General features: G+C 42.7%; 1 protein-coding gene across 5 annotated transcripts; it reads left to right on the top strand.

Moving 5' to 3' along the window:
• Window positions 1–52666: 52666 nt before the first annotated feature.
• Window positions 52667–136368, top strand: CNKSR3 (CNKSR family member 3). Of its 5 annotated transcripts, none has more exons than XM_042987355.1 (13): window positions 52667–52972; window positions 105147–105310; window positions 111573–111775; window positions 112270–112357; window positions 117400–117441; window positions 120088–120207; window positions 122436–122495; window positions 127340–127408; window positions 127657–127890; window positions 128600–128724; window positions 131301–131509; window positions 132004–132093; window positions 134872–136368. In XM_042987355.1, exons 1-13 carry the CDS (start codon window positions 52921–52923, stop codon window positions 135168–135170), a joined length of 1755 nt encoding a protein of 584 aa, XP_042843289.1. In that variant the 5' UTR covers window positions 52667–52920; the 3' UTR covers window positions 135171–136368. The 5 variants fall into 5 exon arrangements, with proteins under 5 accessions (XP_042843289.1, XP_042843292.1, XP_042843290.1 ...); XM_042987356.1 differs by having other exon boundaries at window positions 52670–52972; window positions 127657–127803; XM_042987357.1 differs by lacking the exon at window positions 52667–52972 and adding an exon at window positions 103271–103556 and having other exon boundaries at window positions 127657–127803.
• Window positions 136369–144179: the final 7811 nt, after the last annotated feature.

The raw sequence follows: 144179 nt of genomic DNA, 5'->3' as shown, positions 1-144179 counted from the left end.
TTTAGTTTTGTTGATTGTTTCCTTTGCTGTGCAGAAGCTTTTTATCTTCATGAGGTCCCAATAGTTCATTTTTGCTTTTAATTCCCTTGCCTTTGGGGATGTGTCAAGTAAGAAATTGCTGCGGCTGAGGTCAGAGAGGTCTTATCCTGCTTTCTTCTCTAGGGTTTTGATGGTTTCCTGTCTCACATTCAGGTCCTTTATCCATTTTGAGTTTATTTTTGTGAATGGTGTGAGAAAGTGGTCTAGTTTCATTCTTCTGCATGTTGCTGTCCAGTTCTCCCAGCACCATTTGTTAAAGAGACTGTCTTTTTTCCATTGGATATTCTTTCCTGCTTTGTCAAAGATGAGTTGGCCATACTTTTGTGGGTCTAGTTCTGGGGCTTCTATTCTATTGCATTGGTCTATGTGTCTGTTTTTGTGCCAATACCATGCTGTCTTGATGATGACAGCTTTGTAGTAGAGGCTAAAGTCTGGGATTGTGATGCCTCCTGCTTTGGTCTTCTTCTTCAAAATTACTTTGGCTTGGGGCGCCTGGGTGGCGCAGTCGGTTAAGCGTCCGACTTCAGCCAGGTCACGATCTCGCGGTCCGTGAGTTCGAGCCCCACGTCAGGCTCTGGGCTGATGGCTCGGAGCCTGGAGCCTGTTTCCGATTCTGTGTCTCCCTCTCTCTCTGGCCCTCCCCCGTTCATGCTCTGTCTCTCTCTGTCCCAAAAAAAAAAAAAAAAAAAAAAAAAAAAAAAAAAAATATATATATATATATATATATATATATATATACACAAAATTACTTTGGCTATTCGGGGCCTTTTGTGGTTCCATATGAATTTTAGGATTGCTTGCTCTAGCTTCGAGAAGAATGCTGGTGCAATTTTGATTGGGATTGCATTGAATGTGTAGATAGCTTTGGGTAGTATTGACATTTTAACAATATTTATTCTTCCAACCCATGAGCATGGAATGTTTTTCCATTTCTTTATATCTTTTTCAATTTCCTTCATAACTTCCATAGTTTTCAGCATACAGATCTTGTACATCTTTGGTTAGATTTATTCCTAGGTATTTTATGCTTCTTGATGCAATTGTGAATGGGATCAGTTTCTTTATTTGTCTTTCTGTTGCTTCATTGTTAGTGTATAAGAATGCAACTGATTTCTGTACATTGATTTTGTATCCTGCAACTTTGCTGAATTCATGTATCAGTTCTAGCAGACTTTTGGTGGAGTTTATCGGATTTTCCATGTATAATATCATGTCATCTGCAAAAAGTGAAAGCTTGACTTCATCTTTGCCGATTTGGATGCCTTTGATTTCCTTTTGTTGTCTGATTGATGCTAGAACTTCCAACACTATGTTAAACAACAGCGGTGAGAGTGGACATCCTTGTCGTGTTCCTGATCTCAGGGGAAAGCTCTCAGTTTTTCCCCATTGAGGATGATATTAGCTGTGGGCTTTTCATAAATGGCTTTTATGATGTTTAAGTATGTTCCTTGTATCCCGACTTTCTCGAGGGTTTTTATTAAGAAAGGATGCTGAATTTTGTCAAATGCTTTTTCTGCATCGATTGACAGGATCATATGGTTCTTATCTTTTCTTTTATTAATGTGATGTATCACGTTGATCGATTTGCGAATGTTGAACCAGCCCTGCATCCCAGGAATGAATCCCACTTGATCATGGTGAATAATTCTTTTTATAAGCTGTTGAATTCGATTTGCTAGTATCTTATTGAGAATTTTTGCATCCATATTCCTCAGGGATATTGGCCTGTAGTTCTCTTTTTTTACTGGGTCTCTGGTTTAGGAATCAAAGTAATACTGGCTTCATAGAATGAGTCTGGAAGTTTTCCTTCCCTTTCTATTTTTTTGTTTCCTTATATTTAAAGTGCTTTTGTCATAAACAGCTCTGTAGTTCAGTCTTGTGTTTTGTTTTTTTTTTTAACCTGACAATCTCTGTCTTTTAATTGGAATGTTTAGGCTATTTGCATTTAATGTAAATATTGATATGGTTGGGATTAAATCTACCACCTTGTTATTTATTTTCTATTTGTCCTGTTTGATTTTTGTTCCCCTTTTTTCTTGCTTCCTGCTTTCTTTTGGATTTTTTTCTGAGTCCATATTATTTTTTGGTTTTTTTTTTAATATGAAATTTATTGTCAAATTGGTTTCCATACAACACCCAGTGCTCATCCCAACAGGTGTCCTCTCAATGCCCATCACCCACTTTCCCCTCCCTCCCACCCACCATCAACCTTCAGTTTATTCTCAGTTTTTAAGAGTCTCTTATGGTTTAATCAGTTATTGTTTTTTATGATTTTATTTTTTCCTCACTGTTGGCTGATCAGTGATACGTTGTATCTTATTTCTTAATTTTTTGATACGTTTTATTTTTTTAGTGGTTGCACCAAGGTTTACAGTCTACCTTCAAATAACATTATACTATTGCACATAGAATGTAAGTACCTTATGATGGAGTGTCTCCATTTTCTTCCTCCTGTCTTTTGCATTACTGTTCTGTACACAGTGTTGTCATACACTGTGCTATTTTTGTTATATATGCCCCATGATACATATTGTTATTGTGGTTTAAAATAGTCATTCTTATTTATTTATTTATTTATTTATTTAAAGTTTATCTTTTTTTATTTTGAGAGAGAGAGCACAGTGGGGTAGGGGCAGATCTGAGAGGAGAGATAAAGAATCCCAAGTAAGCTCTGTGCCATCAGCACAGACCCTAATGCAGGGCTTGAACTCACAAACTGTGAGATCGTGACCTGAGCCAAAATCAAGAGTTAGATGCTTAACCTACTGAGCCACTCAGGCTCCCTAGTCATTTATATTTTAAGAAGATTTGAAATGAGGAAAAGGAAACTTTTTTTAATATGTTACCAGGCATTGAAAAGAGGTTTCCATACTCTTCATTCCTTTGTGTAGACCCAGATTTTCATTTGATATTATTTTCCTTATGTCTTAAAGACTTCCTTTCATGTTGCTTGTAGTACATTCTTCTGGTGATGAATCCTTTCAGCTTCGGTATGCCCGAATAAGACTTACTTTGCTCTCGTTTTTGATGGCTATTTTCTCTGGGTATAAAATTCTTGATAGAAAGTTTTATCTTCAGTACTTAAGGTGTTACTCCATTCTGACCTGCAAAGTTTCTGATAAGAAGTCTGCTATAATTTTTGTCTTTGTTCCTCTGTATGTAAAGTGTCCTACCATTTGTCCTCCAGAGTTTTTAATATTTTCTGTTTATCACTGATTTTATGATGTCTCCTAGTTTGGTTTCTTTATGTTTATTCTACTTTGAAATCCTGGAGAATCCTAAATTTGAGAGTTTATAGATTTCACCAAATTTTGACAATTCCAGCCACTATTTCTTTACAGATTTTCTCTATTTCTCCCACTCATTCTATCTGGTACTATCGTTATTATCTTTAGACCACTTGATGTTGTTCCATAGGTCACTGATACTCTGTATTTTTTCCAGTTTTTCTTTTTTTTGTGCTTCATTTTAGAAAGATACTGTTGCTTCAAGTTTACATATCTTTGTTTCTGCATTGTCTGTCTGCTGTCAATCCCATCTAATGTCTTTTTTCCATGTAAGTAATCTTATTTATCATCAGTATTTAGTCAAGAGTTTCAAGAGAACTCTTTCACAGATCTTGGAATCTCTCTCTCTTTCTCTCTGTGCTGCTTCCTCCTTGCCCGTCCTCTGCCTCACAAACTCTAGCTACCCTGGCCTCCTTAACCCTGATCTTATCCCATTAAGACACCTTGGCTCCAGGCTGTGGCTTGGAAACACCCTCCAGGCAGTAAGCTCGGCATCTAGAGCCCTAACCTTATTTGATCTCTCCTTTCAGGGATCACAGTCTGACTAGTACTGCCAGTTGTCCAAGTCTGAAAACAGTTGTTTCATATAGTTTGTTCGGTTTTCACTTTGTGCATAGTAGGAGGATAATTACTGTAGCCAGTAATTCTTCATGAATGGAAATGAAAGTCTAAATAAGTACATTTGCGTGTTAATTTAGCATCACTGCGAATACAGCAGTTACAAAAGCAAACTGATATAGGTGGTCTCTTACTGATGCCTCCAATGCTAGAAGCATTTTTTGATGGTGATTTTCTTCAGTGGTCATTTACTTTTGGTATATTTCCAAACACAAGCCTCAGTCTTCCCTCAAGTTACATGATACTTGTATTCCTAGAGAATCCCATATATATTAAAATGGAGAAAAATACTTTGTGTTTACCTGTAAAATGCAGGTAACATTTGTGTTTACCTGTAAAATGCATTCTATTGCACATAGAATGTAAGTACCTTATGATGGAGTGTCTCCATTTTCTTCCTCCTGTCTTTTGCATTACTGTTCTGTACACAGTGTTGTCTGGGTTCTGGGCTCAGATAATATAAACAGGTTTTCCCTTTACAAAAAAGTCACATAGGATATGAGATCACAATCCCTTGTGTTGACCTGTGGTGTGGCATCTTGACCCTTATTGGAAACCATTGCGTACATAATTAGTACTTTTCACACTTCACATATTTTATCTGTTGTATGCATAACCTTGTAGTAATTTTGAAACCTACATGCTATTAGAAAAGCAATTAATAAGTTATATCTTAGCTGTAGCTCCTGTTATCAGGGAGAGGGGAAGATACTTAATGTTGTTTTACCAAGATTATCATGGTACTTTACAATGAGAGAATCTGTTTTTAGTTCTCCTTCCAAAGAAATGACTCTTTCTCTAAAATGCAGTGCAAAATGCCCCCCCCCACATCATTGCCATTCATTCATTAATTCATTCAACAAATAGTTATTGAACTTCCAATACGTGCCAGGCATTGGGACTGTATTAGCGATCCAAACCGATGAGAATGCCTGCCCTCCAGGAGCTTACATGTTTATTAAGGTTCATGACGGAAAGACGGTGGCTACCAAAGGAAATGCTTCATATTTCTCTCAAATTGTAACGACCATTTCTGCATCACACATTTCCGTTAACTAGTACAACAAGTTACAAGAATAGTGGAGTTTACAAAATGGGAGCCAAAGCCTCCAACGAAAGTTTTGGTTAAGACTTCGTACATGAAAGTTGAAGACCAGACCCTCAGGCAAAGTTTGGATGATTTGCTTCAATTCTATTAATAGGTTCAAAGAGATCTCCAAATTATACTGCTCAACCCACACCTTATGCTTTACTGAGAGAGAGGAAGAGGCCTTCTCTCTCACTGAAGTCATTTGCCAGGATCACCTTAGCTTTCGAGAAATTACTGGGTTGGCTGAGATCTCACTTACAGAACACACTTCCTTAGATCTGGCAACTTGAGTTCTGGATCGATGACCACTTGGCTTGTTTGGACTGATTCTCTGGGCTACTCGCTCTCTGATGGGGCCTCAGCCAGAGTCATGGGTAAAACACGTTTTCCACTGCCCCCAGTCAGCTGTAATACCAGTGTGGGATCACACTGAGAAGTGAGAGATCTAAAACTATGGAATGTGCAGTCACAAAGATAAACCTTGGTGTCAGGTGCTCCAGGATAAAATCCCTGACTTGGGATCTATTTCATGTGGGTCCTGGGTTGAACCAGTTAATGTTTTTCTGTGGATCAGTGACCCCAACTCTAAAACAAGGGCAATAATAACCTTCCTAGGGGTTGATATAAGGATTGTAATGAAAATGTGTATATCAGAATGATTTGAAAGCCACACAGTACTATGTACGCATATGCATTGCTGTTATGGTGCGTGAGTCTAATGTGATTAAGTTTGGTGCCCAAGATACAGTGATGTAGTTGCACACAGTACCCAGCTTCCCTTCATTAGTATGGGAGCCTCTGCCTGGGGCTGACTTCCTGCGGGTTCGGGGAGGTCCCTGTGTAGCTGTCTCAAACTGCCCATCCTCAAGTAGACCCAGGCGCAGCTGTGAGTTACTTACCTTGCAGGGTGGTGCCTGTCCTGGGGCTAAGAGGGCATGCTTGCTCCTGTGTACTCTGCAGCCTAGTAAAGCATGATTATGGTTCTGCTTGCTGTGTGGGAGTCAGTGATGCGATTACAGCCTCCCTGACAGATGGCAGGCATGTGTTCCTGCACTGACGAGAATTTCTTGCTGGATCATCAAAATGCATTTCCCATTTGGGGATCGGACCTTGTAGAACCTTTATTCCTAGGCTTCAGGCTTCTGCATCTGTTTCATTGTCAGTCTGACCTCTCTTTAAAGGAGATCTGGAAAGACACTTTTCCAGGAAATCATCCACATGCTGTTGACTTTTACTTTCTACCGAATCTCCTTCTCATTACCCCAACAGTTACTTACAAATACTAAATACTGGTCTTTGTACTAATTGGCCTAAACTGGTTTATCAGATCTATTGACAGGTTCCTTTCAGTTTGTTTACTGAGCTTCAATTCCACATGTACTGTTTTAATACTTTTTGTAGCTTAGACAAAAACATACAAATCACAGGGTTTCCAGCATATGATCAATATAATAATAGTAATCCATTTTCCAGACTCTGTTATGAATCAAGTGCTTTGTGTATGTGATCTGATTTAATCCCCAGATTGCTCCAGAGTAGGCATTATTATTCTCCTTTCATATGTGAGGAAATAATAGCTTGTTTAAAGCCACACAGTTAGTAAGCATTAGAGCTGGAATTGGAACGTGGGTGAATTTAAATCCATGTCTGTGTTCTTTCCACCAAACCCCCCTGGGTCTTGAATCTTGGGTTAGTCGTTGGCATGATGTTGGAAGTCAGTACTATCTGTGAGCTTTGGGTTAGTTAGGTTCTCGTTAGCTTTTCCATGCAGAGGTGGAGGATAGGGTACAGGTGGTTCCAATTTTTACAAATTGAAATGTTTCTAAGAAGCATGTTGTGAAGCAGATTGTCATGAAGCACCCTAAGCATCCAGAGCTATGTTGAGATTATTAATGGTGAGAAGTAAAGCATAGCACAATAGACAGTGTCACATGGGAGAGGGACCCTGCCAGTCTTTCTTACAGTAGCCGGGGCAATCATTTGAAAGCACAAATCCAATTATGTGGATGTATACGTTTGTGTTCATCTGTGTGATTGTTTTTTAAGTTAATGGTAGTCTCTCCCAGTCGACACTTAGCTTGACACAGCAGGGAGCATCTCTCTCATTTTGCCCTGGATGCCTTGCTTAACGCAGCACCCGTCGGCGGTCCTTTAAACATCAGGGTTGTTCCTGATTCCAGACCTTTGTGCCGACTGTTCCCTCTGCCTGAAAAGCCATTCCCCAGAATGCCTGCATGCCCCTGTGTCACTTCATGCAAGATTCGGTCGAACGGTCCCTCATCCGAGAGCCCTCCCTTACCACCCTTTCTAAATAACACTCCCTGCTCCTACCCTGGGTCCATCACCTCCCAGTCCTTTGCTTTTTTTTATTTAAATAAAAAATTTTGAGGGGGCACCTGGGTGGCTCAGTCAGTTGAGCGTCTGACTCTTGATTTCAGCTCAGGTCATGATCTCACAGTTTTATGAGTTCAGGCCCCCCGTCAGGCTCTCTGCACTGACAGCGTGGAGCCTGCTTGAGATTCTCCCTTTCTCTTTGCCCCTCTCCTGCCCTCACTATCTTTCTCAAAAATAAATAAGAAATAAATAAACTTAAAATTTTTTTTTCCTAGCACAAATCACTGACTGGCATTATACTATTACTTATAAAAATAGTCTGTCTTCCTCTCCTGCATTATAAGTTTATTGAGGGCAAGGACTTTGTTTCATTTACTGTTGCATCCCTAGGCCTTAAAACAGTGCCTGGAAAATAGTAGGTGCTGAGTAAATATGTGGTGATCTAATCAGTTGCTAAATAATTCAGTAAAGAGTTATGGAATTAATGAACAATTCTCAGAGCGTGCCCCTCAATCCCTGTCTGTAGCGGGTGCCCGTAGTGCCCTGTGTCACATTCCCTCGGTCCACCTCGGCCTGAAGCTGTGCACAATTTCTGTGTGTGTCACTGCTGGTTCGCTTCATGTGAGGACAGTCTCCTGCTGTGCTGCAACAGGCTTTCTCAGAAGTTGTTTGGAAAGTTGCCCCACAGCCTGGAAATGCCGGGGAGTTATAATCCCCAGGAGCAAGCTCCAACCACTGGAGGAAGGCAGTCTGCATGAATGCTCTGGGTGGCCTCCTTCAGAGGGATGATTCTGTACCTTTCACAGAGTTCGTCTTCAGCAGGCCTGTGTCCCCACTGATAAGTAGCTTGTAAACCCTTTTCATGATGCTCCTCTCCCTCCCCTCACTCTGCCTGCTCCTTTGCTCTCTGGCTTCTCTTACGCCATCCGCCTTCAAGTCCTTGCACCCGGGAAACCCGACTGCCCTTTTCAACACTGTATCAATGATCCAGATGTGAGTATCAATGGAATTATTTGTCAGATTCACATGAAAATACTAATAATATTTTATGTTCATATTGGGTTTTATAGTTGCAAATGCTTTCACCCAGGTTGAATAACAGGTTGCCTAGTAGAATCATGTTCCAAATAAAATATTGAAAGTATCTTGAAAAATGATTTAAATTCAAGACATAAAATCAAATAGGAACAACTATAAAAGACAAGCCTTAGTTTGAAAAGAAATCCCACATATACACATATATAGAAGGGAAAGAAATAACCCATCCCTCACTGTGGTGCTTTTTCTTCAGTAAGCAGCTTTGATATTCCAATTCTAGGTGGCAGTTCCTGAATGCTAAGTGGCCCTCGCTTGGTTCTTTACACATCACTTGGTTGCAGCTGTCTAGACAGCCTCATTGTGGCCAGCACACTTTGCATGGCATCAGTTTCACAAAGGAGGCTTAGAACCAGGCTGTCTGTCAGTGCTCAGCGTCCAGCTGTCTAGAGGAAAATCAAGCCCAAATTTGTAGCATATGCCTATTTCTATGGTGTAAATACTCTCACCGTAGTGGATTTCAGGCTCCCAGTGTGCGGGCACTGAATGTGGAGCTGGAGAGAGAGGCACAGCCATGACTCTGGAGCAGGTTGGGGCCAGCCACAGCTCTCTACAGCAAGCGGCACCCTTCTCCAAGTAGAGAGGGGCATTGTATTTTCTCATCAAGTGCTGCTCCGGGGAGTTGGGTGGGCAGTAACACTGGGAAATTTCAATCAACCCATTCAGTTAAAAGCTAGCAACATATAGAGATGGAAAAAAAAAACCATCTACTGCGTGTTGGTCTATATTTGGGGAGGTTTGCCTTCTGGTTTTGAGCTTTGTAGTTTTATGGATTTTTTTCCCCCTAAAATCCTGGGTCTCTGTGAGATACTATAGATTACAAATAGAGGATTTCACTTGGTAGTCTGATAGAGGAAGGCCAGATCTACTCAAGCAAAACAGAAGAGGCTCTCATTGTACTCCTCACATAGGAGTTCCATGGAAAAGAGATGTCAATGGGAAGTTAACACTCTGATTAATTAGAATTTCCCAATGTGCTCATCCCTCAAAGGACCTGAGTTCACTTCAACAAGAGCCCCCAGTGTTACGGTATCACCGAAATACCGAAACGTCTGTCCTAGCAACAGGCTCGCCTCTTACTGCTCACAGACACTTTCCTTGGGAACTCAGGGGGCGTTTCCACTTGGACCACACCTCTGTATGTTCTGTGCTCGTGAGCACAAGTGTTCCCTTGAGGATATGGCTGTGGCTGTCACAGGACCCATGTGCATGGGCCCGTCCCTGCTGGGGAATTATCTTTGTGCACCCAGGCATGCCAAGCCCAGTAGTAAACCACCTCTCAGTGATGAAAGCTCCAAAGACAGATGTTTCCTACTGAACACAGCGTGCCACAGAAAGTTCCACGAGTAATGTAAATAAGCAGATTTTGAAACAGTATTCACTTTTTGAAAGGTTTCTCTCAAATAATCACATCTCATTATTAAAATCAGAACATAAAAAGACAACTGTTGCAGTTAATGTTCTAATTTAGAAGTTGCCCCCACTTATTCCAGGTTGAGAATGAGAGCTTATATAAAACAACAAAAGTGGCCAATTGAAAGACCACCCAAATATTGAATCAGTGATTAAAAGAAGCCTTAGGAAAAAGCCTATGAATATTCTTAATTATTATCAGGTCTCTAGGACTTTGTGTACTTCCACTGAATTTGACAATGAACAAGAAGCTGATTGAGATACAGAGCTCTCTTGACAAAGCTAATGTTGATTCCCTCCCACTTTTAATAAATCACTTTTCTTCACGTTTGAAACCATAACTCTTCTCTAACACCCTGTTTGATTTTTTTCCTGAAAAATAATCCCAATACAAAACCCATTAATAAATACAAGAACAATAACTCTTAAGACACACTGAGTACTTGCCTTCTACGATGTTATTTATTTAATGTATACACACAACACACACACACACACACACACACACACACACACACACACACACAGAGCCCTCTAAGATGGATATTATTACCTGCAGACTCCTGTTTATGGGTGAGGAAAGTGAAGCTTGGAGACAGTAAGTGACCTGCTCATGGGCATCTGGGTAATAAGTGGAAATGAAGTAGATGGGACTCAAATTCATGCACTTATTTCTTTACTGCAAGAAGTCTTCCTAAGAGGGTAAGAGGAACTCTCTCTGCTCAAAAGCACTGTGTGGGAGATCCCTTGTCCACTTCTGACATTTTTATCCTGGCGAAGATTGCTCCTTTGAATCAAAGGTACCAATAGTGGTGGAGGGCCAGCAGGGTAAAAGTGATGGGAAGTTGAGTTGTTAGAGAGGGAGAGCTAAGGTTTGTGTGCAGACAGTTCTACTTGTTATTAATATTTCACTACATTGATCTTGTCACCTTCTTCTGATCTCCCTCCTCCATCCCAAGTTAAGCTATGGCATCGGCTGCTGGGCTCTCCCAGGAGAGCATAGTCCTTTAACTCAAGGGGCCACCGGGGCTCCCCCTGAGGCTCTGACCATCTGGAGTAGGACTGCCTCACACAGGACTCCAGCAGCAGATACAGAATATAACAATGCCATTATTTCTTCCATTTCCTAAAGAATGTTCTCAAGGGACGAGTTGGCGCAATTAAATAAGTCCACCATTGTTGAAGGCATCACGGTTTAGTCATCAAAAGCCAGACGAACGTTAAATGTAATAGCTACTTGACTATGATTGTATTTGATGAAGCAAATCTATTCTGTGTTTCTGCAAAATTTCAGTTCAGTTCTCTAGTGCCTGGTTTTAAACTGTGTAGTCATGTCTCCTAGGCCGGGGTAAGCCTTCCCCTGGTACCCTGCCCAGCATGCCGGTTGTTGACTCAAGAAGCCTTTTCTCACATGACTGAGGTACCCAAACTCTCCACAGGCGAGAAGCACCTCATCTCCTCAACACGCCCCTGAAGGTGCTGCATGGGTAGTGTCAGGCTGTTCAGAACCGGGTAAGAAACATTACTTTCTGTAGTGTTGGCTGTAAGCTGACTTGCTTGTTGTGGCCGTGGTCAAATCATGTCCAAAGATTTGCAAGTGCTTTTTTGTGGACTCTGAAGCAACCTGCATTCAGGAAACCACTTCAGCGCATCTGAAACTGACTGAGTCACTGTTGATGGGTATTGAATGTAGAAACCAGCCATCGAGAGAGTTTCCCTTGTGGACACTATGCAAGGATCTCTCTTATCTTAAAATTGTTAGAACTGGAGGAGAGAATTTCCTTCGTTGGCCATGTTCCACTTCTTAGTTCTTCTTTTTTTTTTTTTCTCCTACATACGTCTGTCCACCTAAAATGATAATTCAGACTTCCAGTACTTTGGCGTTGACAGACCACATTCACACGCATTATCTTATTGTTCCTCGACCTCGTTCTGTGAGTCAGGCTGGCACAACTATACCCATTTAATAAGTGAGGAAACTAAAGGTCAGAGATCTTGTGACCACATCAAGTTCACATGATGTACTGAATGTGCCACCAGCTGGAAGCCAGTCATGGGCGTCCATCTTAGCTTGCTTTCCACTTGACTCGGGGCCAAGTGGTCTGTTTAGTGCTGGGCTTGGGGGTTATTGTTTTGTTTCTGGGGTGCTGAGGTTTTGACCCACAAAGTAAGAACGTAGTATCAGCCAGTCATAAAAACAGAAACTAAAAAATAAATACCACTTTCCACGATGATAGGAGAGCAAATGTTCCATGCTGCACAATATAATACTGTGTCCAACCTCATTTGGCACCTAAATGGAAACATATTTTTAACTGATGGTATCATCATTCTCATGACATTTAACTGGCCAGGTCTGGAGTAATGCATTGGGACAACTCCAGATGTTATTCTTCTAGTGGGTCATTTCCCCTCATTGTATCCACAAAGCGGTTACTGAAACACAAAGCTATCCCTGTAGATTTCTGGTACCTGATTGAAATTTTCCTGGACGCTCTTCTACTTCCTGGCAGCAATTTAATTGATGGAGAAATAAGAACTGAATATGCCTTCTGGTTTTGACATGTCCTTAAGTTACAAGATGCTTTCCCCCGATAGCTAACAGCTGGCATATACAGCAAGATCTGAAAATATCGTTCAGTAAAGTTTGTTCGAAAGTGTTCGCCACAAAATGCTATTTTGACAGCTGTTGAAGATTTTGACACCTAAAACAAACCTACTCCAGCACCCTACGTTTTATATTGTTACATTGATAGATGGTACGAATTTGCCTCTCCTGATTTCATTCATTGTGAGTTCACATTTTCAAACTGAAATATTTATCTGGTATTACAGTCACAAAAGTGTACAGAAATGGTTAGTCATGCTTTTCTTGGGAGTTTTGATGAATTATAGAAGAGATGTTGAATTATAATTCTTTTTTGCTGATTCATTAAGGTGACCACTCATCTGTGTTTCAACTTGGTATATATAGTTTCACTCCTTGGTGTATATATAGGTTAAGAATTTCAGCTCCATGGACAGTTCTTTGAAAAATATAATAGCTTTACTGACATATAGCTTAAGGTTCATGCAGTTCACCTATTTCAAGTGTAAAATTCAGTGGCGTTTAGTAAGTTCACAGAACTGTGCAAAAATAAACATCATCAGTTTTAGAACATTTCATCACCCCCCGAAGAAACCACACACCCATTCGTAGCCCGCAGGCAGTTTTTTGTATATGATGATTATAGCCCTGGAAATTCTGCCTAAATTCAGTAGATTAATACATGTGTTTATGTCTGGGGGAAAAAAACCCATGAAACTCAAAGACAAACACAAGAAGAGGGGAGATACCCGCAGATGATTCTAAATGACTGTGGGAACTGAACAGTGAACAGATGAGTTGTAACTGACTTTGATTAGGGAACGTTGAAAGCTAGGTGTCTGCTGTGGGTGGGAGTCAGTCAGCAACGAGCTAACTCGTATTGCAGAACCTTAAAAGGCTCTCAAGTTGGAGTCACCCGAAGAGCCTGAAAGCAGAGGTATTGAATGGGTGGGCTGCAGAGTAGACTCTAATTTGGGGGGAATTGGTTGAAAAACTTTAAAGGAGGAGGTGATGTTTCAATTTGAGTCTGATGGCAGGAAAAAAACCACTGTCCTTGCTCAGAAACAACTAGGCAGGAAGGGCGCCTGGGTGGCTCAGTCGGTTGAGCATCCGGCTTCGGCTCAGGTCATGATCTCGCGGCTCGTGAGTTCGAGCCCTGCGTCGGGCTCTGTGCTGACAGCTCAGAGCTTGGAGCCTGCTTCGGATTCTGGGTTTCCCTCTCTCTCTGCTCCTCCCCTGCTCATGCTCTGTCTCTCTCTCTCTCTCTCTCTCTCTCTCTCCTTCAAAAATGAATAAAAGCATTTAAAAAATTTGTTTTTAATTAAAAAAAAAAAGCAGTTAGGCAGGAGAAATCCCCTGTTCTTCAGGAAAGAACCAGCAATTTTGTTCTGTGCAGGTCTTCAACTGATTGGTTGAGGCCCACCCACATTAGGGGGAATAATATGCTTTACTTAGTCTACCATTTAAATGTCAATAGCATCTGAAAAAACACCCTGACAGAAACATACAGAATAACATTTGACCAGATATCTCTGCATGCCATGACTCAGTCACGTTGACTTACAGAACTAACATTATAGTCACCCTATGAAGATGACTTCTTTGCATTAACCCTGCCTTTAAATGTGGGGAATACATTTTATTTTTCAGTCCTTTATAGAATTGTTACATAGTAGTAAGATACAGAAAGCATTTTAATCAGAGCCGTAATTATAGCTTTTTTTTTACTTTGATCTGCTAACCTTATACATGGTTAGAATATTGTAGAGCATTTTTTGCTGACGTGAAACAAAGACAAACAGAAAAACTTTCTCCTTCCCAGAAAATAAATAGTGATAATCGTAGAAACAGTTGCCAATTTAAACTCTAGAAGAAATTGCATAAGGATACCCATCTCTCTCCTCTCAGAAGAGCACTTTTGGTGTAGTGCCAGGCCTAGGGATAGAATGGGTTTCCCAGAGTGTTCTGGCTGTAGCTGAAGAATTCAGGAGTGTTAGATACTCAGTTACCAAAACACTAAGCCTGTAGACAAAAGCCTATGCTTTGGAATTTCTCCCTGAACCATCTGACTTTTCTCCCCCACAGTAGCAAAACAAAGTTCACCTTGGGATGGATATTCTAGCTCTTCGGGATTACACATTAATCCATACAACTCAATTGCCTTGCAACAGCTTAGTTCTCTTAATTGTGCTGAGGCATCTGAGGAATTTGACAGTGCTGGTGGTAAGGTTGGCGTTTGTTTATACCAACAACATACATCATTAAGAAGCTTAACTTAGCGAAAGCCTAATGTCTTAGAAATGTCAGGGTAAAAATGAAATCATATCACCAAGCGTATCTTAACCCAGGTAGAAAGTTGTAACTTTTTATAATGAGTAAGAGAGTCATTCCCCTTGGGCTAGGGCATGGTTAAGTTGAACACAGAAATGACATCATCCTGAGTGTGTTTGGGCATTTGATCACATGTGCAGTCCTTCATAATGGAGAGAGTTATTCTATGTCTCTCACCATAAGAAGGAAAAGACATCAGGTTTAAATTGAATTAAATGCATTGTCAAAGTCTTACAACTGTGGCTACTAGAATTGAACTCGAAGAAGTAATGGTCTGTATCTGAACTCGTTTGGGGAAGATTGGAGGTTGTCTACATTTCCCCATCCTTTACCTCCACATGATACTCTTGATAGTACAAAATATGGGGATTCCACGACACAGAGGGATGCTGAAACCCAGAAACGCGAAGTCTCTGAGATAGCATGGTGACACAGTGTTAGTGGAGGAGGTTAGGCATATGTATGTGGCTGTCAAAGTTAAAATGTTGAGCCTCCATGGGTCACAAATGAAATGCAGTCTCGTTTTTTCTGATCATGCATTTTGCTTAGGAAGGGAAAGGCATGGGTTATGGAAAGAAACTTGAAGATGAGGCAGAACCCCAGATGTAATCCTGGCTCACTATTAAGCGGTTCTATGACTTTAGACATAAAATGGAAGCATTTTGGAAGTTGTAAAACATACACAAATTTGCAAGTTTTAAAAATAAATTGTATTCTCTTTAGGGAGATATAGGATGTAGGAAAATAAGTGGTGTTGGCAACAGAGTTCAGGATCTGAATCTTGGCTCTGTGATTGAATTTCTGAATTGTCCAGGCAAGTTTCTTATCTCCTAGGGATTTCATTGCCTCACTCTTAATAATTACAGCTATCTCACAGAGTCAGTTGTGAATTTATGGCACGGTATTTGTAGTGCAACTAGATCATTGCCTAAAACGTGGGCGGAGGTACTCAGTAAATAGTAAGAATTATTATTATCTGTAAAATGAGCAGGTTGGCTAACATGAATCTCTGGGGTCTTGTATAACTTAGAAAACTTCTAAGTAATCTTATCAGCAACTCCTCTGCCCCCTAGTAATGTCTTTCTTACTTCGGACTTCGCAAGAACATCGACCTTTTCCCCACTACTTTGGAAACTCTTTCCATTCGCCATGAATTGCACCACATTTTACCACGCTGTCCAAGCAAATATAATGTCCTTCTTCTGTTTGATTGCCATCCCTCAAATCCATTTCCTTCTCCCTTTATCCACCGCCATGAACCATTTAGACAGTTATCATCTCTTGTATGAATTATTGCAGTTAGTTGCCTTTTAACTGGCTTCCTGCCTTCCAGATTTGTACTTCATCAGTGGCTACATGGACTCCAGGTGTGTTTATCCCCTCAGCCCTCATGGCAGCTGGGCAGGATCTGGGGCCACTTCTTTCTGTTCCACTGTTGTGCTTTATAGTATTACCATTTTCTATAGATGTCATGGATGAAAAATCTGGGAGACACTGGTGTCTAATTCACTGTCTACATGGCAGCCAAACTGATCTTTGAAGGAAAACATGTAATTATGTTTCTAACAGTGACTCTTCATATTGCCCTTAGAATCGATCAAAACCCCTTAGCCTGCCAGATAAAGTTCACTTCGTCAGCTTTAATTTATATCAGGTTGCCAGGTTATGTTGAGAAAGTATTATCCAAATTCTTTTAATTCCTTTTTTAGCATACCAACAAGTTAGCTTGGAGAAGTGAGATGAGAGATTCTCTCACAGTATCCAGGAGAAACTCCTGCCCCCAGTTATAGATGGAGTCAGAAAGGAAGAGGATAGGATGGGGGAAGGGAAAGAAAAGGCCACCCATTTTCTGGCCCTAGGGATGGTGGGAAGAAAAGGGAGACAGAGTGTGTGAAAGGGTAGGGGGGTGTGGAGAGCCAAACGTCAGGCCAAGGCTCTGAGAGGGTAAGGGTCCATTAAATCGGTGGGTTATACCAAGAGTATAACCTAGCCCCAGTCTTGCTAGTTTGTGGCTTCAGAAAAACATGGCGGTGTGGATACTTTCTGAGGTTCAGCCTCAGTTCCTGGGCAGGAATGAAGCTAATGCTGATGTATGGCAAGGTAACCTGGCCAGGGCTAGATGTAGCCCAGAGCACTCAGCTCAGGGAAGGTAGTTGGTGGGAGCCCAGGTGAGGTGGAATTAGCCACAGAGGCCTTCTGGTCCAGACCAAGCCAAGAGGACCCCATCACTTATTCCACCAACACCTAGGATGACAAGGAACTCTGGAATCATGCTCTGAACCCCAGTATCTCCCCCAAACTTCAAAGACACATCTGTCTCACACCTTGGTTCCTATATACCTGGACAGCTTGTCAAGAAAGAAGCAGAAGAGGGGGAGGCTTCTTGAGAGACTAGACCCTTTTCCCCAAGAAAGACGTGGCCTTCCCTAAATAGTCTTTAGATTATTGGATCAGATTATGCTTTTAATTTGCTTTTCTATTTACCAGGCTTAGGAAAAAGACAAACTAAAGACTACATTTTTCCTCATCTCTCAATTGGAGTGTGTGAAACGTTTTGCACACTTGCTATATGTGCAAAGTTCAAAGAGGAGTGGTGGTATAAGGTGGAACACAAAATTCTCAGTCCCTCTTTCCCATGCCCCCCATTGTCTCCTGTTTCTAATGGTTTACAAAGTCAGCGGAGAATAGAAGGCAATGTTTCGAGGTTCTAATTTGGGCAGCCGATTGAGGCTGCTGGTAACACACATGAGACTGCAGTAGATTTGGAGTTAGGAGGGCAGGATTGCGAACTGGACTTGGTGTAATTATGCATTATCAATGTCAAGGTATATTTTGGAAATTGCAGACCTCTGCTTAAGCAAGGGATTGGGATGGTGGGTATGGACTGGGAAGTCTTCGATTTGTGAGTGATAAGAGAAGCTATTGGAATGGATGAGATCTCTCTGGAACGCAGCAGAAAGAACATATATTGCTGGTGGAGGAAAAGACCAATGCAGGAGACTGAGAAAGAACGCTTGTTAGTAAAATGGCCAACTGGGAAAAGCAAGACATTGTTTTGAAAGGCAAAAGAAGAAAGAGTTTCAAGAAAGACACTGTAATAATCTGGGTCAGATGACTTAATTATTGATTCATTCAACAAATATTAAGTGCTTATATAACAAATGCATATAGCAAATATTACATAACACATTACATAGCCCAGTACAGGGGGTAGGCTCTGGGGGTGTAAACATGAAAAGACAAGAGCTGCCAGGTATTTGGGTGGAGCATGAGCTGGGAGGAAGGACAGGGGTGCTGCATTTCATTTCATTTCATTTCATTTCATTTTTTTTTTTTAGCTTTTACTGGGATAAAATTGATAAATGGCAGCTAAAATTGTAACATATTTGAAGTGTACAAACGATGAGTTGATGTATACACATTGTGACTCCCCACGTTGAGTCACTTAACAGAGCACATCCGTCACCTTGCATATTTGCTTTTTTTATGGTGAGAACGTTTAAATTCCATTCTCTTAGCAAACTTTGATTATACAGCACAGTGTTATTAACTCTGGGATGCTTCTTTTTAGACGTAGAAGGGGAATGTATAAATGAAAAGATGATCTGTGATGCTGGCAAATTACATAACCTCTCTGAGACATTTTTGTGAAACAGAGAATCACCCTTGGGATTAGATGGGCTCATGCTGCTAAAGGATGAAGGCAGCTGCAGGGATACCTTCCCAGTGGTCGTTACTGTCTTGGTGAAGTAGGAGAGAAAATTCTTGGAGAGCAAGGTCCTGGGGGTGGCTGCTGGCACAAGGGCGGAAGGAGAGAGATAACATTTTGAAAGCTGCTGCTGAGGAGGCTGAGGGGGGTCGGGAACTATGACTTCTAAGGTCCTCCTTAACTCTGTGGTTCAATGATATTTTTTCCCCCTGAAGTATTTTTTTAAGCCAACGGTTTCATCCAAAACTGAAGTCTCTTTGTACAGAGCCCAAGAACAACAGAAGTCAGTGCAAATATAAGACTTGACAGGAAAACAGTACCCAAGGGAACTTTCCCCGGGATGGGGAGGAGGCTTTCTTTAGTGGGTTGTCCTTCCCTGAAATCCCCCAGACTGACCTGAGTCTGGTCCAACCTGAACATTCTGAATTGACCTTACCTTGGAAAGGGATGCCATTAGGGAGGTGGGGGTGGGGGCAGTGGTGCCTATGCCAGTCTATTTCTAGGTCCAATCCACATGTGGGGCATGGGATTTGGTTGCATCCAGTAAGAGGAGTGAGGGATAGGCATGATACACAATATTTTGATACACAATTTATATGCACAAGGTCCAATTAGGGAATATTTCAATGGATTTAAATACTCAGTTCATTCTCTGTCTTTTTTTTTTTTTTTTCCTATTTAAAAAACATATTTCAAGGGATGCCTGGTTGGCTTAGTCGGCTAAGTGTCTGACTCTTGATTTAGGCTCAGGTCATGATCTTTTGGTTGTAGGATCAAGCCCCACATTGGGCTCTGCGCTGGGCATGGAGCTTGCTTCGGATTCTTTCTCTGCCCCCCCCCATCCCCCGCTTGTGTGCACGTGAGCTCGCTCGCTGTCTCTCTCTCTGCCTCTCTCTGTCTCAAAATAAATAAAAACAAATTGAAAAACCATATTTTGAAAGTATATAATATTCCTACATTAAAAAATTACTTGTTTTCTATTTTCTTTATAGCTAGTTTTCTTTGCTTAACTAATCTCTATGTAATGTCACCATTAAAATATTGTGCTTTTTTTTCTTAATGCCCACCATCTTCGGATGAAGTCACTAAGTGAATTAAACTTCTTTTGTACTTCCTTTTTTTTTTCTATAAGAAAATAAAGTGTAGAGGTAGTTTCATGTGACTATTAACAAAAGAAGTTAATTTAATCCTTAGTGATATTGATTTCACAGTTTTTCTTCTCTATAAATTGCTGGAGCTTGTTGTAATGAAACAACTTGGGAAATTTCCTGAAGTTCTGTTATTTCCCCCTCTTCCTTTTTCTCACATACTTTCAAATTTAATTTAGGAGCTCAAAACATCTGTATTTCTGTGTCTAATTGTTAAGGTTCATATCCTTCAAAAAGCATCTTTACACAGAAATTAAAAACTCAGAGTGAATTTTATGACTTTAGACTCATGTCAAAGTTAGGAGACAATGTCTTGCTGATGGGTGGAAAGATCGTAATGCAGCTCTCTTTGGCCTTTTCTTAGAAAGTGAACTTTTTCTGTTAAATAGAGATTATTTGGAGAATCATTAAGAGAGGAAAAGACACTGTAAAGGATTTATTAATGATGCTTTCTTCTTGATATGAAGTCTAAGAAATGCATCAACACTCCAGACGTCGATGTTCTGTACAGCGTCCTGGTTTAAAATACGATCAGAGGTCGATGTAATTATGGTCTCGGACCAGATAACCCTCTCCCTGGTGCTGGGACTCTTGGCAGTCCAGGTGGGTTCACTTTCTGGACTGTTCCATTTCAGTTTAAATGAAGTTGCAAGCTGTTTTGCATAGGTCTATAATGGCACCTGTGTATTGAATGCCATGTCTGTGAACATACGATACCACGTGGGCAAACTGAAAAGTAACTATCTTGCCAATTGCCAGAGTCTTAACCTATATTCTAACACTATTTACTTCAAGCATTTAAAAAAATGTTCTCGCTATTTTTGAACTATGGTCAAATCCAGAAAGTAAACTATGTGAATATTAATTCAGACTGAACTTCTATGCATGCTAAATCCCCATTCTTGGGAAAGTTAAAATATCGAGTGTTGTTGGTCAGTCCTTTTCTTTTGATTACTTTTATGATTCCTTCTTTAAATTCTGCTTTGATGACCACAACCAAATCATAGTTGGCATTTGAACAACAGTAGCACATTAGCTATTTTAAAGAGTACAGACCTAGGATGGAGGAAAAGTGAAGTCAAAGCACTGGGAATTTGGGTTTTCTCATCAGTCACCAGGGAATGTATTTTTTTCATCTGGCATGGTGACAATGAGAAAAATTATCTAGAAGTCACGGTCAGAGGGGCACCTGGCTGGCTCAGTCAGTGGAGTATGGAACTCTCGATCCTGGGTTGTGAATTTGAGCCCCATATTGGATGTAGAGATTACTTAAAAATATTTTTTTTAAGTCATGGTCAGAGAATCATGAAATTTCTGAGCTAGAGAGAATCTTAAATTCTAATACAATTTTATGTAAACAACTATCTTATTTTTATAGAAATGCAAGCATAAGAGAGAAGGTAGGTGATTTATCTGTACGTAGCTGCTAGAGGCAACTAGAGCTGAGTTCCCTAGCGTCCAAATTCAATGCTCTTTTTACTGTATAACAAAATATGAAAGTTGAAGGGTAGAGAATAGAGGGAATTGGGGCAGGATTTTGGAAACAACGGTCACCGAGTTCCCTTTCCTGAACCAGCTTTGTTTGGAACCTATAACTCAACTAGATGTAGCTAACCCAAGTAGTGTCAAGGGGAAAAGGAGTTGAGATTTGTCTGGATGTGTTTCACACCTTCGAAGTCTGCAAGAGATTTGGAATCCAATTCTCATTTTGACACTAACAGTTTTAGGCTCAGATGCCTCAATTGTGAAATAAATGGCTTGGCCTGAATCAGTGGTTAGGAAGAGAATCGCCTGGAGGACTCGTTAAAACTAATTGTTTGGGCTCAACCCCCAAGTTTCTGGTTCAATAGATTCACGTGGGGCTTGCGAATTTGCCTTTCCAGTAAATCTGCGGTTTGACAGAGGACCACGTTTTGAGAACTCGGGGTCTAGAGATCACCTTACAGGTTTTTTTACCACACAAAAGATTCTTAACTTTCTTAACCTTAGCAAACTGAAAGTTAACACTTTGTACTTTAATGGCTTTTGGAAGGGATGGAACAAGGAGGTGTTGTATTAATAAAACCAAGTGCTGTGAGCTCTTCAAATGAAAGCACAAGTTATTTTTCAGAACGATTTTAAGATGGTATCATGTTGAAAGTCGCAACTGTTGTTGGAACAAGAACGTGAGATATTCTGACAAAAAGAAAATGTGGAAGGACTTTGCGATACCAAGTGCGTTACAGGCCTCTCAGCAGTCCCTTTCCATGGAAGCCGGTCTCAAAACAAACCATATTTATTTAAATTGGAGTCAGTGGGAGTTCCTAATGAGAAAAATAGTTACGAGATCAAAGCACTAAGTGAAAAACCGTGAAACAAGAGTTTTATAAAGAATTCTTCAGGTAAGAACTTTTCAGTTACATCTTATTAATGTTCTTTCATAGTTTAAAGTGGCACGAGGCCAAGATTTTAATCTCACTTTACTCCTTTCTTTTTTTTAAAAAAAAAAGTTTATTTTGAGAGAGCGAGAGAGTGGTGGAGAGGCAGAGAGAGAGAGAGAGAGATCCCAAGCAGGCTCCACACTGTCAGCACAGAGCCCTACGCAGAACTTGAACTAAAGAACCGTGAGATCACACCGACTGAGCCACCCAGGCGCCCCCACTTCATTCCTTTCTTAATCTTTAACACAAATACGCTCGGTTGTGTTACTGAGTTAAAGGCAGTTCTTTAGTCATACCAAAAATGGGCGAGTCCAAATGTATAGTCAATTCCTCGTTCCTGTTGTAGATCCACAGTGGTGGCCAGAGCAGTCTTCAGGAATGTGCATTAGCTGAGGTGGCTGTGCTGGGGTGTTAGCTCTTACACTTACGTTCTGTAACCCAGTTGCGAAATGGATGCACCGCTTACGTGTTACACACTGTTTATTTATTTTAGGCCCTGTTGTCAAATACGCATACGAGTTGGAAAATGTGCTTTAAAAAGTAAAAATTGCATTTAAGATGGAAAAATGTAGGGCCAATATAAAAAAAATTTATTATTTTACATTAATTTAAAAGTGACTCCAAATCTGATTTAAGTCACTTAAGAAGAAGTAACTTTTTTTTTTTTCTGGTAAAGCTCTAGTGCACTGGTGATCTACTTTTGCCTTAATGAGGGGTCACCCTTGTCAAATGTAAATTTGTAGAAAATAAAGAAAATAAACACATACCTCTCAGTTGGCTGTCTCTTAACAGTTAGTGTTTTCCCTGGTTTTTTTTGTTTTTTTTTTCCCCACCATGGGCCCAGCAGGGAGGAAGATGTGTGTCTTGCAATGAAAAGTAGCCCGACTGATCATTGAAAGACCATCTGGGAAACTTCCTCCGAATAGCTGGAGGGTATCCTGGACACTGAGGGCCTGGACAGCCACTGTCCCCACGGAGCCACAGAGGAGTTCTCCTGCCGACATCAAGATTAATTGGGGCTCTTTTTTTCTTAATCTGGTTGATTTGTGACATCATCCAATAGTGTTTTAGAAGTTAATTATGTCTGGGGTTCCTGGGTGGCTCAGTCGCTTACGCGTCCGACTCAGCTCGGGTCTGATCTCAACGTTCTTGAGTTCAAGCCCCACATCGGGCTCTGGGCTGACAGCTCGGAGCCTGGAGCCTGCTTCCGATTCTGTGTCTTCCTCTCTCTCTCTGCCCCTCCCCCCCCCCCTCAAAAAAAAAAACAACATTAAAAATTGAAAAAAGAAGTCAATTACATTAGAAATTGAAAATGAGTCTCATCATGGCTGTAATTAAAAACAAAAGTCAGATAGTACCAATCATAGTCAAGGATGCAGAGATGTTGGGACCCACATACTTTGTTGGCGGGATGCAAAATGGTGCGGCTGCTTCGGAAAACAGTGGCACTCCCTGAAACGGTGACGCCTGGAGTTACTGCGGGAGTGGGCGGTTCCACTCCTCTTTCTTTCTCCCACTCTCCTTCCCCCTTCTCCACGTGTACTCTCAGACTCCCTGCACTAGAATAACCCCTGTGAGAGTCCAGGTGTGCTGTGTGTGGTTGCTGCTGTATCTCTACGACACCTGGAACAGAGTTTGGCACACAGAAGGTGCTCAGCATATCTTTAATTGAACAGACCAGTAAGACACGGGCATACAGTGAAGTCCTTAAGAGCACAGGCTCTGGAGTTACCCGCCTCTGTGTGAATCTGACTCAGATCTTACCAAGGGACCTCACATTAGTGACTCAGCCTCTTTGAGCCTCAGTTTCCTTATCTCTGAAATAGGATAGGGATCACACATAAGATTTTTGAATTAGAAGCGCTCAAAAACACTTACTAAAAATAAAGAAAATTCATTTAGCAAGGGGTTTATAAGGATTGACTGTAACACTTTGCACCATGGAATATGGGCATCATTTCTGTAGATGCTGAAAATGTGGCCCCTGGCCTCCAGATCATAAGGAACTTTTCCCTTATTAGGAAAGAGATCTGTCTGTGGAGAACACAGCAAGGTGAATGTACCACATTAGCCAAACACAGTAGGAATCACGGATTAGCCAAACTTTACTCCCAGTTTTTCATATTAAGGAGACAGTAATTTTTAAATGACTTGATTTCTCTAAAATATTGTGGTATGTGTGGAAATATTAATTTTTACATGTTTAAGTAGACTATTTAGTCATCAAAAGAAAATTATGTTCCATGTCTGTCTGGCTGCTTTAAAAACAATGAAAATTAGTGTGGTGAACACAGGAGATATTAAAAATACCACTTTATTTTTGTCTCCCACTCTTCTTTTAAAATGTATTCAGTGGCGGGGTGCCTGGGTGGCTCAGTCAGTTAAGCGTCCGACTTCAGCTCAGGTCATGATCTCACAGTCCCTGAGTTCAAGACCCGCGTCAGGCTCTGTGCTGACAGCTCAGAGCCTGGAGCCTGCTTTGGATTCTGTGTGTCCCTCTCTCTCTGCCCCTCCCCTGCTCATGCTCTGTCTCTCTCTGTCTCAAAAATAAATAAAAACATTAAAAAAAATTTTTTTTTAATGTATTCAGTGGGAGTATTTTCCCCCTGCCCCTGGATCTTAGCTTAGGCAGGTCCCGTGACTAGGGGGCTTACTTTTAGATCACTGTAGTTCTGTTAGGTGTTGATCACAGTAGTATGTTGTTGTGCCTCTGTTGACTTAAGTTCCTCCTAGACCTAAGTTCCAGCAAATACTATAGTAAAGAATTCACAGTTATGAAACTCAGTGCCTTATAGAAAAACAAAATAGACAATGGGGACCATGAGTTGATATATTCTGTCCTTAGAATCCTCCATTCATAAACTCTACCTAGTGATGGTCAAATCTGAAGGATTAATCAGCACAAAACAGCACAAACTTCTGCAAGAGTTGAAAGGTCACTGTAGTTGGATAACTATAGTTAGGATAGTTTGCAAACCTTCTCAGAAGATTATGATGCTATACAGATGATTCCAGATGTGGTGGCAAATGGAATCATTGCAGGATCTGCTGGTGTGGGTGTTCCCAACCTGGCTGTCAAACCACATAAGTGTATCACCAACATCCTTAAAAAAGAGAAGATTCCCCTGGGAAGGAAGAGTAGCAGCATGGGAGGTGGTATATTCCATTTCTTACAGGATTGATATTAGGAACTTCTTTTTTTTTTTAATTATTTTTTTGAGAGAGAGGGAGAGTGTGTGTGTGTGTGTGTGACAGAGAGAGAGAGAGAGAGAGAGAGAGAGAGAGAGAGAGAGAGGACAAGTTGGGGAGGGGCAGAAAGAGAGGGAGACAGAGGATCCCAAGGGGGCTCAACACTGACAGCAGAGAGCCGGATATGGGGCTCGAACTCACGAACCATGAGATGATAACCTGAGCCAAAGACAGATGCTCAACCAACTGAGCCACCCAAGTACCTCTGGACATACATTTTTTTTTTTAATGTGTTGTAGGAAAAAGCTAAAGCAAAAGTTGTTGTTGTTAAGAAAATCACTATAACTGTAGAATGTGTAGATAATGGTTTGCTGTTGTTACTATCATACCTAAAAATTATCATATATATATATATATATATATATATATATATATAGTGTGTGTGTGTGTGTGTGTGTGTACCTTTTTATAATCCTAATATTGGCTAAGAAGCCAAGGATCAACATTCTGTTTTAAACTTAAATAGTGGAGACCCTGTCACCACTGTCTATTAACCCTGGAAAGTCTGGGCTTGCCGTCTTTATAGGAGAGGCCCAACACAGCTTTTCTGGATAAAGCAAGAATAATTCTGTACAGAGCAGGTCCAATTAAGTAACAATGTTTGTGTGATAAAAATTTACTTAGCCTTTACAAAGTCCTTTATGCATATTTTACAGTCAATAAAAGAGTTCACCACATAAAAATGTTTTTGGTGGCATTCTACACAAGTGAAACTAATTATAATGAGTAATAAACCATTCCTTGTCAAATACTGTAGCTAGAAACTATCTCCCCCTCCTTCTCTAACTTAAATAAATTCATTTTACTCTGTAACAAAATAGATCCCAAGAGTGTCTTTTTTCCCTTTCTGTTCCTTCCTTCAAATGTTCAGTGCCTCTGCTAGGAATTTACCCAAGGGATACAGGAGTACTGATGCATAGGGGCAGTTGTACCCCAATGTTTATAGCAGCACTCTCAACAATAGCCAAATTATGGAAAGAGCCTAAATGTCCATCAACTGATGAATGGATCAAGAAATTGTGGTTTATATACATAATGGAGTACTACGTGGCAATGAGAAAGAATGAAACATGGCCCTTTGTAGCCACGTGGATGGAACTGGAGAGTGTGATGCTAAGTGAAATAAGCCATACAGAGAAAGACAGATACCATATGGTTTCACTCTTATGTGGATCCTGAGAAACTTAACAGAAACCCATGGGGGAGGGGAAGGAAAAAAAAGAAAAAAGAGGTTAGAGTGGGAGAGAGCCAAAGCATAAGAGACTCTTAAAAACTGAGAACAAACTGAGGGTTGATGGGGGGTGGGAGGGAGGGGAGGGTGGGTGATGGGTATTGAAGAGGGCACCTTTTGGGATGAGCCCTGGGTGTTGTATGGAAACCAATTTGACAATAAACTTCATATATTGAAAAAAAAATGTTCAGTGCCTCTCCGGCTTCATCACCCAGAGCTGTTGACTCTGGTCTCTTAGGCTTCAGCTCGGCCCCACCAGGAGCGGGCCTCAAAGCTCACGATGGGAAAGTTCAGAGGAACCTTTATGTCAGACGTTTGATAGAATCAAACACATCTCAGTTTCCCAAACGTCGCCCCCACTGCAGCCAGGACATGGTGTTGCATACTCTCAGCTCTGCCTGTGAGAACTGCTTGCCAGTGTGTGCGTCTCCCTGGCCTTCCCAACACGCTAGCAGTTGTGAGTGTGAGTCTGCATTCCCAAATGCTGTCATGTTACTTTCATGCTCTGTACAAAGCTTTCTTACAAAAACTTAGCTCCTCATCTACCTATTTCTTTTTTCTAGTCCTCACTCACAGTATCTACTCTTCTAACTGCTTCCAAAAGAATGTCGTGTACTGCGCTGATTTTTTGCCGTCACCTAAATGGCGGATAAAAGTAAGTCCGCTGTACCTGAAAATGGCATCGGAAAACTTCGGGCTGAGAAAAGAATTTAGTATGTGAAAGCTAAAAGCAAATTAACGAATGCACACAATGAAACAGAAACTCTCGTTTCATGGATTAGCTTCTTACTATAGGATTTGCCACTTAAAAATGATCATTGATGATTGCTAAATCTGTTCAGTAAATTTTGATATCATATTGTGATATAAGCAGGTTTTGCCTTCCTCTTCTGTTTTTTAACCTAAAACCTAAATGAAAGTGGAAAACTTTTTGTCTTGCAGTTTCTCTGTGTTGTCACATGGGCAAAGACCATATATCTCCTTCTGTCATGTTAACAGTACCCACAGCTGCCTGACCCTTGTACTGCGTTGTAATGCCTTTGAAATCAGGGCTGGATTTTATTTATTTTTGAATTTCCCCCTGGCTCTTAACTTGTCACATAAATTATTAGGGGGAGAAATCTTTCTCATCATTGCTTCCCCCCAACCCCCCGGAAGATGATAATAAGGTCATTGTCATCACATACCCTCCAAAAAGAAATAAAGCTTCATTTGTGCCAATTAGTCATTCATTTCAGTAGCTTTCTGGGCAAAAATAAGAGAGGTTGAATCAGGACAGTCTCTCTAGATTCCTTTATAGCTAAAACTCACACAAGATCTTTTTGTTTGAATGTTTTAATTTGCTGCTGTCATTTAACTCTCAGATCATGACTCCAGATGCAGTTATCGTGGGCAGGTATTCAAGACTCGCCAAACTTCGCTCTTCTTTAAACTGAAGCCGGTCAAAAGAGAGAAGACACAGAGAAGGTGGACACACACACACACACACACACACACACACACGCACACACACGGGGCTGCCTCTGCGGCTGCCCTCTGCAGGCTCAGCTGGTGTTTTATGGCCTTTGTGGGTCTTGCTGAGGACAGCGAACTGATGACCGTACCTCATGGTAAGTCATGGACACGCAGATGCAGCTGGTGCTATATTGTCAAAGAAAACAACAAAAGTGAGCTCACACATCTAGTAACATAAACAACTGTCACAGAGGTGCAAGGCAATTAAGCATAAATGTTTAGCATTTTACATAAATTGCTTTAATCATTATTATTATATTTTTACAAAAAGATAGGCTTTTAATTTCTTGCTTCAGTGTATTTGTAATCAGTCCAGAATGTTCCCTGTAAAGCCTATCATTCCTTTCTGTCATCATCATTACCAAATCTAACTGCATTTACTCACAGAGTATTTGGGATTCCTTTGCCTTCTATGGCATTCCCCGATGTCCCCAAGCCAAAGTCCTGCTTATGTGCTTGGACCCACACCCTACTTCCTCCATCCTCCCCTACGGTGCTCTGGCCCTCAGAACCAAGGGAAGAGGCGTGAGTTAGAGGGCTGTGGATCCCAAAGGAGGGTGGGTGAGAATCAATGCAATGTAAAAGGGACGGGAGGCCAAAGTTGAGGAACAGTCATATATGAATAAGAGGATTCATTGAAATTAAAAGTTGGTTCCCCTTGGGGTGCCTGGGTGGCTCGGTCGGTTGAGCGTCCGACTTAGGCTCAGGTCATGATCTCGCAGCTCGTGGGTTCGAGCCCCACGTTGGGCTCTGTGCTGACGGCTCAGAGCCTGGATCCTGCTTCGGATTCTGTGTCTCCCTCTCTCTCTACCCCTAACCCATTCTGTCTCTGTCTGTCTCAAAAATAAACAAACATTAAAAAAAGTTTTTAAAGTCGGTTCCCCTTAATCTTGAGTTGTGATCAGGTGTGTTGAAGGAGAGGCATTAGGAAGAAAGGAGAGGAGAACAGGTCTGTCACAAGCAACATATTAATCCTCTGGCTCACCACTTCTACCTGCTGACCCAAAGCTAACTTCTTTTCTTTTCTTTTTTTAATGTTTAATTATTTGAGAGAGAGCGTGCACTTGCACACACACACGTACACACACACACACACACGCACACATGAATGGGAGAGGGGCAGAGAGGAGGAGAGGGACAATCCCAAGCAGGCTCCTTGCTGTCAGAACAGAGCCTGGTGGGGCTTGATCTCATCAACTGTGAGATCATGACCTGAGCCAAAACCAAGAGTCAGTTGCTTAACTGACTGTGCCACCCAGGCGCCCCCCACAGTTAACTTTTCTGTGGCCCACATTCATGCCACACAGGGAATCAGGGCCATCTCTAACACCCTACCTAGTCGGGAGTATGCCTAGTATGAATATTCTACGATGATGGGGATCTTAGGGGGTTAATAATAATAATATACCAATTTTGTTTGGAGCTGTACAATTTATGAAGAGCATTCTCATTTAATCCTAATAACCCTGTGTGTTAAGCATTATTCATCATCCCCATTTTTTAAAAATGTTTATTTATTTTGAGAGAGAGAGAGCGTGCACACAGGTGGGGGAGGGGCAGAGAGAGAGAGAATCCCAAGCAGTCTCTGAGCTGTCAACACAGAGCTGCATGTGGGGCTCAATCCTACGAACCATGAGATCACAATCTGAGCCAAAAGCAAGAGTCTGACGCTCAACTGACTGAGCCACCAGGTGCCCCATCAACATCCCCAGTTTTAGATAAATACTTTTTAAAATTTTTCAGCTTTACTGAGGTATAATCGACATATAAAGTTGTAAGGTATTCAAACTGCCCATCATGGTAATTTGATATATGTGTACATGGTGCAAGGATTCCTTCATTAGTGAATTAACACCTCCCTCCCTTCATATATATGTCCTTTACCCCCCTGGTGAGAACACTGAAGTTCCACCCTCCCAGCACATTTTATTTAAAAAAAAATTTTTTTTATCACTTTTGTTTTTGAGAGACAGAGCATGAGTGGGGGAGAGGCAGAGAGAGAGGGAAACAGAATCTAAAGCAGGCTCCAGGCTCTGAGCTGTCAGCACAGAGCCCAGTGTGGGGCTCGAACCAGGAACTGCAAGATCATGACCTGAGCTGAAGTCGGAGGCTCAACTGACTGAGCCACCCAGGTGCTCCCAGCACATTTTAATTATACTCAATTTTAAATGAGTAAATTTGGGCTCAGGAAGGCGATGTCCCACAGCTACCTGGTGGTCCAGGCAGAAGCCAGACTCGGGTCAAGAAAGCCAAGAGCCCTGGGAGATGGGGAAGTGAACTCTGGGTAGAAAGGGAAGGAAAATGGGGAGGAAGACTGAAGGTGAAGGAGCAGAGAAGGAAGCCCTAGAGGGACAAACTTGTGTCCCTCCCATTTTGTGGTGCTGGCTTCGTTTATCTCTGCGTGCAGTCAGTCAGGACCTGTACGCACAGTGGTTCAGCAGTCGGGCCTTTTGAGGGTGTACTCCTTCATCTCAGCAAGAATTAATAGCTGCAGTTTTGAAAACCTGTAAAAAGAATCCATCCTAGTTTTGGAAATTGTCTCCTACAGTTTTCATTCTAATCATATTATCAGACTCTGTTTATAATGAATTTGAAGTGACTGTAAAAATCCTTCCGCTGTGCTGACATCTGGCATTGAAATGTTGCTTCTATGAGAAATATTAGGAGGCTTTCTTTCCTTGGAATAGCTGGGTTATATTGTTTTATCTCTGTGTCACCTATAAAATTATCTCTGTGTCACCTATAAAATTATCTCTGTGTCACCTATAAAATATTTTACCATAGATCATTAAGTATTGAGCTGCTTCCCTGCTAATCCTGTTCCTTTCTCATTTTAAAATAAGAAGAAAAAAAGTTAATTTAGTTTTTAATCGGCATAAAAAATCTATTTTGGGGTGGCACAATATTCTTGGGCCACTCTTAGTAGTTAGGGAACAGTTGTTTTTCTTACGGTAGTTTTCTCTTCCTACTCTTGCCTTGTGACTTTCATGTTCAGATCATTTTTCTATAAGTAGAGTTGGGTTTATATGTTACTTACAATGTAGTAAGCAAGCAGGTCTCTAAATTACCAAGTCAGTGGTTCTTGGAACTTTTTGGTCTTAGGATCTCTTTTACTCTTAAAAATTATCAGAAAACCCAGAAAATTCTTATGTGGGTTTATGTGAGGTATATCTACCAATATTTACCAAAATAGAAATTAAAACCAAGAAACTTGTGAAATATTTATTTATGATTCATTAAAAATAACAGCAATAATGTTAAGTGGCATAACATTTTTTAATAAAAAAGAACTACCTTAAAAAAGAATTTATGAGAAGAATGGCATTGTTTTACGTTTTTGCAAATACCTTCAATATCTGGCTTAATAGAAGACAGCTTAGTTCTTGTATCTAGTGCTGCATTCAGTCTGTTGCAATATTACACATCATGCAGCCTCTGGAAAATTCCACTGAAAAACAAAGACAAATAACATCTCAGTTTTATTACGAACATAATTTTGACCTTGTAGAGTGCCTGAGAAGGTCTTAGGGACCATAATGGGTCCCCAAGCCACACTTGGATAATCACTACACTAAATCATCATGATAAGGTTTAAGGAACCAAAGAGATCATTGCTAACAATCATGGTCATACTTAAACCACTCCAAAATGTTGGTTATCTGAAGGTGTACTTGTAGATTGTCATTTCTTGACAATGTTATATATGTGTGATTTTTGGGGGGGGAGGGTAGTAAATTCATTCGTTTACCTATCATTAGAAGAGCTCAACATTTGGAAAGAAGCAATATAATCTCGTGGTTAAAAAAATAGCTTTACGAGGTGCAGAATATTGTGTGCTTAGTGCTACCATTTGCGTTAGAGATAAAAAGAGTGAGCAAGAGTTGCTTTTTGACCTTTCTAGAAGAATATATAAAGAACTAAAAATAGTGGTTCTCTCTGAAGTGAGGATTGGGGAAAAGGACAGCTACCACCACTTACGTAGCTCATGAGTTGTTTTTTACAGGTGTATGTATTGGTTTCTCAAAATATGTAGTTAATGACAAAAATAAAAAAAACACAAAATCTTTAGATTCAGAAAGATTTAGGTTAGAGCCTTAGTCTGCTACTTATTACCTACATAACCTTAGCCTAATTACTTGACCTGTTTAATACCTATTTTTTTAACCTGTAAATTGGAGTTATCGATAGTTCCTACCTCATAAGATTAGTGTGAGTGCTAAATGAGAAAATGTCTTGTTCCCGTAGAAGCATATGTTTTACTTATTATTATTGCTAATCATAATTATCATCACTTTATAAATCAAAGGCTTATTTTGAAAGTCAATCTTTCCTTAATTTTCCTTTTACCTGATTCTGAAACTTCATTAGATGAAAATGGTAATGCAATTACAATCATGATCTGCTCATTGAGGGGTCCTTGAAAAGTCTAGATTATTCTAGGAGTTTTGGCTGCATCTTATCTTTCTGCTTAAAATCGTTTGTACTAGACTTCCACAATCACACTTCTACGCATCACACCTGTCTTTGGCAACCTTAACTTGGGCCTGGCACATGATAGGTCCATGGTTCGTTGACCCTAAGCTACAATCCCTAGCTCTAGACCAGCCAGTCTGAATTGGCCTCTTGTCCATTTTATTTTGGAATGTGCCTCATTCTGCCCTGTCATTCCGATATTGGATTTGGAATCATCTATTTTTAGTAACCTTTTAATTTCTTGATTATTCTGCTCAGCTAGGATAAATTTGTAAGTTCCATTTCCTCTGGTTTTGACTCTATGTGTGTTTCTGTACTGAATGCATTACTCATTTCCTACTTAACTTAATATCCATATGATTATTTCCTGCATGCTTTTCATCCTGTCATTGGGGTTTGATCCTTGATGGTCACTTCACAAGTGTCTGTCTGAGCTTCAACTGATGATTCTTGGTGCGTAATGAATCTAAAGTCTCCTATATCTATAATGTATAGGTTTATATAAGAAGCAAATTACTTAGCTTGGTGAACAATGGAGAACATAGAAATATTCTCTGATGCCTATGAAATACATAGTGTACTCTATCAGAGATAACTCTGATTGAGAGAACATCCTATAAAGGGTGCTGTTTATTAGATTTTGCCAGAATCTTTAAAAATTTTTCTTTAATGTTTATTTATTTTTGAGAGAGAGAGAGAGAGAGAGAGAGGGCATGAGTGGGGGAGTGGCAGAGAGAGAGGGAGACACAGAAGACACAGAATCCAAAGCAGGCTCCAGGCTCCCAGCTGTCAGCACAGAGCCCAATACGGGGCTTGAACCCACAAACTATGAGATCATGACCTGAGCCGAAGTTGGACACTTAACTGACTGAGTCACCCAGGTGCCCCAGATTTTTCCAGAGTCTTGACAGCAATTCCCATGAATTTACCAAGACCAGATATCTGTATAAAATAATAGCTACGACATTATTAGGAAGACAGAAGGATTTATTGGGTATGAAATGAGAAATACGTGCATTTTTCTATAAGCTTATCATAAATAAAGTGTGATGGATTTACAGTGGATTCAGATACTCATCTTCATGTCCTTTTTAATCAGGAATTGGTGATAAACTTGAGCATAGCTAAGAAAATAGCCTCTATTTTAGACTAGGTCAGTTTCTCAGCATGGACACTCTTGACAGTTCGAGTGCGTGATTCTGTTGTTGGGGCTGTCGTGTGCACTGATGGATGTTTAGCGGCATGCCTGGCCTGGCCTGCTAGGTGCCAGCAGCACCTGCTTTGTCATGGCAGTCACAAATGTCTCCAGACTTTACCCAGTGTCCTCTTGGGGGTGGGGGAAAAGCACTCTCTGTTGGTCTAGTCTTTATAAATTTATTACAGTGTGTCTAACTTTTGATTTCTTAGCAAAACGAGTGGAAGAATTTCGGACTTAATTTATTTTTTTTATTTTTGTGAAAATATTTTATTATTGTAACTTTTTGTTTTCATTCTTTACTGTATAGTTCCCTTTACCGGAATATTAAATTATTATTTTTAGTACATATTCTTGTGAAATTGTTTTATCATCATTATTATTAGTCATTATATGTCTTCCCCACCAGGTTCTAAGCACCATGAGGAACAAAACTTTTTCCGGACCAAATGTATGTTCTTGTCTGTGTTAATGACTGTCATTTGGTAGATAACTTAATAAGTATTTGGGGATATAAGTGAATGAATGAATTCTTATTCTTGAATTGAGAGCCAGTATATTTGTGGATGACTAGAAAAAGAGTCCAAAGATCTGCTTTCTAGTCTTGGTTGCGCTGTGGTATCTTTGACAGATCTTTTTATTTTACTGGCTTTCGATTTCCTCATAGGGAAAATGATGACCCATGAAAGATCGGATATTAGTTTCGTAGGGCTGCCATAAAAAAAAGTACCAAGTACTAGGTAGCTTAAAACAGAAATTTATTGACTTACTTTGATCTTAGCCTGGAAGTCTGAAATCAAAGTGTCTGCAGGGCCATGCTGTCTCTGAAACCTGTAGGGGAGAATCCTTCCCTGCCTCTTAAATACTGATGTTTGCCTGCAGTCCTTGTAGTTCCTTAGCTTCTAGATGCATCCAGTACTCCAGTGTCTGCCTCTGTTGTCACAAGGTCTTCTTCCCCGTATGCGTTTCAGCTTCCGTGTCTCTTCTTGTCTCATGAGGACACCAGTCATACTGGATTAGGACCCAACCTAATGACCTCCTCTTAACTTGATTTCATCTGTAGAGACCCTATTCCCAAATAAGATCACATTCACAAGTAGCAGGGCGGAGGTGGGTGTTAGGACTTCAGCATATCTTTTGGGGGGATACAATTCAACCCATAGCAGATTCCATTTAATCTGTATGTTGCTATTATGGTTTCTGCTTTTGTCTATTGCCCTAAAGTTATAGATCACAATCAAGATGGAGAACAGAATTATAATTTGAGTCCAGTTTAGAATTTAGGCCCCTTTGAAAGAAATGGCTGAAATCTAACAGTGCTACAGGAATATCTGGGGAATTGCTATTGTTTAACTGTAACCTACATGATAATGCTGAGCCCACCAACCACACTGCTTTGCCTCTGTGTTTCGTCAATACCGAACCGTGACCATCAGTAAAACGTCATCTAACAGTGACAATGGCCAATGGCAATTCTATGCTCATTGCCTGGCTGCATTGTAGTCTGCAACAATTTCACCTAAAAATTAATTATAGAAAAGTATATGATAGAATATTACCTGATGTGGTTAAAATGGTAAAGTTAGAGTTAGCCATATTTTTCTTAATGGCGAGTTATCATGGTGATTAAGAGGTCAAGCTTTGTAAATAGATTACCTGGATTTGCATTCCAACTCCATCATTTACCAAGTGGCCTTGGGCAGATTATTTAACTACACTAAATACACTTGTAAAATAGGGGTAATAAATACTATCTACAACATAGAATTGCTTTGAGGATTTAAAGACATGGACATGATGTCAAAATGACTCACTGAGCTGATTTGAAGTTCTCACTGACCAGAGATGGAAAAATTTGAGCATCAACGAAGATAAGAATTGCAAAGTATTCAAAACTATCAAATATATTTAAATCTATGATTTTGAAAATAGGTATAATAAAAAAAATAAATCAGTCTCCTCTTAAAATTGGCCAAAACAAAACAGCAATTTACTATTTTGAAAACAGCTTAAGGGAGAAAAAAATCAAGCTTTTATTTGCCTTACCCATATAAACTATACCACTAAGTAACTGAATAGTAGGAGAGAGGAAGAATCATCTTATATAATTAATTCATTTAATAAATAAAAATGGCAACACTGAAGCATCCCTATTTTATAATTCCAATTATTGAATAGATCTAGGCATAGAGCATCAGTAGCTGCTGACGTAAAGAATGAAAACCAGATAGTCCTTCTAATGAAAAAACACAACACTTACTAGAATTTCCAAAAATATCACATATCACATCTAAATCTGAGTTTAATAAAGTTTCTGGATCTGATTTGTAGAAAATGCGGAGGACAGAGGAATGTGTTAAACTGTACCGTGAAAATGCAATCACCACCATTGAGACTGTGGGAAACTCCATGTCAGATGAGCTGAAATGTTGAACAGACACATTGTAAGGAAAAGAAATAGAAAGCAGAGAAAAGTAGTTTGTAGATTAAAAGATTTACCAGGTTAAAAAAAAATGGACAAGACCAAACTATAGTATCTAGGGATGAATGCTTGGGTGATAAAGCCAATGAAGGAAATGATTATTCTACAAGTCAAGATAGTGCTTACTTTTGGAAGGCGGGTAGCTATGATTAGGGTATGGCACAAAGAAGGGGCATCTGGGGGAGCTGGCAAAATTCTATTTCTTGGGTGGTTTCATAGTTTTTTTCTTACAGAAATTCACTATCCTTCACATTTGTTTAGAGTGGTTTCCGGTAGCTGTTTTATTTTAAAGGTTAAATACCTCTCCAACACCAAAATATCATTTGGAGACCAGATTTGAATATAGAAGTCCTTGACTCCTCAGAATTCCATTGTGGCACAGTGTGGTCTTGGAGAGTTTGCCATGGCCCCTGACTTAACCCACTTCTCTCTCACTCCTAGCCCCATCTCATACTTGAAGGCCTTTCATGCAAGCATGTGAGTACCCAAGCTTCGTCTACACCTACCCTTCAAATTGCTACCCCTTAGAACTAGGGAGGGCATGCTGGTGGCCTGTTCACACGTGGGTGGATGGACTTGAGAGCCCTGCACAGGCACTGACCATAGACTTGGGGCTGTGTGGGCGGTGTATTTGTTTCCTATACTAAGGGCTGCCATAACAAAGTACCACAACAGTGTGGCTTAAACAGCACAAATTTACTGCTTCATAGTTCTGGCGGCTAGAAGTCCAAATCAAGATCTCTATGGGGTCGTTCCTTCTGAGGACTATGAGGCCTCTCCTTTTGGCTTATAGATGTTCATCTCCTCCTTATATCTCTTCACATCATCTTCCTTCTACCTGTGTCTGCCTCTGTCCAGATTTTCCTTTTTATAAGGATACTGGTCATATTGGAGTAGGGCCCACTCTAATGATATCATTTCAATTTGTTTATCTATATAAAGACTTTGTCTCTAAGGTCACATTCTGAGGTACTGGAGGTTAGGACTCCAGTGCATTTTTAGTTAGGGGACACAATTCTACCCTTACCAGACAGGAATTCTGGGATTCCATGGAGCATGGTCTAGAGGGGGTTCCATGGGCTCCAGATGGCCATGTCCTCTTAGCTCCATGGACACCTTCCTCTATAGGGAGGCCCACAGCCAGAGGAGAGCCCTAGGGGTCCAGCTGGTAGTGTTCCTGTTAGTAATGTATCCTATAATGTAGCACATATAATTATAAACTATAGCAAACTCTGCTCCACCCTTTTCTCTCAGCCTTACCATTTCAGAGCAAGCTGGACCCATGACCTACTACCAGTATCTACATCCCTTTGCCTGAAGGTTTTCTCTGGCTCAAGGAGCCTGCTCTGTGCCGAGAAATAACACTTCCCTGGGAGCAGCCCTTAATCCATGACTGAAAAGAGTTGGGACATCCAGTTCCCTGGCTTGTTAGGAAGGAGAATTCTGAGGAAAGGGTAAATACGTAGGTCAATATCAAAGGCTTTCCCCATCATTAAAAAATCCCATTAAAAGATACTAATATTGAATTGTCATACATATGTATTTTTCCCTTGTGTGTTTCATTTATTTTTTGTGTCCTACACATTAAAGAGCAAACTCCAAGAAGATGGTTTTTTTTTGTTTTTGTTTTTTATCTGTTTAGTTGGCTGCTGTATGCCCAGGCCAACACAGGGCCTGGCACAATGCTGTGGGGGATGTGGACCCTCAGAAGAGAAAATGGCAGCACTCATGGGGTAAGGAAGGGAGATTAGGAGGCAAAAAGTTCTGATTACAGGTGATGCTGCATTTTATCATCTTGCTTTATTTTGACCATGATTTTCATGCCCTGTCACAAATACTATGATTATTTGAGAACTATTTGTACTAGGCTTATTTAAATTTCCAAAATAATTGATCAAGGGAGAAATATGATTGTTGCCTGACTGGGTCCATCCAAGTAATCACTCTGGTCACAAATATGTCCCTCAATCTCCTCCCTGATACTTCTAACATAAGATCATTCAATGTTTCTTTTCCTTTTTTCTTTTCTTCTCTTTTCTTTTCTTTTCTTTTCCTTTTGAGTAGGCTTCATGCCCAGCACAGAGCCCAATATGGGGCTTGAACTCACAAGTATGAGATCAAGACTTGAGCTGAGATCAAGAGTCAGATGCTTAACCAACCGAGCCACCCCCAGATGCCCCTCTTTTTTTTAAATGGAGGTATAATTGACATTATATTAGCTTCAGGTATACAAAATAATGATTCAGTATTTGTATATATTGCAAAATGATCATCATGATGTCTAGTGAACATCTGTCATCATATATAATTACAAAATGTTTTTTGTGATGAGAACTTCTAATTTACTCTCTTAGCAACTTTCAAATATACAATATGGTATTATTAACTATGGTCACCATGCTGCACATTATATTCCCAGAACTTATTTATTTTATAACTGGAAATTTGTACCTTTTGTGTATCTTTTGACCTCCCTCTCCTCTTTCATCCACCCCTCACCCTACCTCTGGCAATCACCAGTCTGTTCTTTGTATCTATGAACTTGTTTTTTTTAATTCCACATGTAAGTGAGATCACATAGTATTTGTCTTTCTCTCTTTGACTTATTTTTTTTAAGTTTATTTATTTAATTTGAGAGAGATAGAGTGCAAGCAGGGAAGGGGCAGAGAGAGAGAGAGAGAGAGAGAGAGAGAGACAGAATCCCAAGCAGGCTCTGCACTGTCAGTGCAGAGCCCGATGTGGGGCTCGAACTCACAAACTGTGAGATCATGACCAGGGCCACAGTTGAGTCAGCCGCTTAACCAACTGAGCCACCCAAGTGCTCCTCTTTAACTTATGTTTATTTCACTTAGCATAATGCCCTCAAGGTCTATTTATATTCCTGCACATGGCAAGATTTCATTCTTTTTAATGCCTGAATAATATTCCTCTGTGTGTGTGTGTGTGTGTGTGTGTGTGTGTGTGTGTGTGTGTGACATTTTCTTCATTCATCCGTTGGTGGACACTTAGGTTGTATATCTTGTCTATTATAAGTGATGCTGCAATGAAAATGAGGGTGCATGTATCCTTTTAAATTAGTGTTTGCATGTTTTTTAGACAAATGCCCAGAAGTAGAATTGCTGGATGATATGGTAGTTCTATTTTTAGTTCAAAAATTTTTTTTCAATGTTTATTTATTTTTGAGAGAGACACAGAGTGTGAGTAGGTAAGGGAAGAAACAGAGGGAGACACAGAATCTGAAGCAGGCTTCAGGCTCTGGGCTGTCAGCATAGAGCCTGATGCGGGGCTCAAACTCATGGACTGTGAGATCATGACCTGAGTCGAAGTTGGACGACTAACTGACTGAGCCACCCAGGAGCCCTTATTTTTAATTTTTTGAGGAACCTCCATAGAGTTTTCCATAGTGGCTGCACCAGTTTACATTCCTACCAACAGTGCACAAAGATTCCCTATTCTCTACATCCTTGCTAGTACTTATTATTTCTTGTCTTTTTGATAATAGCCTTTCTAACAGGTGTGAGGAGGTATTTCATTGTGGTTTTGATTTGCATTTCCCTGATGGTTAGTGATGTGAGCATCTTTTCCTGTACCTATTGGCCATCTGCATGCTTTCTTTGGAAATATGCCTATTTAGCTCTTCTGCTCATTTTTAAATTGGATTGTTTCCTTTTTGCTATTAAGTCGTATGAGTTCTTTATGTATTTTGGATATTAGCCCTTTATCAGATACATGATGTGCAAAGATTTTCTCCCATTCAGTAGGTTGCCTTTTCATTTTGCTGATGGTTTCCTTTGCTGTGCAGAAGATTTTTAGTTTGATGTAGTCCCACTTACTTATATTGCTTTTGTTGCCTTTGCTTTTGACGTCAGATCCAAAAAAATCATTGTCAAGCCCAGTACCAACGAGCTTACTGCCAATGTTTTTTTTTCTAGGAGTTTTGTGATTTCAGGTCTTGCATTCAAGTATTTAATCCTTTTGGAATTAATTTTTGTATGTGGTGTAAGATAGTGGTCTAGCTTCATTCTTTTGCATGCGGCTGTCCAGTTTTCCCAACATCATTTATTGATGTCTTCCTCACTGTGTATTCTTGACTCCTTTGTCATAATTGACCTATTGCATGGGTTTCTTTTCTGGGCTCTTTATTCTGTTTCACCGATCGATGCATTTGTTTTTATTTTATTTTTTTATTAAAATTTTTTTTATTAATGTTTATTTTTGAGAGAGAGAGAGACAGAGTGTGAGTGGGGAGGGTGGACAGAAAAAGAGGGAGACATAGAATCTGAAGTAGGCTCCAGGCTCTGTGCTGACAGCTCAGAGCCCCTTGCGATGCTCGAACCCACAAACTGTGAGATCATGACCTTAGCCAAAATCCTACACTTAACCGACTGAACCACCCAGGTGCCCTGTCGATGTATTTGTTTTAATGCCAATACCATACTGTTTTGATGACTATAGGGGTATAGTTTGAGATCAGGGAGCCTGATGCCTCTAGCTTTGTTCTTTTGTAAGATTGCATTGAAGATATTTCAATAATCCTAATTCTTTCCCAAGGAACTAATAACTCATAAAGCGTCAAGTATCATTTTTCTATGAAGAGTGGAATTCTGCTATTAAGTCAAGCTTTATGTCTCTGATTTATTTATTCATTATCACTTTTTTTCTGTTCATTCTTTTTCCCTTTTTATTTTCTAGGGTTTTTTTTTCTTTCAGGACAGATGTAAGCCAATTTGGCTGTAGCTCACACAACCCATACAAGAACTGGCATTAAACTTTTCTCCTGCTGACATGTCTGCCTATTTCTGATTTCACTGAAATCTGATTTCCATCTCTGTGACACAACTCAGCCCGGAGGTTGAATTATTATACTGTTCCCCCAAGTGCCTAACACAAGGCTAGTGTGGTGATCTTGTCTACTGCTGTGACATTTTGGGGGATGGGTTATATATCTTTTAGAAAACATCTACTTTTTATTTTATTTATTTAATATTTTTAAAGTTTCTTTATTTGAGAGAGAGAGAGAGAGAGAGCACATGCAAGCAGGGGAGGGGCAGAGAGAGAGTCCCCAGCAGGCTCCATGATATCAGCGCAGAGCCCAACACAGGGCTCTATCTCATGAACCATGAGATCGTGACGTGAACCGAAATCAAGAGTTGGATGCTTAACTGACTGACCCATCCAGGTGCCCCAGAAAACATTATCTAATTTTTAAAAACATCATTTTCTTTATGTGACCTAGAACAGTGGAGGCTGGTGGTAGATACTCAACTCCTTGTTGAATTGGTAACAACATAATCATAGATTTTTTTTAAAGCTATCTTGGACCTGAACGGTTAAAACGCACCATAGTTAGTCCCTAAGCATTCCTCTTATGTCCAGTGATCAAAAAGAAAGTGAAATGACACAGTGACTGCCACGGAAGGGCACAGAAGAAACGTATAACTTGAATGCAGAGCCAGTTTAGTGGAGAAGGATTTAGTTGGGCACAGGGAGAAAATAATGTTAATTAGACGGTCTTTAGATGCCAATAGGAAAGCTGCTGAAGGAAAACCAACGGACCTGTCTGGCTCTGTAGTACACACAGGAAAGCAACAGCTTCGCAAGTGTTGAAAATGAGCACTATGTTATTTATTTTGGCCCTTAGAAGGCTGACCACATTGTACTCATGTTACAGTCTCTCAGCATTTTCAAGTTATCAATAGAGTTAATCATATCCATTCTCCCACACTAGATTCTGGGGAGGGTGTGTGTGTGTGTGTGTTTGGTTATTGTTTTGATTTTTCCTTGCTTTTCTTTCTCTCTCTCTCTCTTTCTTTCTTCCCTTTTTTTTTTTTTTTTGGCTTGTTTTTCTGTAGAGCTCTTCGCATACTTGTTCTTTGGTAGGCACTGCATGGAGAGATTATAGAATTTTATCTCTAGTCTTTTCCTTTTGTCAACAAATAGATTTCACAGATACACTATGTCATAAAATTACCTTAACATTAGAAAAGTTATCCCACCTTTACTATAAATGTTATTACCATCTAGCCACTTCACTGAAGTGGAGTTTCCTAGTGATGACATACTTCAAAAAGGTCTTTTGTGTTTTTTTTTACCCTCCACTCTTTATCTGATAGAGATTATGACAGATTCCTCAAATGATCCATACATTGAAGAAATTGAGGCAATGTGGAACCTGCTTGGGATTCTCTGTCTCTCTCTCTCTCTCTGCCCCTCCCCCACTTGTGCTGTCTCTCTCTCTCTCTCTCTTAAAATAAATAAATAAAATTTAAAAAAAACCTTCCGTAATTAGTCTTATAATTTTTTTTACTCTGATACATTTAAGAACAGATTAAATGGTATGTTTCAGAGATATTTCAAAATTAATTTTGCCTTGTTTTATATACAGTATAAGTATATTATGCTAGTGTATTATGCCTTATAGCCATTTTTTAATTGTTATTATTTTTGGACAAAGAATCATTGAAAAGTAGGTTTCTTGAGCTTAATTTTTTTCTTACTATTTTGGTTGTTCTGTTACTATGTGTCAATCCTGTTTAGGGTTCCACTAGTGAAAACATTGGAGGTTTCTTTTTTCAGTTATGGGATTAGCTGATGGATTTAAGGTCACTTATTATTACTTCATATTTGTATTGAACACGATTTATCTGAATGACTGAAGCCTGGACTTTCATGACCCAGGGTTAGAATAAAATCCCCTCTGGTTCTCAAAGAAGTTACTTTTGATGGGACATCCTTTGCCTATAGAAACAAAGCTCCTGTGTGGCACCCTTAGGCTTGTCTGTTCACAAATGCTGTACAATGGGATAAACATTTAAAACTGTGGTCAGCTAGACTTTAGTTCCAAAACCTGGTGAGAAATTGTGTGTCCTTGTTCAGAGGATATAAATAACATGCAGAGAAATGAAGGCAAAAGAAAAGAATAATTCTTTGGCTACTTGTCTATAATATTTGCATAATTGACTGCAACACATGAGAGGCTCCCCTTTGTGGCCCGTATTTGATGACAGTTCCTCTTAAAGACTGAAATGGCCAATTTGGAATTCATCAAGCTCAACTTTTCTCTGTGACTGGACTTCCCCTTTGGGCAGCCTTCCATGGGAAGCCTTTATGGAGTCCTTAAAAAGTATGGCAGCTCTACTGGAGATTGACAATGATTTAGCCTCTGTACTTTTGAAGATAAAGGACTCTTGTCGACTATTTAGGACCCCCTTTTCCCAGAAGGGAATGCTTTTAAGTTTCTTAGTGGATTAATTAGTAACTGAAGATAACGCCATTCTTTGAATTGTTCCCAGTTTTACAACAAATAACTACAGAGAGACAAGTGCTATCAGAAGAAGAAATAAGAAAAAAAATCATATAAAAGATGATCAGATTTCAGACCTTGTCCATTTTATGGAGATTTTATTTCTACTCCTAGATCCTACCCTAAATAGAAGAAGCTGGTCATGGAGTCAGATGTTAAAGAGAAAAGGGGGAGTAGGAGAGACACTTTTTCTCTCATTGCACTGGTGGAGGAGTTTAGTGCCTTGAATATCTCAGACTTTATAGTTGTACAGAGACACCGACTGAAGAGGATGGAAGCTCATTGTCTTAGAAAGACATAATATTTTACACAGCAAGTGTGGAATGAAAAAAAAAATCATGATTAAAGCCATGCTTGTATCTGGGAATTCTTCTGGGTAGGAGGCAAACCTCAGATGTATTTATGTCGATTTTTAAACAATGTTAGGCAGTGCTGCAGTGGTTAAATTTATGACAACATAGAGCTGTGCGAGCCTTCATAGATGGCTTGCTTCTTTCTGGTCTCTGAATCCAGAGAGATGAAATGATTTGGTGAATCATAATTTGGTGAAGGGGTATGAGCTAGTATTAAAACATTCCTGTACAAATGTTTTTTTTCCTTCTTGAACTTTAGGGTTTCACTCTTTATAAAAATAGTAACAATTAGAAGTCATCTTGTGGATATGTTTTCACCTGAAGAAAAAAAATGGAAAAAGCCACAGAACTAAATAAAATATAAATTGTTAAAAAAAAAAAAAACCTAGTGAAATGAAAATGTGAACAGTGTTTGCCTGTAAGACCTCCCAAACGGGAGGAAACCAACGTGAAGAGGGCTGGAGATGAGATGTCAGCACAGAGCCCGACATGGGGCTTGAACTCACAAACTGTGAGATCATGACTTGAGCCAAAGTCTGACGCTCAACCGACTGAGCCACCCAGGCACCCCGTTCTCTGTGCATTTAATGTTTTTACTTACTTTATTTTAATACTGGCAGAAGTGAAAGCCTCAGTTTGGCAACCAAAGTATGATCGGCTATCATTACATTATTGAGAGCTTCTGACAAATTGCTTATGTTCATTCTGTGGTAAAATCTGTAAATAATATGCAGAATCCTTCGTCTCCTCCTTCGTCTCCTCTCAGCACTATTCTGTTTCCTATTTTTGGAGCCAGTGTCACCAGGTGAATTTATACAGCCGTGGCCAGCCCTCCAGACTTAGAAGAAGTCAGTCAGGTCCCTGGTGGAAAACTGCCTTCCCCTCATCTGGCCCCAACAACCGATACCTCACTATTAAAAAACAGAGAAATTTGAAGCTAAAAGGATTCTTTTTAAAAATTTATTTATTTATTTATTTTGAGAGAGAGAGAGTGAGCACAAGCAGAGGAGGGGCAGAGGGTGGGGGGGGGAGAGAATCCCAAGCAGGCTCTGTGCTGTCTAGTGCACAGAGCTCGATGTGGGGCTTGATCTCAGGGAAGGTAGGATCATGACCTGAGCCAAAATCAAGAGTCAGAAGCTTAACTGGGGGCACCTGGGTGGCTTAGTTGGTTGGGCGTTGGACTCTTGGTTTTGTCTCAGGTCATGATCTCACAGTTCGTGGGTTCAAGCCCCACATTGGGTTCTGTGCTGATAGTGCAGAGTCTTGCTTTGGATTCTCTCTTCCTCTCTCTCTGCACCCCTCCCCCCCCCCAATAAATAAGTAAACTTAAAAAAAAAGAGTCAGACATTTAACTGCCTGAGCCACCCAGGCACCCCAAAGCTAGAAGGATTCTTAAAGTTCCTTTAGACCTAAATCTTCCATATATAGACCCAAAGAAGCTGCCTTGCTCAAGGTTACACGGCTGGCTTTAGACTTGTTAAGAGATTGAGATAATAAAGTTAGTTGGGACCTCACAGAGTTTCCCTTCAAAAGGTGAAGTCTCTGAGAAAAGGACGTTCTTCTTAGGTCAGCATCTTGGAGGGATGAAATTATTGAACCATGAAACATGGGCACAGAGGGAGAGGGGTTGGCCCTTGGAAGAGGAAGCAATACAGAAGGCGAACCTGGCCTCTTTGTGTTGCCTGCGTCCTGGCTGGTGAGGCCAGCATCGGAGTCATTCTGATTCCCAGCTTCCCGTGTCTGACCTCCTGTGACTGACCACTGTGTGGCATCCACAGGGGACGTTACATGGAGTGGGACGAAAGTGGAGCCTGCCGGTTCCCTCTGGGGTTGTTCAAGTTACCTCCTTTGTTTGGTTCTGCCCAGCAGCAGGGATTTCCTGGGACTCTAGAGCCTGTATCGCAAGTTTAACCACCAAAGGGCTCTCTCTCTGTTGGCCTCTAAACAGAGGATGCTCCAGCTCTTGGAATCTGTTCTCCCCTGACCCCACAGCTGTTTCTCTGGGACAAAGCTCAGGTGAAAGAAGAAAAAGTAGACAAGGAATGAATTTTAAATTTTTTTACAGTCTTTATTTTTGAGAGAGAGACAGACACAGAGAGAGGCAGAGGGGCAGAGAGTGAGGGAGACACAGAACCTGAAGCAGGCTCCAGGCTCTGATGTCAGCACAGAGTCTGACTCGAGACTTGAACCCACCAACTGTGAGATCATGACCTGAGCTGAAGTCGGATGCTTAACCGACTGAGCCACCCAGGTGCCCCGAATGGGAACAAATTTAACCTCATTCCTCTGTAACTGAAAGAAAAACTTACATGGAGCTCAAATGGAAAAAAGAGGTTTGATCTGGGAGTGCAGTGCATACTATAAAACAATTCCTGTTATTATCACTTGGGAGCTGGTTGTGGGTTTGAACAACCATTTTGCTGACTTTTTGGCAGCAAGTGTGAGTTTTCCTGTTCAATTAGGTCTTTGGGAGTGTTCTTAAAATCCTGTCGAATCATTTGACTCCTACAGGAAAACACTGATTGGTATTAATTTTCATCCTTTGCCTTTTGATGTTGAAATAGACTGAAGCACTTCCTCCTTTTCTGCTGTGTTCTTTTTCTTTCCACCTTTCCCCCATCCCAAATGATTATAGTATTTCCAAATACAAGGGGCCAGTTGTAGAAAATTCAAGAATAGGGTCCTGTTATAAGCTCAAAGGATGAAGGGTCCAAATAGGATCCAAATAGGAGGAATGAATGTGCTGTTAGTGAAAATTTGGTTATGTTGATTAGTAGCGAATGTGGAATTTAAATGCCCTTGGTAGGTTAAAACTTGAAGAAAAAGAAATTGCCGTCCTCTGCATGCAATTGTAGCTACCTAATGAAAGAACAAACATCTTCTAGACTGAACTCCAACTTCATTAAAGTTGCTTAATTATAGTCTGGAGCATTTGGATATGTATTTCTATTTGATTTAAAATGTCATTATAAATACTTTTGTTAGGCCAAACTAAAATTAGAAAAATACAAAATACTAAATGGACAGTTTTTTTAATGTTTTTGTTAGCACCTTAAAAATGTTGTAAAATTTTGGGTTAGTGTGTTTATGATATTCAAACCTGTGTTTTCTTTCTCACGTTAAAAGTTGACTTGGCCTAATTCAATTAGAGTTTTATTTTTAGGTTCAAAATGACTTATGTTAATCTTTTTTTTTTTTTTTTACCCCAAACTTTGGTCTATCATTATCAACATGGAGTTTATATTTGAAACAAAAATCAGAGTCTGAAACTCTTGGTATTCTGTGTACTTGTTCAGAGATTATGAGTCCCACAAAGTTAAAATGAAACTATAAGAACACGTTGCCAATGGCATTCTGTTCTTTTTGGACACTCTGCAATCTGATAGTGGGAATGAAAAGGAGCATAAATCCGTGGGGGAAATGCAGAATGGATGGTTCCTTCTTTGTCTATAGCATAACTGCTTTGTTAGCTGCGGCTTTAGCCCTTGTGGGTAAGGAAGCTCAACTCTTTTGTAGATATTGCTTCATATAACAGCTCTTCAAAAATAACAGCCATAAATCCTGGAAAATAGGATTTAACGGTGTCACTGTTTCTCTTTTGTGTTAGAAAAGTGTAGTCAACACCTCCAAGTCTGATTTAAGATAGGTGAGGTTTTTGAACATTTATCCAATTGACATTGATCTCCGAGTTAACAGATAGGGTTCAGTAAAAGAAAGCCAAATATCAACTTTCCTACTGTAGGATGACTTAATTAACCTAACTGAATGATCAAAAGAATTCGAATAAGTAGGGCAGCACTCGTGAGACTTAAAAAAAAACAAAACAACAAAAGTTTGAGGACTTTACTACCTGAATTATCTGATGGGGAGCCTGGGTATTTAGGAAAATAACTACATTACCGTGGTGCGAAGAATTCAGACCAAATGAAGTTGAACGAAAGACAAGATCATCAACAGCCTGGATAATTTAGTTAACTGATGACTTTGCAGTGAGGTAATGTCATAGATAAGAATGCTTAGCCCTAAATACAGGATATTTCCCAGGCGGCATTTTGCAGAATTATATGGGATCGCTCAAATAAAAGATAACCCAAGAGACATTCATGAGACAATTATTTGCGAAGGAAACACTGAATAATTTGGAATGTTCTGCAAATAGTAAAGGCAAGGGGATGGGAAGAAAACAATAATTAAGAGGACCTCTGATGGTAAGATAAAGCTGCATTTTTGGAGTAGCTTGTGTTATTTATTTATTTTTTTCTTTCATTCTTTAGAAACAGTGTTTTGGACTGGGGAAGGAGACTGGGTCTTGCCAGATTAATAAACTGTTTAAAAGCTTCCTTATTTTTGCTACTTCCTTGTGTATCAACTAAATTGTAGTGATAACCACTAATCCAAAGAGTTCCAGCCTTAGTTCTCAAATTAAGAAATTAATAAAATATGGGGATGCCTCAGTGGCTGAGTCGGCTGAGCAACTGGCTCTTGATTTTGGCTCAGGTCACGATCCCAGGTTTGTGGGATTGAGGCCCATGTTAGTCTCTGTGCGGACAGCATGGAGCCTGCTTGGGATTCTCTCTTTACCTTTCCCCCAGTCTTTCTCTTTCTCTCAAAACAAACAAACAAACAAACATTAAAAAAAGAAATTAATAAAATATGGACTAGCTCAAAATGTTAATATCATATCGGCCCTTAAAACTTTCTTGTCTGGGTCTAGCAGCATACTTTCCTTTGATAAAACTACTGGACAAATCTACCCCCCCTTAGAAAATCACATGATGCCTTTTTTTTTTTTTTTAAGTTTATTTATTTATTTTGAGAGAGACAGAGACAGCGTGAGCAGGGGAGGGGCAGAGAGAGAGGGAGACAGAAAGTCCCAAGCAGCTCTGCACTGTCAGCACAGAGCCTCATGTGGGGCTTGAACCCAGAAACCCTGAGATCACGACCTGAGCTGAAACCAAGAGTCAGACGCTTAACTGACTGAGCCACCCAGTCGCCCTGTGTGGTGACTTTGATCTGTAAATATTACTGGCATCTGTTTCTGATTCTTCCTTGTGCCTAGTTTAGTGCCCTCCAAGTACTGAATAAATGTTTCATTGGTCGAATAAATGACCTCCATGTGCAAGCAGACCCAAAGTCAGAAAAACGAAGGACCTGGAAGAGAAATCGAGACTTGGGTTTTAGTTATCAGTTCTACAAATTCAGTTCAGTTTAGAAAAGGATTTACTCAGGTACTTGTTATGTGTCATGAACTGACCATAGACATCAAGGCCCAAATGAGTAATTCTGCTTCTGAAGAGGACAGCATAGCTATGCTGTGCAATGCTATAGCAATGCTATGCATTTTGGTACCGTGCATGCGTTTACAGTGGGATAGCATAGCTACGGATTACAGCTGGCAGAGAAGAAAACTTGGCAAATTTATAAATGATCTTTTTGTACACACTTCAGTTTCCAAGGCTATTTACCTAAAATTCTGCCTCTGTTATGCGCCATTAGTGACTTTGATTGTCTTCAAGTTTGCATTTCAGATAGGAAGGCAGTCTCCCAAAAACTTTCACATGCTAACAGCTGTAATTAAAGTAGAAGGCCTTATTTAAATAGTAATTAGCCTTCAGGACTTGAAATGTAAACAGAACGCTAATTCATTTAGATAGTTAATTGCTCTTCTGGGTTAGAGATCTTAGCATGGCCTTCCTCTTTAGCCATGATGTATTTATGTACTGAGTACAGTCAATGGGTTGACTCAGTGGGATGAAATTTTGCAAAATCTTGCTTGACTTTCAGAATTTTAGCTTTTAACTTCCCAGTAGTGACTAAGGCAAATGAATTTGAAAACATTGTGAAAAACATCAAGTTAAATTCTATGGCAAAATCATTAACACTTGACTTTTCTTCATAATTACAGGGACCCCATGACCCAATTTTATAGCTCCCCTTTAGAGCTATTTTTTTAAACTTTTAAAAATGTTTATTATTTATTTTTGAGAGAGAGAGAGAGAGGAGAGAGAGAATGAGTGGGGGAGGGGCAGAGAGAGAGGGAGACACAGAATCCGAAGCAGGCTCCAGGCTCCGAGCCGTCAGCACAGAGCCCGATATGGGGCTCAAACTCAAGAACTGTGTGGGATCAGGGAAGTAGGACGCTCAACTGACTGAGCCACCCAGCTGTCCCTGAAAGCTCCCCTTCAGGATTCAGGAATATCCTGGCTTGTAGATAAATTATATGGTCTTCCTAATCATAATTAAAGACGGCACCATACGGCGATCACAGTAACAAAAGGTGTGGAGATGACTGGTTATATCTTCTAGTGACTCTAATGACAAATGTCAAAATCCTTCTCCCTACTTTCTGCCGTAAAGATGGTTCACAAGTGATATTATTAAGTTTAAAAAGGTCATCTTTTTTGAAGGTCATTTACTCTACCAGGAAGCTTGTCATTTCCTTTGACAAGTTTCGTAGTCTGCCAATAACTCTTGCTCAAAAAAAAAAAAAAAATCATTGTATCTGATAACTGCATTATCTGTGTGGTTGTGTTTCCTCAGTTCTATAGATAAGTTGCGTGGAAGGTGGGTCTGATGTTGCTTCACTTTTTTAGGTGTTTTTTTCCCTCTTATTCCAGCTCATCGCAGTGTACAACAGAGGCGTAGGCCCGCTGCCGCCACCTTTCCAACATGGGCATCCCAACAGACCTGTATAAATAGTACGTATCACACTAATTCAACAAATATTTAGTGAAAGCAGTGGCTGGCACATAGGCATTCGCAGATATTTATTGAACGAATAAATACTAACCACACCTTGGACTCTGTGTGAGGTGGTACCAGCTAGGTGGTAGGAGGGGAGAGGAGAGAATGCTCTACATAATATCGGGTAGGTTCTGCCCTCGAGGGGTTAAGTCTCCAAGGGGAAGGTGTGAATAAATAATCATAACTGAAGGTAAGAATCATTAAGTGTCAAAAGAATGTCTGTGAGCTCACTCAGGCTGGGGAGGGTGTTGAGGGGGAGGCTTGAAGGAGGAGAGGTAAATATTCACATTGAGGATTTCCCCTCCATGTAGGGTTCATTCTGGCCCCAGATTGAGTCCCATGAAATGTGGAAGGGCCCTCCTGATGTCAGTCTCTGCAGTCGTGCGCTCGCTTTTTTGGTTTTTGTGTTTTGTGGTTTTTTTGGCTGGCTAGCAACCTTTCCTTCAAGATTGATGACTAATCCAAATGAGCATTAGCTCACTTTGCAAGCATGAATATGATAATACAACAATAAATAATGCTAAAAGCCAGCAACTTATTATGATTCATTTTAGCTGCGAAGCTGAAATATTGCCGCAGCATTACAGAAAGAAGTGCGTTGAGTCTTGCAAGGCAGTGATTACCACACCAACCCCAGCCTGCCAAGCACCTCAGAGTAACAGGAGGGCAGTCTTTCCTGTGGCGTATCAGAAAGTGATTGCTTTCCATTAGCCCAGGGCTGGAGAGGGGGCTGGCCTTCAATCCCTGGGTGCTTGCTGTGAGTGACAGCCCCGCGGCCCCTGACTGCGACCCAAGACCTAAGTAGAAAACCAGAAGGGGATGGGAGTGGATACACAGAGGGCCAAGGTTTTTCATTTCAGATAAGGGTGGGATAAAGCTGAAAATGAAGTGACTACCTCCATCTCCCCAGGCCCCAGAAGCCAGGCCATTTCCTTCCCGCCTCTTCTGGCTTTGCCTCCGTGCAAACATTCTGTGCTGGGCACCTTCAAATGCCTTGGCCCTTTTGTCCCCAAGGACCATCTTACAGGCAAGATTCATGGGACTTGAGAACTTGGCCCATGTCCAGAGTTGAAATGAGAGATAATTGCTCTTAGACACTGGCCTTGAATGTTCCACAGGGAAGACTTGGTTTCAGAATGAGTAAAAGGATGAAAACGCATATACACGGAGGGCCAAAGTCTTTCCAGAACAAAATAACATCGGGCTGGCGTTTAGGGCATTAAAAAAATGAATTTAATTGTCACAATGTCACCCAAAGTATGAAGTAAAATAATTTTGCTTTGAGAAATTTAAAGTGAGAAAGGCTTAATCGCAGAGCCGTTCTGATGCAAAGCATTGAAAATGAACAGAACATGCAGATCCTACTTTTTTTTTTTTTTTTTTTTTTTTTTTTTTGGTAGTGTATTGTTGCTCAGGCCAAGACAGATTGTTCTGCTACCAATAGGACCCGGGCCTCACCCAAGCCAACGGGTTCTCCGGGATGCACGCAAGATCTACAACCCGCCCCTTGAAAAGGAAAGTAGGGCCCGGGACACTCTCGCAGTGTGAGCGAAAGGCTCCGAGAAGGAAAGTAACCGGATTCGCCCGTTTCGGGCGGAACCACCCCCTCCCACGAGTTTCACAGGGTCCTCGGCCCCGCCCCTCTTTTATTCCGAGAGCAGCGACCAGAGCCGAAACTTTGTAACCCGAGCGCGCCGGCCCCGCGCTCCTCCCAGCCCAAGTCCAGCCCCGGAGGGAGGCGCAGGAGGTGGGACCTGAGGCCGGGAAGGCTCGGGGACGCCAGCGCACGCGGAGCCGAGACCCCGGGAGAGCACGCCGCAGAAGAGGAGGAGCTGGAGGGGGGAGCGGAGCGCGCGGCCGGAGAACCCGAGGAAGCGGTCCCGGCGATCGGCGCGGTCGAGCGGCCGGGAGCAGCTGGGCCCGAAGGCTCCCGCGCCGAGCCGAGGCCAGGGGAGCCTGGGGTCACGGCCCCGCGTCCCCGCAGCTGCCGTCGTCCAGGAGCGGCAGCTGTGCCCGGGCTCCCGGCGGCGGCGGCGGGGGGGGGGGGGGAGGAGGAGGAGCTGCAGCTGGACGGTGGCAGCTGGGGGAGGAGCCGCGCGGCGTCCGGGTGCCGGGGAGGGGACCGCGCTGTCCAGGCTGAGCCGCGCTGGGATGACCCGCTGACCGCGGCCATGGAGCCTTGACGGGGCGCTCCGGCGCGCGGGGACCAGCCGCGGGGCGCGCCCTCCCGGGAAGGGGCAGCCGGCCCTGGTAGCCAGACTTTAACCGCCGACTCTAGCCCAGCTGGGAGCAGAGCCCTTTACCATGGAACCCGTGACCAAGTGGAGCCCCAAACAAGTGGTGGACTGGACTAGAGGTGAGCGTGTCCGGGGGGGTGGGGCGCGTCTCCGGCCCAGTGATGGGGTGGGCGGGGAGCCGGGGTCTGGGGGTGCTCAGCCGCTCCAGCGGGCGAGACGCGTGCAGAGCGCAGTGCGGTGGCAATGCAAACTTCTTCGGAGTGGCCTGTGCACCCCCTAGCTCTTGTGCCTGCCTTTGGGGTGCGAGCTGTGGCAAGCCGAGGGGAGCCCCGTCATTAAGCCGGGGAGTGGAGATGGCCTTTCTATGGAGGGGGGGGGGTGCGTATCTCGGGACTTGCCGGGCTGGGGGCGCCTTCCCTGCCGGGGTGCGGTGCCCCGCTCCCAGGCTGCCCGTCCTGGAGCGGAGAGGCACAAGGCGCCTTTGTGTGGGTGACTCCCCTCGGACCTCGTAAATGCCGCCTGCCCGCTCGGAGTAGTTCGCAGGCGTGACGGGGCGGTTGGACAGGTAAAGGGAGACGAGGGCGGCTCGCCGAGCCTCTCTGTTTTTGTTGGAGAAGGCGACAGGGCAGCACCGGAGCCAACGCGGAGGCGTTCCCGCCGGCGAGAAGCCTTGAGCCAGACTCCCCGGGACTCGGTGACTTTTGCTCCAAGGTGCCAGGACCCCCTGTGGCGCTGCATTTCTAGGCCACATTTAGACCCTGGGAAGAGGCGATCTGTTCAGAATCACTGTCCTGAGCTGTACGGTATTTGGGACGAGGAAAAGCAGCGGGGTGGGGCGGTCATAGGTGACTGAGCGGGGGTAGAAGCTCTTACCCAGCGGTCTGGCTTACTTTTTAGTGCCTCCCAAGATTTCCAGGGAAGAGTGATGGAGGTTTCTCAAGCCTCTTCTACTCTTCCAAAGAAACAAAGCCCGCAAGAACAACCACTGTGTTTATGGGTTCCTCACCCCCCCACCCCCACCCCTGGCTTAACATCTCTTTGTTTCAAGTTACTGTTTCTTTTTTCTTTCTTCTATCTGCTCTTCCAGGTGAGGAGTGGTGCCCTTTCTCAATAATACTAACTAGAATTGTATAGCGCTTTACAGTTTGCTAAGAACTCTCTCTCTGTTATTGCCTTTGGTGATCACAGTAAGCCTGTGAGGTAGGTAATACTGGTAAGATCAGGTCGCCTTTCAGACCGTCTCATGGCTGGGGCATGAAGGAACCTGGTCATCTCTTACATCTCATTTCCCATGCCTGCCAAGTACACACAGACCACGTGGGAATGGGTGTCCCTCCCTGTATGGGACACATGGCGTGCATCAGTGGGGTATCCTGATCCCAGTGGAGCAGGAGAGGGATACAGTGTCTCCAGAGAAGAGGTTTGTCCAGGGACCAGAATTTCCAGGGCTCTCATTTAAAACGAGGATGCAAACAACACATACTTGTGCATTGGTGACTGGCTTTGCCTGGGGGAGGAGTAAAGAGCATTGCCAGGGCTTGGCACAAAACGCAACTTCAAAGCTGTAAATTCCCAGACCCTGTTTTGAAGTAGGGCGTATTTCCCTGTTCCAGGACACCACCAGATTCCCCACCTGGTGACCTGCCAGGATGCAGTTGGTTGGTCTCTTTTCCCTTGGTGTCCCTTATAGAAGCAGCATAAGAAAAGGATGATTTCAGCGGCTTCTGACCTCCAGAGCCGTTCTGTCCTGTAGGGTCATATGTGGCTCTTAAGCCCTTAAAGTGGGCTGGTCAGAATTGCAATGTGTCGTAAGTGTAAAATTACATGTGTGTGAAGCCGAGGTGTAAAAAAATAATTTAAATTATCTCAGTTTTTTATACTTACCACATGCCGAAGTGAGTATTTTGGATACATTGCATTAAATGTATGATTAACATTAACTTCATCCGTTTATTTTTATCTTCTTAATTGTGGCTCCTAAAAAATGGAAAATTACACCTGTGACTCACGTTTGTGACCTGCAGTATACTTCTGTTGGACAGTACTGCTCGTGGGGTACAGAAAGGGTTACAGTTTATCGCTCTTTGGCTTTCTTCAGCTTCTGCCAGCGTACTTGATAATGTACAACTAGAAAAATGGTAACAGGCACACAGGAAGATTATGGAGTGAGATCTTCACACCCTCAAGATTGGTGTCTTTTTTTTGGGGGGGGGTCTCTTGGGATTGGGAGAAGTGTAAATTCACATCCTGTTATGTTTGTTTAGCATCTAAAAAGGAAGAGCAGATTAAAAGGTTTTTGGTCTCCAGTTGCCTTGACGTTATGACTTGAGATTGCTTTCATCTAGAGAAAGTTTCCTACTGATCTGAAAGAGCAATTATCAGCAGTTCAATACCTTGGTATCAGGAGCTCTGGCTACTGATTAAGTTACATACCTGTGGTTAGCATGTGGCAACTTTATACAGAATGCTTGTGCCCTTTTGGACACTTAAGTACAGCCTCATAGAATGACCTGGGTACTTTCCGTGTTAGAATCTAGGAAAGATAAAAAGTGCAAGCGTGGCTTACGCTTACACAAGAGGCTACATTCTCCCAAATTGCCTGATGCATTACTTGAATATTTCTCATAGTAATGCTGTCAAAGTATTGACTTTTCAATCAACTGTTGGCTTCCGCAGACTTGTTTGCTTATGCGCCTATTTTTAGCTGTCTTTGCTAACATCTCTACCCACCCCCCACCCCCCACTTTATAAATACATCCTACTTACTGATAAGCAGTTCTTCATGTAGACTTTGCCACTCTTGGTATTGCATGAGGATGGTATGGTGATTGTGAGCCCTGTAGAAAACCTTGGATTTAACCCTGTCTAAACCCGACCACAATTCACAGCTTGATTTCGTGTTGACGCTATTCAGCAGGTGCATGCATTAGAAGAAAGGTTTATGCGTATAGAATGTATTAATGCATTTGGCTTTTATTATTATAATTTTTATTTGTATTAGTCTTTAGCTATACTGTCACCAATTTTATCATGATATTAGTAGATCCTCAGTAAATCCCAGCGGTAGGTCAGGCTCCGGTCTCCACATTGTATGAGTATTAACTCATTGAATACTGCATGACCACCCCTTGAGGTAGGAACTGTTATTTCCATTTTGTAGTTGAGGAAACTGAGGCACAGAAAGGTTAGGTACCTAAGGAACTGACGGCAGCATTTGACTCCGCGTGCTTTGGCTTTACTTCATCTTCTCAGGGGGTTCTTCCCAGGGTCACTCCCAGAGGACTTTCAGAGTCTTCACCACATTGATGACCAGATCTCCAGGATTCTCACGGTGTGGGTTCTTAAAATCATGTTAACGGAGGAGAGTTGTCTGGGATATGTGTGTCTTATCCTACCCATTTGGTGTATGTCAGGAGGGTTATTTGTAAATCAAATTAATTCACAATTCATGGCACCTCGTCTTTCAAATAATTCAGTCAAGGCTTTTGCAAAGCAAATGATCTTTTACAATGTGTATCAGGTGAGAGTAGGGTCAGGTGTGCACCACTGAAAACCCAACTTACAGGGGTTTAACCAAATGGGAGCATTGATTTTCTCATGCAAATGAAGTCTGGAGACGGAGAATTCAGGAGTGCGCGGGGGCTCTGCCATGCCTTCAGAGGCCCGGGCTCCTTCTGCCGTCCTGTTCAGCTGTTCTTAGCACGTGGTGCCACCAGTGGAGTTCATCCTCACGCTTAATGCCTTAGTGTGAGGTGGCGAGGTGGCTGTTCCACCTCCAGGACCATGCCCCCTTTGTTCCAGGCAGGAGAAAGGAGACCCAGAGGAGGCAAAACACTGCTAGGAGCCAGGTCTTCTGGCTTACGTCTCACTTGCCAGAACTATCATGCAGCCCCCCTCGTGCTGCAAGGGAGGCCAGTCACTGTAGTTCTTTTCGGTTGGGTATATTGTGGCCCTGAAAAAAATTGGAGTTTGTTCAATAAGGAAGGAGGGGAGAATAGATGCTGGTAAACTTAAGCCAGTGGTGTCTAACACACAGTAATTTTTATGTACTGATCTTTATAGCTTAGTTCTCAAAGGAGGATACATGTCATAATTTCCTACTTCTGTCAAGCTCGTGGGTCAGTCCTGTTTTAGAAACAGTGTTCTATTTTCACTCCTGGTAAACTTTCTCTGGTCAAAACTGTAAGTTATATGAAGTCTTTTGTCTCTAAGCTTGATTAAATGTTAGGAGTTGCATGGTAAAATGCAGCTACCCAAGTGGTGTTTCTGTTTTCAGGCCATTGGGGAATGTCTTTAACAAGGAGGAAGGACCACTGGTTTCTCCCATAAGTGCCATTGGTCATGGCTTGGCATGGAATGGGCAGGTTCTCAATAAGTGTGTTGAGGGAGCACGACCCAGCTTTAGTTGCAGAGCAGAAGTCTCTTTGGCCAGCTTCTGGCTCTGCATGGGCACCGTTTCCCCATCACCAGCCAAGAGTAAAGGGGGTTTCTTGCTTAAGGTCTGAGCCTGTGGGATTCAGGACATTGGCTCATTCTCTGTAATCTGGCCACGTACACTGTTCTTCCCTGTGGTGTCTGTCCGTGTTTGGTCCTGGAGGGGCTAGAATTTCAGCGTTATCTGTAGAGATCGGGTACATTGTAGGTCAACTCCAGTGTTAGGCCGTTAGGCCCCTGCTGCTGCCGTCATACTAGAGGTCAGTTCCTCCCATAACCCTGATTTCAGTTAGGTTATGCTTTTCCCTTTAGCCTCTGTGGTCAGTGAAAAAGGGAGGTCCTTTCGAGAGCTGTATGTCTCCCTCAGAGGTCAGAAACCCTTCACTTTATTGCGTACACTTCCTGGTCCTGGTCTATTTCCTGGGCTCCAGCCATAGAGTTATCTTACTCATAATAATAGAAAAACACTTCTTGAAGCACTTATTATGTGTCAGACGCTATGCTAAGTGCTTTGTTTGGACTCATAATTCTCAGGAAACCCAATGAGGTATACAAACCATTATTAACCCATGGTAAAGATGAAGAAACTAAAGCAGAGAGAGGGAGACAGAGAACTTGCTCAGGGTCCCCTATTTATAAGTGACGGGGCTCAACAGCCCTCTTGTTTCCTCCACGACTTCATCGTGTCCATGGCCTGCACCAGGGCAGTGGAGTTCAGTGGTGAGTGTGGGCTCTGGAGTCAAACTTGGGGGCTGTGTCCCAGTCCTACCCCTGATTGTACGGTCTTACGTAAGCTCTCTGTAAATTACCACTCGTTTTTATTGCTTCCTCTCTGTTATTCTATAGCTGCAGGTCATAAATTATTCTCTCTGAGCGGTCAGGTCTGTCAGAGGGTTGACTCCTACCATTCAGGGGCACCAGTCAGTACTGAAGAGATTTCCCTGCCATTTGTCAACCGCTCCGAGGAACCAGGGCAGGACTTGCCAGCAGATCGGGAAGATTCTCGGTTGGCCGAGCGATAGATGTCTCTTGCCAGTATCATGAACCTTCTCTGGGTAAAGAAATCCAAACTGTGTTTTCTCAACTTTGTAAAAACAGTAGCTGGACTTCCAGTGAGCACAGCGTTAGGGCTCGTGTGGTGTCGGGTGTTGACTGCTGTCTGGCACCTGGTCCATGACCAACAGGCCACCTCGCCCGAGAGCTTGTTAGAGATGCAGAAGCTCAGGCCTGCTGAATCGGAATCTGCATTTTAACAGGATCTCCTGGTGACTCGCGTGCTCACTATGGTTCAAGGAGCACTGCTCGGGCACGTGGCCTCGAGCACATTTTTATACTCTGCTGCTGGGTTCTGCTCTCCGACCCGACAGGGGCTCCGTGGGTTTTGTTTAAGTCCTTGAAGGACGGTGCTTCGTTTGAGGATGCTTCACTTGGCCACTTACTGAAAGCAAAAAGGTGACGTCAGGGGTGTGCTTCTGTTCATAAGCACCATCTGGCAACAGCATCGGGTCCTTGTCTGCAAACTAAGTGAGACACTTCCCCTGGGATTTCTTACCTACGTTTTGGGCCTCGAAGGGTCCTCGTAACAACATTTTTTTGTTTTTGTTTTTGTGTTTTTCAAAAGAAGGGCGTTGTGAGGTGGTCGGTGGGCGCTGTGGCTCAAGTTTGTCAGTATCGCCAGGGGGACATTGGAAGATGGGTGGGCTTGTGGCCGGTCCTATAGTCTCTGACCACACAGGGGTTTGTCAGGATTAGTAGATCCCAGGGGAGATTGCATAATTGGTAGAAAATGACACAGAATGTTATTTCGGGAACAACCAGAGAAGTTTTCATAATTTAAAAGTGTGTCTTGTGCCAAGGCCAGGTGTCTCCGTCTGTCTCCATTGAGATTGGGAGTGACCTCTTCGTGCCCGAGGCTCACAGGTGAGCCTTTCTGCGTCCACATCATCGCAGAGAGCTGTGGGGGCCTGTCTTCTCTGCCTCACACTTCTGTGTCGCTGCCTCCAGTGTTGACTGACCATTCCTAGCCTCTTGGGTTCCGGCTCTGGGACATTCGTGTTCTCACCTTGATTTCCCTCTCTACTCTCATTTCGTGATATTTCTAGAGTTTTCACCCCAGGCTTAGCCGTCATTTTGGCCTTTAATAAATAAGGCAGGTTTTGTTTGTGTAAGCTCTGCACAGCTCCTCCACATTTGTTCTTTTTTGCGTCTTTTCACAAGCCCGAGAGATGTTCAGTGAAGGCATATCTCTGTAGCAGATGAGGACATCTTGGCTTTTAGATGTTAAATCACTTGTCCAAGGTCAAAGGCCAGGAATTGGGACCAGACTCCACAGGCTTCTATTCTGTTGTTCCCTCTATACCTGTCTTCTCCTCTGGCCAAGGTGGGTACTGTTTTCTCCTTGACAAGTGTGGGAAGGGGCAGCTCCAGAGAGCCTCTAACTTTTGTGTTTCCTGATTCTCCCCTTAGGATTTATACTCCTAGGACACAGGCCTTTTCTTTCTTTTTGAAATTACACAGCTTGGGGCGCCTGGGTGGCTCAGTCGGTTAAGCGGCCGACTTCGGCTCAGGTCATGATCTCGCGGTCCGTGAGTTCGAGCCCCGCGTCGGGCTCTGTGCTGACCGCTCAGAGCCTGGAGCCTGTTTCAGATTCTGTGTCTCCCTCTCGCTGACCCTCCCCTGTTCATGCTCTGCCTCTCTCTGTCTCAAAAATAAATAAAACGTTAAAAAAAAATTTTTTTAAGAAATTACACAGCTTAAGCAGGACACTGCATATTTTGAACCTGACCTTTTAGTATTTGAGACATTTACGGCTATTTATTTATTTTATTGTAGTTTGTTGATTGTGTTGTATTGTTTCAGAATGCAACTCAGTAATAGAATACATCATTTCTTCTTTTGACACTTCTAATCTAATTTTTATTTTGAGTGTCCTATTGCATTTTTTTGTCTATGTGGTATAATTAACATTTCTATTTGGTAGAATCATACACAGGGACATACACACACACACACACACACACACATACATTTCCTGCTGCCTTTGATTATTCATAGTGTCTTCCTTTTAATTGCTTTGAGAGAGAATGTCAAGCAGCTATGGTGAATAATATATAGGCTTTGGAGTAAAATAAAACTGGAATCATGTTCTGTGTTTAACACTAACTGGTTTGAAAGCTTGGGTAAGTAACTTTTCTTTTTCAAGGCTGCCTTAGTTTTCTCATCTGTAAAATGGGACTGATAATAACCAACACATAGGATTTTAGTTATAAATAAAAGAGGCAGTATAGCGAATGCACGGCATATATATGTTCATATGCTTATTATTAATGATTAATCCATAATAACTCCAAGCTAATATATAGTATAATTGGATTATTTTCGTTTGAATATATAATACTGTTGTGGCTGATAGTCACTTTTCACATGCTTACTAATAACTCACAACAATTCCATAGTACATAGGTGGTCCCTTTTGTTGGTACACAGGTGGTCTGTTAAATTAACTACATTTTCTGTCTTCTCCTCATGTTTCCTTGGACAATCTCCTTCACCTCTTTTGAGGACCCTGTAGGTCTTAGAGAGTATCATAGAATGGTTTTCGCTTTCTTGGGAAGTCGCTTGTAGTCGCTTTCTTGGGAAGAGCTTAGGAGCAACATTGCAACATTGCAACATTGCAGAAGGAATACTTATTTTGATGACAGTTCCATGCTGTTGTAAAAAGTATTTCTTCATTCATTCAACAAATAATTACTTAGGACCTACCAAGTTCCACATATTCTAGGTGCTGGAAATCCAGCTGTGTTCCAGGTTCAGGGATGAGCTAGACCCCTGCTTTAACTATGGGGCTGATAATGACCACCACAACAAAATAGACGAACGAGAAAATACTACTGATAAGTGCAAAGAAGAAAGTAAAGCTATGAAGGGAAGTGATTGGGTGGGGGACTTCTTTCGATGGTGTCATCAGGGAAGCCTGTCTGAGAAGATGACGTTTAGGCATGAATGATGAGACGGAACCAACAATTGGAAAATTAGAGGGGGAGAGAGAACAGCTGTTGCAGAGGCCCCGAGGTGCAAATGAATTTGGAGTGTTTGAGGAAAGGAAGTGTGGTGGCCTCATGAAGAACAAGGATGGTGGGGTGGTGGGCAGAGAGGGGGTAAGAGATAACACAGAGGCCAGATCATGGAGGGGCTCCTCAATCTTGGTCAGCTGTTTGCAGTTTTTCTTAGTTGTTGTGGAAAGCAGGAGAGTAACAAATCTGATTTGGATTTGCGGCAGAAGTAAATTTAGGGAGGCCAGCTGGAAAGCATTCTAGAGATGATGGTGTTTTGGACTAAGGCTTTGGTGGCTCCAGCATTGGAGAGGGCAAGTTCTAGATGGAATTGGTTCACTGGTAGATCATTTTGAAATTATATTTGAAATCGTGAGGTATATTAGTGGTTTTTTTTTTTTTTTTCATTTTTTTCCTCCTGGGGTTAGGAGAGCTCCTACTCTCCCCTCATCCTGATTACTCTCTTGTCATTTAAATAGAGGAGGAAATCTGTCTTTTTGCGTTCACGTGCTTTGTTCCCAGTATTGTTCTTTCCTGGCACATTTTGCTGGGAGCTACAGTTTCTGAAGCTGTTTATTCATCTATGAATAGGGGTTTTGTGAAAGTGGACTTAGCCTAGTTTGTTTTCTTTGACATCAAATGGCTGATTGAACAGTTTTTAACCTGGGATCAGAAGGGCAAATGCAGTTGTGTTTATTAGAGCAAAACAGTTCCTTAGAATGCAGATCAGTAGGTTGTAAAAACTAGAAAGCTCTCTGTAGGAAAACTTAAAAAATGTTTGAGTCAAAGGAACTTGTAGATAGATCTGATTTAAAATATTTTTGCTCCATTGAAAGACTGTCCTAATTTTCTTTAGAAAAGAAAGCCATCATATTTTTGGTAGAATAGATGATGTATTGAGTGATTTTCAACAGGTAAGAATTGAATTCATTTTTAAACATTTAATGCATTACTTATCAGTAGGGTAGAGTGTCAGAGAAATGAGGGTAGGTAGGCTTATATGAGAATAGCCTGGAAGGTTGCTACACATACCTATGCTCCCTTCCCTCCCCTTTTCCCCCAAGAAGAAAATCTGTCAGCCCTTTTAGAGGAGAACCCCTACGTGTTATCTATCAGAAAAGGCGGTGATTATGATAATCTGAATCATGCTTTCCTGAGGAAAACCTTTTAGTGAAAGGAAACATTCTATTTCCTATTTTCAGAGATTTGCAGCAGAGGGGAAATTTCAGTGCTTTTGGATTTAGCAGTGTGTGTGTGTGTGTGTGTGTGTGTGTGTGCGCGCGCGCGTGCGCGCGTTTCCCACTTTAACCTGTGTTAATTGAATAGCCTTTTATGTTCCCAGAGTAATTTTACATTACGGTGTTTTTTTAAAAGTATTTTTAATGTCTTTATTTATTTTTGAGAGACAGAGTAAGCACAGAAGGGGCAGAGAGAGACAGAGGGAGACACAGAAATCCGAAGCAGGCTCCAGGCTCTGAGCTGTCAGCACAGTGCCCGACGTGGGGCTTGAACTCACAAGCCGTGAGGTCATGACCTGAGCTGAAGTCAGATGCTTAACCAACTGAGCCACCCGGGCGCCCCTACATCACAGTGTTATAAAGAGAGTCAAGTCACACTGCCTTGAATGTGATCCTTCAGACAAGAAAACTAGCTTCCCACGTAGAGTGGACCAGCCTTCATGTAATAGCTGTTGATGTTGTGAGCACCTCTTTAACAAGGATTCCAGCTGGAGCCCCACACTAACTGTGCACGGATGAGGTGGCTGTGAGTAGCGTCTGTGGAAACAACAGTCATCCTCCTTGTGAGGAAGATGTCTGGAGACCTATATTATGAAGCGCTTTGGTTGTGAGTACCCCTGGGCCAGGTTGGAGAACTTCTATAATGCTGATCTGTGAAGACCACCTCCGTTTTGGAATTCTCCATTCTTGTCGGGTACCGTCTAATCAGCACACGTGATGAGCACCTATAAGTATAGGAATACTGGACCTGACACCCGACATTTCTAAGCTGAGATTCTTCACGAGACCCTTTCCCAGCCCCATACGCATGGGTCCCCCAGCATCGCATCATCACTGTTTTTGAACTTACGTTTTCAGCATCTGCATCACCTGGGAACTCGCACATGTAAATTCTCGGGCCCCATCCCAGACGCACAGAATCAGACACCCTGGGGGTGGGACCCGGGAAGCTGCATGGTAACAGGTCCCTCAGGAGATTCTGGTACCGGCTAAAATTTGAGGACCATTGGTCTATACCACTCATGCGGCACATACAAAAACAAAAACAAAGAAACCAGACTGTCCCCCATAATTCCTGTCTACAGTTGGTTTTTGACTCGTACAGAGTGATGAGTAAGGAAGGAGAGCTTTTCCAGTAGGGACGGCTGTTGCGTATTTCAGTGGATGAGTTACGGTACCTCTGTCTGTGAGTGTCCTTTCCAGAGTGGGCGGGGGAGAGTCGAAGTTGCTATCCCTGCAGGCTCCTAGCCAGCTGCTCCACCCCAGGCCCTGGGAGCCTTTTGTTGTGGACCTCTTTGAGTGCTCAGCCTTAGGAAAACACAGGAGAGGAATGTTTCGGGGTCTGAAGGGACCTGTTTAGGTTTTGTGTGGAATTTCCAGACCTCGCTCTAATAGAGGCGCAGAATGTAACCCCTTCCCCCGTTCCATCTTAAGAGAGAGGCTGGATAGTTGTTCTCTCTCACTTAGCACTCCAGTTTTGGCTTTGAACAGCGCAGGCAGATGCAAAGAGAAGTGAGGGAAGGAAAGCAGACGAGAGAAATACTCAGAGCAGCAAATAAATTGAAGATCAAGGTGAAGAGCTCTTTCATTTAGTACGTGGACACTGAACCCGTGCAGGTGGGGTTCGGGAGCCCCTGCGGTTGTGGAAGGCCAAGAGAGTCCAAACTAGAAGAGACACTACAGAAATGAACACTCGAGACCAGGGTGGGCACTGGGACTTGGAACAAGAGTTACAAACTACAGCTGACGGCAGGGGGCAGGCAGGCAGTGTGGGGAATGGAAATGGAGGAGTACATGTGAGAAGAAGGCAGAAAGTTGTAGAGACCGCCTCCCACCCAAAGACAAGCCGGTTGCCCAGTTTTGGCTGACCAGACCTACGGTTTCCAGATCTTCTGATTTTCGTTGCTTTTTCTTGTTGTTTCACAATGAAGCTGGAGATCTGGCTTTGTATGTGACATTGTCCAGTTTTTAGAAAACCGCTCACAGGCTTTTTTTGGCAGAGGACAAACAAAATATATCTGTGGGTCGGTTTGTCATTCCCTCTGTGGTCCACTCCGGTCAGGTGTTAGTTGCCCAGGTGAGAAACATACCTGTAAGATGTGAATACGGTTAGCTCCACAGTAATTCTTCAGCTGTTTAGTAAATCCGTTGGTTACCCGTAATTTCATTTTGCCATTTAACTAGTTCCGTTATTCCCAACATTGCAACGTGTGATTCCATTGAGGTGTTGTTAGGTCAAAAATACCAATGCCTTATTGGGCGTAGCAGACCATTAGGTAGTTCCTCTTCAGTGTGAAAAAGGAATGTGGCTTCTCTTGATTGAGTTTATTTTGCCGTTGGCTGTGCGGTATTGGCTCCTGACAGGAACTGTTTCTGTTTGTACAGAAAGAGTTCATTCATACATAAATTCATTCCTTTGTACAGAAGGATTTCAAAGTAGGGTATATGTTCCAAATTTTTGTGCTAGTTTGTGGGATCCTGTTTGATTTAGTAAGTTGTCAGTTGACTTAAGGTCTTTCTGTTTCGTGGTGCTCTGAATTGGGAAACAAAAGAAAACAAAAAAACCAAGAAAAGCACTAGTGTTAGTACTTACACCGGGGTAGAACTCACTCCAAAATGCAATCTACAAATTTTTCGGGGATAATTATGGAATATTTGAATCTTTTGGTTTGCTTTGTAAGTAAATAGTCCGTATATGTGTGTATTAACACATAACATAAGTATACAGACTATACACATGTGTATACAGGCACATAATATACTCGTTATAACCTTATGTTAAATGTTCATTAAGTTTTTATTTCAACCCTTAGTTTCCTCTTAACAGATTAAAAAATCTGTCCCTATCTATCTATCTATCTATCTATCTATCTATCTATCTATCTCCTTTTTCGTACCAGTTACTCTGCCCTATGCTAGGGACAAAAAGATGAGCTAGATATAAATGAAGCCTGTTGTCAAGAAGGTCATGGTTTGGTAAGGAGGCAGCCATTACCAGGTGGTGTTTATTGAGATTTCTACGCGATAGGTCTTTGCCGGGGAGTTTTTGTGGATTATCTCGTTTAGCCCTCAGAATGCTTATTTCACAGGGGCACTTTTATGGTCTTCATTTTGGAGTTAAGAACACCAGGCCCTGACCTCTCTGAGGTTGTGTAATGAGTAAATGGGGATTGAATCAAGACATATTTGATTTCCAGAACCTGACCTCTCAACCTAGCTGCTCTTTGGTGGATACCAATGTAAGTTGGCTGGTAATAAGTCACGAGGGCAAGGGGAAAACATTTATGTTATGAACAGTAAGATTTGAATTGACCTTCTTAAATTTAACCTATAATTTTACCAACCAATAAAAAAAAGTTCTGGAGAACATCCTATTTCTTTTCTTTTTAAACATATGTGATTGGGCTGTTGTAAATGGGGAAAGATAGTTTTCAAGTATATTTAATAGGGATGATGTAGCCTTTGGATAATCACTTCATGGTTTTAGGTTCTAGTTTTCTCATAAGTTAAAATTCTGAGATTATGAGAATATACATTAAAAGAAGAGACTGGAAGGAAATACATTTACAATGCCAGCATTGGTTGTCTCAGGATGATAGAATTAGAGGTGGCTTTTATTCTCTTGTTTGTACATACAAAGATAATCAAATGGTTTTTCTCTTGTATTCTAAGCCATGGCTACTTTCTGCGTGGCCTCTTGTCCTCAGGATGCTTGGGAATCAGAAAAGCCGCAAAGAGCAACGTGGGAGAGAATGTTGGACTCATTTTCCTGTCTTTCCGGGATCTTGACCTCTCAAGTCCTGGCTGCCGTGGCAGCTCTCTGTTACCTTCAAATAGCTAGCCTGTGTTTTTTTAGTTTTTGTTTTTCAGTCTTGTGTGGGCTGGTTTGTCTGGCACAGCCAGGTGTGTCCAGCCGTGTTGTATGACTGCAAGACTCAAGAGCACTCAGATTTTAGTGGGCATAAGAGCCTCTGGTAAGGACCAGCTGGTTCGTGGCCCTAATTGCCAGAGAGTTTGCTAATGTTGTAGGTTCATGGTGGGGGCCTAGAGTCCCATTTGTAGTGGACAGCCCCCGGTGTCTTTTGCAGGTGGTTTGTGAACCACCGTTTGAGAGCCACTGACGTTTAGGAACTTTGTTCTTCATTCACTGGGGAAATTACAGAAGGGTTTGAATGGAGGCGTGTTGCTGCTAGAACTATAGGAAGTAGGGAAGGCTCCAAGGAGGAGGAGGAGTGATTAGGGGTTAAGAGACCTGCTCTACGGGGCATTTGGGGTCCTGGGTGGAGGGCTGGGGAGGCCTGAGCTAGAAATGAGGGCTTGGGAACAAAAGGAGGGAAAAGAATGGTGAGAGAGGCACCGCCCAAGAGTGATCTGGAAGCCCCAGCAGGGTCTGATGTGTGAGTGGTAGAAGGGACTTCAATGTCCAGGTTTTGTGACTCAGTGACTCCACAGGGAAGCACCAGTAAAATGTGTTGAATTCTGGGAGGAGCTGTTTTGCAGGTTCAAGGGTGAGCACACCTTGTAGATACCAGCTTCAAAAACTCATCCAGTTTGTAGAAGATGCATCTTGCATGATGTACCAACGTCTTGCATGATTCAAACCCTTAAGAAAACACAGTGCCCTCTCTTATTACAGCACTCTGATTGTCTCATGTTTTAATGAGGTGTAAATATCATGCAGCTTGGCACATGAAACGTGTTAAAATTGGATAGTGTTAGCTGAAATTTAGGTTCTCATACTTGAGTGTGAAATGATGCAATATACATGAATATGACACCCAGAATTATTTCTGTACCACTCATTAGAAGGTATGGAATGCAAAATAAAAGAGAAGATTAGAGTCCTACAAGGATAGCATGTAAATGGAGATACAAAATCAGTGCTGATAAATGCAAAATTCATCTTGGAGTAGTTCCTCAAGTTTCGTCCAATGCTTAGTGAGTATCAGCAGTCCTGGCTGACATGCTTGGTTGCAATTGCTGTGTGGGTGCGTGAGCTCGATTCCGTGAGATCAGTGCCTTCTTTGCGTTGCCAAAGCAAGTGGGTGATTCGAAAGACCAACCTGGAGAGAGCCAAGGGTGTGTAGGGCTCTTAAGGGCCCGGCACTAAAGGGAAGGTGGGGGCAGATACGATATGGCCCATTTTCTTATTCATCGTTGACCCAACCAATTTTAAGAAGTAGGTGTGATTTTTTTCTGCGATTTCCCTCAGGTAAAGTTAATAAGTTCTTTGTGTAATAGGGCCAGCTATAAAATGGTAGTTGGTTTTTTTTTTTTTAATACCATCTATCCCAGTGTTCTATGTGGCTGATATTTCTATTAAAACTTGCTAATTTCCCATCTATGACTTTTATATTAGTACTAACTCCATTTACCTGGTATTCGGAAATGAAGTCACTTGTATTTCACATTATTTAGTTCTAGAAATGAGGTTTTTGATGAAGTACTGTATTCCTAGGCCACATGAGGAGAAATAGAACTAACTCTTAGTCTGTTCACTAGAGTGTCCCGTTAACGGATATTCCCACCAAGTGTAGCAAGGGTTTCATAGTCACCATGCATTCATTCAACAAATATTTATTGAATGCCTGCCTTGTGCCAGGCACTGTTCTGAGAACTGCGGATACAACCGTGAGCAAAGTAGACAGTAGTTCCTATATTCCTGGAGCTGCTCTGCTAATGGGGGTAGACAGGATGTAAGTAAAATTTGTAGCACCTGGACGTGGAGGGGCGACGGGCTGCATCGGTGGATGCAGGAAGGGAATGGGGATGCAGTGTTCACTGTGGTGACCAGGGAAGGATTTCAGTGAGCAGTGAGCACTGACGGGTGGAGGAATGTTTGGGCCGATGGAACAGTAGGTGCGTGCGAATGCCCCGAGGCAGGAGAGTGCTTGCCGTGTTGGTGAGGCAAGGTGGCTAGAGTGAGCTGCTGGAGCAGAGTGAGCAAAGGGAGGAGCTGCAGGAGGTGAGATCAGAGATCAGACACCAGCTGGTGCAGAGCCTTAGAGATCACCATATATATTGTATGTTCGGCTTTAACTTGGTGTTTGGCGAGCCAGTAGATTTTGAGCCAAGGAGCGCTATCAGATTTACATCGTAAGGTTACAGCGGCTGCTGTGTTGAGAAGACTGGAGTGAACACGGGTAGAATCAGGAACAGGATGCTATGACACCAATCATGTGAAAGATGACACTGGCACCCCATGGTGGCTGTGGCCACCGTGAGAGGTGGCCATGTTCCAGGTGTTCTGAAAGGCCAATCGGGAGATTGGATATTGGTGTAAGAAGATACTCATCGAGTACTTGGCCTGGGGAGTTGGAAGGAGGAGATGGTTAAGGGAATACTCAGATTTGAAATTTGCAGTGTGTGTTCGTGAAGTGAAGTAGGCAGTTGGATATGTGTTTGGATTAATGGGGTGGTGGGGACTGGTTCAAGACCAGATGGGTCACCAAATGAATGAGCAAAAGAAGACAAATGAAGAGGAAAGAAAACCTGGGGTATTTCAAACTTTGAAAGTCTGGAAGATGAGCGACCAGGACCAGGAAGATTGCTGTGAGGTTGCTGCCAGTAAGTAGAAGGAACACAAGGAGAGGGTGGCCCTGGTGGCCAGTGCAGAAAGTGTTCCCAGAAGGAAGGAGTATAGTCAGCTGGGCCAGGCTGGTGAGGGGAGGACAGAGAACTGACCAGCATTTTGAGTGAGCCACATAGAGGACATGGGTGGACCGGCCGGGGTAGTTTCAGTGCGTTGATGGCAGCAGAAGTCTGAGTATGTCCAAGAACAAATGGAAAAGAGGAATTGATGTCTGAGAGACCATCCGCTTCCTGAAAGAACACAGCTCTGGTTTGTTCTCAGTATGACTGAGGTACTGAATGCATTTTAATTTAATTCTTTAAAACCGATACCCAAATTCTGAAATAGTTAACTGTTTGGTGACTAGCTATTTGATCTATTGGGACGTGTTATGCCAACTGGATAACAGTACAGTGTAGATGATGCAATCTCTTATTTTAATACTAACAAAGCCATTCACTTAGTGAATGACTGTGTACTGTGGCTTCCATAGAGAAGAGTTATTCAGCAGAAATTCTCCCTTCCCCATTTTTTCCCCACATTTTTTGGAAATGAAAATTTGGAAATGAGAGTAAATAGCTACCTGAGTTCTGTGATATTCCCTAGTTAACCCATTTAGGTAGGAAAGATTTGTTATGGATGGATCCTAAACCTTGGGAGAATTCCCTGTTGCTGATCATTTACCTTCATATATTGTAAGATTTGTCTGAAATACTCAGAATGCCATAAAATAATATATAAACAATGTCTGTTACAGCCCATAGGTGGAAGCCATTTGTTAGGAAAATTGGTGCCAATAGATAAACCAAATAACTTTACATATAGGTCAGCAAATATTTATTGAAAACCTGTCATTTATAATATCTCTTATAGGTGTAGTGAACAAGAAAGGATCCCTGGTGTCTTTGACATTTTCTGTCAAGGGGAACACACAGACCAGTCCATCGGCATTTAAGCTACAGGGTGTCCTAGGTGTGCAGAGGAGGAGTATTTAACTCGGGTTTGAATGGGTGATGCGTGAATGGTTTCTTGGAGAAAGCCACTTTCAAATCAAGACCTGTAGTATGGGCAAGAGGTAACCCGGCCTGGATTAGGGAGGGGAAAGAAAATATTTGGCAGAAAACTGAAAGGCAAGAGAGAGCCAGGCGTTTAAGTACTGGCTACTGAAAGAACTTGATTGTGCTGTACCTATCAGGAGGTTGAGTGGAAGGAGATGAGGTTGGAGAGGTTTGTATTTGGGGAGAGGAATAGATCACCAGGGCCCTGTTTATGCCTCCGAGCAGGTGGAAACAAATGAAGAAATTAAGATCTTTGAGTAGCCTTCTATTCTGGAGGAAGTGCATGTGCCTGTATATACATACATAATATCTGTGTGTGTGTGTGTGTGTGTGTGTGTGCGCATATATATGCGTACATACATATATATGTACTCACACATATACGTATAACTATCCATATATGTGTTTATATTTTTTAAGGATCCTATATGTTGTTTGATTCAGGATCCTGTTGCAGAGGCACTTACTTGACTCTTCTGGAACAGAGCATGATACTGGGTTTATGACCCAGAGTGAACTTGTCCCTCCACTGTAGGGGAGTCCCTGAATTTCAAGAAGTCTCAGTTAAATGCTCTCTGTGAAAATTTACTTGACTTCCTGGGTGTTTATTTTCCTTGATCTCTGAATTGTGAAACCGGTCAGGTTTTTAGCACAAGGAGACATGAAAACTCTTCGTCAACACACAGAGGCACTGCTAAAACACGGACTTGATGAAACAAAGTCTGGTGGTGGTGGGAGAGAAAAGGGAAGGCTGTGAGGAATGGAGAGGAACAGAGCCTGGGAGTTGGGTGGGGCAGGCTGAGCTCAGAGGAAGTAAGTGCTTTGGGGGGGAGTGTGGTGTGGAGTTATACCTTGAGCTGTGGGTGTTCTGTGTGTTATCACTTCCAGTCTGCTGCCCATGGCTGATTAATGATTGATGATTGTTTCTAGCTCAGCCTATAATGTAGTCTTTATATATTCAGTCTTCACTCCGGTGGGGTGAGCCAAAAAGCATAGCTTAGCATTTGTAGGAATTTATTATCCAGAAGTGGTCAGAAATCTCACTCAAAGGTTAGGAAATCACTTCCTTCCCAACCCCAGAAGGATGTTCCACCTTTAAGATATACTGTTCTCTTCCTCCCTTTCTGACTTTTAGCATGATGCAATTTATACCTACATCTTGAAAATACAGACTCAGAACATTTCAGACCCAGGCCCAGATGAATCACACTTGCTGTACCAGATCCAGGCGCCGCCACCTGGGCGTTCATCTCCGAGGTCCTGAACTCTGGAAGGACATTGAGATTATACTTAAAACTAATAGGGCTTGATTATGGTTGGATGAGAAACCGAAGTAAGAACCCACCTCTGAAGGGTGTGGCCGCCCCTTCTCTTGCTTCGCATTGTTTCCCAGATTGTTGTGGGTGGTTGACGTTGCCACATCGTCCCAGGGTTAAACATATACTCAGTTCTGGGAAAGCTTCTATCCTTAGCAGTCCACAATTCTAATTCAGTGGAACGTGGTTTAAAAATAATTTGACAAGGTAAAATTTTAGTGTTTTAATAGTTACCATTTAAAAAACCAGGTTTTTTTTGCTTCTCTTCCCACCCCACCCCCTACCTCCCCCGCAATAATTTCTGAGTATGTGATGGTTTGTAGCACATCTATTATCTATTACTTTAACCAATTTAACATCCTTCTCTTGTGTGCGTTAGCAACCTGGAATTCTGTTTTATAACTTCTTTTTGCATCAGTGGCTGTGTCTCCTATCCCAAGGCGTGTTTTGGGTTTCTCCTTCATTTTTTTTTTTTTTTTAAGCCCTAGAATGGATATTGCAAAAATATTTAATTAAGGTAACATGGTTGTTGGTCCCTTTATCGTATTTCCAGTTTAAAAATTAACTTTAACTCGAGATAATGTAATGTTCCAGCTCTGCCATAGAAATTCCGTCTCCTAAAATCATGTTTTAATCAAGGAGAAAAGGAGCATTTCCTAAGACTGACTATTAACAAAAGAAAAAGTATAAATGCTTATAAGCAACCTTAGGAATTCAGGGTGAAATCTAAGGATCTAAGATAATCTATTTTATTAAATGCAATTGTGGGAGATTTCCTGGAAGTGATCAGTGAGGTGAAATCTGTCTTTTATAATGACTTAATTGTCATCAGAAGATCTGAAAACAATTTTGTGCAGTAAGGCAGATAATTATCATCTTGGTAATAACTGTGTAAGTATATTATTATAAAGACATTATAAGACTATCCTATCTTATAAAAGCAGCCTGTGTACTATAGACCTTATTATTGTAATTGTTTGTTTGTTTGCTTTTTACAGATCCAAAATTATAATGAATGTGACATATTGTTGCTGTGAGATGTTAGGAATAGAGTCGCTTTGGTTGGTTTGCTTTGGTTTGATGCATGCAGTTAACATTCTTTTTCTCTTTTAAGAAGATCATTTTCATCTTAAAGCTAAATGATGGGATTAACGTTTGCACTTGAGATGGTCTGAGACGGTGTCTGTTTTATCTTCTCAAATTGGGGCCAGACAATAAAGGTCTTTGGTAAACACTTGATAGGGAGGAAGGTAAAACCCTCAAGTCTCTCTAACAAAGTTGGAATTGACTTTGAAAAATCCTGGCACTCAGTGGAACCTGTCTGCTTTGGGTGAAGGTTGGAGCACATGCCTGAAGTTAATTGCCCTGCGATAGAGGAACAATTGTTTAACTCTTAAAGATTCTGCCTGAAGGCAAGATGTATTCATGCATTCACTCATAGTTCTCTTCCTTTCTCCGACAACCCCCCCCCCCCCCATGGTTGTGTATATTTGTGTGTTTGTGTGTGGTTCATTCCTCATTCAGAAACATTTGTGGCTGCTATAATGCATAGTGGTTAAGACCAGGGCTGACTGCTGACGTCTGGACCCATTACCGCTAGATGTGTGACGTAGGTTAAGTCATATCCATTGTTGTAGTCAACCTGCTTATTTTTAAATTTGGGTCATGCTGTTACTAAATTTTCAGGGTTTATATTGAGGGGTAAGTGAGATAATGCAGGTGAGGCAGGTACCACAGTACAGCACTATATGGCACATAGCAAGTGCTTGATACTCTAGCCGTTGTTTGGGTGCATAGACTACAGGGATATCCTGGGTAAAAATTCACATTTCCAACAGAACCGTTTCGAATTAAACACAGACACGCTGCCTTTTACAAATGGTAAGTTACAGCTCAGTGTGAGGAAGGGCAAAAAGAAAATTGGATATTTTGGGGGATGTATTGATATAAAATGGCATAGAATAGAGGGGATGCTGGTTCCACCTCCTAAACTTTAAGATGTGGATGGTTTCTTTCCTCCTTTCTCTCTCTTTCTTTCTTTCTTTCTTTCTTTCTTTCTTTCTTTCTTTTTTCTGTTTTCTTTTTTATTCCTTCCATCCTTCCTTCCTCTTTCTTTCTTCCTTTCTTTCTTTTCCTTCCTTCCTTTCTTTCCCTCTTTCTTTCTTCCTTCCTTCCTTCCTCTTTCTTTCTTTCTTTTTCTTCCTTTCTTCCTTTCTTCCTTTCTTTCTTTCCCTCTTTCTTTCTTTCTTCCTTCCTTCCTTCCTTCCTTCCTCTCTTTCTTTCTTTCTTTCTTTCTTTCTTTCTTTCTTTCTTTCTTTCTTTCTTTCTTTCTTCTAATTTAGAGCACATGAGTGGGGGAGAGGGGCAGAGTGGGGGGGAGAGAGAGGATCCCAAGCAGGCTCTAAGCTCAGTACAGAGCCCAGTGAGGGGCTCCATCCCACGACCTTGGGATCATGACCCCAAGCTGAAATCGAGAGTCAGACACTCGGGGTACATGGATGGTTCAGTCGGTTAAGCATCTGACTTTGGCTCGGGTCATGGTCTCATGGTTCATGAGTTCGAGCCCCATGTCAGGCTCTGTGCTGACAGCTCAGAGTCTGGAGCCTGCTTCAGATTCTGTGTCTCCCTTCCTCTCTGCCCTTCCCCTGCCCGTGCTCTGTCTCTCTCAAAAATAAATAAACATCAAAAAAAAAAAATTAAAAAAAGAATGAGAGGCTCAACCAAGCCACCCAGGCACCCCAGGTGTGGAGGATTTCTTAAATCTCTCCCCCTGGTTATTCCCCTAACTGATTGTTCTGAGAGCTGACAGCTGCTAGCAGTGATCTGTAGAGTACAAGTATTAAAAGTCAGAGGGCAGGCTGTTGCCAAAGGCTGGCCTCTTAAGCCGGTGTGGTGTCACAATTAATGTCCTCGACTTACTACATTGCCTGCTTTAGTGGGGCTTTTGATAACCGGTGGGGTGACAGCAATCCTTGGGTGTGTCCTCCTCGGTGTAGTATGTATTCCACTGAGTAATAGTCCTCTGTCATCATCTGGCTCAACAGCCCCAGTGGAAGGCGCTCCGTCTCACCAAGCCCAGTTAAGAAAACCAGCCCAGTTTCTTCTTAGGAGCCAAGAAGTTATTTCGTAAGATGTGCTCCTGTAAGCACTGTGGGAATAGCTATCAGGATGGTGATTTACTTATGTTCTTTAGTAACCAGAGTTGCTTCCCTCAACTTCAGAATCCTAGAAAGTCACAAACTTCTCAAAGGACTTTTAGGTTCCCTGTGCAAGGGGAGAGGATGGTCCCCACAGGTCGCAGAGAGGGTCCTGGAGTGACATGAAACACTGTGTCATTGGGTTTATGAGCAAGACTCATACCTGGTGTCAACTTTTGGGAGGCATGGGGTGTGAAATAAAAAGCGGAAGGGTTTGCCTGATTTGCTTGTTTACAGAGCAAGTAGACTTTGGTAAGGCGTTTGTGAGGAGGCAAGGGAAGAGGTGTGTTTGTAGTTTAATCCATGTGTACCTGCTCTGGCACAGGATTTCAGCAGTGACAAATGTAGAAAAGTTGTCTTAAAACTGAATAAATCTGTATTAGCCAAAGACATCCCTTTCTCTTTTGAGAAACTGGCACATAATTTCTTCTAGGTCAGTTTTCAACTTCTTGCATTTGTTTAATTATTTTACGTTTATGTATTCAAAAAATATATTTGTGACATATCTATCCATACCACTCCCCACCCTCTCATTACAGCTTATTTTTTTTTTAACGTTGATATTTTTGAGAGAGAGAGAGAGAGAGAGAGATACAGAGCATGAGCAGGGGAGGGGCTGAGAGAGAGGGAGACACAGAATCCGAGGCAGGCTCCAGGCTCTGAGCTGTCAGCACAGAGCCTGACGTGGGGCTTGAACCCACGAACTATGAGATCATGACCTGAGCTGAAGTCAGACGCTTATCCGACTGAGCCACCCAGGTGCCCCCCTTCCCCGTTACAGCTTTAGAATTCTGTGTAGGGAGATGCAAGCTGCTGCTTATGCTTTAATGCACGGTGTATTTTAGATGCTGTCAATTTTCAAACTTGTACACCGAATTTAAAAGATTTAAAAAATCCATTGAAGATCCGATAAAAAGAGAGGTAACATCCGTGCTGATTGGTAGCACTGTCACTGGTGGAACTGGCAATTTTGCTAAGAAAGCAGGGGTGGTGAGCCAAGCTAAAAATCCCCACCAAAGGCCTGAAGCAATCCGGCCAGGCGAGCCAGCAGGCCTGTGTGGCTAATTGACTGTCTGTTTACAAGCCTTAAAGACCCAGGATTGCTGTCAGTATTCCTTTGCTGCTTAAATCGGCAACAGATGTCTTTGCCTCAAAATCATAGCACTTTATTTTTATTTTGAAATTTTTATTCATTTTATTTGGGAGAAGGTATGGGGGCAGATCCTGACAGGTTTGAGATCAGGGAGACCAGAAGGATTCCTTGGAGTGAAGAAGAGGGAGGTGTTGAGTGGTGCTGAGCTCTAATCCTATTTAGGTTTGTGAACTGGAATATGGCCTGTTTATTAGGAAAATTGGGCTATTTTTTGACTTCTGGGAATATAACAAAGGAGGGCCTTTTTCTTCAGTCTGTGGCGCTGGCATTCTGATTTCCACGTGTTTCTCCATCACTAGCTGTAATTTTGAGCGACGGTGATAACCTTAGATTATGCAGTCCACATACAGGTTCATTTGAGCCAATAAATGGTTTCATTTCACAGCTAAAGCAATGGTGGCCCAGAGAGTTAACACAGCCAAGCTGCAGTGTGGCAGGACCTAGTCCAGAACCGAATTCTCCATCCTCCCAGCCCAGAACGTTTGTGATCATACTCTTCTCCCAGAGTCACCCTATTCACATCCCGGCTCCCAGTCCTGTTCATTTATAGCCTTGTAGCCCCACCCCCCCCGCCGGGTGCAGTGTGGGGCTTCATAGTCCTTGTCCTGTCTACACTGAAGTCCAGATCAGTAAGCCCGTATTCATCACCTGTGATGTGCTAGACTCAGGGTCAGCTGTGGAGATCCAGTGCCCAAGAGCGTCCAGTCCAGCAGGAGAGATGTCAGCACTAATGACTACAAAATATGGTCTGGGACATTCAGTAATGGATATGGGTACAGGTCTAGGAGCACAGAATGCAGCGTGTGTGTGGAGGGGTGGGTGGGTGTGCGCGCACACACGCACACAGTTTAAGGGACAGTTGCTTGAGGATGGTTTTATGGGATAAAGGGGAGTTTTCCAGCCTGTTGGGGAGGGGGGTGGGGCCTTCTAGGTGAAGAGACTTAGGAAACTAAAAACTGTCCGTTGGCAGTGCTGGAGGCTGAAGTTGGTAGTGGGGTCATGGCCAGTTGTGGAAATCAATAAGTTGTACTCACATTGTCTCTTTTTCCAGCCTGTTTCAGAAGTGCTTGAAGGTTTATCAGTAACCCTCTGTTTTCTTTTAGGCCAAGGAACATTAAATGTCTTTGGGTATGATGGCTGTCATGACTAGGTAGAAGCCGAGACTAGTGTGGACTGTCAGGTGCCTAGAGGCTCCTTGACAATGGCTTAGGTGTATCAGGGAAGAAGGTTCGGGAATAATACTCTGCCTTAGACCCAGAAATATAAAGGCAGCAAGTTGCTATCTGGGGCCTTCCTGCCCTTCCTCCCAAGATGCCATTGGGGTGAAGGTGTGGACGCGGTTTTATAAGTTCAGCTTCTGGAACCAGACAGAGCTGCCTTGCAGTTTTCACGGCCTTGAAGGAAGCAGATAAGGAGTGATAGGAAACAGCTGCCGCTCACAACGCAGGCCGAGATGCAGCCTTGTGGAGCAGCTTGGTAAGCACGAGAATATTAATGCAGAGTCCTTTCCGATAAGATGTTTGGGAGCCAAGGAATGTGATTTGTTTTCATACATTTCCCCCGCCCCCCATTGTCCTTCTGTTGCCTACAGATTTGATTTTTGTTTGTCCAGTAATACTATAGAAATACTTTCTTGTAAGAAAAATGTATAAACAATGTAACCCTAGGTAATTAGAAAAGACCGTTGCTCTCTCTACCAAACCCTCTCCTTTTCCAGAGTTGAGTGTGAGCACCTCCAGAGCCCTTCCTAGATATTTACATAAATTTTTATACATAGTCGTAGGTAATTTATTTTCTTTTATATAAATGGATTCATGGGTAGTTTGAATCTGATTCCTATCTTTGCTTTTACATTTAATACTCTTTTACAGATCTTTCCACGTCATTTTATTTAAATGAACCTCAAACATTTTAGAAGTAATTTTTATGCAGTTAAACTTCATTCAAATCATCAGTCATTTAGGAATGGCTCTATGAAAATCTGGGTACCTCTTAGGAACAGGAGGGTATCATGGCCCACGCAGGCTGGTGCTGAAGAGCAGATTCAGGATGTTTTATGGCAGGCTGGCCAGCACCTGGCAAAATATCTTGGGTCAGCCTGATGAGAGAGAATTGATCTCTCACCATGAGACTTTATTACCGTGTCACCTGTTCTGCTTCAAACAAACATTGGGTCTTTTTTTTTTTTTTTTTTTAAATGTCAAGATCGTATTAGAGTGGAAGATGGCCTGATATACAGTCTTTGAAATCTCCAAGGCACAGGGAGAATGTGGAACTTGTACCTTCCTCCACAGCTTGCTTCGTAATTTGGCAAAGCCTGATTAAGAGGGATTGGTTGATTTTTTGACCCAAAGGGCAAGGTCACTTCTTTGAATTTCAATGCTGAGAAGTAGGACTCAGAATTGATGAAGGGAACCCTTTGGAAGGGAGATAGAGGTAGGTCATTGTTTTCATGCTTTCATGAGTTGCTCACGCCATGGGAAGCAATTGATGATAAACTCACTAAAATTGTGTTGTGCATTTGAGCTTGCTGAACCCCAACAGACCATGGGCCTTTGTGGCCACTCCCCGAAGTGCAATAGCAACTGTCCCGGGAGCAGCAGTCGCCGCTGGAATGCTGTCTTTATGACCTCAGTACGTGTTGTTTAGACAAAGGCGGAAGATGCCTTATTGGCTTGACAATTTGCCAGCCACCTGCTGTCATTCTTTTTCTTTAGTGCTCTGAAAATGACCAGAACCTGGTAGTCCGGTCTCTTAAAAAAAAACAAAAACAAAAACAAAAACAAAAACCCAAAACGTACGCATGCATAAATTCATAAACTCTAAAAAGATGATGCAATCATAAAGGGCACATGGCAATATGTGCCTATTTTCCTAATCTTCTCTGTTCTTGAAGGCACCAGGTCTTTTATATTTTACTGTCGTTTGCTGACTTAAGGAGGGAAATTCTTAAGGAGAGAAGGACTTTCTTGGTCACTTAGATCTTTTATAGGAACCGTTATCAAATAAGCAGTAGAAGGAAGAGGTGAGGTCATGTCATGGCTTTATAAAGAGATCATAATCTCTAGACACGATGGCACATACCCAGTTGACTATTTTATTCTGGCTTTCCAGGAAACTGGGGTTTTGTGGGACATAATGAGGTTACGAACATGATTTATCTTCTGTTGGATATGGAATTGCTAGTTGCAGCTCAGTAGTGTCACCTCTTTGACAGTGGACAACATGGACATGCTCACATGACAGTTACTGTGGGTTCCTCAGACACTAGATTTTACATTCTGCATTCGTTCATTTATTAAGCATCAGCCAGTTTGATCGTGTAGAGAACAATCAGGGAAAAAGCTCGGTTTCCCTACATCCATCCTGTTCATGAGACTTGTCTGGGGAGGTCACTGTAGGATGGGAGCTTCACCTGCTGTCATCTTCCGATGGGGGCCGGGAGGGGCTGAGCCAACCTGGGGCAGAGCAAAAGCCCTACCTGGAATTCCCAGTCCAGTGCTTACAGGCAGTATAACCTTGAGCACTTAGCCCTTTAGATCTTGCTTCCCCATCTGCAACTGGGGCCGCTAATACATCTTAGGGTTCTTATGAGGATTAACGAGACACTAGGAGTGGAACGCCCAACTCGTGTTACGGAATACGGAAGGGCTCAGGAAATGGTACTTGTGGTCTATTTATTTTCCTTCTGTGTTCTTGTATCATGAAATGAGATGGCCCCAGCACCAGATATTCTGGTTCTTGGTTCTCAACGCAGAGAAAGTTTACTGCTCCCAAAATTACCCTTCTGGAGTTGCAGCCGTTCTGTGATTTATTTGCTTCTATTCCTCCCCCACCGTGACCACTGCTAGTGCCATAAACCAAAGATCGTTCAAGGGCACAGCTAATCTCAACCACCGTGTGAAGGAGTCTGGGGGCTGGGGGAACAATATACAGTTACAGTTAAGTTGTAAGTACAGAATCTCAAATTACTTTGGCACAAGTTTTCCGTCTCTTCCAGGTGCTTCCTCTTGAACAACAAAAAAGTTAGGATCCCATGGAAAAGGACAGTTCGTTTTTTAAAAAGCCGTTTTGAAACACAAACAGCAGCATTTCACAGTAGGGGCGTCTGTTGTTGTCGTTCTTTGCTGCACATTCTTGTATGAATTTTTAGCAGGGGCTCCGTTTGTGCGCTAATCACTGTCAGCCCTCGTTTGACTCACACATTCCTCGCTGCCGCAGTAAGATCTGTGTTTATGTGAAATATGGAAACGATTTTTCCCCCTTTTTTCCTTTGGTGCTTGAATTGGGGGTGGAGCAGCTGAGGTTTTCTTTGGCTGTATTTAAAGGGTCTTCAGTTCTGGGACTGTAGTTTGGGCTTGAGGCGGGGGACAGCCGGCTGCGTGGTCCAGGCCGGTCCTCGTGGGATCTGGCTAACGTTTGTGCCTCGAAAACCCGACTCTGAATCTGGCATCCTCACACTGAAACGGGAGGCTTTCCCTTCTAGAACTTTGATTTGCCCAACGTTGAAAACGAAATGGAAACCATAAAATAATGGCAGAGGGGTCTGCCCTGACGGCGGAATTTCTTACCCTGAATCCTTCCCCTTGAGCAAGAGCCGTATGTTTGGGCACCGCGAGGGTGTCGGCGGGTAGGCTGAGTGTTAAGGGTCCCGAGTGCAGCTGTAGAAAAAGAGCCAAAAAGGGGGTATGCATTCCTCCCTGCCTTTAAACAGTTTATCCTCTGAGAAAGAAAGTTTCATGAAAATCATCCCAGGCTACAGAAGAGTATATGCTGCTTTCATTGCGTCCGTTACATTTTCATCGTATCTTCAGCAATGTTTCGGTGTCCTGGCAGATAGGGTTTCTTCTTTCGAGCATAAAGTTTTGCTAACTGTAGAGTCATTGCTGCTTCCTGTACCACGACACATGGCTAGGCGTCCAGATAATTTTATAGGGGGAAAAACCCAAAAAGACTTTTAAGCCTTGCAGCTTTCAGGAACAAAAAAAAGTCAGTTTCACAAAAAGAGGTTTTTAAAAAAGGGCATCCATGGGTTTACGCTTTCTTCATGGGCAGATCTTTTCAAAGATGGCATTATAAAAAGAAGGGCACGCATTTCATTCGTGAGCTGAGTTTCTAAAGGTACAGCTGTCTTGAGGGACGAGGTGCTGGGGTGAGTCTCATACTCGGGACTTTAAGGAGCTAGCTCCATTTTACTGAGAAATCAGAGACAGGAATAAAAAGGCCTGGGCCAGGTGGCAGAAGGGAGGGGCCCCGACCTTGCTGGGCTGGGGGGTTGGTGTGGGGCTGGTGTGCAGGGAAGGCCTCATCAAAGAGTAGAAGCTTCAGTTGAATCTTGGAGGGTCAGGAGGAGTCTGCGACATCGGAGAGGAGTGTGGAAGCATTGCAGGCAGAGGCGCAAATGCAAAGGCAGGAAAATGTGAGGCAGTAAGTGTGTTCGGAGAAGGAATCCTAACTCAGAGGCTGGAATTGCCTCCCGAATGTAGGGGAGGAGCTTGTCCAGGAAGCCAGGGGCCAACTGGGGGAGGCCTTTGCATGCGTTCAGGACTTTTCCTTCAGGACTTTTCTCATTCCCTTCTTTGACTGCTGTCATTCTTTATTTCCTTTCCCTACACTTAGCCTGCTTCCTGGCACTGACCGCCTAACCTGTTCCAGGCCAGGGTGTTTGTTGCCTGTGTCCTATTAGGATGAAAGCCCATGAGAGCAGGGATGTCTTCCAGGTATGGCTGTCTTGCCAATGCCTCGGGACAGTGTCTGGTGTGAGTGATGTTAGGGAGTTGGGTTTCATCCTGTGAGTGTTGGGGAACCACTGAAGGGGCTAAACGAGGGGGTGGGGTTCACGTGAGTATATTTGGGTGTTAGGAGGAGCAGTGTGAATGACACATAGGGCTGATGGCAGGTGTTTCGGAAGGGAGCTCACTGGAAGGCAAGGGAATGAGTGTGTGAGGTGACCCTGCCCCTCGGGCTACCTTGGATGCGCCCAAGCTTTGCTGACCTGGTTAATTATCAATAGCTAGTATCCATCTCATTCTATTAGAGATATTTTGAAACTGTACTAAAAATTACAGAGAAGCTCCAAGAACTTTCCCCCCTACTCTACAAAGCCAATAGCTGCCCGGGGATTCCAATAGAAGTCACGATGTCATAATATTATAATCATTTTCTTCATTCACTGGCAATTCAGTGATAGATTCAAGAAATCTTAATGAATTATCTTTGAAATGCACTGAATGCTTTGACATAAATGGATTTTTTATGTAAAAACAGGTTTTACTGGGTGCCGAACAGCTGACCTCATCAGCCATTTGTGTCTTACAGTTAGATTGTTTGTGGAATTAGAAAAGATAAGAAAGTGGACATTCTGTAATTCTTTGGAGAGAATTGATACAATATATCGTGTTTACCGGGCTTGATGAGGGAATGAGCTGTTCCACATATGTAAATTTTCCTGATAACTGAACCTCCTCATTTTAACACCTGGATATTTATTATTTTTCCCTTTGATTTTGGATGGAAATCTTTCTAAAACAAATTATTTACTTTCTGCTGATAAACCAGAGTGCATTCAATATTCCTTCCTTAGGAAGGAATGAATTTTGCATAATTATTGAAGTGAGTGATTACCGTAATGATACTGTTTTGACACTGTGACTGTCTTACCAAATGGCCCCTGGAATGCCATGTTTTCAAAGTTACTGCCCTGGGCTTTTAGGTAGCAGATGGTTCTAGCCTCATACCCATTTCCATAGCACCTTTCTTTTTTTTTTAATTTTTTTTTTTTAACGCTTATTTATTTTTGAGACAGAGAGACAGAGCATGAACAGGGGAGGGCAGAGAGAGAGGGAGACACAGAATCTGAAACAGGCTCCAGGCTCTGAGCTGTCAGCACAGAGCCCGACGCAGGGCTTGAACTCACGGACCATGAGATCATGACCTGAGCCGAAGTTGGACGCTTAACCGACCGAGCCACCCAGGTGCCCCAATCCATAGCACCTTTCTTAAATGTACTCAGCTTATGTGTTTGGAGGCTGGGAAACAAAATAACTTACTTGCTCCTGAAATGAGAATAGGTAGGCTTTGGGTTGGCAGAAGTACATTCAGTGAGTCAACTGAATGTACTTTATTGAAGAGGCTTTATCTTATCTTTAACTTTTCAGAGAAAGGACTCACGTTATGTTTTCCAGGCCTTCCTAACATGAAACCATTCATATATGGAAAAAAAAAATTATAATATCATTGCTTCTACTGGCAATGCTGCTGGTTTTGCAGAGTAAAAGAAAGTAATCCCCAGGCCTCATATACTGTTTGTCTAGAAGCCTCTGGACTTACCTTTGGGTTCTGAAGTGTGGGGTGAGGTTGCTGGAGGTTATTGTCGAAAGGTTGTTTTTCATGATCTTTGACAATGACTATTTATTGGATATCTACCATATGTAAGATATTGTGAACAACACTGGAATGACTTCTTCAGAGGAACTTAAATTCAGTCGTTGGGGCGTCTGGGTGGCTCAGTCAGTTGAGCGGCTGACTTCGGCTCAGGTCATGATCTCACCGTTCACGAGTTTGAGCCTCGCGTCGGTCTCCGTGCTGACAGCTCAGAGCCTGGAGCCTGCTTCACGTTCTGTGTCTCCCTTTCTCTCTGCCCCTTCCCCACTCACGCTATCTGTCTCTCTCTCAAAAATAAATAAACATTAAAAAAAATAATCATAAATTCACAGTTGGAAGAGGACGTAGTGGAGGAGAAAACTGTAGTGCTTCGAATTTGTCAAAAGGTACAGCAGGGTGCCTTTGGCCCATGGCCAAACAGGAGTCCTCCTGTCTCCAGAAAGTTAACCTTTGACTGAGGTGGCAGCTTCCAAGATAAGTCCAGTGGAACCGAGGGGAAGGAAGAGGCCCCGGGGAAGACACAGTCGTGGAATCAGCTTTGATCATCAGTGGGGGTGGGGGGGCAGGCATATGGCGGCTAAATCTGCGTACCTAAGTTGAAGCTTGTCTGTATATGCCAGACAGGTAGGGTGGACAGCAAGGCCTCTGGGAGGTTGGGGGAGGTGATCACTTCTACTTGGGGAGGAGGGTGGCTTATGACTACTGGGAGCTGAGAGGATTACTGTTGGCTCTTGACTAATGAGCACAACTGCTGATTCAGAGAAGGCAAGGGAGGGCTGGCCCAATGGAGAATGATGCCCAGGCTGCAGGGCAGGAAGGGCCAAGTGTGTGTCGTAAGTCTAATCTTCTCTTTGGAGAGCTGGCTCATCCTCCAAGCCTCACTGTCTGAGCCTCCCACTGGAGAGACTGTAGCTTGTGGAGTTGGATGAACTTGAGTCTCAAGGCTAGTTCTGCCACTTTCTAGTTGTGTTGTCTTCAATTTTTCTTAGCTCCTTTAACATGAACTTCTTCATAAAAGGGAAGGAGGTGTTAAGATTGATCTTGTGGATTCTTCAGAATAATTATGACTCCATTGGGCCATGCATTATGTAAACCTGTTGGGCCAGATGTTCTGCAGGGCCTGGTCTGGAGCCTCCTGGTGCCCACAGGCTGTGCCCACTGACTGACTCACTTATGGGGACAGTCAACTCAGCAGGTGCAGGAAGAAATGCATTACCTCATCTTCTTCCTATACTTCTCTCTCTTTTCATATGTTTGCCCTTTCATGTTGTTGTTCGAACAGCTGGGTAGAGTTTGAATTCTTTTTTTTTTTTTTTTAATGTTTACTTATTTATTTTTGAGAGACAGAGAGAGAGAAAGAGTTCATGAGTAGGAGAGGGTCAGAGAGAGAGAGGGAAGGAGAGAATTGTAAGCAGGCTTCGTGCTGTCAGCGCAGAGCTCGATGTGGGACTCGAACTCATGAATCATGAGATTGTGACCTGAGCCAAAACCAAGAGTTGGACGCTTAACCAGCTGAGCCGCCCAGGCACCCTAGAGTTTGAATCCTTATAGTTAGCCTAATTCACTCCTTGGTGTTGTCTTTAAATAATTCTTGTTTTTCATGTGACATTTCTGGCCCATCATCTGATCCTGTCCATTTTCTTTCTCTTGTGATGCCACAGCCCCCATCTTTGCTGTGCTTACATCACTGCATGAATAAATTGCTCAAAGTTTTCTTTTGAGGGATTCTCTGACTTTATTTAGCTCCCGTCCACCTTGCACGTTCTTCAGATACTATCGAACTCCTCTCTTTCCATAGTTCTTTCATTTGGTCGTACATTTCCCACCTAATCTTGATTTTCATTTGTTCCAAACATAGTAATAGCTAATATTTATTCGTGCTTATTTTGTCCCAGTGACTTTATTTATATTAGCCCATTTAAAAAATTAATAGCACCATGAAGTAGCACCATTTTGTAGCGGACTAAGCTGAGACACAGGGAAATTAAGTTATTGCCCAAAACTGCACGGCTAATCAGCGTTTGAAATTAGGCAGCATGGCTCCAGACCCTACATCCTTAAGACCAGCTCTGTCTTCCTTGGCTTCCATCGATACATAAGCTTCTAGAGAGCTGGGGCTATGTCATTTCATCTCAACCCATCACCCTGTGTGCCTTGTCTTGACATACGGTGGACACTTCCTAAATGCACGGACTGCTAACTTCCTTATTTCTCTTAAGAGCCCTAGATCATGGCAGGAGGCAGAAGAGGTGCTTCACCTATAAGTACTCTGATAGGTGCTCAGAGAGCTTGGGGTTCAGATCACGGACGCCTACCAGCTGCCTCACCTTGGTTGAGTTGGTTCTCTCAAGCCACAGTTTTACTCTACAAAATGGGGACAGTAATCATGTTCACCTCATAGAGTTTACCTTAAGAATAAATGAAATAATGTTAGATGCTTTAGTCCTGTGTGTAGCACGTGGAGAACAGTCAATACACATTAGCTCTTGTAAGTCGTGTTACGATGCCTTCCCCTTTCACCTGACTTTTGTCTGTTTCTTTCAGGCCTACTTCACCTGGTGTGTTCTCTGTAACATTTGTGTGACTTCTCACAAAGAGCCGGATAGTTATTCCTGTTTGGCCGTTTGTTAGCTGTGTGACTTTCAGCAAGTTACGAAGAGCTACAAGTCTCAGTTGTGTGATGGTGACAACAAAGGGTTGTTTTTGTTTGTTTGGTTGGTTGTTTTTGTAGGTTAAATTAGGAATATGCTACACATTGTAACCACTCAGTAAACTTTAGTTTTCTTGCTTTTTTCCCTCCCTTGTCACCAACCCTCTTCCACTAAGCAGGCCTTTCCATAAAGGCTCATTGATAAACTCAAGTACCTGACTAAGTTGTTTGGAAGTTACATGGAGGAAAAAGAGAGGCTTCTGTTGTAGGGGATGGACTGGATTGAGATCCACTAGCAGGAAGCTGTAGGCAGTTGAAGATCCCTGCCTTGTGTCCTTTCGCCTTTTTGAAATGTACTCTTAGTGGTCATTCTAAACACGGCCAAGGCTTATAAATGTGTAATAAAATTTTGACGTCCTTTGAACTCATTCATTCCAGAAATAATTCTGGATTGCCAAGGACTGTCTTAGCTGTTGGGGGTATGATGAAGGACAAAAGCAACCTGTTCCTTGTCTTCATGGAGCTTGTGTTTGGGAGACAGACACCAATTATTCAGATATTAAATTGTAAAGAAAGGTGCCATGAGATACATAATTGGGGTTTTGTGTTGAGAGGAAGGGAAATATTCCCATTGGAATGAATGTTTGAGCTGAGATCTGAGGGCTGAGTAGGGGTGCCCGAGTAAAGAGGCAATGGTATACCTTCAAATTTCATACTCACTGTTTTTCTGTTAACGTAATGTGCTATTTAGTGTTTTATGAAGCTTGGATGATGACAGATGATAATTAGTCTTCAAATCTGGAGGTGCCCAAATATGCTGTCACTGACTGTTTTTTATCTAACTTATGTATAAATAGTATGTGTGTCAGGCTGGGTGAGGAAGGCTGAATGTATTTGAGCACAAACAGTCATTGTGTTTTTTATTACACTCGGGGCCAGTGCTGTCAGTCAAGTCCATCAGGCACTTTGTCACAGTTACGGGTCGCGTTGTCTGGGCTTGCCTACCCAAAGGCAGGTGCTCTGAATTTTAATTTGTATTACCTATATTTGCTCTGAAAGCTGTTTTTGTTGAAACTTGAAGAGCCAGATGCTTGCAGCTAGAGTATGGACCAACTTATTGGAAATTTGCTGAACAAAGGTTGTTAACGCGCAGAAGAGACACCCTTCAGCCAAGTGTAACCGGCTACCAAAATGTGACTCTGTTTAAGGCACTCTTTTTTTTAACTCCCCGCCCCAGGATAATCATCACAATGGAACTCCTTTTCTGACCACCTCTTTCGGGAAAGGTATTTCATGAAATGTTACAGCAGAGTGTAACTTTGGAAGCAAAGTGCAAAGTCCCTGATAATAGTGGAGATGACTGTCTGTCTAAGGTCAAGAGAAGACTGTGCTTGTAGACAGCATGTCTTCCGACACCCGTCACTCGCATTTTCCATCTTTCCATGAAGAAACAGGCCCTGGGAGACAGTTATATCCAGCTAACTTTGTTTTCATTACATTTATGTTTCTGATACTTTCTATTTATGGCAAGTGGTACTAATTTATAAATAAAAGGGATTTAAAGGCCCTTTTAAAAATGAATTAGTTTTGATTTTGTCTTTTAAAGTGTATTTAGAGAGAGAGAGAGGAAAAAAATGTGCGTGTGTACGGGGGACAGGCAGAGAGAGAGAATCCTAACATAGACTGACATGGGTCAACTGTAACTTGTGCAAAGCATGATGTTGCATTTTTATATTAACAATAGTGCTCTGAGATCTGGGCGTTGTTCACTTATATTTTTTATATATAAAGGGTGGGATGGGACTTGAGGAAGTTGAATGGTAGACTAGGGACTGGAACCCAGGTCTCCACACTGTGCTTTCTACTACAACGTGTAAACAAGTTGTCACGCACTTGAGAGAGAGCTGGCCAAAGGCCAGAGCTGCCAAATGGGCTTGAGGATGAGAAAGTTCACTCGTGCCAGATTAGCACTCCTGTTTTAGAATTTATTCCAATGAACCTTTCCATTGATGCCACTGTAAACACCGACTCAAAATGTCTTTAAGGATAATAATAAGGCACTTTATCATTGACAAAGTACTTGCAAACAGTACTTCATGATATTTTAGTTTACAGCTAAGAGAACAGAGTTCTGAAGGTTACATAACTGTCCCGAGACCCATAGGAAGTTAAAAAGTCAAGCTGTGTCTTAAGCCCAGGTTGCCTGACCTTGTGACCACTGTATTTTCATGCTTTCAGCATGCTGTCCTGTCGCTTTGGAGTGTGTGGGTCCATTCATTCTCTGTTCAGTCAACAGTTAACTTACTGTTGCAAAACCATAGGTCATGGTTTTACTATCCAAAAACCATTGGTCGTGTTCTTAAGAGGTAACCTCTTGAAGTGGTTTTGCATGAGCCTCATGCCTCCCAGGAAAATCACATGTTGAAAATGGTATTTGTCTTTTTTTACAAAAATTTTTAAAATGTTTATTTATTTTTGAGAGAGGGAGAGAGAGAAACAGAGCATGAGCAGGGGAGGGGCAGAGAGGGAGGGAGACACAGGATCCGAAGCAGGCTCTAGGCTCTGTGCTGTCAGCACACAGCCCGACGCAGGGCTCGAACTTGCAAACCACAAGGTCATGATCTGAGCCGAAGTCAGACGCTTACATAACTCAGTCACCACGCGCCCCTTCCTGGAAAGTCTTCTACCAGACCTTTGCTTGCTGCCTTTCTCAGGTCCTCCGTTCTCAACTCAAATGTCACCTCTCAGTGACACTTCAGACACACTCCCTGACCATCCAATCTACAAAGTCCATCTGTGTGTCACTGTTGTGTCTGTTGCTGCTTTATTTTTTTCTTCAGACATCACCATTTATCACCTTGTTTATTAGGCTTCCTGTCTGTCTTCTCCCTGTAAACCGCAGAGTTGGAGTTCTCATTTTTCTTATTACCTGCTTTCTCTCCAGCTCGGAGAACAGGTTCTTGCTCGTAGGAGACTGTCCTATGAGCTTCCGAACTCCTGAACCTCCCCCCCACCACCCCCCCCCCCGGACTGCTGTCAAGCAGCTCCTAGGTGATGTGATGCTAAATAAATATATCTAAATTGGCTCCGATGGAATGGACTCTTTATTCTAGGGAAAATGTCATTCTTTCAGAACTCTGAAACAGAAGACTTCTGTTGATAGTGCCCCGTCTCTCCCAAACTCGAAACAGGCAGGTAGCTGTGAGTTTTGGGGCAGGGTAGGGGTGTTTCGGGAGGGTGGGATAGGAGGTTCCTTGGAAGATGTTTCAGTAGCTGATGTTTCCCTTGAGGACGCAGCTTGGTAACAACTGTCAAGGTTCATGTGGCTCTCAGTGGAAGCAGAGTACCCAGCTAATCTGTGTTTCCTCTTTGGCAGAACTTCGCCTCCCTCCTCATTTCCATACTGCCTCCTGTGTTCCTGTCCCGTTGGCTCTCCCTGGTTGACTCTGTCATAGAACAGCATCCCCCACGTTTTCTTCCCCACCAGGAAACAATAACAAGTAGGGGAGAACAGCTTCCCCGTTTTTCCTTGCTCCTCCCCCCCACCCCCCAGAAGTTCTCGGATCTTTCCCTGAGGGCCAAGCCTGGGCCCCAGACCGCCGGGCCGTGAAGCCTCCGGTTTCGTGGTGTTTCCCAGTTTTCGCAGCATTGCCACTCTCGTCTGTGCTTCTGTAGGGCAGGTGCTGCTGTTTTCGTTTGTGTGTTGAGACGCAAGTCCCTGCACGAGCCCAGTAACTGGCCTGTTCTCCACTCCAGCGAGCACACCGCACAGTTGTTTCTCTCTTTTTTCTTTGTTGTTCTGTAGCCTTCAGGATATACGGGGAAGACGTTGACCTGTACCGACAGCGACATTTTCTCTTCTTTGTAGTGTGGTCTCTCTCTGCCTTTGGTTTTTCTGGGATGCTGATGGCATACAGAAGACTCGAAGCGCACTGCCTAATGTTGTGTGTTTTTATCTGGTCCCAGAAAGAGAAAGCTTGCCTCTTTCCTGTTAAAGTTTTTTGAAAAGTAACTCTGAGAAACATAGGGAGAGAGTCCCATGACCTCCGCAGATATTTAATGCTTTAAAGGTGGACAGATTTCTGGTGCATCACTACCCTCTTATGGTCATAACTGGCCTAAAGGGCCCGTTTCTAGAGCTCCATTCGAAATTGAAAGAGCTACAAAAGAATTCTATCTCGATTTCCTAGGAAAAAAGATGGAGTCCATCTCACCGTGTTTTAGAGTGTTGTTACGGGAAACGTGGGACACGAGTTGATAATGTCAGGGTATTAGCAACGACCAGTCTGCAGGAGCTCTTAGTTTTCTCATCTGACCTATCCAGGCGGGAGGTCATTTGTCCCTACATTACCATCACAATTTGCAAATGTGATTGCAGACAGTAAAGTAAGTCAGCTGAAATGACTCGTGTTCTTTCCTGTTATACAAAAGTGTATTTTCCTTAGATCAGTTACAGCATCAGTTACAACGTGGGTGAAGGTTCTGCATTGGAGGTTGGAGAGGCAGGATATGGGCATGAAGAGTGCAGACCCTGGTGCCAGCCCCCGGGCTCTGGCTCTGTGTGGCCATGGGTAGGTCACTCGCCCTCACTGCCCACCCTCCGCCCCCCCCCCCCCCCCGCCGCCCACTCATCATCTTTGAAGTGGGAGGTCATAGTACACACTCATGGGGATAGGAGGAGGATTAAAAGTTTTAAGGTTTTTTTGAAGTTTATTTATTTACTTTGAGAGAAAAAGAGAGCGCTCACAAGCAGGAGAAGGGCAGAGAGAGAGAGGGGGGAGAGAGAGAATCCCAAGCAGGCTCCACACTGTCAGCACAGAGCCTGACACAGGGCTCGAACCCACGAACCGTGAGATCATGACCTGAGTCGAAACCGGGAGTTGGATGCTTATCCGACTGAGCCTCCCGGGTGCCCCTAAAGGTTTTATATATATGTCTTGAAAAGGGAACGTCCATGTAATAAGTGACATTTAACTGTTTGCCATTTTCATATGTGTAATTGTGTATCTTTATTCTTCCCAGTTCTAAGTTTATTTTTCATAGGTTTGTATCACAGAAAACTTGATTTCTTCTCATCGATAGTATTTGGTAAGACATGGGTCGTGTTGTAATTCACATTAAAGCCTTGAGAATTCGAAGCCATCAGGTTTGCAGGTCTTAAGAGCAAACACAGACGTCTCTGAGGTTTTACCTGCATTTGCTCCCAGACCAGGACGTTTCTCATGTAGCATAGGCTTCGTGGCTCATCCAGGGCTTTGACTTTCCTTGGCGGGCTTTTAAAATCTACGCTTGGTACTGTATGTGCATATGAACGTTTCCTCGTGGAGAATTTTCTTTTCTTTGGAAAAGCTCAGACTGCTCTTCAGGTCAGCTCTCTCGCCTTCCCGGGGAGGGAGGGGGAAGAGTGGAGCGGGCAGTGCCCGCTTCATGATGGGGAAGGGCTCCAGGGAGGCCCAGGGCGCCACATCTGCAGTCAGTCCTAGAGGAGCCAACACAGGACCTGTTGTTTTTTTTTTGTTTTTTTTGTTTTTTTTTTGTTAAGCGTAATATATCTTTAAAATTCTGCCATAATTCTGGGCTTATATGAACTTATAATATAGTATCTTCAAAAGTACTACTTTTTCATGTCAGTTACTATATACAAGTGGTGCCAATTACATGCCCTCCTGACAGGGAGCTGGCTTTGATATCTGAGCCCTTGACTTTTCTGTCAGCAGGGGGTTGGATGATGCGGGTGTCTTACTGATTTTGAAGATAGGAAGAAGGACGTAGTGTCCTGAGATCACAGAATCGTAGAAACACAGTGCTGGTGGGACCACGGGGTCAACCTGTCTGCCCTTGCCTGTCCACATTGGTGAACGGGTGTGAAGTGATCTGCACGAGGTCACATAGCTGGTGAGAATAGAGCCCAGGCCTACGTATCTTTCCAGCCCCTGCACAAGACCAAGGTGACTTTATAAGACAAGAGAGCCTGCGATATGAACATCACTCAAGTAACATATGACGTGGAGGCCCCTAGAGTGTAGTAAAAACTGGGTTTTCTGGAGAACGAGGAGAAAGCTTTAATCGCTCCGGGAACTAGAGCTGACATTCTGTCAAGCCGTAAGTATGGCACAGTTTTGGGAATTTTTGTGTGGAAGAACCTAGAAGATTCTTCCCTTACCACACTGTAGGCTGCAAGGGCCGGGACCTTCTGGTTCTGTTTTCCAGTGGGGAATTTCCGTAGCTGTTGTCACAGGGGGTTAAGGAAAAATGGGAGCGGGGGGATTCGACAGGTTCGCTAAGGAGAGTGTGGCAGGTTGGGGGGATTGTGCAGCCTCATCCGTTTACACTGCTAAACTCTGGTCTTCATCCTCAACCAGAATTTTCCTCATTTTGTCTCTTCGTCTAGCCACTATTTGAGTGCCTGTTTGGGCCAGGCAGTGGCCCTGGGCCCTGGCCCCTGCACGCTGCAATGGGGAATAATTCAGACAGGCGTGGTCCCAGCTCTGTGTTGTAGAGAGGGACAGAGGCAAATGAGGACTAATGAACAAGTAAAAACTCAGAAATTTGCTAAGTCTTACGAAGGAAGCCACCAGGATCCACAGGGAAGAACAGGGGTCATTGGGCTACTTTAGGTCCAGGATCAGCTGGGGCCTCCCTGCGAAGAAGATCATTCTAGGGCAGAGGAACAGCATTCAGGCATGCCCGGGAGTAGAAAGAAGCTTGAGGGCTGGAGGAACTAAATAAAACTGGTGTCCAGCATGTAGTTGGCGGAGAATTTGGCCAGATGAAGCTGCAGAGGCAGGTAGGAGGCCAACAGACCAGACTGGCCTTTGCTGGCTTGGGTTTTTCCTAAGGGCAGTGGGAAGCCAGTAGGGCTTGGAGCAAGGGAATGGCATTTAACTGTGTTGAGAAGGTTTACTGAACCTTGAAAATCTACTACATGAAAGAGGCCGGTCACCAAAAACCATATATTGTATGATTCTATTTATGGGAAATGTCCAGAATCTCTTATGGGAAATAGCCAGGCAAATCCATAGACTTAGAAAACAGATTAGTGGTTGACCAGTGGTCAGGGCGGGGGTGGGTGAAACGGAGTGAGTGCTAACGGGTATGGGTTTTTGTTGCAGGGGGGTTGAAAAGGTACTAAGATGGGTTATGGTTACGGTTGCATGACTCTGAATCTACCCAAACTCAATGAATTGTGTGAATTCATTGGGTGAATTGTGTGGTCTGGGCATTATATCTCAATAAAGCTGTCATTTCAAAAATCAGAAAAGACTGACGGTGCCTCACAACAGGCTCCATTGCCCTAGGCAGCTGTCCCCAGTTCAACAGCTGCTTTTGGCTTTCCTCCACCCTCCCTGAATAGAGCATCCCCTTGGCCCCCGTCTCCTGCTACTGTACAAAAAAGCCATCAGCTGGTGATGATGTCAGCTTCTTGCCGTCAGACCTCCAGTTCCATCCATCCCAGACGGGCTTCTGTGTTCCCCTTAACAGTGCTAGACAGGCAATGGTTTAAATCCCCAACACTGCCTCTTATTGGCTGTGTGACTTTAGGTCAGTTATTTAAAAGCTCCCTGAGCCTCAGTTTCTTGTCTTTTTTTTTTTTTTTTTTTTAAAGAGCTTAAATTTTTTTTTTCACAAACACTTAAACAGCACTTACTGTGTGCCTGTCATTATGTTGTAAGTGCTTTAAGAATATTTAACATGTTTAATCATCCAGATAACCAGATGACCCCTTGAGGGTAGGTACTGTTATCCTCTCCGTTTTGTAGGTTAAAAAAACCTGAAGCACAGAGAGTTTAAGTAACTTCCCCAAGGTCACACAGCTGGGGAGTAGCAGAACTGAATCCAGGCAGTTTGGCCTCAGAGGCCCTATTCCTTAATTACTCTGCCATGCTGCTGATCCTGGCCTGTAAAATAAGCTTAAGAATAGCCCTTTCCTTGCTTTGTTTACAATTTTTTAGTCTTCAATTACTTGAACATCACTTGTATCTTAGAGCATTTCTGCAGTGCACAGCATGGTACCTGAAACATAGTCTGTGAATTAATGTACCTAATTAAGTCACTTTTCCATTCTTCCATTTCTTCATCAACTACCTTAGACCCCACGAGGATATGGGTGCCCAGTTGAGGTCTGGGTTCTGCCTTAGCCCTGCCCATTTTGTTTTCTGTTTTGTTTTGTTTTGTTTTGTTTTGTTTTGTTTTGTTTCTTTTTTACTGGAACAATGTCCTAGGGAGCCCACTCTTTCATTTTGGGTTCCTCATCAATGGAGTAGCGATAATTATAACCTGGCCAGCATCCTCCCTAGGGTCATTGCAAGGATCAATGAAGTGTTTTGTACATGCAGGTGCTCTGTAAAACACACAGCCTCCTGTTAACCCAGGGGCTTAATTTAACACGCCGCCCAGCTGTTTGGACTGTGCACTTTTGAAGTGCTGATGGCTGTGTTAGTAGACGGTTAGACAAATGGCAGTTTTTCCCTGGAAATCCTGATGGCCCAGGTGAAAAGGAAGTGGCAAATGTATTGTGTGTTCACCTCTGCATGGGGGAGCTTTTCCCCTGGGCAGTATTGACACTCAAGCAATGGGCAGAGCTGAAGCCCAGCTTCTGGGCCACCACCTGGTCCCTGTGCTAAATTGATTCCCCCCAGAGCTGTCAACTTAAACTTGCTGTGTGTGGTGTGCGGGGAACTACTCAGTTCTTCTTTCCATTCGGTGTAAGCACGCCAGTCACAATAGTTGTAGCCAATGTTTGGTTTTAGAGTAAATCTGATGTATAGTATTGGCAAAATAAGTTGTGTTGGAGGAGGGGAAGAATTACAACTTATATTGAGAAAAGTACATTGTTTTCTCCTCTTAACACATGTTACTCCTCCCCCCCCCCCCCACTCCCCAAGCATTCCAGAATTAGATACAACTGTTTGGTTACTGAATTACACCAACCAACCTTGGAAAGTACATTCCCCCCCCAACCCCCCCACCCCAGAGCGTTGTGGAATCCTCTGTGTTCATCTCTACAACTTGGTTTTGTTTTTAGAATCTGAAAACTTACTTTGCATTTTTTTGCTGAACATCTACTATGATGTATTTGTATACATATGTATACGCACAGACATATGTCGACATCCTCAGACATGTAAGGCAGCGTCAGATTTCTTCCCTGCCCTCAGTGTTACCTTTCATGTTCATGATACTTTTTTGAGGGGGACAGGCAAGGGAGGAGGACTCAAAGCTGATCATCTATCTCTTTAGACCATCGGTTCTTTGGTTGATTCTGATTTGCATCAGAATTTGCATTTGTCAGTTCAGTGATTTAGGTGAGCCTAAGTATTTCCTGAAAAAGATGATTTCAGACAATGCTAACTTATTTCATTTCCCATGTCCCCACCCTGGGTACCTCCCTTTGCGCCTGGGCTCAGGATGCTGAAGGGATGGCAGGATGGGTCCTTTACACAGTGTTAAGGTTATGCTGGAGCTGTGGGCGGGGGGGGGGGGGGGCGGGGGGGGGCGGGGTGTGGGGGAAGGGGGGGTTGCGGTGAGACAGGGTCAGATTGCAGGGCCTACAACTTTGACGCAGAGTTTCCTGGTGCAAATTGCCAGCTGGAAGGCATTACTTACCAGTGCAGAAACCTCAAATGAGGGCAGGCCATTTACTTGACTGTTTTCTGGGTAACTTGAATCCTTGAACTAAGGTAGTCTTTCTATTTTTACTTCCTTAAATTATCCTGGCATGGATATATTTGCTATTTCCAAGTTCTTTTTCGGTAACGGATTGTCTGCGTATGTAGTGAAACCCGAAGAGTGGTTGTTTCTTGGTTCCATTTTCTGATGTCTTTGGGGTGACATAAGTCCTAGAAGGCATTAGTTCCCGGCAAGAAAGCTGGGTTTGCTTTAGAAACAAAATACTGACTGCCCTCTGCTCTCCGTGTTGTTGCTTCTTGTAAGAAATTGAGGCTTGGGTTTGTTGCTATGTATTTGGTGCCTCTTTAGTGATGTGTGGACCAGCTTTTCCCACATGGTTAAGAGCACAAATTTTTATTTTGTCTTCAGCACTATTGTGCTTTAAGCTTGCTACTCTAGAAAATGCCCAGGAGCATATCCCTCCCCCTCAAGATCACTTGCTCCATTCCATAAATACAGTGGAAGAGCTTGGTTGGTTCTTAACTGGCCTTCCAGGGCTCTCATTGCTGGCTCTTTCCATGTGTTTGGATTTCCTGCAGCTTCTGCTTTGAAGGCAGTAGAGGCCTCAGCAATGGCTTCATAGGCTCAGACTCTAATCAGGGCAGAAAACCTCACAGCATCTTTCCCCAAGACCAAGTTCATTCACTTGATAATTATTTTAGCTCTGAGGATGTTTGAGATTGAAGTTTCTGGGCAGTTTATTTCCTTCTTCATACTCTGCTATGGTAAATGAAGGTAACTCATACTAGTTCAGATACTTGTAGGCCTGGAAGGAACTGAGAGATCTTCTGATCCAGTTCTCAGACGTTGTGTTGTGGTACCCTTTCTTCCCATTGCATTGAACCAGAAACCTGGCAAGATGACTGAGAAAATCAGAGCTGTGAGTGGTAGGGTGGGTGTCAGTCAGTTTCTTTCTTTCTTTCTTTCTTTCTTTCTTTCTTTCTTTCTTTCTTCCTTCCTTCCTTCCGTCCGTTCTTTCTTTCTTTCTTTCTTTCTTTCTTTCTTTCTTTCTTTCTTTCTTTCTTTCAGAAGTGTTATTTATTTACTTAGTGCATGAGAGCGAGTATGAGTGGGGGAGGGATAGAGAGGGAGACAGAGAATCCCAAGCGGGCTCCACGCTGTCAGCACAGAGCTGGAAGCGGGGCTCAAACTCACAAACTGTGAGATCATGACCTGAGCTGAGATCAAGAGTGGGACACTTGAGTAACTGAGCCCCCCCAGGCACCCCTGGGTGTCTGTTCTGATCAAAGCCAGCTCATCCATGTGTGAGGAGCCCAAGAACTGGGAGTAAGTGGTTTCTAGCCAGTATAACGCAGGAAGGCCATGGAGTAAAGCCAGAATAAGCCCTTGGCTGTCAGAGGTTGTGGGGAGGGAACTCACCAGCAAAGGGAACTTTTTTGGGGTGATAGAAATGTTTATATCATGGCTGTGATATGGTTACAAGACTCTGTGTATCTGCTGAAACTCACCAGGTTGTACCCTAAAAATTGGTGAATTTTAGTAAGTGGTCTCCTAAAGCATGTTTAGGATTTTTTATAGGGGAGGGGAGGTGATACCTTCTCTGTTGTTAATTCAGTGTAATTCTATAAAATGACTCTTTGAAAAATATAAAAAGAAAAGAAAAAACCAGATTCACTTAAATCCTGGTCGAGTCTATTTCTCCACTTGGCAGCTTTACCATCACTTTGTACTCGTCACTGCTGTTAGTTATACCAAGGGTTGGTAGAGGTCCAGGTAGTAAATATTTTAGGCCTTGTGGGCCGTTCGGTCTCAGTCACACCACTTAGTTCTGTCACTGTAGCGTGAAAGCAGCCGGAGGCAGCATGTAAGTGAAAGACTGGCTGTGTTCCTATAAAACTTGACTTACAAAAGCCGGCAATGGGCTGAATCTGGTCCGTGAGCTGTGTTGGCTAACCTGTGAGTTGACGCTTTTGTTCCTTTTGGAGAAACTCCACAAAAGGGGCATTTTTCTACATTCTCACCAGAAGGACAAATGTCCTAGGAAAGTGGGAGTCTAGGGAAGTTTGGAAGAGGACAGACCCTCCAGGGCTTAGCCATGAGACGCTCCCGGACTTGGATCTGTGAAGGGTAGGGTGATTTGGAGGGTGGAATTTTGGAGGGTGAATTAGGAGGAAGAATTGTGGAGGAAGAGAGGACTGAGTGTGGCAGCCCGTTTCTAGATTACCATAGAAACCTAGGCGGGAGAGTTTAGCTGCGACAGTGACATGGGATGGAGGGGACCTTTTGAAGGGATATTATAAAACTTAATATAAGAAATAGACATTTCCAAAGGAAAAGTTAAAGATTAAAACATTGAAAAAAATCGGAAGGCAAATTGTGATTCTTCGTTAACAGGGAATGTGATACCGTTTCAAGTGATTCTCATTAGATCTGATCATCATTGCTTAGAGACGTCAAGTCTACCGTTTTTTTATTTAATTAATCAATTATTTTCATGTAAAAAAAATTTTCAGTTTACTTATTTTAGAGAGAGATGGGTGTGGGGAGGAAATAAGCAGGGGAGGGGCAGGGCAAGAGGGAGACACAGAAGCAGGCTCCAGGCTCTGAGCAGTCAGCATAGAGCCCGATGGCAGGGCTCGAATCCATGAACCATGAGAACATGACCTGACCCAAAGTTGGACACTCAACTGACTGAGTCACCCAGGCACCCCTGCTTATTTATTTTTTAATGTTTGTTTATTTTAGAGAGAGAGAGAGACAGAGTGCGATCAGGAGAGGGGCAGAGAGAGAGGGAGACGCAGAATCTGAAGCAGGTTCCAGGCTCTGAGCTGTCAGCGCAGAGCCCAATGCAGGGCTTGAACCCACGGACCACGAGATCACCACCTGAGTGGAAGGATGCTTAACCATCTGAGCCACCCAGGTGCCCCAACACTGGTTGTAGTTTTGATTCTTTAGGGAAGGCCAGTCAGTCAAGGGCCTGTCCAACCAGGCAAAAAGAATTCCTCAATCCTTTAAAATTATAGAGCTGAAAGTCAGCACACCCCTGTGTTTCAAACGTGGTGTTACTGTCTAAACTCAGATTGCTATATTTAAACCAGTTTTATCAGCTACTTTTAAAATTAAGGCCTGCAGACTTCAACAAAACAAGGGTGACAAAAGAAAGTCATTCCAAAGGGATATACTTGGATGGCTCACTTCCTAAAAGGGCACTTGGAAGTCCCACCAGTACACCATGCTTCTGAATTTTGGCATGCTCTGATTAGGTTTGCTTCATTAATTGTATTATGCCCATCGAGAAGCCAACCGTATTGAGTTTTTTTAAATCCTTAGCAAAGGGCCATGTTTGGGAGACATTATGACATATTGGATCAGGAGGGTCAGCAAGTTGGGAAGGCAGAGGAGCTTTGATGTCAGGTCTTTACTGTTTAATGTTTTTAAAAGTGTTGAGAATTCTAAGAATATTTTAATTAGGTATAAACGTATCACCCAAGTCTGGTTTCCTTTCCTCTGGTTCAGGTCGTGGAGAACTGACCTCTTCCTAAGCCCTCATCTCCTTCATAGTGGAAGGCCTTGCATGTTAATTCAATGAATGAAATTGAATTTGTGTGATCTGTAATTGATTCTCCTGGTTGAGGAACCTAGTGTACCCGATTCTGTTTGGATCATCTGTCACTTGTGGCCCTTAAAAGTCCTGACTGAGACACGAGCTTATAACTTTAGTTGAACCAATTTCTGAATCAAACAAAACAAAACCCTCTGGCTAAAACATGCTTCAGTGATCAAAAGTACTGCATGTAAAATGCTGTAAGACCACTCTGTATTTGTGGAATTACAGTTTTTGCTGACTTGAGCATAGGCCAAAAGCATAGCCACTGAACAGTCCTTCCAGTGGGCCGCGTGTACAGAAAGAGGGTGATGTAGCCCATGATCTGATTTTAGTCTCCTACAGAAAATAGGAAGAGAATAGCTCTACATTTTTTGTGATGGAGCATTTCCTCTACCTTCTTAGTCTTCCTATACACAGGCCTTGCCACCTTTTAGAGAGATTAATTAAGAAAAAATAATTCTTAGTATGGGACAATGATTCTTTATCCTTAAGGTAGAAATGACCTTCTTTAATCCTGAAACATTGAGACTTGAAGCAAATCCCTGTAGATACCACAGTCCGTAGTTTCCTTATCTTTAGTTACTCACCTCCACGGGAAAATAAAATCAGGCGGCTTGTACGTTGGTGTGACATTAATATTTTTGTGAAGTTCTTTGTCCTTCTTCACGCATTCACTTACTTATTTCACAAATATTGTCAAGTGCCAGCAATGTTCTAGATGCTGGGGGCCAAACAATGAGCAAAAGGAAACCTCTGCTTTCATGGGGCTTATGTTCCGATGTCCATCAGAAAACACTTTTAGGTGGAATCGATGATTATGGCAGGCTCCCGTCTTTGGGAATACCTTCCAGGGGAGATGATAATGTGGGCTGTTGAGATCTCATCTCCAATTTACAGTGTTCCCGAGGGGGTGCTACCTACGCCTTTGGGGTTTCTCTGTCTCTCTGGCAACTTTTATTCTGAACACTTAGGAAAGTGAGGACCTGAATAAATCACATCTTTGTATTTAACAATATTTATAGAGTATTTATTGTGTGCTTCATGGTGTTCTAAGCCCATTTATAAATATTAACGTTTCATTTTCGTTACAGATCCGTGCAGTAGGCAGTGCTTTTATCCCTGTCTTACAGGGGACTGAGTAACTTGCTCCTGTGGCAAGAAGTGGGACTCGTATTGGTGCTCAGGCTCTTAACCATGGCCCTGTCTCGGTCTACATCTAGGGCGAGAGGTTTCTTTTTTTCCTTTTCACGTGTGGGATTTCTTTGAACGTTTGAGTGTTTACTGCCAGACCTGGTGACAGCAGAGGGACGCTGGGCCTCTCCTTCCTTCTCCTTCTTGGTTCTTCCACATCGAGTTATGTGCTTAATTTGTGTAACTGGAATGTCTTTGATCTAATTTTATTTAATTACGTGTTTGTTTCGGTGCTGCTAGACATTCTGTAAGTTCCTCGAAGCAAGGAACTGGCAAACAGGTACGTGCGACAAATAGATTAAAGTGGATCTTGCAAATTGTAAAACGATTAGACCAGTTTACTTGAGTTGGGGATTTTCCCCTCCTCTGTGGGGCCGTGTCATATTTCATTTAGCTGTTTGCGAATGTTTGTATTCTGATCAGTGGGATAACTGAAGAATAGGCCATAACATGTTGGAATAATAAAGCCGGGGACAATATTATTTAAAATCTAGCATATTCAGGGGCACCTGGGTGGCTCATTCGGTTAAGTGTCCAGCTTTGTCTCAGGTCATGATCTTGTGGTTTGTGAAGTCGAGCCCCGCGTCGGGCTCTGTGCTGACAACTGGGAGCCTGGATCCTGTTTCGGATTCTGTGTCTCTTTCTCTCTCTGCTCCTCCCCTGCTCATACTCTGTCTCTCTCTCAAAAACAAATTAACATTAATTTTTTTTTTTAATCTAGCCTATTCAACATATGTGTTCCTTGAAAAGAAGTCTTTATGCCACTATAGAAACTGTTTTTAGGTAGTTGGCAACATGCTATTCCTTCTTGATAATTCTTCTACATGTCGGGGATCTTTGGATTATTTGAGGTCAGGTCCCGTATATTCCCTCAGAATCCTCAAGGACACTCTGGCTCCCTTTTCAGGGAAATGTTCTGTATTCTGCATCCTTCAAGTTCTCAGTCTCTGATCATACATGCAGCGTTTGTCCTACAAGGAGCCCACATGGGCCCTTCCATCTCCGCTTTCTCTGTGTCCAAAATATTTCCTCAGGCTCTAAAGCTACTTCTGAAATCCTGTTTCTTCAGTGAAACTTTTCAGTTAATTAAAAGAGAAATCTGGCTTCACCTTTATATCAACTTTATTATTCAGGGATAAAGTTTAACCATCTATGATACATGGCTTCTTCACTTTAATTTTAATGGACGCATTTATTCTGTGCATGGAAACTGACACGAGTCTCTGTTTTATGCTTATATTTTAAGCAGTGGACTTGCTTGGCACAGTAAACATGAATTTCAGTTCTGCTGGTCCTTGGTCATTTGTTTTGCTTAAGAAAGAGTTTATGATCGCTTCTCGGCCTTTTGGCTAAAATTAAGTGAAGAAAGAGTTTATGACCTGTGGATGAATATGAAATAAAACGCTGTTAAATTTGTGTGGGTTTTGTTGGGGCTGCCGTAGAAAAGTACCAGAGACCGGGTAATGAAACGACAGAAATGTATTCACTCGCAGCTCTAGAGCCTGAAGTCTGAGATAACGGCGTTGGCAGGGTTGACTTCTTTTGCAGCCGTGCTCCTTGACTTTCTTCCCCCTGTGTCTTCACTAGGCCTTCCCTCCATGTGTGTCTTCTCTATAAGGACACCAGTCATACTGGATAAAGGCCCATCCTGATGATCTCATTTTGACATAATCACATCTTTAAAGCTTTTCTCCAAATACACTCACTTTCTGAGTGCTCAGGGTTAGGACCTCAACGTATAATTTTGGTGCAACACAATTCAGCCATAACGAAGTTTAAATGTATAACATGGTTGTCCTAAACTTTGATGATCATTAAAACAAAAATTGCCTTTAAATTTTAAAAATAGGCGAAAGGAGAGGACATCCTGAAGGAGAGGAGATTGTAGGATATTGGTTGTGATCTGGCTTCGAACTGGCTAAGTGATTTAGGGTGAAATTCATAGTAGTTAAGACTTTTGTTCGTACTTTCCAACTGTTTGGATTCAATGACAGTACCTTCTAAGTACCTCTAAGATGTTGTGATTCTCTCTTAATAACTGTTTGCAATTACAGTAAAACTTTGGTTGGCGAGCATAATTTGTTCCACAAACATGATTGTAATCCAAAGCACTTGTATATCAAAGCGAATTTCAAGAACCATTGGTTCAGTTGTGATCATGTGATGTTTGGAATCACGTACAACTTGTATTGCAAGACATCGCTGGCTTTTCAAATTAAAATTTATTAGAAATGTTTGCTCACTGGGGCGCTGGGGTGGCTCAGTTGGTTAGGCGTCTGACTTCGGCTCAGGTCACGATCTCACGGTTTGTGAGTTCGAGCCCCGCATCGGGCTCTGTGCTGACAGCTCAGAGCCTGGAGCCTACTTTGGATTCTGTCTCCTTCTCTCTCTGCCCCTCCCCACACGTGCTCTGTTTCTCTGTCTCTCAAAAATAAATAAATGTAAAAAAAAAAAAAAAAAGTTTGCTCATCTTGCCGAACACTTGCAAAACATGTTACTCGCAATCCAGCGTGTTACTGTAGACCCTACTGCTTATTTAGGAAGATGCTTGGAGAGGAATTTTTATAACTCCGTGTTTCCTGGGTGGAATGTTGAAGAGCAGAGCTTGTGTCAAATGGGCCTTGATTTGAATTCCAGGCCTTTCCTTCTATAGCAAAGCTGAAGAAAATGACTACAGAAATCCTTCTCTTGGCATCTTACCAGCCGTGTGGCTGTGGACGGGTTTTGTAGCTCCCTTGTGCCCTAAAGTTAGTCATCTATAAATTGGGAATAGAGGTGTTAGGAGGCTCTCCTTAGCTCTTGGCCCTTGTCGCTGTTGTTTACTGCAGATAGATACTGCCCATCTGCAGGTGGCCCTGGGTGGCAGGGTGCTGGGATGCAGCCCAGGGGCAGGGGGGCACATCGGTCTCCATACCTGCTGACTTGCATGGGCTCCACTGCCTGTCTGACTCACGTGTCACAATGGCCACTTGTGGCTCAAGGCCGTCGAAGTGGAGCTGGGTTTGTTTATGTCACTGTCCCTAACCTCGCTTGCTGTGTGATGGAGCCCCTTGGCTAGATGGGTGGCACTTGAGGGAAGATGGGCGGGTTCCAGCTGGTTACCAGAAGATAATTTTTTCTTACCTCCTCTTCCTGTATTTGATAGTCCCAAATGGTTCTAAGAACATCGGTCTTCTTTTCATGTCTTACCAGGAGGCAAATGGTGAAAGTTTACGGGGCAGAGGTATCATTTAGCCTAGCACGTCGGCTTTTAAGATCCATAGATGACGTTAGTGTTGCCAAAAGCAAGTGCTGCGCCTTGTGTCTACTTTTCCTAGTCCAGAGTACCCACGTGGCAGAACTTTGGTGAGGGGTCAATGAAATAAAGAGTGTGTGTGTGCACGCGTGCACGTGTCTGTGTGTGTGTGTGTGTGTGTGTGTGTGTGTGTGTGTGTATTTGAGGGTGACCGAGCACAGCAGTGTGCCTTCCACATATTTTATTCTAGTTAACTTGAATTTTCACCCTTTGTGTTGGGATTGATTTATATAAGCCTCATTGTTGGAAACACTAAGGGTGGCTTTTATTATTAGGCTTGAATAGAACAATTGATTCAGTATAAGATTTTATTCCAGTAAAACCCCTGAAACAAGTTGACCAGAAAGTTCTCTATACAAGAATAAAGAAACCCAAGTTTTGTGAGGCTTACCTATTTTAGTCATTATGTAAGAGCATTGGGGCGCCTGGGTGGCTCAGTCATTTGAGCATTCGGTTTCTTGATTTCAGCTCAGGTGTTTATCCCACACTTGTGAGATCGAGTTGAGCTCTGTGCTCGGCATGGAGCCTGCTTGGGATTCTCTCTCCCCATCCCAAGCACACACCCTATCTGTCTCTATCTCTCTCTCAAAAAACAAAACAAAACAAAACAAACAAACAAAACATTAAAATACAATTCTGTTGACAGTACTATTTGACCTGGAAAAATTCCCGTAAGCTACCCCTTTTAGTTAACATTACCTTTCTCTGGTGCCACTGCTGGTATTTTCTCCTTTGGATTCTGTATTCATGAGAACTTTTTCAGTCGCAAGGCGCAGAAACCCAACACAAACAAGCTTAAGCTAGAAAGGGGATTTAGTTCAGTTTAAGTGAAAAATTGTAGGGGTAGAATTACCTTTAAGCAGGGTTACATCCAGGGGCATATAGCATATTATTGGAGCATTTTCTTCTTCTCAAATGGATGTATTTTCAGGAAACTGATCAGAAAAAAGCCAGCATCCCCAAAGTTATATCCTTATGACTTCCAGCTGGAAAGGAAGAACTTCTCTCTTCCTGTGTCCATATATCAAGTATCAAGGAAGATTTTGATTGGTTTTGCTTGGTCATCCTTGAACCTGTAACTGGCTGGTGGGTAGAATGTTGTGGCCAACCGCTGTGGCAAAGCATCTTGACTGGCATGTCTGTGGGATCACATGGGCTGGGAGACAGATGGACAGTCTCCAAAGGAAGACTGCTTAATAAATATCTAGTCCACATAACTCGCATTTCCAAGTCAGCAAGGGTTTAGTGTTTATTCTTTTAGTTGAGAGGGAAGGGGAAGGTAACCGTCGTAAAATTGTGTCGAATCCATTTGAAAATTTAAGCTGCACGTTGCAAATCTGTTTGAGATGAGAAGATGAGGACACACCTGAAAAGTGTCCCTCGGGTGGGGTATACATTGTGTAGACAGTCAGATAGTTGGGGCATAACTGGCGATTCCTGAAGTTCATTTAAACGTGGGCCGTTTTTTGAGTAAAGGAAACAAAATGGCAATAATGGACTTCTGCCTTCTTTTGGTAGGGCTAGATGATTGCCTGCAGCAGTATGTTCACAAGTTCGAACGGGAGAAGATAAACGGAGAGCAGCTGCTGCAGATTTCCCATCAGGATCTTGAAGAGCTGGGGGTCACGCGAATTGGACACCAGGAACTCGTGTTGGAGGCTGTCGACCTTCTCTGTGCACTGGTTGGTTCAAGAGATCTGTGCCATGATGACGTTCTTCAGAACCTTATTGTCTTAAGTCTTCAATGTTTGTGACTTAGAATCATTTTCTTATTTATTTGTTTAGACAGTGAGAGAGAGCACGAGTGCACTTGAGAGGGGGAGGGGCAGAAAGAAGGAGGGAGAGAGAGAGAGAGAGAGAGAATCCTGAGCAGGCTTTGCACTTCGAGCACAGATCCTGATGCTGGGCTCAAACGCGCAAACCACGAGATTGTGCCCTGAGCCGGAACCAAGAGTCAGATGCTTAACCTCCTGAGCCACCCAGGCGCCTCCATTTTCTTAATGATCCATTGAAATGAAACGTGAGCTGAAGATAACCTAAAAAGGAAGAAAAGAAATCATTTTCTAGATAAAGAGGTGGCAAACTGTGGCCTACACGTTAAATCTAGCCCACCGTGTTTGTAAATAAAGTTTTATTGGCACACAGCCATGACCGTTCATTTATTTGTGGTCTGTGGCTGCTTTCATGCTTTCAGGGGGCCGTGTGGCCCCCGCAAGTCCAATATATTTCTTGTCTTGCCCTTTAAGAAGAAATCCGCCTGTCACAGAAACTGAGTTTGCCTTTTACAGAAAAAAATCTGTTAGTTTTCTTATCTTCTGTGGAGAATAAAACACTGGAGATAATCCCGAATGAAAATGTCATATTCTAAGCTGAAGTGAGAGACAGGTTCTGATTTCATGTGTGTTTTTGGTACTATCAACAGCTTTTTTATGTTTCACAGGTATTTGTGATCTTTAAATAACTGATGTGTTTGCTCGTCGTAGTCAGCCTGCGGAGTGGTAACTAGAAGGGAAAAAATGTGAACTTTGGTACCCTTTGCAGATGATTGAGCTTTGATTTGCACGTTGAGTGAGTTAAACCCTGCCAGGTTCTGACTCTTGCACTACACCCGTGGCCGCCCGAGCAGCTGTTTTAGGTGTGGGATGACAACACCTGTGAGGACATTGTGTGTCCACACTGGTTGCCACACGGTGGGGATCCACGTGTGTCCGTTAGGATGCCGTGTGAAGGATGCAGCGCCCCGAACCGTCAGGATTTGGACCCAGGCCGCAGCATTCAGTCTGGGTTAAGTAATGCTGTGAACCTGAGCCAGGGGTATATACAATGACATCACTGAGAACGGTGGGGAAGAATGTTCCCGATTATTCTGCCATTGCTGGTCTGCGTTCCGTTGATTATGTAACTCTTACTGCGCTGTGCATGTTCTTCTTAAAATGGACAGAGCTTTGTCTCCCGCTCTGAGATGCGCTGCTCTTGTTTACAAAACTAACGGGGAAATTATTTGTGGTTGATAAATGAGCTGCCACCGGGGAGACGCTGTGGCCAAGTGGTGTGAGTGTTGGCCTGGAAGGCAGGCGTTTTGCATTCTGATCCTGCCCCTGCGACACACTCCTCGCTCTGCGACCTCCAGGGAAACGGTGGTGTCTGTTTTCCCCATCTGTACAGTAACACTCCCTAGATGCGGCTGCACACTAACGTGTGTTTTGGACGGCCCAGAAGAGGTCTTAGAGTCTTGTTTGTTCTTAAAGCTGCATTTTTTTTTTTTTTTTTTTTTTTTTTTTTAATACAGGGCAGCTTGTTTGAGTTTACTTTTGTTACGCTTTCTGGGAAGATCACTTTTCCATCTTTTCTGCTAAATGGATTTGTCTCTTTCAACTTGAAGGAAGGGGTTTGAGGACAGGCAAATTACTTTGCAGTCCACAATAGGAGAGGTAAGGAGGAAGGGTCTGTTAGAGGCACACGGTGCACAGCAAGCCGGATAATAAACCTAACAGCTGCCTCTCTTTGCTTTTGCCCCTTCCCTACCTCTTAAAATATTGGATAAAATGAACAAAGCTGGACAAATGCCAGAACCTAAAGCTGCATTTTATCTCCTACAATTTCCTTCTAATTTCCTTTGTAGACAAAGTTTGACCTCAGACTCATTCTGGACATGCCTTCTGCAGCAGAGTGCTGGTGAATGCATTTGACAGGAGGGTGATAGGAGAGTTCTCAAATGAGGGTGCCTTTTCCGGTTTGGGGAGGGTTTTAGAGAGCTTTATTAAAATAGCTTTTCATCTTGCTGTAATTTCCCCTTTAAATGTTCTTATTGTAATGCATATATTAATTATACTATCTATTTAATCCATTTATACTGTATAGATCTTTGTATATATAAATTGGTCATAATTTTTTGCCTTGAACAACTCCTCCCTTGGGCAGTTAATGTATATTTGCAGTTGGCCCTGAGGTTGTATAAAAGAGGTTGTCATGTAAACTGAGTTTAGTGGATGTTGGTTTTGTGATAGACAGGAAATGAATAGAATTTAGAAGAAAGGGGGAGGAAAAAACAAAACCACTGGAAAATTCTGGAAGGAACAGGGCAGATAGAATGGATCAAAACCTAAAACTAGCCAACAGCTGTTGGTAAAGATTCCAGAACTGGTGAGCAGATGGCCCACAGATAGGTGGTCATGGATAGAGAGCAAGGGAGGGAACGCCACTGTCTTTTACAAGTGACTGGTATCGTGAGGTAGAACCAAGATCACTCTCGGGATTGAATTCAGAGTCCGAGCCCGATTTTTCTCTACCTGTCAGGGGCAGACTCTGGAGCTGCTCTTTCTAGTAGGATAGCTATTGGCTACACGCAACTATTTTCATTAAAATAAATTAAAATGAGAAAAAAAAATTACCTCCTCGGTCGCCCTAAGCTACATTTCAAGAGCTCATAGCTAGTGGTGGCTAGCAGCTGCCATATTTAGACAGTGCAGATGGAGAACATTTTCATCACCGCAGCAAGTTCTGTTTGACTAGCACTGGTCCGGAGAGTGTGACTGAGAGTAATAAACTATAAACTATAATTGTAACCTATTTTCTTGGGCAAATCAACCTGTCAAGACCAAGGCAGGCGCAGATAGATTTTTAAGGTTGGTGTAGGTTAAGAAAGTGAACAAAGTTGGGATCAGCACACACGTTAACTGATGCCACCCAAGTGTGTGATTAAATGAAATACCTGTAATGTGTTTACGTGTCCAGGGTGCTTCTGCGCACTTGTATACCCCTGAGATTATTCATTGTCCATAATTTACCCATCTATGGCAAGTCATTAAAAAATGTTATCTTTCTTTTTGGGGAGAAATCATGCAGGAAGAGTGATCTTTGCTGTCAGTTTGTATTTAACTTGATCCTGCTCGTGAGGTTATATTAAAATGCCTTTAGGGAGACTGCGGAATATATGTCTTAAGTTGTGACCTAATAATTGACCCAAGTCAGTGAGATGGTTTAGACTGTGTTCTCTGGCCCTCCTCAAACACATATGTTAGATCATGAACAGGGTCCGGAGGAATGGAAAGAGGAGGTAGAAGAGAAGTAGAAGATTCATCTTTAGCTAGAGTGTGTATAATTCAGGCACCAGAAGAGTAAGAATCTGCCTGTTTCCTGTTCTCCTGTCTGCTGTGTGATTTCTCCAACCAGACCAGGAAGTAATCCCTGATGGCTAGCCTCTAATGAAGTGAGATCTCAGTGGAAGGGTTTCTCTAGGTATATAGAATTTCAGAGACTCCTTTCATTTCTTACTCGGTGTGTGTCTTGTTGATACTTTTAATGCAGTTTCTGAAGGAGATAAGTGTTAGGGAAAAGATTAGTGGAGATAATCAAATCTGGGCTGAGAAAGTATTCATTTTCTGTCTTTTGTTGTGGGTCACTTAAGTCAATAATACTTCCCTGATTATTTTTCTACATTAGAGGCTCTCTTGAGTTCATGTAATCAGTTTCTTGTTCTCTTCTTATTGTGGAATGGAGTGGAAAGGGAAGGTATTTTCCTTCTTCTTTGCTTCTTCCCTCTATCTTGTTAAAATTGTACTCCATTATAGCTGCATCTATCTATCTATCTATCTATCTATCTATCTATCTATCTATCTATCTATCTATCCTTCTAGTCCTATGATTTGTTTTGGGTGGGAAAACAGAATCAGAGCACCTTGAGTGGAAATGAAAAGAACCAGTTAACAAGAAGCGACACTTCCCCTTTGTTTTAATATTAAAAGGGGTAGGTTTGTAGGAGATTGAGGTTTAAAACTTCTTGCAACACTAAAATGCGTTTAGTCCGCTTTGAATTCAAGAAGTAAATGTTGTGTACGGTAATAAGAGTTCCACTAATTTTTGGTGACGTCGATTATAGAAAGCTGACTCTCTTGCTTTAGTTCAGAACTCTTGATAGAAGTTGGCAGGCTGAGTAATTGACTGAATGAGGGGATAGTTCCCTTTAATCAGTCACAAGTGCTTCAAAACAAGCTTGTCATGTGGCTCTTTATCCATTCACTTGTGAGTCTTTGATTCTCTGAATTGAAAAAGCATGATGAAAATCCATCTTTGTAGTTTTGTCTTCTGTGTTGAAGGATAATGTCATATTTTAGCCTGTAGAAAATGACAGAAAAAAATGAAGAATGTAAGAGTTAAATAGAACATTGCCGTTTAATACAAAACACTTTTATTTTGAAATTTTATTTCATAAAATTATGAATTTATTATGAAAATTTTAAGGTTTACAAAAGACAGCTTCCAGTTCGTGGATCTGGGAAGGATTTTTATTTTCTTAGCCTACTTTTTTGTTGTATTCCACTCTTTTCAAAATTCCTATCTAAATTTTTTTAAAAAGCACTTTTTATTGTACTAGAGGAAGCAACGTAAATTTAAGCTTCATGAACAATTAACTGCAGTGAAAACCCCACTACGGTGTCTTAGAGTCATTGTCACCAGAAATTACTTGGGACTTTCATTACCATGCAAACATTTCTTTGAACATCAGGGGTGGAGCAGGTCAGGATAGAATTTGGGGGGAGGTAAGCATGTTGTTAGTTTGTGTAGAATCCAGGGCCGCTGGCTGCTTTTCTTTTGCTCGTCTTTACCCAGCCTATTTTCTGTCTTCTCCTTCTGCCCTGCCTTGGGCAGGGAGGGTGAAATGGAAACATGCCCCATGGTGATCCAAACCTTGTGCCCTCCCTGTTGACTACCTTGGTTGGAATCCCACCTCTCCACAGATTAATACATTCGATGACTCCGTGCTTCTATTCCCTCACCTGTAAAATAGAGATACTATCATTTCCACCTTCACGTGTTATTTACCGGAGATAATACTTGTTGAGCCCTTAGTTCAATCCCTGGTGTAGAGTAAGTGTTCAGTAACGTTGGTCGTATCATTCCCGGCTTTTAAATGGTACCACGGTCTTATTTTGGGATGCTATTGAAACTGTGTAGTATGCCCCAGAAATATCTTTATTTTTTTGTGGAAATAACGAAACACCAACTTGGGACATGGACGTGCAGTTCAATACAGAAGTTCATCCATCCCCTCCCCAGAGTCATCTCAGATTATGTGTCATCCTCTGGGATTTGTTCTTTACCTGTCACGTGAAATTCATTTTTTTCAAAGCACCTGAGTAAGATGAACATCGTCCAGAAAGAACACAGGTTAGGAACTCAAGGGACAGAAATTACATTTCTGGTGAACTGACATTTAGTCAGCGCTGCTCTGTTTCTGGGCAAGTGCATCTCACCTGATGGAAATTGTCTGCTGTGCTGCAGATACGGGTGAACCATATGCAGAACTCGCCCTGTCTCACAGTTTGTGCCCCATGGAGGAAGATGGTTCCTGCCAACCATGGTGGTTCAGGGAGGTGGCAGATAGGTGATGTGCTAGAGAGTGACCTGAGGGGGCGTTTGGCAAGGTCTGGAGACGTGTTCGGTCGTCACAGCCAGGGGGAGTGTGCTGCTGACGGCTAATGAGTCGAGAGAGGCCAGCGGTGCCACCGAGCCTCTTGCCATGTACCAGAATCCTCCCTCGCCCTCTCACCCCAACCAGAACAGAGACTACTGGGCTTTAAATGTCAGTAGGGCTCAGGCTGAGAAACTGCTCTACGTGGTCAAGGAAGCCTCCAAGAGGAGGGAACATTTGGGCTAGTATGTAAATATAAGCAAGAGCTATTCTTGCAAAGATTTGTGGGAGGAGCATTTTGACAAGGGAAGCTGGCGAGAGTCAACTCCCTGAGGTGGGAGGAAGCTGAAGGAGGAACAGAGAGGAGGCCAGTGTGCCTGCGAGTGGGTGAGGTCCGCACTGTGGGTAAATAAGGAGGATTTTGTGGCTATTGTAGGAGTTATTCAAGTTGCTCAGTGGGCTTTTGAGTTCCTAATAGAGATTGGACATTGCTGATTGTTTTGAATTCTTCCCTTTGATTTTATTTTCCACAGAATTACGGCCTTGAAACCGATAATATGAAGAACTTGGTTCTGAAACTGCGAGCATCTTCGCACAACTTACAGAATTACATAAGTAGCCGGCGGAAAAGTCCGGCTTACGATGGGGACACTTCCCACAAGCCCCCCAACGAACTCCTGACCTCTGTGGTGGAGCTAATCGGTGCTGCTAAGGCCTTGTTAGCTTGGCTGGACCGGTAGGTTACGCGTGTACTCCACTGTCCCATCAGAGGAGGGCCCAAGCTGCACACACGCCTGTCTTAGGAAAATGAGCCTCTTCATGTCCCTTCCACTGGGCCTCTCCAGGACTTCTGGATCATGGCGGGATTTTAGGGTCCCTTTGGAAGCTACTGAGCAGACGAGTGGCAGGACCAAATTAAGGTCCACTTGGGGAAGAGTGGAACCCCCGTGCCAAAGGTGTTTTTGCTGCCGTTAAACGCTCATGATTATTTCGTTGGTCTGAAGGCCGTTAGTTGACTTCTGAAGGGACGTGAATTCTCTTGGCTCATTTTCTAATGTGTTTTTATCTAGCACTCCCGCGGCTCTTCTGTTCAGATTCCTGTTTTGTGTGTTAACGGGAGAGGAAACCATTGCATAACGAGTCCTTTAAACCAGCTCTGCTTGTCAGCCTGCAATGTGGGATCCCAGTGTCCCCACCCCCCTTTTTAAAAGAATGCTTGTTGCTTTCCAGGGCTCCATTTACAGGGATCACCGATTTCTCGGTAACGAAGAACAAGATCATTCAGCTCTGCTTAGACCTGACCACTACAGTCCAGAAGGTCAGTATGTCGTTGCTTTTTTAACATTGTTTCCTCCCTTTACCCTTGTCCTCTTCTTCAGAGGCACATGCAGGCATGAAGTGCCTTTTTCGCTCTTTCTGTTTCTTGCAATTTTTTCCCATCCGACCTGGGGAGAGATGAAGGGCTTTCCATTAGATGCATTGGTGCCGATGGTTTCTGAACAATGAGCAGTGGCTTTTACGTCAAAGATTACCTTTTTCTGTTTTAAAATAGTTGAGCTAATAGGCCCATACTTTCTCTAAACTGTTAGAGCACTTAATTTTTTTCATAGAAACTCCAGAGCAGCTAAGTCACGTGAAGATAAGAAATGCTGAGGGAAGGGCCCGGGAAGGATGAGGTGGATACAGTTATGGATATGTGGCTGGAGGGACCCTCTGTTGCAACGGTGACATTTGAGGAATCTGACCAGCATGACTCTGTGCTTGTCCTGATGGAATGGGCCTATTACGTCATCTTGGGGTGTTTTCCTGGTAGTCATTTTTTTTTTTTTTAAGTTTACTTATTTATTTTGAGAGAGAGAGAGAGTATGAGCAGGGGAGGCATAGAGAGAGAGGGAGAGAGAGAATCCCATGCAGGCTCCACACTGTCAGCACAGAGCCCTGCATCGAGCTCGAACTCATGAACCCTGAGATCACGACCTGAGCCGAAACTACGTGTCAGACGCTTAACCGGCTGAGCCACCCCAGCCCCTTGGTAGTCATTGTTGACTGTTGGGAACTGATGATAGAAAAAACATCTCTTGGTGGGAGTTACAGATCCTGATCTGTTCACATCAGGAGCAGGGTGTCCTGTCCACCGAGCAGTCTCACCACACTTGCCCCTGCTTCTGTGGGCCTCAGCTCACCTGGCACATGATAAGTGGTTTTTAAAATTTTTTTAAATGCGTTTTTAAACAAATGAGATAATGCTTTTGACAAAGAAGCCGATGCAAATCTTTCATGTATCAGGAGAAATTTAACACAAACTTAAGGGACACTTGAGGTATTGTTTTTGTTTTCCCTTTGGTGCTCATTGAGTATATGCTTCAGAGAGACCACCACAGGTTCAAATCCTGCCTCTACCACTGCTTAGCCCTGGGGCCTCAGACAAGTCACTTAAAACTTAAGAGCCTCATTTTTTTTTTTTTTTTTTTTTTTTTTTTGTCTGTAACATGGGAATCCTAATATTTACTTCACCAGATGATTTGGTAAGATTTCTACAAGTTATTGTTGAACGAGAAAAGAAGGAAAAAAAGTGGAATATAAAAACAAATGGTGACCCCCACCCCCCCCCTAAAATACGAAAACGTAGGAAGACACGTGTTCGTAACACACACGCTATCCAAGAACCTGTGTACAAGGGAGTAAGTTCAGTAGGCAGTCCGGAGGAAAAGTCGTGTTACTTTAGCAGGGAGAGAAGTGGGGACAGAGCCTAGGAGCCAGCCCCCCCCCCCCGCCCCCAACCCCAAGGACGAAAAGAAACACTTTTTAAAAAATTTACAAAGACCATTATGTGACCACATTTATGCATTTGTGTAAAATTAAATACAAATAATGTGAAATATTTTATCTAAAAATAACCACACCTACCTCGAAAGTTTGCTATGAAGACTAAATGCAAAGCGCAGTGCCCACAAGAAGTGACAGCATATAGTAGGAAATCTAAAAATGATGCCTTGTACTGGTTTTCTGGACACTGACTTGATGGTTCCAGGAAAGGGAGTTCACAATATGCTGCTCCTTTTTGGTTTGTTTGTTCTGTGGCTTATTTAAATTTGAACAGTTCTTAAGGGTGAAGACTGGCAAGGCGTCACTATACACGGAATATCGTTTTAGGAACGTGGGTTGAAAAAGATGGCTAGCTCCTTGAACATATGTTTTCTCTAGCGTTTGGAGAACACAGGTGCTTTGGCACGGGGTGTATTTGCACACAAATGAGAAGCAACTCACTTGATGAGCGAGCCCCATGCCTTTTGCAGGGTGCTGCCTGCATCCTGAAGGGGGCGGCCCTCACACTCCCTCCCAGCCGGGGGGGGGGGGGGGGAGTGGGGGGGGTGTGCCGTCTTCAGAACTTCTCGGCGGGAGGTCTGTTGACCTTTCCGGAAGCAACCTGTCTTTTCCGTGTATTCCTTTTATCTGGGAAGTTTCAGGAATGAAAGTTGTGTCCTTCCTTCTTCCGGTGACAAGGAACGTGTTCTCCTTGGGTCTTTATTCCTTTCATCTCTGTCTGCAAGGAGAGACCTTTGGGTGTCCTTTCGCTCCTTTCTCTCCTCCACGGGTTGCCATCTCCCCTCCTGTTTCTTGTCACTTCGTCTGCATCCTTCCCTTGAAGGATAACGTGTCGGTCTCCTGCGTTGAGGCGTAAATCGTTGCTGCCTTTTCCCCTGGCAGGAGACTGCGCCCTTCTCGTGAGCACGCCTCGTGCTGTCCAAGTCCACGGGTGGATCTTCCGTCAGTTTCCAGTTTCTGGGCTGCGATGTCAGACCGAGGAGACTCCGGGGGAGGGGTGGGGATCTGCATCATCAGTCTGTCCTCTGCGCTGCGAGGCCATGAAAACTGCAGCGGCGGCCGTGAGAGATGGGATGACGGTAGCAGGTGCCGAGTCCCGCTGGGGGAAAACTCGGGGGGAAGGGAGCAGCACGCTAGAAAGCCCAGGAGGACTGGACAGAAAGCTGGGTGGCCACAGAAGCAGAGGAGGAAAAAGCCATGAGAGCATTTGCAGAGCACTGGTTGTGTCTCACGTGTGTGCCGCGTGTGCCGCGTGCTCGACGTGTGTTGTCGCGTTTGCTTCTCCTCTGAGTGAGGGTGCATCGTGCCCGCCTCGCAGAGACAGGAGTGCAGGCAGGGAGCAGCTGGGCAGGTTGCTCAGGGCTACCCCGCTGGGGACGAGGTAGAAGGAGGACGAGCAGTGGAGGGAAGGAGCACCCGATAGCTGCCCTGGCTGGGTCCCTGCCAGGTAGGCTGGTCTGAGGCTGCGAGCCAGGTGACCGAGGAACATGACGGAGCTCAGCCCCGCCGTCTGGCTCCAGAGGGTTGATTTGGTTTCAGGATGCCTTTTTTCCATTCCATTGCCTTTGTGCCAAAAAGCATGAAATCATGCCTGCGGCTGCTTCCTCCCAGTAGAAACGGCTGTGGGAACCCGTGTTCACGGTTGCGGAAGGTAAAAAGTGAGCCCTTTCACACGTTGGCTTGAACAGTTTTGGGGAGGCAGGAGAGCACCTCTCACCCATTGGTTCCAATGCCACAGGGAGCCTATTTTCTAGGTGGCTTCTTGGACCTGTCAAGGAATCAAGTGTCAGGAACCACGAGGTCACACATCCACCTTGAATCGTGGGCTGTGGAGTACCGAGAGGAGCTCTCTGCCAGTGGGTGATTATCATTTGGGGATCTGTAATGAAAAACCATAAATACACATTATTACTTTTATTCCTAGCACAAGACTGCATAAGTGTTCTGTTCGCTAAAAATGGATACTTAGTAAATTCTGTGTTTCCGATGCTGTTAACAGGGGATGAGCCATCCACATCCCATCCATGGTACTTGGTGGTTTAGCTCTGTGGACAAGATGGAAGGTGCAAGGCACATGTTCGAGCTGGAATGATTCTGTTTTGCAGAAGTTGTTGCTCCTGTAGTGTTTGAGTTCATATCAGCTTCACGCATGTAAAAATGTATCGCTAAGTTTCTTTCTTAAAGTGTTTTCTTACTTGGATGCTCTTTTCCTGAGGATAAGTGTAAACTTTGCAAGCAGTAGAGTCACTATTAATGTTTAACACATTTTTAATTTAAGAAGATACCAAAAATCTGATTACAAAATCATAGGGTAGAGTATCATACATTTCTAACTCCTGCCCCCCGCCCCACTCCTCAGCGGTAGCAGAAAAGTGACCTTAAGTGACTTTTGATTGAAGTGAAAATCTTTTACAATTCCAACAGAGTTGATTAATATCTTTCGTGTACATGAAATAATTAGGATGTTCCAGTTTGGGATTATACTTAAAGGTGCAAAATAAACTCTGAAGAATCCAGTTGGTCCCCTTTTTTTCTTTTTTCTTTTTTTTTCTTTTTTGTTTTTAATGTTTGTTTATTTTTGAGACAAAGAGACAGAGTGTGAGTGGGGGAGGGGAAGAGAGAGAGGGAGACACAGAATCCGAAGCAGGCTCTAGGCTCTGAGCTGTCAGCACAGAGCCCGATGCTGGGCTCGAACCCATGGGCTGCAAGATCACGACCTGAGCTAAAGTCAGATGCTTAACTGACTGAGTCACCCAGGCTCCCCAGTCCCCCTTTTTTCTGCATGTCCTCTGCCATGTAGAGGGAAACCTTTGCTGTAGGCCAGTTAACTGTGAAGGTTAGCAGTGAGAGTTTCACACTGGTGGTTTCACTGTGACCATTTTTAGACAGGACAATGGTGACTCCTATAATCAGCCAGCTGGGTTCATACAGTTCCGAGTCTTTTGTTCTTACGCTGAATAAATAATGCTTTGCACTCCAGCCCTTTATTTAACATCATCAATAGCATACCTCAAGACCAGTTTTTTGGCAGTGTGTTAATGAATGTTTTGTTGAACCTTTTTCATTTATTAAGGACTAAAATATCTGATTTAATCTCAGTGTTGCTTAAAATAAACTTCTGTGGCTACATTTACTCAAGCCTTTATTTGAAAGCTATTCTTATAGAAGCAGGCCCAGAGCTAAAAGATTCCTGACTTGTTGGCCAAGTGCTGGCTGAGCACGGGGTCACATTTGGGAGCCATTGTCAGGTTTCTTTCTTGGACTCGACTTCTGCTTTCTTGCTCTCTGCACGGTATAGATGGTGGGTGGATTTCAGTTCAATGTTTTTCATAGGTTTTCTGATGAAATAATCGGTCAAATGGGTTCCTTGGATGATAAGCTTCTTTGGTCAGGAGAGAGCAGAGCCTGAGAAGGTGTTGGGTGCCGGCTCCGTGCCCTCCTCATCCCATACAGGGCTGTTTGGGCTGCAGGGGGAGGGGCATGCCAAGTTTCTAGCTGTCTTACAATTTTCCTTTTTCTTCTTTCCTTCTTTAGGATTGCCTTGTAGCAGAAATGGAGGATAAAGTTTTAGCCGTAGTAAGTATACCTTTTAGAAGTGACTGTAAAATTCCTTTTCCCAAACGAATGGGACTCACATTAATTCAAGTAAATATTCTGTGGCTAATGACTTTAGGATATACTTTGAAATATTGGCTCTTTGGGATTTGAGTCTATTAATTTAGGTAGAAAGAGAAGAGTAAAAGTAATCTAGCAACAAGAAAATTACTACTGTGAAAATTCCTGTGCTTAACTTGGGTATATGGGGGTCTCTGTTTCCTCCGAACATTTCATTAGGTACAATTATACTTAAATTACTAGCCAGCCTGTTAATGAGGGTTACCCTGATCTGTAAATTTCACTTTAGGAACGTTATGATTAAAAAAAAAAAAAAAAAAAAAATCCTTGGCAAAACCCTTCTGATGGCAGGGGGATGTGCCGTGATTGTTTAAAGAGCATTTTGTAACCATTCATCATCGCTTCCTCCCTTTGACATAAGCCAGCCTGGGCCCTTTTGATAAGGCCTTCCTCCTACTGATGTTGAGGAATTTAGCAGTGAAACTGCTATAAATATATTTTCCATAAATAGGAGGCTAAACAAATTGAGGGAAGGTAAGAAGTGTCACTTCTTGGATTCTCCCCCTTGGGGGAAAAAAAAATCACTCTTTGGAATTTCCTGATTTCCTTGGTGGTTTGATTTTGAAAGGTTAGATGAACCTGGGGGAAACAACAACACGTAACCAGCACTTCATGGGGATCTTCATGTCTCAAAAAGTTTACGTTGTCAGTGTTTGGGGTCAGAGAATGTGAACCATTACTAAAAAGATGGTTACCCCTAAATGTAAAATACAAATCTATGCATCTCCTGGATGATAACAGGAGAAAAATCTAGGTTGACCTTGTGTTTGCTGGTGAGTTTTTAGATCCAGTACCAAAGGCACAATCCGTGAAAGAAAAACTGATAGGATAGATCTCATTGAAATGGAAAACTCTGCTCCATGAAATGCAGTGCTAAGAGAATGGAAAGACAAGCCACAGACTGGGAGCAAGTAGTTTTAAAAGGATAAAGGATTTGTATCCAAAATATACAAAGAACTGTTAAACTCAACAGTGAGGAAACAACCCAGTTAAAAAGTGGGCAAAAACTCTTAAAAACTGAGAACAAACTGAGGGTTGATGGGGGGGTGGGAGGGAGGGGAGGGTGGGTGATGGGTATTGAGGAGGGCACCTGTTGGGATGAGCACTGGGTGTTGTATGGAAACCAATTTGACAATAAATTTCATATATTGAAAAAAAATAAAAAATAAAAAGTGGGCAAAAGATGTGAACAGACATCTCACCAAAAAGGTACGCAGCTGACAAATCAGTATAGGAAAGATGTTCAGCATCGTGTTTCATTAGGGGAATTGCCAATTAAAACAACAGTGAGATACTATACACACCTGTTAGAATAACTGAACTCCAAAACATGACAACACCAAATGCTGGCAAGGATGTGGAGCAGTTGGCACTCTTGGTCATTGCTGGTGGGAACACAACATGGTACGGTCACCTTGGAAGGCACTGTGGCAATTTCTTACAAAACCAAGCATATGCTCACCCCACGATGTAGCAGTTGTACCCAATGAATTAAAAACTTGTATCCGCAAAAACCTGTACAGAATGTCACAACAGCTTTATTCCTTAATTCTGCAACTTGGAAGCAGTCAAGATGTCCTCCAGTGAGTGACCAGATAAACATCCAGACAATAGACTGTTACTGAGCAGTAAAAAGAAATGATCTAAAAGCCATGAAAAGATATGGAAGAACCTTAAATTCATATCACCAAGTGAAAGAAGCCCGTCTGAAAAGGCTACATGTTGTATGATTCTAATTATTTGATATTCTGGAAGAGGCAAAAACCACAAAGTCAGTAAAAAGACCAGTGATTGCCAAGGGTTCATAGTGGGGGAGGGCGGGAGAGATGAATAGATAGAACGGGGGTTTCAGGTAGTGAAAGTGTTCTGTGTGATACCGTAGAGGTGGAGACATGACGGTGTGCATTTGTTGAAACCCACAGAACTATATACCGCAAAGAATGAACCCTAATGTCAACTACGGACTTTTGTTAATAATAAGGTACCAATTTTGGTTCATCGGTTGTAACAAATGTACCACACTAAGGCCAATGTTTTTATATCTTATTATTAACCCTGTTATAACTGTATTGGAAATTGTGTTGGGGTGGGAAGGAAGCACATAGAAACTCTGCACTTTATGCTCCGTTTTTCTGGAAACCTAAAACTGCTTTTAAAATAAAACCTACTCAAAAAAAAGCAGGTACAGGCAAAAAAAAAAAAAAAAATTAACCTTGTGAATATTTGATAGTATAGAATGTGAGCGATCAGGAAAAAACCATGCAGAGGCTAGGAATAGATGATTGTCCTTAACTGCCAAACGGGGGTTTCTGTACAGTCTGTGCTCCTAATTCATATAAGAGCTGCACTCTTTAAACAAAGCTGAAGTGGCACCGTTTCCACGGATCGCAGATACGAAGTCCCAGTGCCATGCCTTCGTTAAGTAACATTATTAAAATGATCACCGACCAGAGCTGAAGATTGTAGGTGAAGTGCATTTCTTTAAACTGCACCTGAGATAAACTTGGTTAATGATTGAACCTTTCCTATGTGCCTCTCCAACTCTAGGTCAAGGTTTTAAATGGCATCTGTGACAAAACAATACGATCTGCTACAGATCCTGTTATGAGCCAGTGTGCGTGTCTGGAGGAAGTTCACCTGCCAAACGTTAAGCCTGGGGAAGGCCTGGTGAGATTCTAGAAACACTTGTTTTCTTCCCAAATAAGAACACATCGTCATTTATTAAAGTTTGGGGGTTTTTTTAGTGATTCTTTATTGCTCTCACTGTAATTCTGAATAGAATTAAACTTAGATTGTCTTCCATTATGTAGTTAGGAATTTGCCATCTCGAACTGTTGATAGGTTTTATGTCTTCAAAGTATACAAATAAATACAGTTTTTAAACTGTATTCTCGTATCTTGAAGGGATTGTTTTAACAGTTTTATTTTTAGGACTTAGTGCGAGGAGGTATAAAACATTTACACAAAGGAAAGATGGTCTCGGGGTACAAAACAACATCTGCTCTGAAAGTGTCTATTAGCACTTAGATGAACGTGAGAAGAGGTAGTTGAAAGAAATGATTTCTTAAAAAAAGTTCAGAACTGTTTCATAAATGATGTATGAGCTCTATTATAGTAACAGGCCCCCAGCATACAAATAGGTAGATACCTGGCTTCCTAGATCACAGATCTTGCAGTGCCTAGCATGCATCTCGTGTGATGAATTTCCCAAAAAATTTATTTTTATTTATTTTTTAATGTTTGTGTATTTTTGAGAGAGAGAGAGTGCTCATGTGAGCGTGAGCCGGGGAGGAGTTGGGGGGAGGACTGAGGATCCGAAGCTGATTCTGTGCTGACAGCAGAGAGCCCGATGTGGGGCTCAAACTCAGAAACCGCGAGATCATGACCTGAGGTGAAGTCGGATGGCCAGCCAACTGAGCCACCCAGGTGCCCCAGTTTGCTGAAATTTAAGTGGAAAAACCATGAGCCTCCTTGATGAGCTTGTAGAGGCTTTGAGTCTGAGAGAGCTGGGTTTAAATCCAAGTCCTCAAGGGTCCTAACGGCTTTACCGGTCAGTTTCCTCATCTGTCATAAGTGAATAGTAATAATTACTGCCTCACAGAGTTGTGGACGGTGTTCAATGAGATGATGGGTGTCAGGTGCCAGCTTCTGGGGCACAGTTCCTGTCAGTAGTTGGTGGCTGTGCAGGTACTGATGAGGATGAGGAAGAGGAGGAGGAGGAAGCATGAAGTAGTCTGTAGGTAGCTGTGGGGAGATATCAAGGCAGTCTCTCTCCTCAGGAAAACAACAATCAACCAGATATCGACAAGCTCACTTTCTTTTTTTTTTTTTTTTAATTTATTTTTTTTTTTAACGTTTATTTATTTTTGAGACGGAGAGAGACAGAGCATGAATGGGGAAGGGTCAGAGAGAGGGAGACACAGAATCCGAAACAGGCTCCAGGCTCTGAGCTGTCAGCACAGAGCCCAACGCGGGGCTCGAACTCACGGACTGCGAGATCATGACCTGAGCTGAAGTCAGCCGCTTAACCGACTGAGCCACCCAGGGGCCCCGACAAGCTCACTTTCTTAGCAAGTAGAAATATGCATGTTGAGTGTCAGCATTTGACCAGAGTCCCATTATAGTGTGGTGTAGTTGCTGAGCCGGGCAAGTCCAGGGTCAAGATGATTTCTGAGGAAGATCTACGTTATTGCAAATCTGATACCAGGGTGAGCAACTACTCTTGGCCCAGACTGCGAGATTTTGCTCTTTCCCCTCGTCTTATAAAAGTTTCCTAAAAATGTTTTGTACATGATCTATCCAACGGCGGAAATCTTTCCTCCATGATATGGCATTCACCCCTGAGTTTGCCTGTCAGGCCTGTCGGGAGGAGTGTATCTGTCTTTATGCTTCCCTTCAAATGGAGGCGTGCCTGTTTCTGGTTTACTCCCTATGTGGTGTTTCTTAATAGTCTTTGTTCATATATCCTGGTCTGGGTTGTTGGTGGCTTCAGTGAGTCACCCCACAATGAGTGCCGATAGCAAATTTATCCGAATACATTGTGTCACCAGACAAAGAAGTGGTCAGGAGAGAACAGTCCCTGTTTGAAATGCCTCATTCATCCTGCACGCCTGAGAAGATGCCTTCTGAGTCCCCAGAGTTATGGCAAAATTCTGTGGGCCCAGTACACAAGTTCTCATACCAAAGAGATCTGGCTTCTGATTTCTTCCACTAGTGTTTCCATTTGTTAGCTCCCCTTCACTGCTTGTGGATCTTGTTTCACAATGTTTCAGAGTCTTAAAAATGAGTGTTGTTCTGAAGGGATTGCCTTTAATGTTTTATAAGATGAAGTCTCCCTGGCGGCCATGTTTCTAAATGTTGGAGTAATGAGTGAATATATTTGCGACTCCCTCTAGGGCATGTACATCAAATCAACCTATGATGGATTGCACGTGATTACTGGAACCACCGAGAATGTAAGTGCATATCCGTTAAATGTAAAAGCCATTGTGTGTTTAAACAAATTTGACACATAGTCCCTATACTTTTCATTTAAACGTGTGCCTCCTGTTTTATTATCTATAGTGAGAGTATGGGTGCTGTTTTGTTTATTTCTGTTGCTAGGCACACTGCTTATCACCAGCTGTTGTAAATTTATTATTTAAATTGTCTTTTATTGCTGTTGTTCACATACCTTGCCCGGTTTTTGCCCCCCAACCTTGTTAATTATTCCTGTTGCACCCTGGAAATGTTAACCCATAAATATAAAAACAGTGATATCTTTGTTGTTGAAAATCACTCTTACAGGAACTGGAATTGGTAGCTATATGTGTAAAATACAGTTTTTTGTTGTTGCTTAATGGAATTTATATGCGTCACCAAAGCAACTATTTCGAGATTGTTTGCACAATGTAGATTCTTTTTATAGAGTTGTGTTTTGTAGTATTTGATATGATATTGAAATTTAGTTCCCCTGCCCTGCACCCTAATCTTTTGAATAGAAAATGCAGGACTGTTGTACTGTGAGAGTCTTTGTACACTGTTAACTTCCTTTTGGAAATGCTACTACATGAAAGGTTTTTCTTGAGCCCCTCAAACATTTTGAATTTGTAAAAAGTAGAGCTAATTGAATGCTTTCTTTTTTGCAACTTACAATATGGCTAGTTTTTGGTGACATTGACATGAAGCTAAAAATGTTTGAATAGCTTCCTGGATCTGTATGAAAGAAGTATGTGTCTGTGAAATTAATCTGCTATTTAATCAACTAAGACAAGAGGAAATAATTCCTAAAAATAGAAGAAATTTGGTAACTGCTTTTCTAATCCGGTGCAAATACATGTTGCATTTTGAACTTCAGCTGCTAGATCTTTAGATAAAATAAAATGGCATGGTCTTTGATGAGGGTTTGTGATGCAAGCTTGATTTTTGTAGCAGCAAAGAAATGGCATTGCTTAAAGCAGCCAGTGAAATTTAAATAAGTTGTGTGGTTCTGGCAGACAGTGAGTAAGAAGATGGTAGTATCTTGAAGCATTCTCTGTTGAGCGGCGGTGAAAACGCACTGACAAGCAGTAGGAATTTTTATAGCACATCACCCGATCGGCAGTAACAGCACAGGAAACTCTAGTTTTAGGTCAGGGACGGTGCAAAGGAGAAAACACATCACTCGTGACGCAGTTCATCCCTCATCCTTGTCAGAGACTTAGCGAATTTCAGCTGAACCATAAACAAGAACATACTCATGGACCGTTCATTTCATTGTTTAGGGGCTGGGTGGATTCAGAGGGATGGTGAAGGTCATTTGAGTTTTTAAAGAGTTGAAGTTTTGCATCTATCACTTGATAGTGACTGCATTATTTAACAGCCAGACCTGTGTGGTTCCAGACTTTACCGGTCTTCTTAAAGCAGTTTTCATCTTGGATCAGCGTATAGCTCGCTATCATATTACTACCAGAAGGCACACATTTCTCCTCTTCAAACCACCCCCCTTCCTTTGGTTTTAAGGATGAGAGTTGAATGACAGACTGGCAACTTAACAAGCTGCTTTTGAATGACGTGGAAGGTCAAATGTAAGGATCCATTTCCTAGAATTCCTACCAGCCTCATAAGACTGGGTGAGAGATTCAGGGTTGACCTGGATGTAGTCGATCCCATACAGGATCAAACAGAAGTCATCCTGGAGACAGGTGGTTTCCATCTTGTTAAAGATGAAAAAAAGGAAAACTTGACTTATTCTATCTGGCAGTCCATTCGAAAATGTCACTCATTGTTTTCAGTCACTCAGCTTGTGTTCACAGAGTACCTGGAATGTGCTAAATCTTGCAGATGAGGGTGGGAAGTTAGGTAAGAGCCCACTTCTCCAGGGCTTCTGAGTATCTCACCCTAAATGCTGGATATTTTACACATAAATGGCAGTAGAAAGTGAGAGCTCCCGGACGGCTTTCCAGCTAGCACTTAAGGTTGTTGTGACTTCAGAATCAGAATGTTTTAGAAGCCTAGTATGGTGGGTGGTAGTGGACAGAAATCACCCACTGCCTTCCTTTATTTCTCCATCTTGGACTCCAGGCTGCAGCAATGACAGCAGACCATCTTAGGCCTACGGTGCATTTTGGGGTGGGGGTGGGGGGGACGTTACCTGAGAAATCAGGATCATTCCAAGGTCAGCCTAACAGTATCTAGTGATTCTCTTTGACTTCTTTTTTGATATTGTTCAACACCTTGAGAGGAGTCTTAACAGGATCCCATCCATACTTCTATTCCCCACCTCTGAGATGAGGTGGGAATTAGATTAGCCTCTGAAGAATGGATGCATTCTTCTCCGGGTCATCACCCTTCTGCAGAAAACCAGAACAAGCATCATTTTTCAGTAGTCTGGCTCGTGGTGAAGATAGGCAAGAGCCACTGCCCCAGGAAGAATTTTGGTATCAAGCTCTCTCTTTACCAGTGTTCTGCCAAACACATCTCTTAGTCACCTGGTAAGACATTTGAGAAATGAATGCGTGAGGATCCCGAGGAAGGAAAGTCACTTCAGGTCATTTAGGCTTGTTTTTTAAGATTGCATATCTATAAACAGGAACTTCCTGACCTCTGGGTCATCTTTTATAAAGTGAAGATTACCTTAAATGAATCCCTGGCCAGGAAGATTATCTGGGCTGGACTGATTCTTTTTTTTTTCTTTTTTTTTAATATTTATTTATTTATTTTGAAAGAGAGCGCAAGCAGGGGAGGGGCAGAGAGAGAGAGAGGGAGAAGAGTCCCAAGCAGGCTCCACTCTGCCAGCACAGAGTCCGATGCAGGCTCGCTCCCATGAACCAGGAGATCATGACCTGAGCCGAAATCAAGAGTTGGATGCCTAACCAACTCAGCCACCTAGGTGCCCCATGGCTAGACTGATTCTGATCAGACTTAGCGAAGTTGGTCTGTAACTGAGGGTTAAGCATCTGACACGCAGGAGCAAAAAGGAGCCTACACTCACTCACTTTTTTCTTTAAGTGTCTCAAGAGAAAGAGACTTGAAATAGACCATCTCCCAGAGGTACCCCCTGTGCTGGTCTCTCAGGTGAGGCACCGCTGGTAGTTATGGTTGCAGGTTACATGTTTTGAAAAATAACTGTCACAGTTACATGTTGGATCTAGATAAATCAAAGAGATTGTTTCTATAGTTTAATGCTGCTTGCTCATTTCTTGCTGAGCCCATCAGAACAGTTGAGTGAGAAGATCCAGCAAGGATGTCTTGGGTTTAGTTGCTGCCCTCCTGACTTCATTCAAAAGTGCTATCTATCTATCTATCTATATAATATTTTTTAATGTTTATTTATTTTTGACAGAGAGAGAGAGAGACAGAGCGTGAGCAGGGGAGAGGCAGTGAGAGGGAGACGCAGAATCCAAAGCAGGCTCCAGGCTCTGAGCAGGCCCAGAGCCTGATGTGGGGCTCGAACTCACAAACTGTGAGATCATGACCTGAGCTAAAGTCGGACACTTAACCGACTGAGCCACCCAGGCGCCCCAAAAGTGCTATTTTTAAAAAAATAATTATAAATGTGTTTGAAGATTCAATCAGTTACATAAGTTACCAAATAAAATACTCTCGCCTAGATAAGGTATGACTATAATTTGAAATGAAGGGTTTATCCTTTGCTTTTGCTCACAGGAGTTATCTTAAACATGAAGAGTGCTAGTTTCATTGATTGAACAAGAATATTATGAGCAAAATATTTGACAAATAAATTACATCTAGGTATTTATATACACACATATTATTTGGGGGAATAAAAATCTGGACTTCTAATACTGAAAACACACTCATTTAGAAATCAACATGAGGGGCGCCTGGGTGGCTCAGTCGGTTAAGCGGCTGACTTCAGCTCAGGTCATGATCTCGCGGTCCGTGAGTTTGAGCCCCGCGTCGGGCTCTGTGCTGAGAGCTCAGAGCCTGGAGCCTGTTTCAGATTCTGTGTCTCCCTCTCTCTGACCCTCCCCCATTCATGCTCTGTCTCTCTCTGTCTCAAAAATAAATAAACATTAAAAAAAAAAAAAAAGAAATCAACGTGAAAATGAAAAAAATTTAAAGTCATTTTCTCTGAAGAAATATATTTTCTATTGTGATCGTCTTTCTATTTTAATAGCATTGTGATAATGTGTAAAATAAGGTTGAGTAAACAAGGTTTAATTTTAATAATTGCTTAAAAGGAGATGGGATGACAGAGTTACAGTGATGATCTTTACGTGGTAAGCAGTTGGTCAGCTTTTGTGAAATTAATTTTGATAGGGATATATGTAAGATATTTTTTAAAGTTTATTTATTTATTTTGAGAGAGAGAGAAAGAGGCAGAGTGAGAGGGAGAGAGAGAAGCCCAAGCAGGCTCCATGCTGCCAGCACAGAGCCCTACGCGGGGCTCGATTTCACGAACTGTGAGATCAGGACCTGAGCCGAAATCAAGAGTCAGACGCTTAACCGACTGAGCCACCCAGGCGCCCCTGTACGATATTTTTTAGGTTGAACCAGCAGCTCTTATCAGTTTGTTGTGTCGACAGTGTGTCCCGCTCTTCCTGAGGGGCTGGATGAACCCAGCCGTTGCAGTTGACGGATGATCTGTACCAGCTGCCCATGCATCAAGTAGGGAAGTCAGGTGTCCGCCTGTGGGCCAGACTCTACAGACCGTGTAGTTTCAGGGTCATCTCGTAAGTGCGCCATGTGATAGTTCTTGAGAAAATCGTGTTCCCTTTGCTCTTTGTCTGCAAAAGAAAGAAGGAAGAAGAAATAGAAGCAGAAAGAAATAGAGGGTTGAAAAACTAAGACAGGTCTCTGTGTTTGTTCTTAATAGTCTCCTGCAGACAGATCTCAGAAGATTCATGCTGGTGATGAAGTCATTCAGGTTAATCAGCAAACTGTGGTGAGTTTGTTCATCGAGATGAGGACTTTTAATATTCCCCTCTAGAACTTTCAACTAAATCCAAAGCCATTTTGCTTGAATTTTTTTTAATTTGCAATTTATATCCAATTTTCCGTAATTTTAAGTAGTGCTAAGGTGAACATCTTGGTGTCTATTTGCTCGCTCCTGATTTCCTTGAAATAAATTCATAACTTTGATTTTTCATTATTCCTGAGTGAGTCCCTTTTCCTCATTTTCCTTCTTTGAAGGTGGGATGGCAGCTGAAAAATCTGGTGAGGAAGTTGAGGGAGAATCCTACTGGCGTCGTATTACTGCTTAAGAAGCGCCCCACGGGCTCTTTCAACTTTACCCCTGCCCCCCTGAAAAACCTACGGTGGAAACCACCGCTGGTGCAGGTATCCGTTACTGGTTGTGAACTTCACCTGGTGTCAGCATGTGAACGGTGTCATCGTTGTTGGCCTACAGAAGTGACAAAATTGAAGGTCTCACCCAAGATTTTAAAAAATAGGTCCTTCGAGACCAATAACATGATTAAAATTAAGCTGCCAGGATTTAAAGTTTTTAAAATTAACTTATATGTATGTGTATATGTATATATAATACTAAATAGCATAGAATTGTGTACTTCCTGCGTGGCAAGCAGTGTGCTAAGCCTGTTATGTGTATTGTGTCACTTAAGTCACCCTATGTTGGTACTATTCTTGTCCCCATTGATTCCCATCTTAATAGATGAGGCACAGAGAAGTTGAGTGGTTTGCCCAGAGATACACAGCTAATAAGAGCCATAGCCAGAATAGTATCCAGACCGAGTCCCAAGCCCATGCTCCTAGTCAGTGATAGCATCGTTAGCGGTTTGTATGAACTAACACATTTAATCTGCGCGGCAGCCCTGTGCAGGACCTCCTGCCAGCATGGCTGGTTTTTGAGGAGGAAACTGAGGCATGGTATTTAAGTGATTTGCTCAGAGCTAGAATTCTGACCTGGCTCCCAAGCCTCTACTTTTTACTGTGCTTCCAGTCTTTCAAAACTCCCAGTTAATTCTGACTGTCTCAAAGAATACAAATGGAGTGTCGCTAATGGCTGTGAACACACGAATGACCTCAGTCCCCAGTGTTGCTTTTGGGGAAGGAGAGTTAACCAAGAATAATCTCTTAAGTTCACTTCCACCCTTTGCACTGGCTTCCGTTTCAGACCTCACCTCCACCCACGACAACCCAGTCCCCTGAAAGCACAATGGATACCTCGCTGAAGAAGGAGAAGCCCGCCATCTTGGATCTTTATATCCCTCCTCCACCAGCCGTTCCCTACTCGCCCCGGTAGGTCACTGTTCCTGTTGGCAGTGTGCGCGTCTCCTGTGCCTGGAGATTTTCAGTGGTGGTGTGCAGGCTGTGAGGGTCTCGAGGGGAGAAGTTGCTGAACTCCCGTGTGACAGCAGGGAGTCTTGAGATCGCAGTTTTCACAAGTGTGATCCTGGGCGTGGGCGTGGGAGGGCTGAGTGAAGGGGGTCAAAAGGTCCCAACTTCTAGTTATAAGATAAATAAGCTGTGGGGTGTAATGTACAGCATGGTGACTGTAGTTAACAGTATTCTATTTTGTATTTGAAAGTTGCTGAGAGAGGAGAGGACATCTGTAAAGTTCTCATAGCAAGAAAAAAAGAATTTGTAACTATGTGAGGTGATGGATGTTAATGGAACTATTTATGGTGATCATTTCGTACTATGCACGCATATCAAGTCCTTATGTTGTACACCTACAACTAATACAATGTTACATGTCAACTATATCTTAATAAAACCGGGGGACATGTGTGATCCTTTAGGTGGAAGTGTAGGCATGGATCCGGGGTTCACGGGTCTTGACGCTGTGCGGTTAGGTGGGAGCGGGCTCTTTATGAAAGCGTGTGCTCCGGGAATACGTTGTTTTGGCTCCTCCTGGGATATGAGAAGGGGCTATTTGGGGATCCCTGAAGCTGAAGTTTCATTAGGTATTGGGTAAATCATCTCTGGGGGGGGAAGATAATAAATATTTTTGGGACATGAGTTACGGTTACAGCTTTGTTTTGCTGAGAGAGAGGTGTTCTTCATGGGACTTAAAAAATGTGAATGTAGGTATGATGCTCTGTATTTGTGCATGCATGTGTACTTGTGTGTGCCTATTATAAATTCTAAAAGTCGGTGCCCTCTTAATTGTTACATGGTCAAATTAGCTGCTATATAAGGGATCATTTAGGTGTGAAATATAAGTTTATTTATATCAGTTGACGTATTTACAGAGATTTTGGCTCATTTATTCAACGTATATTTACTGAGTGTAGGGCCAGAATCACCAACTTACACAAAACAGATGTGGCTCTTGCCCACAGAGAACTGCCAATGTCTTAGTCAACTGTTCAAGAATAAATTGAGAACTGTATAATTATGCTATAATATTTCATAAGACAAACTTCAGGCTGAACTTAACAGTGATATATTACTTTATATTGGAGCTTTTTGTTGGTTCGTTTTTGTTTTAAGCTAGTATTTGATTCTATTGTGTCTCTCCCGTGGGCGCAAAGAAGAATTAACATCATTTTCCTCTCCCTGGTTTTGGGTTGCCCGGAACTTAGTACAGCATACAGAACTTCTCTTAGGCGATCAGAGGCATTCTGGTTAGTAGACGGAACTCTTCCCTGCATTCACAGATCAGAGCCATGTGGTCGCAGGATGTTAAGTGTATTTAAAGTGACAAGTACTTGCCTTTGCACACGGAGAACACAGTTTCACTCATGACCAGGGCATAGGTTGTTTCAGCAGAAACTAGGAGGTCCCCCCCCAAACCCCCAACTCTGAATATTCCCATCTGGGTCTCAGCAAAGGGTCACAGAAGCAGTGGTAGGAAAAAGGTCACGTGCATAGTAAAGGGGAAAGGGAACTGGAGCTTTTTATCTGCTTGGGGGGACACACACGCACACTCACACGAGCGCACAAGTACACACACACACGTACACACCATCAATGAAGGAGACTTTCTGAGGAATGAACCCTGCAAATGGTTATGGAGAGTGAGTGGTTGACTTTGTGGATGGGGAAGTTAGATTCCAGGTTTGAAAGTATAGAAGGAGATGGGCTCATAGGAGGAAAAGGGGTACACACAGGTGGGAGGTTCATTGGAAATAGCAAGCAGGCAAAGCTGATCTTGAGATCGGTTTTGGACTCAGTTGCTGTTGTATTTTGTCTAGTAGTTTTTGCAAGATCACCTAATAGAATTTTCTAAATGCAAAAAATTTAACTAGTAACTTGGATTCAACTAAAATTAATTTCAAGTTTTATAAAAGCTGACATTTAAAAAGAATTAAGTTGGACTGGTTAATCCAACACTTGCTAGTTTCTGTGCTGAGTTCAGAAAATAGACACCCTCCACTGGGAATTATAAAGGTGCCTTTGTGTTTTTTGACATAATTTTCAAATCTAACAATTCCATTACACATCAAGTGTCTTCTTTGCTGGATCTTGGCAAAGATACTACTTTAGGCATCAGAAAAATGGCTCTATATACCCTAACTAGTGATTTCTGTAAGAAATAGGAGATTTCAGTTATAGGATAGAAGTACAGGGAAACCAGAGCTGTCTTTTCAAAGGTGTATTTCTGCTGCTTAAACATCTATGAAAAAAAATTTCATTTTCCTTTATTTAGTAGGATCATGCTATTTACTCTTATTTAATAGGATATCTGTTAAAGGGGGGTTTACTGAGGGGGTTACTGAGATTGAAAAAGTAATGGGTTTTTTTTTTCTTCCAGTGGAAAGGAAGATTTAAATTGTCTTATGTGTATGTACTGGAGGAAGTATCTCCTGTAATTCATCTGTATGAGAGGATCTTTGTAAGCAACTTAATTATTGCCCACTGTCTTCCAGGGATGAGAACGGGAGTTTTCTTTATGGAGGATTCAGTAAGTGTAAACAGCCCTTGCCTGGTCCTAAGGGCTCAGAGTCCCCAAATTCCTTCTTGGACCAGGAGAGCCGAAGACGGAGATTTACCATCGCTGATTCTGATCAGTTGCCCGGGTATTCGGTGGAAACCAATATTCTGCCCACAAAAATGAGAGAGAAAACACCGTCTCATGGTACATTTCTGGGTGTTTGTTTTGTTCTGCCATTTGTTTTCACTTCCCTCCCCGCCCCCTTCCTTATTTGGAACTGTTGGATGAATTTGGCAGACTTGAAGGGTAATCTGAGGAAAACATAAACCTCAATGAAATTCTAAGTATGAGACCTTTATTCATCTCTCTCAAGTGAAGCCTTGTTGAATCATTACTCTCTGCCTGGCATCAAAGCCCAGCGGAGTGAGATCATGTTACAGTTTTAACTTTCAGTGCCTGCGTTTTAACTTGGAGCTGCTTTGCTCTGTAGACACACAACACTTAAGTGCAGCCCGCCTCTGTCCTAATCCCTTGCTGTGGAAATATGATGCTTTAAAATACTTATTTTAAAATAATGTTCTTGCTTATGGGTATGTGAGTGTGATATGGGGGAGTCTTAAGTTATAAATAAAAGGAAAGATTCTCCGAAGTCCCCCAAAGTCTGACAACTTATCACGTTCCTTCCCCTTCCTCCAAAGGCAAGCCCCGGCCTTTGTCCATGCCTGCAGACGGGAGCTGGATGGGGATCGTGGACCCTTTTGCCAGACCTCGAGGTCATGGGAGGAAGGGTAAGTTTAAGCAAACCAAAAAACACCAGACAGGAGTCAAAAGAGCCAGGGCCTTTGTTGCAACCCTCTTCCTCGCTGTCCTGTAATAACCGCGTAGCGGACCTGGCCTGAGTCCCGTCTTCTCATCTCTGAGGTCGGGGTGCTGAATCTCTAAGGCCCTGCCTGTTTCTGGAATGGCAGAATTATATACTCCTAGTTAGTGACTATGAATCTCCTAATTAGCATTGTGTGCTTTAAAAGGCTGTGGAGGGGCACCTGGGTGGCTCAGTCGGTTAAGCGTCTGACTTGGGCTCAGGTCATGAGCTCACAGTTCGTGAGTTTGAGCTCCGCATCGGGCTCTGTGCCGACAGCTCAGAGCCTGGAGCCTGTTTTGGATTCTGTGTCTCCCTCTCTCTCTGCCCCTCCCCGACTCATGCTCTATTTCTCTCTCTCTCAAAAATAAATAAAACAGTTAAAAAAGTTGTTTTAAAGGGCCGTGGACATTGATCATCTGTAAGTTTCTAAGTAAGTAGAAATCTACATTATTCACTAAGCCATCTCATTCTGAATTTTATGACTATTATTTTTGGAATCTCTTTGATTTTTAATGAATAGACATGGATTTTTTTTCCCTCTCTAAATCCTTCTTGTGTTAAAGAGTAATTACCATTAGAAAATAAATTGTGTGAATTCCTCTTGTAATCAAAGTTACTGGTTATTACACTAGTCTTGAGGGAAACGTTTTTATATAAATTCTTATTTTTTTTGCCAGATGATTTGATTATCAGCACTGGCAAGACATTCTAGCATTGTTCGTGTGTTGCTGAAACAAAGAATAGGTGACAAGTTCAAGTGGAGTAGACCTTAGATAGTCAAAGGAAGAAGAAAAAAGTTCTGGAGGCTCAACTTCCAAAGTGGTCAACCCCTCACTGGGGTTGGAGGGGGAGGGAGGGTCAGCCCCTCCCTGAGACCTGGTAGAGTTTGTCACTTAGGTGTCTGAATCACTTGGAAAAGGGAGATGTCTGTGTCAGGTCCTAGATACCCTTAATTGGCATGTGAAAATCTGTGGAGCAGTCAGCAGGTGGCAGGCCTGTCCTTTGTTTAGATTTAGAAACTTCAACATATTCGTTGCCATTCTCTTAGGTTTTTAATCCCCAGTTTAGCCCTTTGTTTCCTGTTAGTATTGAGAGATAGAGGTGATGGGAGAGTTAAGCCCGGAAATGGAGACGCACTTGACCTCCCATCTCACCTTCTGTATTTTTGTTGTATGATCATTTTAGAATGAAAAGGTGTCTATCTGCACAAGGGGCACTTAAAAGAAAAAGCCACTTTATTGAGAGAGAAGTCACATACCATACATCTGCTCGCTCTGTTGAGTGTACAATTCAGAGGTTTTTCATACATTCACAGAGCTGTGTGTCCATCAGCACTAATTCCAGAATATTTTATCACCTGCAAGTTGTCGTTCCCCATTCCCTCCTTCCTTAGCTCCTGGCAGCTGCTAATCTACTTTCTGTCTCTACGGATTTTCCTACTCTCAACATTTCAGATAAATAGACTCCTATGATACGTGGTTCTTTGAATATGGGCACTTTTTTTTTTTCAAGTTAGTTAATTTATTTTGAGAGAGAGAAAAAGCACGAGTCCGGGAAGGGCAGAGAGAAAGGGAGAGAGAGAGAGAGAGTCCCAAGCAGGCTGAGCACTGTCAGCACAGAGCCCAATGCGGGGCTTGAACCCACAAATTGCAAGATCATGACTTGAGCCAGAGGCTCAGAGCCACCCAGGCTCCCCGACAGCAGGCACTTCCTGAAAGTAACTTCCGCTTCAAATACAAAAGCAAAACAAGTACATTGAAAAACATCTAGAAGGTACGAGAACATAAAACTCAACTGTAATCTGCTTCCCCAACCTAGAAATAATCACTCCGTTTTCTAATGTTATACACTTAGAAAAAAGGTGCAAAGTGGAAGAAACAGATGTTTGACAATACTGTGAAATGTGACTGTTATTTAAAACATGGGTATTTTCTATAATGCTTGCATTTGGCAGTCCATCTTGTGGCCGTAGCACGTATTTATTCGGTCTGCTGTTGTTGGACATGTAGCTTATTTTTGTGCCCCCCCCCCCATCCCACAATTGTGAATGATAATTCAATAAGCATCTTGTACACAGATCTTTGTACATTTTTAGGAGCAGAATTTCGGGGTCAAAAGAATGCTACATGTTGCCAAGGTGCCCTGCATTTTAGGTGTCTATTCAGTTTCTTGACTACCCCCTACCCCCATCCCAGGAGCTGCCTGTTGGCATTTAGGCCGGGACCATTCTTCCTGGTTCGGAAATGTCTTAAGGATTGCAGAGCGTGAGAATCTTTGAATGCTATCTACTAAAGGTGAAGAGTGCTGGCCTCTTCCTGGAGGGTGACAGTCAAAGGCACCCCTACCTTTCTAAGTTCTCTACGCTTCAGAGTAAGAACCACCGTTCTGGACGTGCTGCAGGCCTTGAACAAGGACAGATGGAGAAGGGGTGATAGAATGATACAGCCCTTTCACTCTGGTTATGAAAGTTCTTAACACTGGTAAGGAAGTGAGGGCCCTCTGCTCTGCCTTTGTGTTGCCTCTCAGGAGTGAAAGAAGCCTATGATGGACTTCTTCCATTTCTGCTCTCTGAGCATCCAGTGGGGGTGGGCCTGGCTGTCTGTGAGGCGCCATAGCCCATCCCTGGGAGGAGGGCATCAGAGGTCTGAGCGGGCCTCGAGTGGATGGTTATTTTAATGGACTTGTGGGCCTTGTCTGAAAACAGGTGAGGACGCCCTCTGCCGGTATTTCAGCAATGAGCGGATCCCTCCCATCATCGAAGAAAGCTCCTCGCCCGCATACCGTTTCTCAAGGCCCACAGCGGAGAGGCAGCTGGTCCGAGGCGCGGACTATGTCCGAGGGAGCAGGTGCTACATCAGTTCAGATCTCCACAGCAGTGCCACGATTCCATTCCAGGAGGAAGGGACCAGAAAGAAGCCGGTGGCCGCGGCGGCCAAGTCCTCCTCTACAGAACCGTCCCTGCTGGTCAGCTGGTTTACCCGCCTGAAACTGTTGACTCACTGAGCCCTGCCCTCCCTGGACTCTTCCCTGTCTCCTGTTCCCAAGTGCCTTGCTTCCTCAGTTGACAACCTCTTCTGGTTTTCATCCACAGTATTACATAGTGACCTTATGCAATTTCGTTGTTGTTTTTTTCTTTTGGAAGTTGTATACTGCCCTTCTTGGAATCTCGAAGTCATTGGATGGGAACAAATCCAGAGGATCTTAGGTGTTGGCTTGTGGAGGCAGAAGGAGAGAAATGAGTAGAGTCGGCTTTTCTTGCTTCCTTAGAGTTGGAACACAGAGACGCTATATAAACTGGGGCCTTGGCCGGGGATGGTATGGCCATTATGAGGCCATTGTCAGCTTGGGAGGCGGGGCCAAAATTGGTGGCCGTTGTCACACAGATGTGTTGGTTTGTGGTCCAGCTTCTTCACCTGAAAGAAAGCCAAGGGAGAAAACCTTTTTGTGTTGATTTTTCAAGCTATGTACTGTATTCGTAAGTGTAGCAGCTTTGACTTTGAAATAACATGTAGCATGTATTTCATGCTGTTTCAAAGCAGTGGGTTAAGTGTAGGCCTGTTACACTTGGTCATACCCTTGTCATAACCATCTCCGTAGATGAGTCAGTTAATGCAGAAACACGTGAACACATTTAGATAGGGCTTATTACACACAAGGAAGTTCAGGGTTATTTGTGAGGGGGGTGTTATACGTTATTGTCTTTAAGGGAAAGAAGCTATAAGATTTGCTGACAGCCAAAGTATCATGCAGAAAAATGAAGCAACAATATTTAGGTTTATGAGAGATACATCAGTTTGCATTTTGACTGTTTAATGCCTGTCTTCCAGAAAAAAAAAGGCAGTTCTTCAAAATTGTACATATTTGCTAAATAGAAATCTCTTGGAAAGTCTCACGGTCACTCATTTTCAACTAGCATCAGGTATTTTGGAAAAGTGTGTCTGGATATTAACTCTTGTTTAAACTGAATGTATGATATTTTGTTAGAACAGAAAAGTACTATCTTGTTAATTTAAGTGTTTTAAATATAGTTGTATATTTTTCTTACTCTTAGTCACATGTAATTTGAAATATCTTTGTTTTGCGTCTTACATGAAGTTAATGAAAAAGAGTGTTCAAGGTGTTTTCAGATTTATAAGTGACCACTGTGGCCGATGCCAGTGTGGGCGCTGTCGTTAAAAAACAAAATAAACCTTCCCAAGCATTTTGGGATTTTTATGAATTAGAACTGGGGGGGCGTTGAGGACACGCGGTACAGTAACATTACGTTTGGGAACTTTTCCGAGGTATGTTCCTGGGCAGAGCTGGTATCCCTTCCTCAAAGACACGCCCCTCCCCACACACACCCCTCGAATTGTTGACTTTGCTGAACTGCCTAAAATTCAACAAATTAGAGATTTCCCGGAGTTACTAAACATCTTCCTTTTAGAATGCCTCTGGTGGGGCTAAGGGGATTGCATTCAGTCCGGCTCTTTTCCTGTCGGCCTCTGAGGGAGTTTCAGCAGAAGGAGGCTGAAATGTGTGATTCTGAGGCTTGGAATGTGTGATTCATTGGGTGCTTTAAATACAATGTAAGGGCCGAGCTCGGGGGTGCGGGAGGTCTGGTAACAGGGCTCTGGAGACTAGCAGAGCAGCTATGGAAAAGGAGAAGCGCCAGCCCTGGCCCATTTTACCGTTAGCTTGGGCTGGCTTTATGCCCAGAGCAGGGGATGGCAACACTTCCTCTCCCTCCCTGGAGTTAGGAGGGTTCTTAATGCTGAAGTGCAGCTGGGGAATGAGTTAAGTAAATTTTGGAGGTCTTAGCTGGAGGTTGACCCCCTTTGGAGAAAATGCCACTTGTGATCAAATGACCATGCTCAAAATGCGTTTTTCAGAAGTCAGTCTTAACTATAGGCGGTGCCCAACTTCAATGACTGCACAGGTTTTTTGTTGTTGTTGTTGTTGTTGTTCCCTCAAGCCCTGATGGAAGACCAGAGAAGTTTCTGGGTCCTCTACCTTTGCTCAGTCAGATGCTACAGCCTCGTCTTTATTTTTATTTGGGGTTTTCCCCTGAATTGTGTTCGAGAAATAGATTAACTGCTTTAAAAAAAAAAAAAAAAAAAAAAAAAAAAGGTATGTATCTCTACTGCTGAGATACATAAACAGTAGTTTAATACTAATTTCTTAGAAATGACATGGAAACTGCTCACCTCAATAGTAATTTAATGGTGGACATGTGCCAGCAAATGAAAATGTGGAATGATACTTTTCGACATGAAACATTAAAATAGTGATTATTTTTTTTAACTCTACCAGACCCAACTCAACACCCAGCCCTTTTTGTAATAAATATCTTACAACATGACTACAGTCATCAACTAAGAATCATGGATGATGAAACCTATGTTCGCACATAAAAGCATCACCTGCATTCACTTTCACTATTCCAAAATGAAATTAATAGGTAATATAACCACCCTCTATACACACATATCAATCTAATGTTCTAAATGAAACATAAACAGATATGAACATTTTATAGTGAAATAATTATTTTACTATGTAAATATTGTCACATGATTATATTACAACATGTGTGGCAATAATGAAACAAGGCACGTACCCACGTCTTTAGATAATATTGCCGTGAATGCGGCAGGTACGAATGGAGACTGGTAGCAGGTGTGCTGTGTTGGCGACTCAACACCAGGAACATATTGATGTCAGTAATAGGATTTTCTAGAATGTGGCCAATTATTGATGAGTTTGTAGATGGAACAGAAGTCTGTGAGAGCTGCGCCCATGTAGTGCTTACTGGGTGCCCAGCATTGTTCTAAACACTTCCCTAACCACTTTATGAGGTGAGTGTCACTGTTCTTCCCATTTTACAAACGAGGGAGACATCCGAGGGTAGACCGCCGATAGCCGCAGAGCTGGGATTAAAATCGAAGCAATCTAGCTCTGCCCAGCTTGTGCATAACCACTTCACTGGACACGTTTCTCTCAATTTGTGGAGTAATTGCTGGAAATCCCAACGCCTATTCAAACTGGACTAAAAATTCCCTGTGTGGTTATAGATAAAATGAGATTAAAGACCCAGATAATTCTAAACTGGGTTTCCATCTCCATGAGCTGCTCGGTGGCACAGTCGAATGCTGTGCTGATGGGAAACTGGATCCAACCAGTAGGGCTCAGGCAGCACTGGGTCTCACCTGTTGGACGCCAGTAGTGAGGCTCCCGTCACATGTCCCAAACTGCCGCTAGGACAAGGTACTGTTCTCTTGAGAACAAGCGATTTAAAAGCAATTCTATTGTCATCATTGAGTGTTTCGGTCTTCATGCTATATCCTTGCCCGCTGTCTATCTCTGCTTCTTTCTCCTTGCTTCTCTACCCCCAAACCTGAAGTTTAAGAATCAGTTTTATGGGGGTTATTTTTGTTTTTCTTTTCCTCCCCCCAAAAACCAAGCATTTGTTGCCACCTGTGGCCCAAAGACCATGAATGTTACCAAGTTTCAGTTTGTTGGCCCTCAGAAAACCCTAAGATACTTACACATAATTTTATCCCCTGAAGAACTTAAGTAAATTTCTTTGACATTTGAATACTATCGGCAAAGAATAAACATCATGCAGCTTTTTGTGCCACCAGGGGCGTAAATGAGTTGGTCATTTGGCCTAACTTGGAGGTCTCCATGTGTCTGTGACTAGTCTTTGTGGACACACTTGTCCATTCACGTTTTGCTCCAGCCTTGTGACCGAATCTCTGCATTATTTCCTTTGATGAGACTACAAACCACTACCTTAGAGATTATATGGAAGGTGAACTTTTTTATACATTCATGCTAATCACCTGGAAAGTGAGTATTTAAAAATCTATTGATTGAAAACTGGCTTAAATAGTACACAAAAACACTGACGTTTTTTAAAGTTTATTTATTTATTTTGAGAGCGAGAAATGGGGAGGGGCAAAAAGAGGAAAGGAGAGAGAATGAATCCCAAGCTGGCTCTGCACCCTCCATGCAGAGCCTGCGGTTGGGCTCGATCTCACAAACCACGAACGAGATTACGAGCTGGAATGAAGAGTCAGGGGCTTAACCGACTGAGCCACCAAAAAACACCCTTCTGATGCTCCTTCAAATATGTGAAGGCCTTGTGTGTGCACAAAATAACATCACTCAGCAGGAGACCGTCACACACCGTCTTTGAGAACCTTTGGGGCACTCCCCTTACAGAAATGCGTGTGGTGTCAGGTTATTAAGGACAAGATTCTGATTGTACCCCGATCGTCTTAGGCATACTCTAAAATTCGATGACAGCATTCTTGAAGTTCATCTTCACGTGCTGCCAATTGACAACAGACCTCAGGGGTCAAAACCTGTGAGGCTGTGGCCAAGATTGTGGGTTTTAATCCTACATTCTCCCCTGGATCCTGCCCAGCGCTCTGCAGTCACTGCTCCTGGGAAGATGGGTGACAGTCTGGGCATTCATGACATGCTCACAACCAGATATTACACACAATGCTTCTTTATGGAGCTTCTTGTCTCTCCGAAAAACTGTGAAACTGAAGCTGTAGGAGAAAATTAAGAAGTAAATCTCAAAGGCATTTAAAAAAGAAGAGATGGGGCGCCTGGGTGGCTCAGTCAGTTGAGTGTCTGACTCTTGATTTCAGCTCAGGTCACGATCTCTCAGTAAGTGAGTTTGAGCCCCATGTCGGGCTCTGTGTTGACAGCTCAGAACCTGCTTGGGATTCTCTGTGTCCCTCTCCTCCCGCCCCTCTCCTGCTTGTGCTCCCTCTCTTTCCCAAAATAAATAAAGACACATTAAGAAAAAAAAAAAAAGAATTCTTTTCCTGAATTCCAGGGATAGGGATATTCTCATCACTTTCTCTTCCCTTGTGCAGAACATTGTAAGTACTCAAATGTTTGTGAAGGAATGACTAAAAGGAGAGAAAGAAACCAGAAAACAAATTACTCTTTTCTTGTTCTTCCGCAGACCAGACCAGTTATAAGGGATTTACCCTGTAATTCTAATGTTAGGGTGACAGAGACCAGATTTTAAGACATCCCTTCACCATATGGACATACCTTGGTCTGAACATTTTGATTATTTTAGGGAAACATGAAAGAACTTTAAAAATAAATTTAATATAAGGTAATACAGTCTCTGAAGTTTAGAAATTGTCTTTTAATTTTTCTCACTCATAAATCTCTCTCGTCAATTCCATCGGAGGCTGTGCCAGGATATGAGTGGAGAGATTGTGGGGAATTAGGGCTAATTTAGAAGTCTTTGACTTTTGGAAATTGGTTGTAGTTAGAAGCAGCTGGGGGCTCAGCTCTTGAGGTCAGACAATCCAGCTGTCCCCCTTTACCACTTACAACTTTGTGACTTGAAGGAAGTTACTTATCTCTCTGCTCCCCAGTATCTACGAAATGCGGATAATAATAGAATCCACTTCATAGGCTTATGGGGGTTAAAGGAGATAACATTCGTAAGGCCCTTGGTATCGTGTACCACACAGCATTTAATAGATCTTGACTTTTGTTGGAATATTCTAGTAATAGTAGTGCGTACACCATCTTAACCTCTAGTAAATAAGACATTCCAGAGCCGGTCTATGAGGAATTGCTCATTCTTTTGTCCACAAGCAGCAAAAGAATCCCTTTGTCACACTGTCAGAAAGCCGCTGTGCTGTGTGTAACCTGTAAGTGTGGTTTTTCACTGGTACACATCTCAGTTGCTCAGAAGTTTTGGCTGAGTCAGAACTCAAGTGATAAAAGCCTGTCTCTGATGGGGCACATCCAGAACCACAGTCTGGCTTTAACAACCAGCTTGACTCATCACCAACATGCCTTCTCTCTTTACTTCCCGCAGCTTTCTTCAGCAAAACTGTGTAGGAAAACAAAATCTGCGCATTGGCCCGTGTCCTGTTTGGCTGAATGACTTCCGCCTCTCATCCCCAGTTTCAAGTGGTACCCCCAAACTATTTCTGTGTCTCATGTGGTTAGAAGAAAAGGAATCATGTAGAACAGGACCCATTTTGAAAATTTTCATGAGAAGGAACTCTTTACATAAATATGAAATGAGTAGATTGTGTGTTGCCTTTGCAGAAGCTGAAAAAGACTGTCCTTGGATGCCTTTTCCAACTAATGCTGTGGTCGCCGGGAGAAACCGTGGGAGGGACACCAGGGCTGGAAGATGATCTTTAGGCCTGGCTTTCATCTGTTTTATGGAGCTGTGTCTGACTTTCAGCCATCTGGGCATGTGCAGTGTATCAGCCAAAGGGTCAGCACACACACCAACAGATGCTTAGCCAATATAGACACAGTGGTTGTGGATATTGTTTCTGGAAGAACTTTTGTGAATTGCCCTGATTGCCCATGAGTCTCAGTTCATTTATCTGTGACATGGGACTGGGGTGGGACTGTGAATTTTACACACACATTTCACAGTGAATTTCCCAGCCCCTTTGGTGTCTCTCTTGTGTTTGTGCCTCTCCTCTGTTAGGGGAACCATGTGAACGTATGGCTGTTCGCCCATGTTAAATAAAAACCTACATAATCAGCAGTCCACACAATCCAACTACTACTTTGCAAAAGCCCCAAGGAAAGAGATCATACTTTTCCCCCTTCTTTCTCTTTCTAGCAAAACTCAATTCTCTTCTGTACCCTGTGTCACAGCTGTATGTTGTACTAATTATCCCCCTCCCTGGAATTCTCACTACCCTGAACACCTAATGTTCACCCCCAACTGTGATTATACTCATCTGTTTATTTCCTAGGAAATAACCCATTGAATTCCTAGGAAAAAATATAAGACAATCATGGTGGATTGACTGAATTGGCATTTTATAGTATTTGTGCTCGTGGCAATGCCAGTGGATGGACAAGCATTGCCCATGGGCATTCAGATCAGATGAGCAGTTAAAAAAAAAAAAGAAAGAAAGAAAAACCAAAGCAAACAACAACAATAAAAACTGGAACCTGATCTTTGGAGAAAAGAATCAAATCAAGACCTTTCAAGCTTTGCTTCTCCTTTTGCTCTTAGGGCATTTAAATAAATGGAAGAACATTGAAGCAAATCTTGTTTAGAGTAGTACATTTTACTTGGAAGTGCTTTTTTCAGACTTCTCAATGAAGGGATGCCACTGAAATGCCCCCTTAGAGTGTATTCAATGATGTGAATTGAATTCTAGACTTTAGACAACATAAAATACACATGTCGAGGTGTAAGATTTGGTTTGTGTGTTGGTTTTAACTAACAACGAGTTAATTTTAGCTAAGACTCTTACACCCCTTACTTAGCACTTACTTTCAGATTCTTAAATCCTGAGAATGGATTCATCCTTCCAGATCCAATCACTGGCGTGAGTCCCAAATTCATCCCTATGAGGCTCTCTTTGATCCTACTCTGGTCATAATTAATTGGTCTCTCCTGTTTTCTATAACATTGAATCATCCTGTTAGATGTTTGGCTCTCCAGATTGGATTATTAGCCCTTCTAAAGCAGAGTCTGTCTAACTCACATGGTAGGCAGTAGAGCAAATATTATTGAAGTAACTAGATGGAAAAATTAATGACTATAAAGTCAGAAAAAAATTAGGAAAAATTATTAAAGTTTTCTGTAATGTAGAATTTCATTACATTGGCTCTCATTCTAAAGGAAAACATTATACCAGGTGTCAGAACTCAATCGTATTTATAGGAAGAATAAACCCAGGTTGTCAACAACAGCTTCTTTGGTTACAGGATTACAGGAACTGCTGAGAACGTAAGCTCTCAGAAGTCTACAGAGGACTCATTTAAGACTCATACAGGCAGTTTCAAATTAGGCATAGAAAAATGACTAGTTGGAGAGTAGGGGCCAAAGAACGCTCCTATAAACTTAGGTAAGGCCAGGGACCATTCCGGTTTTATGACGTTTTGTCGAAGGAGAGTATTTGGACCTGAGAAAGCCAAGTGTGTAAATAGGAAAGCTGTTGAGTAGACGGTGTATATTCCTAAGGGCCTTCATCTCGAGGGGGTGAGTGAAGCACTCCTGAGAACATTATTGCTGTGGTTTACAGACAACCACACGGTTGCTATCATCTGAGACTGTGGGAGTGTGGTTTTACAGTAACGTCCTTCGCTCATGGTGACACTGGGCTCGCCTGGGTCTGTGGGGTTCTACTTTACTGCTCTATGAAAACAAACAGGAATTCTGCTCCCCCAGGAACCTACACTGAAAAGATAGGTAGCAGGAGATGTTCAACTATGATGCAGTTCAACAAAGGAAAAAAAAAATGAAGAAATATCAGATACTTAAATAAATAAATAAATAAATAAACAAGTCCTTTGCAAATCACAGTTAATGATGAGGATTACTGGGCCTCCTTCTGGTTGCATGTCCCCCGTGAATACATCTGGGCACTTTTTTTCAAAAGCACTCTCGCAGAATTAACTGAAAATGTGGACTACACTCATTATATGGGAAATGGAATTGAATTCTACTCTTGGCAATGGAAAATCCTTGGGGCACGCAAATGGCAATGCTCTGCTTTTGTTTTTTTCCCTTGCATGGGGAGCCCTTGTCCTGAGCACCCCAGGAACCCCCGCCCCCCTCTCTGTGGGCCTTTCTTCTTCTTGCCCCTTTTACCTTTGGCCCCCGGCTCTGCTCTTTTGCCCTATGTTTCCCTGATGCAGCTGCAATGGGAGAAAACACAGCACATTTATTTGGCAGTTAGGGAAATGAGCAACCCAATCCAGCCCATGCAGCTTCATGCATGTGGAGTCTCAACACAGTCTTCTGAACAGCGTGGGGAGATGAAAACGCCCCGGCAAGGAGGTAAGAGCAGAGGTGAGCAGTTACCTGATGGCTTCCCCAGAGTTCGGGGAAGAACCATTGTGGAGACTTTCCGCTGCTTCTTTGTTTTCCATTTCATCGATTTCTGCTCTTTTATTTTCTCCGTCACTCCATTTCCTTTGGGTTTATTCTGGCTTGTTTTGTTCTTTAATGCTTAGGTTAGGTTCATGCTGAAACAGTTCAAGTATTTCAGTGACTCA

Source organism: Panthera tigris, chromosome B2, assembly GCF_018350195.1.
Source record: "Panthera tigris isolate Pti1 chromosome B2, P.tigris_Pti1_mat1.1, whole genome shotgun sequence".
NCBI classification, from domain to species: Eukaryota; Metazoa; Chordata; class Mammalia; order Carnivora; family Felidae; genus Panthera; species Panthera tigris.
This window is presented reverse-complemented; position numbering and strand designations above follow the sequence as displayed.

Excerpts from the sequence above, each read along its gene's own strand:
- CNKSR3 (XM_042987355.1), top strand. The coding sequence starts at position 52,921 with ATGGAACCCGTGACCAAGTGGAGCCCCAAACAAGTGGTGGACTGGACT. Across the intron at positions 122,496-127,339 it reads TTACTGGAACCACCGAGAAT|TCTCCTGCAGACAGATCTCA; the intron begins GTAAGTGCATAT and ends TGTTCTTAATAG. Across the intron at positions 132,094-134,871 it reads TCGAGGTCATGGGAGGAAGG|GTGAGGACGCCCTCTGCCGG; the intron begins GTAAGTTTAAGC and ends GTCTGAAAACAG.